We start from the raw sequence: 144,179 nt of genomic DNA on the forward strand, positions 1-144,179 counted from the left end.
GAACACTGGAGACGAGGAGGGAGGAGAACACTGGAGACGAGGAGGGAGGAGAACACTGGAGACTAGGAGGGAGGAGAACACTGGAGACTAGGAGGGAGGAGACTAGGAGGGAGGGGAACACTGGAGACTAGGAGGGAGGAGAACACTGGAGACTAGGAGGGAGGAGAACACTGGAGACTAGGAAGGAGGAGAATTCTGGAGACTAGGAGGGAGGAGGACACTGGAGACTAGGAGGGAGGAGAACACTGGAGACTAGGAGGGAGGAGAACACTGGAGACTAGGAGGGAGGAGAACAGTAGAGACTAGGAGGGAGGAGAACACTGGAGACTAGGAGGGAGGAGAACACTGGAGACTAGGAGGGAGGAGAACACTGGAGACTAGGAGGGAGGGAACACTGGAGACTAGACTGATTGCAGGGGATAATGACGTGCAGGTGTGTGTGATCAGTATTCCGGTGATGGAGTGCGCTGTGATCGGGAGAGGGTGGAGCCTGGCATACTTGTACCACTTCCAGGCAGATTTGTAACATCTTTAGTTGATTGGAACTTCTTAATGACAAGAATGACGACTAAAGTATATGGGAAATAACTAGAACCAGACGATGGCAGTAATGCAAGGTTAAGGATGCAAGCTGCCGTTAAAATCCAAAGAAGAAGAAGAAGAAGAAGAAGAAGGAACTTCTTAATTATTGCCCTGATGGTGGGGATTTTCAATGCTTTAGCTGTTTTCTTACAGCCACCTTCTTTTTTGTGAAGCTTAACAATCTTTTGCTGCACATCAGAACTATATTCTTAGGTTTTACTCATTGTGATGGATGATTAAGGGAATTTGGCCTTATGTGTTTCCTCGTATTTAACTCCTGTGGAGCAAGTAGTAGCTGGACAATTTCATGTTAGTAGTCACCCTGATGAGCTAAAAAAAATGCTAGTGGTGCCAATAATTGTGTCCAACTTGTTTTGGAGAAAAACATTTTCATAATGTGATTTCCCTCTACTTTCAATTCTTTTACTTTCATGAAAGGTTAGATTTTTTTGAATGAAAGATCAAAAGAATAAACAATTTAGATTTATTTTTACATTTAAAATAAAATAATAATAATTATGGGCTAATTATGGGCTAATAATTCTGACCTCAACTGTATATATGCTTCCGACAAGTCTTTCAGTCTTTGTTTAGAATTTTTTTTCCCTGGAAGTTTGAGTTAGAGTAGTTTGCAAGAGCACGATTATAAACGACGAGGCTTTGAAAGCGAATTAGCGAGTAGAAGAATTTACCTGTTTGGCTGATGATGTTTAATGTCCCCAACAACCTCTGTAATCCCATTTAGCCACTTGTTAGCTACCTCCATTTACAAGACAAGTAAAAGCTTGAAAAAAATCACAAGTGGGGTAATACTGTATTTTATATCGTCAAATAAAACATGAAAATATCTTGAGCTTGTGTTTACCACAGACCTTATTTCAAGCATTGACTTTAGGACAATGGAACCAGAAGTACTAAAATGCTAACTCCTTTACTGATTTTGGCTTACAAAAATATGTCATCATTGCAGCACTCAATGGCCTTGCAGCTCTTTTAATTTGACATTACGTCTCAACAACGCAGTCATACACGAGATGCAACATGCAGCAAGGTCAAATACGTCTGTTTAACCGTATATTTACATAGAAACGTTGTGAGGTAATAACCTTCTGTTTGAATGCTTTAGTCCAACAAAATGTCCTTCGGTATAAATGTTTTAGTCAAACCCATGTTCAACAACTAGTTTCAGGGAGTATTTTGCGGTCGAATGCTAGACGGTTCTTTGTGTCTTCATGGCAATATACTCACAGGAGAGTCTGCAGTATATGACATGTCCTGTAATCCAAGCTGTTTATGGCATGGCTTTAATGACATGTTCTGAAAGATCCACAAATCATTAAGGTCTGAGTATGGATGAATAATGACTAAATTCTTCCTCTTGTGTGGCAAGGTTTGTTACTGCCCCAGTTTTTTTGCAACTGTTATAGGCATGATTTAAAACCTCATTTTTGGCTTTTTAAAGAATTAATTATAAGGCCCCGGCTGCAAAAGATGCTGTATCTAGTGTGCTGTATATCATTGGTCTCTATCGAGACAGTTTGGAAGAGACAAATTATCTGGTACTTCCTCTCCGGGACAGGTGGGAAGGCTGCCCCCCCCCCCTCCCATCAGTCTGTACATGAGCTTTGAGACCTGATGGAAATACATAAACATTAGCTGGTCTTTGTATGCCTGCAGTTTCATTCATGAACCACATATTAACTATCCCATATGTAAAGTATTTGTTTTAGTCAAGGGGGAATCACACATATTTTTATTTGACGTACTAACAATAAATCTACATCAATATTTCTCCAATTTCTGGCTGAACATCTGGATTCTATTTGGAGTTCAGTTTGTCACTTGACTTTATATGTTGAAACTTCAGTAGATGGCCAGACTGCAGCTATATGCGTTATGAACATTCTTGAAGGTCAAAATATCCTCAGCATTTTTGCAACTGTATGTCATGTAAAAATCAGGGCTGTCAAGCGATTCATTTTTTAAAATCTAATTAATTACATGATGTGCTGATTAATTCATCTAATCACAAATTAATCACACATCAAATTTGTCTGAGAAATTACTCTCAAAAGATAATTTAAAGTCATTATTGTGTTACATGAGAAAAGGCATGAATATACATTAGAAAAAGTTTCTTTAGAAATCAATATTTTATTTGATTCAACATAGAATTTATAACATACACTTTTAAGCTTCAATGACCATTTTTTAACTGTTTCAAAAGCTGCATCTGAATTGGTATTAATTTACAAACTGTTTATTGCAGCTCAGAGGTGGCATGAATGCATTTACACTGCAATTACAATTGCATTAAATAATCCCAAGAGATGAATGGGTTTTAAATGGGTATTAAAAGGTTAGTTCACCCAAAAATCCTTTATGTAATTTCACACCAGAATGACTGACTTACTTCTGTGGAACATAAAAGAAGATACTTTTAGAAATGTCTCTGTATTTTAAGTAGTCAATGGTAACGAACAGTTTGTTTACCAACATTATCTACCAACAAAATATCTTTTTATGTTCCGCAAAAGAAAGAAAGCCATAGAGGATTGAAACAACATGAGGGTGAATCAATGATGACGTCTGTCCCTATAATGTTTTTTTTTCTATTAATATATAATTCTTTTTTTTTATGAGTAAGAAACTAACATCTGACAGTAGGTGGCGTAAATGTCTAAATGAGTAATCCATTGAGTCATTCATTCATTCCATACTTTCAAATGGCTGACTTATTCATGAATTAAGTAAATGGCTCTCTTTATGAATGGGCTACCCGATTAATTGAAAAATGTAACACTGTACAGTTTTGCTGTGGCTTTATGGTAATATTTTATTTGACAAAATTGAGCAGAAACCAACAATATTGTAATAACAAAATATATTAGAGGGTTTGTTCACCCAAAAATGAAAAAGTCATCGATTACTCACCCTCATATAATTTCAGCACTGCACTGTTTACACTAGTTTACAAAGTTTGACACGGACTAGAAGATATTTTTCATCGCTTCATAATATTAAGGTTGAACCACTGGAGTCACATGGACTATTTTAACAATGTCTTACCTTTCTGGGCCTTGAAAGTGGTAATTAAATAGCTGTCTATGGAGGGGTCAGAGAGCTCTCGGATTTCATCCAAAATATCTTCATTTGTGTTCTGAAGATGAACGAAGTTCTTACGGGCGTGGAAAGTCATGAAGGTGGGTAATTAATGAATTGATTAATGATTTTTGGGTGAACTAACCATTTAAGATTTAATGAAATCTGAGAGATTTCTGTCCCTCCATTGAAAGTCCAAAAGGTCATCAAGGGATCGTAAAACTAATCCATTTGATTAGAGCGGTTTATTTTCTAAAGAGGCAGGATCGCTTTATATGATGAACAGATTTAATTTAGGCTTTTATTCACATACAAACTAACAGCGAACACAAACAGAAGCTCAACCCTATTTGAGGAGTGAGAACAGGAGCGAGTTTCTTGTAGAAACTCAAACTGCGTAACTAGTCAATCAACTGTATGAGATGTAAGATGAAGTAGGTCCGGGGCTTGGCAGGTGCATTTTAGCCCATTCTTTTTTTAATAAATAATTATTGTAAATGAAGTCCTCAGTCCTAGTAAATGGAAACAGTCTTCCAATTTTACAAGGAAAACATTGAGACAAAGTAATATTTACCAACGGTATTAACTAACTGCCAGGTGAAAATGAACAGTATATTGTAACTTACAGATTTACAAATACAGTTAAAATTTCCAATGTAGTTCAAATAATGTCTCGTTTTTGATCTAAAAGAATATGTAAACTTCTATAATCAACACCGATGTATACATATAATTAAGAAATAGATGATGTTAAAGGCTCATTATTGGAAATACATTTTAATCAGGCACTTTGTAAATATACAACAACAAAAAAATCTTCAAAGGTTTAAGGTGGAAACTGAACAAAATTCAGTTTTCTGGTCATCCTTTACAATAAAAACACCACCACCTATCATCAATGCCCTTTGGATTATATAGGGTACAAAGGTAAGAAAAAAATGTCTGGCCATTTTTTGGACCACAGTGCTATTCAAAATTAATGTAAACAGATTTCATTCACCTATAACACTATGAACAGTGATTCGAACATTATGAGAAACTTTTTAAATGAACACAGAACAACTGAACATTATTTATTTTCCTTCAAGGCAGCATGAATATAACATGTTCACAGTTACGAGTGAGGAATTGTTTGTGTACAAAATTGAAGTATCTGCCATAAATATACGATTCTTAAACAAGTAGAGAGATATCCTGTTAAATCAGGCTAACCTCAAAAAAATGAATCTGAACATAATTTTAACAATCAGTCATAAACACGCTTTTCTTCAATAGGCACTGTCGATTTTCAGAATTACAAATTGAGTCTTTCGATGGGCATCGAAAATTTTCAGAAAAATCTGAAGAAAAAAAGTTTTTGCACAGAAATTAAGTATGGTCATATGGCAACATTTACAATCATCTTTTAAGTATTAGAAAATAATTTACAAAAATGTTTAACAACCACTTAAGCAAATTAAAAGGCTACAAATTAATTCTGCTAGGAGAATTACAATACTGCCATTATTTAGTCTGAAATATTTGTACTTTATCTCTTAACTTTAAAGCAATCTGTACATTGTAGAAACAAACATGTAACTGAAATCAAATCACCAGTGCTTTTTAACAAATATGGGTTTCATAACATTATTGAGCAATGTAATTTACATACATAAAAACAAAGTAATCCAGCATTTTGTGGTATAATACATTTCACCAATTGTTTACCCAAAGTAATGTTTGAAATTAGCTACAAAAAATGTACCTATACAGTACCTTGACTAGGGAGTAGTGGAGTTGTGAGAGAATATTTATTTTGTTCAAATGATGCGTTATTGGATAGCTTGATGTATTTATTAAAACATAAACATCCAGATAAAAATTACTTAGCATAAGCGAAGGAATTTGAACTTATCAAATTGCTATTTACAGCCTATTTTTTTGTAATTATGACATGATAACCTTTTCACTGGCCTTGAGAATATTTGTTAAGATCTGTTTTCAAAAAAGCACTTGAAAAAACATGAGAATAAAAAAAGGACAATACGTTATTTCCAGTTACGTTATGGTGTTTGTAAGTGTCAGCTCTTCAAAGGTGCTGATAAGAGCTGCCATAACAATTTTTAACAATTCTGTTATTGTTATTTCTTTGTAGTTTTGGAAATTCCTGGCACAGATAGCTTGTGTTCTTGCACTACAGCTGTTATGCTTCAACACTAAAAAAAGAAAAGAAAAAAACTTGTGCTAATTAAGTTTTTAGATTTCGAATCTCTTGTTTTAATATTTAGTTTCATAGCTACAATTGTGTTCCCATTAGTCAAGCTAAGGGAGGGGAAGCAGCATGTAGAAATCAATATGATCACTGTTGTCTGCAGCATAACCTTCAAAGACTGTACACTGGCATTTTGCAGATACTGTAACTTTTTTTTATATAAATACTGACAGCAAAACATGTTCCCCAAACATTTAAGAGCTTAATACTGAACATACTTAGAACACTTTAGAATCGCAACTGTTAATAAACCAGAACAAGCTCTGATAACAAACATATTGTTACGCCCACAAATATACAAATATAAATGTATGTCAATAAAATCACAGGTTATAGCAACCGTTTGACATATGTCATTCTTTTTAAACCAAAAAAACATCAGTACAAAAATATATAATACAAAAGTGTTTTCTCTTACAAAACATTGACATCAAACATAACTGTCCTTTAAAATGTGCAAATGCTGGGCTAATAAAAATGTCAGTTGATCTTCAGGATCATTAGAACAGCATTATAAAATAGTCATTTTTACAACTCAAGTCAGTAAGTCTAAAGAAGGGTGACAAATGCACCAAAACCTCTGGCCAGCCAGTGGGGCAACATTACATACAACATGATGTTGAGGACTATGCCAGAGGAGAGGCATTTTTAGAGAACCTGAGTCCTTTCGTGTGAGCTCTACTTGCATTAAATCCTCAGTTCTGTCTCCTCATGTTCCAAAGAGTGCTCAGTTGTATTGATAATGGAGGACGAGTGACCTCCAAAAGGAGCGATGGCTGGGGAATGGGCTGAAAGTGGTGAAAGCGATGGAGAAAAACTTGGAGACATGGCAATTGAGGAAACGGAGTCATCATGGTCAATAGGAGACCGCCGCAAAGAGGATAGGTGGGGAAATGTTCGGCCTACAGCAGGTTTTGGCAAAACAGTTTTGGCCCCTGGATGAGCTACAGAGGTAATTAGGGGAGGAGGGTCAATTCTGGGCTTGGGATCAGTCTTTGCTTTGGGATGAAATGGCCGCCGAGGGTTAGGTGGTGCATTCTCATCTTTTAATCTGGCAATTTCTGTAAAGACATTAGCCAGAGGCTGAAACTGAGGGCACCAGTCGAGGAGGTAGTCCCAGTTGTAGCTGCCTCTCAGTTCCTCATCACTAGCCACGATTGCTGTAAGAGAACCATCGACAGCAGGCTTACCATCCTCCGGGAAAGCATAATCTTTCGGATGCGAGATGTTAAGCCCTCTTCCAACCCCAAGATATCCACCACCTTCATCCCGATATGTTGGCAACTGGCTTGATAATATTGTTCCACTTAAACTTCCCAGTTTCTTCCCTTTAAACCATTGGTTTGCATCCATCCCCGGCTCACATGAAATGTCAGACAGCTGATCTGCATCTTGCTGGATTCCAGAGTCAGGCCCACGAGCTGCTATGTGCTCCTGCATAGAGGAGGAGATGCTAGAAACTCGTGGATACTCATTGATCATCCGAATCTCATCATCTTCTGCTGCTTCGGCTTCAGCGGAACCACGTCCACTAGAGTGGGATGGGTCAAGAGACCCACCTCGTGTGTATGTACCTCCTCCGTTCCCAGTCTGGTCTGTTGGATACCCAGGAAGGTTCTGATGATATAGCTTATCATCCCCAGGAACTTTCGAATTTTCAAGACTCTCCAGAACAGTACCGTTGGTGACTATTCTGGTGCAAGTCTCTTGTTCTTTGTACCTTTGGGATCTCAAGAGGTATATCACCACAACAACTATGATCAGGAACACAATGGCTGCCAAGGAAGCTGTTATAGCACTGGCAAGTACCACATTCATATCTGTGTTCAAGCCGAAGGATGTATGGGTGACATCAATAGTGATCTGGGCAGAAGATTTTCGGGAATTCTCCAAAGGACTGTGGGCAATAACATCCAACGTCATCTGACGTGTCTCTCTTTTAGACCGGCTTATATGACGATGATAGGCATCCATCTTGAGGGATATCACTCCAGTAGATGTGTTGACCTCAAAATAAGGTGAATTGTTTGCGAGTGAATAGAGGACGATGCCATCCACCCCTCCATCCTCATCATTAGCCTTTACTTGGCCGATGCTTTGCCCTTTCTTGGCACCCTCAGGTATACGGAAGGTGAAATCTGAGTTAGTGAAAACGGGGTCATACTCATCTTCACCAGTCACAAACACTTGCACTGTGACTGTAGCAGAGTAGTTGCCTGCATCCATTGCCATGGCAATAAAATTGAAAGTGTTTATCTTCTCAAAGTCAAATGTAAAGCGTGTTCGCAACTCACCGGAGGTTTGGTTCATTAGAAAGGAATCTTTACCATTGCCGGAATTGTACATCAGAAAATATCTCAGCTCTCCGTATGCTCCTTTGTCATGATCAATGGCATGTAATATGGTTACTAGAGCATTCTGGGGCTGGTTTTCACGAATGCTTGCTGTAAGTGTTTTAAGAGGAAAGTAAGGCCGGTTATTATTGATGTCCTTGACCTCGACAGTTACAGGAGCAAGAGCAAAGTGGCCCTGACCATCCGAGGCCTGAATAATGAACATGTAAGAGGACTGTTCCTCACTATCAAGAGACCTCCGCAGACGAAGGGACCCAGTCCACTGATCTACAGAAAAGAGCTCAGATTCATCTCCAGAACTGATTGAGTACTGAACTTCTCCATTAGGTGTCGAGTCAGGGTCCACAGCAAGAAGTTGAAGTATTTCTGTTCCTGTTTCTGCCCTTTCATTGACAACAACTTTGTATTCTGCCCTACTGAAGGATGGTGGGTTATCATTGGTGTCCATTACAGTGATTAAAACTGGTACACTTGAGCTTCGTTGTGGTATGCCACGATCTGAGACCACAATAGTAAGATTGTAGTCATTTGCGATCTCAAAGTCAAGCTTATCAACTAATATCAGCATTCCAACTGTCTGAAATCCATGGCCCTCAAGGAAGCGAACACTGCTCTCAATTTGGAAGGCATTGCCAATGTTCCCACTAGCGATGGCAAAATCAAAGCCACAGTTGTCCCTAGATAAGTCCCCATCCACTGCTTCAAGGGTTAGAATGGTCGAACCAGGAACTTCGTCTTCGGAAACAGAGGCTCTGTACTCAGTCTGGTGGAATACAGGGGCATTGTCATTGACATCAGACACATGCACCTGAACTGTGGTAAGGGCGGTCAACTGTGGTGTTCCACTATCACTGGCTTCAATCACCACCAAAATGGAAGGATGCTGCGAGTCAAACTCAACCTTCTGCTTGATGAACAGAGTACCTATGTATAGAAATTGCAGGATGAGATTCAAGGAAAGATCAGGGCTTTTATTATATGCCTTAAAACAGTGGTTCTTAACTGGTGGGTCACAAAGATTCAACACAGTGCGCACATCTAACGGGCAAAAAGCTCAATGAAGGTGCTCAACCACAAAAAACTACAAAAAGGAGGAGAAAGTTGGCACACCACAGCTCAAAAAAATATACAAATATTTATTTCATGTGCTCACCACAGGTGACATTTTGAGCCCAACGTCTCTTCATCTTAACTAGTGGGTGACAACCCAATAACAATAATAATATCCTGGACTGCCATGCATCGTACTCTAGAGTCTTTATGCAAAAATTTATCTGTCCTTGATATATAAGTAATAGCAACACAATATTTGGTGTTACACTACTTCTGTTGTTCATAATTTACTAAATTTAAAGTGATCTGTTCAGTCAATGTTATAATTTTTCATATTGATATGACAAAATTGATATGGTGTTGGATTGCCACTTGACGTCCTACAATGTGGGCCCTGACGAAAAAAAAAACAGCTGAGAACCACTGCATCAAATGTCTGGTTCCTTACAAATAAATTCTACAAGACATCTGACAATGATTTGGATGAAGAACAATAAACACAAAAGGATAACGGCAGGAACAAAAGGACAAATTACCATTGCTTGGGTCAACGTAGAACATGTCCTTTGTTGACACGACCCTGTATGTTATCCTTCCGTTCTCTCCAGAGTCCTTATCTGTAGCAGTTACTGTGATAACTGAGCTTCCTGCTGGCGAGTGTTCTGCTAGAGTCACCTGCCAAAGACATAAATCGGCCTTAACACTGACTGCTTTGAGCAGAACATCGCATCAATTTTTTTTAATTTTTTCTTAAAATAAATATTTTTCAAATGTGGTGCTCACAGGGAATATTTTCTGAATACAAATATGCGTCTCATTGACATTTAAATCAACTGCAAGTGCTTTTAAGGAGTGGAACTGATTTATTAAACAGAGTAGAGCATCAAAGCTTATGTAATCTGTTATTATTACAAAGCACTCTGGAGTACCTAATTCTGATTGGTCAAATGACTGTTTACTTTGTATTATTCAGTTATCTTATGTTGGGTTTAATTTCAGTGCTCACCCTAAACATGTGATCTCTTCTCACGTACCTCGTAAAGGTCCTGGGAGAAGACTGGAGCATTATCATTCACATCCTCCACAAGCACGGTCAGATTTGCGTAACTCTTTTGCTTGGTGTCTGAGGAGCTGACGGTCAGCATGTACCATGTTCTCTCTTCAAAGTCCAGAGAGGCGGTCAAGGACACCCCTCCTCCAAAGCGGTGTATTCCAAACTTCCCTTGAGTGTCTGAGTCCAGAAGAAGGGAATAGGAGAGAGCAGGCCCAGAGTCCACATCATTCCCTGTGACCTGAGTGATCACAGTTCCAATCAAAGTATCTAGAGAAAGAAAGAGACAATCTTGATAACCCTGTGTAAAATGTAATTAACTTGTTTCCATTTGTGGTTGCACCTTTCAAAAGTATTAAGTTTTGCTGGACAACGCCCATCATTACTGGACACATTTTACAACATCAGTGACAGGAAATAACCATTGAGGAGTTTGGCGAGAAAAACGCCTGGTAATTGAGTCAATCTTTCAGCACGGTGTGCCTCATTGTTTGTCTGCCAGAAAAAATAGGAAATTTCGTTCATTGATTACAGCAATGATATCGAGTTCAAACAGCAGTCAACTTACTCTCAGGGATCCGGACTTCATGTGGAACAGGGATGGTGGGACTGTTGTCATTCAAGTCTACAATGATCACCGTGAGAGTGGCAGAACCTGCTAACCGAGGACTGCCTCTGTCCGTTGCCATAATAACCAGGCTGGAGACAAAACAACAAAATTATAAGTCAAAGTCTGGATATTCTCAATTTTCATGTTGATCTGAAAAATGTAAGATGTTTTAAGATTTTTCAATGTAAATTCTAAAAATTATTACAATAAAGATAAAAAATATATTTATTATATGATTCAATTTGATGATTTTAACCAAATCAGTGCAACTGCCTCTACAGAAGTGTCTTCTGTAGTTCCGTCAACAAATACACAAGCATGGATTTTTTTAAATAGTACATTTAAGACATTATTTTTCAATCACTCATTTTTAAGGATCTACAGACCCCTTGTTCTCAGGTAAAAGGAAACAACATAAACATAATAGTGGAAGGAAGAACTTAGTACTTGGTCTGTGTCCAGATCTCTCTGTCCATGATGGCAGCGGTGGATATACTGCCAGTGATAGGGTCGATCTTGAAGAGGCCGCTCATGGATGATGACCTTATAGAGTAGGTCACCTGCCCATTCTGACCCTGGTCCAGGTCATTCGCCAACACCTGAGGAAATTACCGGTGAAATTGGCAATGAAAATACAGGCAGATTTGCTACAGCTGCTTGAGCGTAACATGAACCTCTAAGCAATGTTGGGTTTGGAACTCAAATTATAAAAAAAAGTTAAAAAGGGAATTGGTTGTGGCTATGTGGGACAGCTGAACCTATATTCTCACCATGGACAATGAAAACATTGTGGAAACGCAAAGGAAACTCTCCTAGCTTGCACTGAAAATATGCTGTATTTAAGCCAAGGGATGTTGTACTCCACAACTTTACACTTTTATGAACACTCAACCATTGAGAAAACATAAGGGAGATTACCGCACCTGAATGATAGGATGATCATAACCCTGGGCCTCACGAACATAAGCAACATAATTGTGAAGTTGAAAGCGTGGTAAGTTGTCATTGACATCCTGTAGGAGAAGGTTGACTGCCATGAAGGAGCTGGAGGATGCGGTTTCAGCCTTGACCACCAGGCGGAGTCGTGGGGTCTCCTCAAAGTCCAAACTTGTTGAACTTTCTACCCAAATCTCACCTAAAATAATGAATTTATTATGAACAATAGTGAAACATCTCACAATAAATTGATGCAAAGACTTAGATTTACTATCATACCTGTGTAGGAGCTGATGCTAAAAGACTGCTGCTTGTTGCCACTGAAAATGCTGTAGTTGATGCCACTGCTAGATCCATCTGGATAGTGAGCCTGTATCTGAACAACTGCTGTACCTATAAAAAGTCAAGACCTTTGAGGATTAAAATACATTTTCCATCAACTTGGCATGTATTAAAAGATTTTAGTGATGCACAGTATTTATCAATACCATAAAGGGTATCATCCAAATTAGCATTTTTTTATTTATCATATCAGACAACATTGGATATTTAGCCGTGCAACTCATTTCCCCAGCTTTTACATTACACTGGCATTACGACTTGCATGCAAGATGTACATTTTATCAGACCTTGGTGTTGCTAGCGTCATGCTATACTGTTCGAGCTACAATAATATCAGCTGGATATCAATGATGTACAGCAATTAGACCTTTCTGTAATGGATTCAGAGGCCATTATCGTACCTTTAGCGGCATTCTCCTGAAGACTCACATCCCTAGCGTTGCGCGAGAAACGGATGCCCTGGTAACTCTGCTCTCGGAAGTACACAACCACCACTCCTAGAGAGGACTGCGATGGGTTTCCCTGATCCATGGCCTCCACAATGAGGGTCCGCTGGCTCTGGGTCAGAGCATGGAGCTTCTCAGTGGCCTGGATGTCCCCCGTCAAGGAGTTTATGGTGAAGCCTTTGACAGGATTCGCAAACCGATAAAATACAGATCCATTTGCACCAAAGTCCTTATCTTCAGCTCTCATGGTGGCCAGCACTTTGCGGTTGGAGAGACTAGTGCTGGAGACATTGATGATGAGTGGGTCTGTGATGAAGAAGGGGGCATTGTCGTTTACATCTAAGATGTGGACGGTCACATCAGCGGAAGTGTTACGGGGATTGGCTGCTGAGGAGTCCATGGCGTAGACTTGGAAGCTGTAGGAAGCCACTTTTTCTCGGTCAAGAGCTGCCGCTGTAATAATGCGACCTGTGTGTTGGTCCACAATAAACATACCTCTGGATTCTCGACTCAGGAAGTAGACCAGCTGGCTGTTGGACCCTTCGTCTTTGTCAGAGGCTGAAACCTCAAGGACAAGAGACCCTTCTGAAGCATCCTCTGACACTTCCATAGAGTAGCTGCTGCTGGGAAACACTGGGCTGTTGTCATTCAGGTCCAGCACATTGATGTCCAAAGTGACAGTGCTGGTGAGGGGCGGTATACCCTGATCTTGTGCCTCCACGGTGAGGGTGTACTTTGCTTTGGACTCTCGATCCAAAGGCCTAGAGGTGGACAGCACACCTGATTTCCTGTCCAGGTGGAAATCGCCAAAATGGTCTCCCTCTGAGAAATGAAAATATAAAAATAATGTTGTCTTCTGGCCTGTTCAATTTCATCAACACTGACCTGCGAAGTGTTCAATGTAAATTGCATAATACCTTATTAAATGTCATAACTATATCCTGTAATGTAATACAGGAATGGATAAATAAATAAACAGGTTTACTTATATCCGCTACAACAGACAATTAATGATGCAAAAACCATAACTTTATTTTACAATGTTACTGTATCACATGAAAAAAGAGAAAAATAATAAATGGTTATCATTTAACCTTGTCCTCAAAGGACGCTTGGTAATTGAACAAATCAGTTTAGTTATTTTTATTAAACTTTTATTGAACTAATTGTTATTAATTATTTTTTACTCATGTGTGAACAATTTTGTAGCTGTTTGTATAAAATATATAATAATATTTAACATGTATCATACAACAACATTAATATTGCTCATGGCATTAATACCAGTGATTTTGTAGTGCACCACCCCACTGTCCCCGGAGTCTTGATCTGTAGCTCTAACTGTGAAGAGCGTCACAGGCTCCTGGTTCTCAGGCACCTCCAGACTGTAGTACACTCTCCCAAAAGCCGGCCTATTGTCATTCTCATCCAGCACTGTGACGCGCACTGTGGTCTTGGCGAAATTGGGAGGAGAACCACCATCTCTGGCATAAACTGTTTATGAGAAAGAGGTTATAAACTGGCTAAACAAACGCGTGGCCAACCGTGACATGACATTGGCAGAAACAAACAAAAAAATGCAATCTTTGCTATTTAAAGCATATCCGAGAATAAATTCTCTGTTGCAAGCAGTTGCGTTCTGTCTGAAGTACCTGTCACAGCATACACCCCTTGGGCTTCCCTGTCTAAAGCTTTGGAGGTGGTTATGACTCCTGTCACCGGATGAATACTGAAATCATCTCCTACAATGCTTCCGTACATCACAATTCCATTGGTCCCTATGGAAAAAGCATAAAGACATGACATGAGATGAATCGGAATGTTTCCCCGAATGCAAGTCCAAATGATCACATCTGAGGAAAAAAAGTAATCATTCTTAAGAGGCTGTGTTCACTTTGTACAATGGACTTTTCTCACGGAATAAGTAAACTCGGCAGCGCACCCTGTTTTTATTTGTTTGTAGTTAATACCGCTGTCTAAGCAGTTGGTCTCAATCGCCCTCCCCCTAGTCTTTGGATGGCAGATCGCGTGCAAAAGGCGAGCAATCTGGCAGAGTGTCACCTGTTTACCTCGCTAATTGTTCATGGAGAGAAAGTTTATGATCCTTCTGTTTTATTTGCCCCTGAGTAAGTCCAAGAGAATGCAGCACTCCCCTTCCACCACCCCCTGGGCTGGCACCAATTAAAACCACACACTTTTATTTGTGATGGGTTTGGCTGTGATATCTAGTGTTTTCAGGGGAATGCTAGCCGTAAACGAACATTCGTGTCACTTTTAAAGAGGATGGTGTGTAATCTCACAAGGTAAAAAAGAAATGAACTTTTCTCACTCAATGCGTGTTTACAGACTGTATCGTTTAATATCAGACTTGCATACTTACATCAGACAATGTAAGCAAGTATATCTGAGTTTTTAAAAATTATTATTCATTTAATATGTTCATTTAGTGTGATTAAATAAAGAACACGATGCAAAATTAACATAATTAATCATCCTCCTGAATCATATGTACATTTGGTAATAAGAGATTTTCCTACCATCTGACTAATTCAAGATTAAAAGTACCAACTTCATGTTTTTGCGAGTCTGCAGGCAATGTACCTTGCCAAACCACATTTACACAGAGCACATGGCGCAGAGTCTTATAAATGCGGCACTCATGGCGTGAGATGTGATATAATGGCCGAAGACATTAGTCTCTGTTTACACAGCAGTGTTGTTATTGTTAACTAAAACTATTAAAAATAACATTTGTGTTAATTAAAATATAGAAACAATAAAGATAAAATAAATATTATTATGGCTAACTGAAATAAAATAAGTTTAAGTTGAATTACTAAAAACTAAAACTGAAATAAAACTAAAGCTAAATAAAAAAATATATATAAAAAAACTAAAATGAAAAAAGTTAAACTAAAATGAAATATTAAATAAAAAAAATAAAAGCTAATTTAAAATATTAATAAATAATATAATTGCATATAAATACTAAAATGAAAATTAAAAAATATATATACTGTATGTGACCCTGGATCACAAAACCAGTCATAATGGTCATAATTATGACAGTTTTTTTCATTATAATAAATTATATTATAATACAGCAAAAACTGATAAGCGTATGATGTATGGTTTGTTAGGATAGGACAATATTTGATACAACTACTTGAAAATCTGGAATCTGAGGGTGCCAAAAAAATCTAAATATTGATTAAATCGCCTTTAAAGTTGTCCAAATTAAGTCCTGCATATTACTACTAATAATACACTTTTTATATATTTACGGTCGGAAATTTACAAAATATCTTTACTTAATACCCTAATGATTTTTGGCATAAAAGAAAAATAGATAATTTTGAGCCATACAATGTATTGTTGGCTATTGCCACAAATATACCCATGTGACTTATGACTGGTTTTGTTGTCCAGGGTCACATATTATTTTTAATTGTATATTAATATGAGTAATCAAATGTAATTGCATTTTTAAATTAATTAAAATATATATTTTTTTTAAATAAAATAATATCAATTAATTAATCATATTAATTTAAATAAATAACATTTAATGAAATATAAATGATAATATATAATGATAATATTATAAATACACCACCAGTGGACCGTGCCAAAACTTGCATGTTTATATAGGAGTATATTTTACCTTGATCCATATCAGAAGCTGAAACCACCAATACAGTGGTTCCTGCAGGCTGATTCTCTGCAATAAAAGCTTCATATTCGCTTTCCTCAAAGTACGGTGCCTCATCGTTTACGTCAATCACCTGGATTGACAGTAACTGGGAGCTGCTGTGCTGTTGTAAACCGTGGTCTTCTGCCACTACGGTCAAGTTGTAGAGGTCTTGCTCTTCACGGTCAATTGGTCTAAGAATAGACAAAGACCCTAAAGAGGAAATAAGCAAAAGTGTTAGGCTACCATATGATGAATGTAATAAGCTTTGTGTCTGGTATTTCTTGTGAGTGATCGCCTGCTGAACTGCATTCAAACAATTACACAGTAATGAAGCCATGATGTAAATTGTTTAAAACAAAACCACTCGCACTTAAGCAGAGCCTCATTCACACGCTCGCACGACGAATGATTTCCATCTTGTAGCACACTTTGATCTTGCATAAGCAACATCACAGCACGAAGAGTTGACGCCTTTCTGCTGTGTTAAAAATGAGTGAAAGTCATGCGACGGATTTAAATAATACGTTTTTTCCCATGCAGAGCCCTCCCTACCTGAACACTCGCTGAGCCACTGTAACAGCTCAACTATCTGGCCGCAGTTTATGAGTTTTTTCCACAGCAAACACAACGAGCGCACAAACAAGCACTCTAGACACGCAACGGCCCTGCCTGCCGTGCCCTGCTCAAATTTGGGGGTGCCAGCGCCCCTATCGTTAGCCTACCACAAGCGAGCGGTGCTCCTATTGATCCAATCTCAATTTCATGCTTTTAAAGAACCAGACGCAATGATTCAAAGCAGGCTGTAAAGGCATGATGGGAACTGGGACACTAGAGGGTGTTTTCGTTCTGTCTTGACTTATTTTTCCCTCTCTTCTATCTCCATAACGCTGAGCTAACATGCCTCTGAGGCTTTAATCTGGTTAGAATTACCAGCTCGAATATTTTCAGACAATTTGACTCCTCAACAGTTGTGCTCCGATAACGTAAGGAGAACCCAAGAGGAAGAATGAAGATGTTTTGCTTTTCTATTCTCATGTTAATAGCTGAGGGGATTAATAATGAGCTTCCAAAGTAAGTGAAAGAGTTTGCACAAGGGGGTTGTCATTTACAAAGCAGACAAATGTTATTTTAAAGAGACAGTTCTCCCAAAAATGAACATCCTATCATCATTTACTTAACCTTGCGTCATTCCGAACATGTATGCTTTTCTTGCTTTCATGGATTACAAAAGTTTGATGAAAAGCTGAGGCAGATCTTCGCTATACAATGAACGTGAATGCAGACAAACAGCTTTCAAAGCTACAAAAATGTCATAAAGAACCACACAAGTATCATAAAGTTAGTCTATGTGACTTTTGTGGTATAATCCAATAAGTCTTCTGAAGCCATATGATAGTTTTGAGGAAAAGAACAACCATTTTTTTCAGTTGTTATTCACAAAAAATATGTTCAGCTGCAGCTCTTAAATATCATTCACATGTCTTGACTTCATTTTTGACTTCAGTGATGCCTTTGTCATTGATTCTCATCTCCGATGATCTCAATACTCTCCAAATTTGACAATGCACAAATAAAAAAATAAAACATCTACAACAGAAAGGAACAATGACTTCAACATTTGACTCCAACATCTGACTTCAACATTTTCAAAATACAATGCACTAGTAGTATGGACACATTTTATGGTGACCATTTTATGGCTTTTTGTCGTTTCTGCAGCTTGACAGCCTCTGGTGACCATTTATCATACTTTCACTTCATGGAAAAGAGATGTTTAAACTCACTTTAAGCTTATTTTGACAGCTTAAAGGGATCGTTCACCTAAAAAAGAAAATTAGCCCATGATTTACTCACCCTCAACAAGCCCTCCTAGGTGTATGACATTCTTCTTTCAGGCGAATACAATCGGAGTTATATTAAAAAAGTCCTGGCTAATCCAAGATTTATAATGGCATTATAATGGTTTGAGATTTTGAAGCCCAAAAAAGTGAATCCATCCATCATAAAATAATCCATACAGCTCCAGGGGGTTAATAAAGGCCATTTGAAGACAAAGTGATGCGTTTGTGTAAGAAACATATACATATTTAAAACGTAAATAAACTAAAAATAACTAGCTTCCGACAGACGGACGTAATCATCGATTTATGGCGAAAGAGTAACCCCTGACCTGGCAAATGACGTATTGATGAACACGGAAGCGCAGAGAATAGAGCAAAACAAAACAACTGTCACAAATTAGAAGTCTAAAAAGAACATTTTTAAAGAGAAATGTCGGACGATTTTGATATAAGAGAAGCTTGAGTATGTTGCCCAGCCCTATTTGTACAAACCGCGAGGCGTCAAAGCTTACGTTACTCCCACATCGTGTCAGGGGTTCCTCTTTTGGCATAGGCCATCTGCTAGTTATTTTAGTTTGTAAAGTTTTAAATATGGATATTTAAATGGAAACCCATCATTTTGCTTCAGAAGGCCTTTATTACCCCCCTGGAGCCGTATGGATTACTTTTATGATGGATGGATGCACTTTTTTGGCCTTCAAATTCACCATTCACTGCCATTATAAAGCTTGGAAGATGATATTTTTTAATTAACTCTGTGTTCGTCTGAAAGAAGAATGTCATATACACCTAGGAGGGCTTGAGGGTGAGTAAATCGTGGGATCATTTTCATTTTTGGGTGAACTATCCCTTTAATATTTCCCAATATTTCCATTTCTCTAAATTGTTTTTTTTTTAAATATTTGATTGCACAATTATTTCTGTAGTATGTTATTGCAATGACCTGTACAACAGGCTCAATCACTGTGAGCACAAGCTAAAGTACAGGCTTGGTCTAGTTCCCTATTTTAATAAATCCAGGATCCTTAATATTGAGTGCGGGGTCCACAAGCAAAGAAAGGTCCACAACAAAGCATTAACATAGAAACACAATCTGAGCTATCTGTTAGTGGCAAAACATGCTGTAAATAGCTACCAGCTCAGTGGTGTGTACTGTCTTACACTCTTGCTTTACGTCATGATGCACTAATGCCCAAACACATAAACAGAGACGAGAGAAACTCACAGCACAGGGCAGCATTTCTCAGATGTTGAGCTGGCGGTTTTTAGGATTAAGAGAACTAAAGGGCATTTAGAAGATTCTGACTTGGGGGTCAAAAATGCGAGTCAAGCAGAAACGCAGAATCAACATGAAGGTGCATTTTGCATGCAATGCAATTTTGCAAAGAAAATCATATGGGTCTGGAACGATATGAGGGTGAGGAAATGATGACAGAAAACTAATCCCTCAATGTCCTGTTCACACACCAATTTAATCACTGCTGTGTGTCCTAATGTTACTGCTAGGTTGAGTAATTGGCCATAGCATTTGAAAATCACTCAAAATGCAAGACACATCAAATAACAAGGTTTCAACAGATAAACATAAACACTTTGCACAATTATGGTTGCATTACAGCTGTGCTAACCATTCTTATCATTTTCCATACACATCACAGAATCTTTATAGTGTTTAGTTTTGTTGTTTTATAAATAAGAATGAGTTAAAATGTGCTTAAAATCAGTTATTATTTTGTATTGTTCAATATATGTAAATATACTGTACACTATGTTCAAAATGTTGGGGTCTGTAAAAAATATTTATTTTGAAAACAAACAAAAAACTTTTATTCAGCAAGGACTCGTTAAATTGATCAAAAGTGACAGTAAAGACATTAATAATGATACAAAATATTTGTATTTCAAATAATAAATGCTGTTCTTTTGAACTTTCTATTCATCAAAGAGTTCTGAAAAAACTGAAATATTAAGCAGCACAACAATAAGAATACGATTCTTAAGCACCAAATAAGCATATTAGAATGATTGATCATGTGACACTGAAGACTGAAGTAATGATGCAGAAAATTAATCATAGGAATATATATAATTTGTATATATTTTAAAATAGAAAACAACGATTTAAAACTGTAATTTAATTTTTTGCGCAGCCTTGGTAAGCATAAGAATTTTTTTTTTCAATCTTAGCGACCCCAAACTTTGAACAGTAGTGTATATTTAGCAAAATAGAAAAGTAAAACAATGAAAAAATAAATAAATGCGATTGTTAATAATCTTTACATTTATGTAAAAGGTTTGAAAACAGAGCAATATATTGTGCACATCGCACATTTCATTCAGACTGAGTTGCTGATTGGTTTACCTGTATCTGGGTTAAGGCTGAACTTTCCTCCGTTGTTGCCGCTCTGGATACGGTATGTCACTCGTCCGTTCTCTCCCTGGTCTGCATCTACAGCCATGACATAGATCACGACAAAACCCACAGGCTGGTCCTCCATCACACTCACCACAGACGGTGAGATGAACACAGGGTCGTTATCATTCACATCAGTGACAAATATGCGGGCTGTGACTGTTCCACGGCGCCTCTGACTGACATCGGGGGCCGAATCAGTCGCCTGAACCACCAAGAGTAGCGAAGAGGTCCTCTCATGATCCAGCATCATTCCCAGAGAGAGAACTCCTGTAGTTGGATCCAGGAACAGGAGATCTGGGACGTTTGGCCACTGTTGAAGGATGGAATAGTGTACTTCACTGTTGGGTCCACTTCCGTCTTTATCAACGGCCTGGAATGTGTAGATAGACGACCCAGGATCTGTGCTCTCAGGGACGACTATGATGACGGGGTCTTCGGGAAACTCAGGTGCATGATCGTTGCTGTCCTGGACATCAATTACCAATGTTACAATGTGACTTTTAGGGAGGGGCATGGAGAAGTCATCCACCTCAACCTGAAGAGTGTATCGAGGAGCTTTTTCAAAGTCCAGCTCACGGGCCAGGTAGACGTCACCTGTCTGGCGGTCTACCACAAAGGTGCCGTCACAGTCTGTGCCTCCCACCACGGTATACGTGACCTGTCCTGCTTCAGGAAGGGTCTGAGAATCAGGTGAACGTACAGACCCCACGATAGAGCCGGGTTTAGCTCCCTCCACAGAATTCAACGTTAATGGTTGGGAGTTAGCGGTGGCCGATCCTTTACTTGAGCTCAGAACCTGTAAAAGAAAGACATTTATGTCTGTGATGAATGCAAAGCATTGCTAAATGTTCGACATGTTCATTTGACAACAGGAAAGGAGTTCATTTGATTAAACTAGATTCAACTCATGATATCCTATTTAGCTTATTTAGCTCAGTTTTTTAAAAATGGTGTAGATATTTAACTATACGTATATGTGTACTTAACGTTTTCTCTTCATTTACTAAAACAATAAAAAACATTATGTAAAATAAAAAATTAATTGAAATAAAATAACATTAAAATATATTTTATTTCAGCTAGTTTACAAGGCAACATTTGTCATTTTCTTTTAGTTTAACCCTCTGGGGTTCTTCAATTATGGGTCACACTCAGGACCTTCAGGTCAAAAATGACCCGGAGGGCGGGATTAAGATAAAAAAAGATTTGAGTAAAATCAATGAAATATATTTTTGTTCAATAATATTTTTGTTTTCTTTTTTGGTGTTTTGAGATAATTTTATAATTTATAATTAATATTTATGCAATAATTATGACTCATTTTTTCCCATTGAATATAATAAAAAATTATATATATATATATATATATATATATATATATATATATATATATATATATATATATATATATATATATATATATATATATATATATATATATATATATATATATATATATATATATATATATATATATATATATATATATATATATTATTATTTTATTTTTTTAATTAAAGCTGTATATAATTTTAGAGTCAAGCCTAGGCCTCATGAAAGCAATTTTTAAAATGAGATCGGTGCCATCCGGTGGACACATTGAGCATTTTTATCACGCAATAGCACATTTTTACCACTACAGTGGATCTTGCGTTTTATAAAAAAAAAAAAAAAAAACGTAGCTTCATCGGAATGGTCCGAACCTTGGTGACTTTATTGGTACTTGGTATATGAACACCCAAAAAAATTGGGGACATGACTTGAAAAGTCTAAGTGGTCGTAAAAAAAAGGCACACTCAGGACCTTCGGGTCAAAAATGACCCCCATAGGAAATGAATGGGAAATTAGTTTTTTTGTGCATACAATCTACAAATCAGCCAGGATGCAGAACAAAAGGATTCAACAGTGAAGGGGTGAATCTCTAAAACATCAAGAGTGCAAAACAGACAAAAAAACACACACACACACACACACACACACACATTGTGTTTTTGTGTGTGTGTGTGAGTTTTTTCTAATCCTTCTGCATCCTGGCTGATTTGTAGATTGTATGCACAAAAAAACTCTGTATTTTCATATTTTTGCCAATTTCCCATTCATTTCCTATGGGGGTCATTTTTGGGTCACCCCAATTTTTTTAGGTGTTCATTTACCAAGTACCAACAAAGTCACCAAGTTTCGGACCATTCCGATGAAGCTACGATTTTTTTAATTTGGGTCAGAAATGACAGAAGAGCCCCAGAGGGTTAAGTACTAAAATAACTAAAGCTATATATGCACATCTTAGCTAAATGACAAAAACACAACAAAATTACTAAATCTATAACTAAAGTTCAAAAACAGAAATTATGAAAATAAAATCTAATTTAAAATATTACTAACAGTACATCAGATACTAAAACAGCACTGGAACTAAAGTTACACAAAGCAAACACAGTACCAAATCCAACACTGTTTATAGTAAATATATATAGAAAAATATATATTTTATTAACTTGCCTAAACCACATAGGACTGATACTACGCAAAATTGAAAAATAAGCCAAATAGGAATGAAAGGAAACAAAAATGTCCTATATTATTTTTGATTACTATAAACCACAAAAGATCTAACATCAGGTCTTTTGGTTTTGGCTTTTGGTTGATTAATTGAACTACATCAGAACAGACCTACAACCTATGTGTCCAGCCAGTGGACTACAAATCCAACAAAACACTTTTGCAGCCCACATTTTCTTCTCTTTCTCCTCTTTTTTTTTGGGTGTTGGGGGGAGGGGTTAGAAGCTCAAACAACAAACCAGCTAGCATTAATCAGAGTTAATTTGATGGGTCTGTAACTGCCAGGAAAAATAATACTGGATTAAAGTAAACATAATCAGAATAGGAAACTGTTAGGACATCCAACATTTGCAAATATTCTTAATAAAAATACAGAATCCTCATAGATGACTCAGAAACACTTCAAAGCAAAAGAACCTCACTTCCTAATATGGAAGCCTGCACAGTTTCTTTTCACAGATGAGACATTGTTTTGATAGCTAGAGACTGTGTATGTGCACAGAAAGAAAGAAAAAGACAGATATAGAGAAATGGAAACAAACATTTAGATAAGGAAAAACACATAGAAACATAGAGTTACTAATCCTTAGAAGCTATGTGTTAGAACTCAAACAAGTTTGAGAATACAAGTATGCACAGCAATACAGGTGCTCATGAATACCTATTAATTTTTTTTTCTATGACTAAATCATCATTACGCAGCAGTGTGATTAGTATATTGGCAATAACGAGATTCTTGAGGCCAAGTCTTCTAATGAAACATAATAGGACAGAGGAGTAATTATTCCCACATTAAGCGGTAAATGACATGTCAAAGCACGTTCCAACAAAATATCTACTTTTTTCCCCCCGCACAGCTGCTTTTAAATCCAACTGTTGATTCCTAAAAGTATCAAAGCCTTGCCAGAGCTCTTTTTATTCTAATTAGATATCAATTATAAACTTCATTATTTGTTTTGGCACATACATAACAATATTAAATGATTACCCAGCATAAATGTGTTTTCCAGGCATTTGCATGTCGGAAATTACTACCGTGGCTGTCTGTTGTGTCTGTTTCCACTCTGTTGACTAGTTGGAGAAATATTAATTTGATCACTGGGGTATTTCACAAGGAGCTTTTCTATTCTTCAAAGGGCTACTGAACTGTATTACGAGACTTTGACACAGCATAGCAGAAAGCACAGCTGGCACTTGTATCGGTGCAGCTGGGAGACGGTCACTCCTACTTTGAATGTTTTACACCGTAATATCACGCTTAAAATGTTGCAGACAACAACGGCTAGAGGGGTGGGGAAAAAAAGTCAAGGCTAAGGCATTCATCTTTGAGCGCCTAAAATTAGCCAGCTGAGAGTATTTTTCCCGGCATTGCTCGGGGAAGGTTACAAGACTTGGACTAGGAGAGATGAGCTAGCTATGGAAATTTGCAATGCAAGAATGTAAGCCTTGATTAGGCCAACTAGATCACTCCATATTTCCTTCACATGCTGTTTAACCTGAGAGCGGATGTAAACGGATCCATTCCTGTAGAGAATCATTTGCAAGTTCATATTTTCATATAACAGTATCAAATAAATAATTTTGCATGTTATGGTGATGAGTAGATCCATGTGGCGGAAGGTGTTATTTTTAACAAGCCAATCTCTGATATGACCAAAGGCCCTTGTGTTAACTTCCATTTTTGAAGGTTTATAGCCATAACTAATCAAGGCACAATATACATTGTCAGGAAACCTGACAAAGAATGAGGGTCCAGAGGGGACGTTTAATCCATCTGTCATCCAGTGGATTCAATTTACATGATTTAGATTGGTTCACAGACTCTAGGTGCATCTTAACCTAGCCACCGTTTCATATGTCCCATCTGATTCCTAGAGGGAGACTGACCTGTATTTTCAATGTTATGGTGGAGCTCTGAGGGGGTGAACCTCGGTCCGAGGCCAGGATGACGAAACTGTACTCAGGCCGCTCAGAATGACTCAAAGGGGAAGACGACCGCAGCTCTCCGGTGTTTGGGTTCAGAGTGAAACGTTCAGCTCTGGGACCTACGGCAAAGACAGGATGGAACAAGTCAAGTTTGTGTGCATCACTGTATGTCCTAACCAGATAAAGGATGTTTGGATAGACCAGTTTTCTACTGTACAAAGGCTGCATATGACTTCTGTGTTGTTAGAGACCCCATCTGGATTTGATTAATACAGAATGAAATAGGTATGTGTCAAATTCAGTAAATGTGCTGCAAAACATATTTAATGATCTCACGCATCAACACATTACCTTCTACACTTCACGTCACGCTGCCTGAACTGTGATGAATAGCAGAATATTAGCACATGGGTGAGGTATGATGTATTTTTGGTATACGCATTCGTTTTTAGCATCAGTATACAGTGCAATCTTAACAAATAACTAAAACTTTAATTTTATTAAATCAGCAGTGCTTGTTTTCTATTTGAGCAGAGTCACAATGGGTAGTCCCGCCCACCGTGGAATCTCATTGGTCTGAAATGTTGCTCCACATCACATTGACCATTAAATATGCCTTGAATAGCTGGGACTGTGTCACATTGCAAAGCGGTTTCATGTTCAAAATGCTTATCGCTGTACACTCTAGTTACAAGATGGTTTTGATTAATCGATTCATTCACTTATGCATCGTTCTTACCAGACATAGAGTAGAAAATAGTTCCATTTTCTCCTTCATCAGGATCTTTTGCATGAATGGTTCCCAGTAGAAATCCAGATGGTTGACCTTCTAGCGTCTGTACAGAGATTTCAGTTAACATTTTAAATCAACACAGCTCACTATTATATATGAAATCTGTATCAATTTTTGTGTGTAGACGTCTGTGTAGAAATGCTAGAATATACAGTACACTACGATTCAAAACTTTGGGGACTGTAAGATTTTTTTTTTTCTTATATTCACCAAGGCTGCATTTAGTTGATTGAAAATACAGTAAAACAGTAAAGTTGTGAAATATTACTACAATTTAAAACAATCTCTTTCTATTTTAATGTATTTTAAAATGTAATTTATTCCTGTGATGAATTTTCAGCAGCCATTACTTATCATCTTAATATGCTGCTTTGGTGCTCAAGAAACATTTCTTATTATAATCAATGTTGAAAACAGAACCTGTAGAACATATGCTGTATACATTTGGTTTTTCTCTTCTAGAAGACGTAGCTTTGAGGATTATGAAGCTAATATTGGCTCTCATACCTGCAGCAAGAGCTCTCTTCCTGTCTGAGCATGGCTGAAGGAGGGTGCATTATCATTCTCATCCAGAACCGTGATGAAAGCAGTGCCTGTAGCGCTGCGTGCAGGGGTCCCACCATCCTGAGCCACCACAATGAGCTGGTAGCTGGACTGAAGTTCACGGTCCAGGGAAAGTTTTGTGCTTATCTCACCTTTAAAAGAGTAGGACAGATGGAAAAACGCAGAAAAAGGGTGAGAAACAGCAGAAGAACATGTCAGTGGCAGAAGGCACAGATGGCACATCCTGACATCACCAAGAGGAACCCCCACAGTTAACATGCTGCCAGAAGTCTGGAGCTGTGTGATGTCCAGTATGCTCAACAACTCCACATGAAAAATGGGTCAGAATAGTCAACTAGCCATTCAACAACTGACTACTGAATTAATGAGGTTGGCTAGTTTATATAGATTTTCTTGTTTAAGCTTTATTATTTTAGCGGTTGTAAAACTTCTAACACAGCATGCAAACAATCAGTTTTTGTGCAGACTGTGATAACTTTCTGAAATTTAAGGTTATAGTAATTATTTTACCTATTTATTGTTGAATATCTATGAATATTATTAGCCTGCTAAAAGTCCTTTTGGAAAGCTGTTACATAACTTTTAAGAAATCCTAAAGAACATGACTCTAAACCAGCCAAATTATACAATGCTCCCTCAGACCAACTAACTGACTAATTCATAAACAACTCACCAACTCATCAATTTTGAATATATGTTGTTTTGGACATCCTTACTCTATACAGACAAACATAATACCACAAACCACTAGAGAACATGTGCAGGTGTCAAGTTGACCTTGTCACTCAAAGTCGTTTTGGTCTGATGGACTGTCTGCCATATTTGATTCTCACCAGTGTGGGAGTTGATCTGGAAGTGGCGATCCAGATGGAGCAGGCGGTAGCTCAGCCGACCGTTGAGGCCAGCATCTCGATCGCTGGCAGACACCCGGCCGAAACCAGTGCCTGCTGGCAGGTTCTCGCGCACTGCCAGGAATGCTCTCTCTTGGGTAAATCGTGGGGTGTTGTCATTTTCATCCATCACTGACACACGCACTGTGGCACTACCCGTCTTCTTCAGCTGTCCATTGCCTGATGTGGCCAGTACGGTGAGCAGGTACATCTCCTTGGCTTCTCTGTCCAAGGCACTTTTCACAAACAGCCAGCCACTGTCGGACACAATGCCAAACCCTGCTGCATCACTGTCTGGGTGCAGGTGGTAGGCTAGTGGGGTGGAAGATTGTCCAGCGGTGATGCCGCCATCTCGGTTTATTGCTTGAACCTGCAGGAAGCGTGTGTTGAGAGGTGTGCTTTCCTTCAGCTCTACTCGGTACGTGAGGCTATCGAACATGGGACCTTGGCCATTCTCGGCTTGTACGTGGATGACCAGGGTGAAGGTAGAACTTAGCTGAGGTGCTCCGCTGTCTTTGGCAATCACCTGCAGGTCATAGCGGGGCACGCTCTCGTACGACAAACCGCCAATCAGGCGGATGTGCCCGCTGTTGCGATCAATGCTGAAGGTTCTCTGGGCACCACCGCTGAAAAGATCAAAACTCAGAAGGCCGTTGTGTCCAGAATCGCGGTCTTCTGCTTGGACCTTGTACACCACTGTACCCATCCGTGTGTCTTCAGGTAGAATCAATGACTCGGAGGATGAGGGCAAGAAGATGGGCGCATTGTCATTGACGTCGGACACTGTAATTCGTACCCTAGTCTGGCCAAAGGCAGGGGGGTTACCGCAGTGTGCCTGGATTTCCAGATTCAAGCTGGGTTGGGCCTCGTGATCCAGAGGCAAGCTTGTTCTCAAGGCCCCGGTCTCTGAATCCACAGTGAAGTAGCCCATTGGGTCACCAGAGCTAATAGTGTAGGAGATATCCTTCGAGACACCTGAGAACCAAGAGGCCAGAGATACATCAGTTCACAGTGTAGCAAGAAAACAAAGACGAAGAGTTATTTTTAAACACATGAGACCAGAATTTAGTGCCTCAAATATCCAAAGCAAATTGTTAAAAAACCAAGTGGTGAAACAGAATCAATGATTAATGTTGATTGTAAATGAGGTGTGTATAGTGGTTCCGTGCCTATTTGTCAAAAAGTGGTGCACCATGGAGAAAAATGCCAGTAGCCATCTGGTCAGGGAAATAGGGATATTTTTTTGTGACAAAAGGGGACTGAAAAACTTCTGAGATTAGCTCACCCACCGTTCTTAGTGCTGGCCCTCACAATGCCAACTTGTGTTCCACGCAGGGCATCCTCAGAGACCAAGAAAAAGTACTGAGCTTGTTCAAAAACAGGGGGTGCAACCAGTCCTGCCACTATGCTGATGTTGACCCTGGCATTGATTGGAGCGGTAAGGCCCCCACCATCTTGGGCTGAGACCACCATCGTAATGACTGAGTTTGCCTTTCCATGTAGAGCGCGTGACAGTGAAATCACTCCTGGGAAATGCAAATAAATAAAATAAATGGTTCTATTAAGTAGAAAGGTCTCTGAATACATCAAGCTATACTGAATACCCAGAAACCCATACTGTTCAAAAGAACACAAGTGGCACAATATTTCAAATAGATGCCGTTCTTTTCAACTTTTTAATAATCAAAGAATCATGAAAAAAGAATATAATAGTTTCCACAAAAATATTAAGCAGCACAACTGTTCAACATTGATAATAATAAGTTATTTTAGTACTGTTTTTACTTTATTATTGATCAAATAAATGCAGTCTGCAAGCATAAAATTGGTATATATATATATATATATATATATATATATATATATATATATATATATATATATATATATATATATATATATATATATATATATATATATATATATATATATATATATATATATATATATATGGCTTTAAAATCTTAATCCTTGAACTTGTATTGTGAACTTTAAATGAGGGTAGATCTAATCTTCTCACCAGTATCTTTGTTGAGAGTGAAGAAAGGTGAGCTCCCTCCAGGCACAGTACGGTACATCACTCTGCCGTTCTCTCCTGCATCTGGGTCATGAGCAGTCACCTTCAGGACGGAGGTCCCTGGGGTGCTTTGTGTACTCAGGCTTACTGCATAGCTCAGGGGGTAGAACGCTGGTTCATTGTCATTTATGTCTATCAGGTCCACCCGCACGTATGCCACTGAACTTAGTCCACCCTAGAATAACAAAGAATATACAATAAAATCTAACTAGATACTGCATAAGTACAACCAACTAATGAAGGCTGGCTACATATTAGGCTTAAAATCTTTAAAAAAACGAAAACATTCCTTAGAATATCTGTACTAGACAAAAAAAAAAATCACGTTTGCGGAAACCATTGAAACATTTCAAAGACTACTTCTGGGGAGGAAGAAGATTGATTATATTCCCTTTTGAGAACTGCAATCTGCTGAGGGGACAGTGTACACATGGGATACGGTTCTTGTCGCTAAACATCTTGCTCGCCTGGCATCCCATATGGAGCAAATGGCATGTCAGGAAAAAGGCCCAAATTATTAAATATTACAAGCTGGTGCTCTTTAGGGCCCAGCTGCCTCTGTGTGCTTTAATGTGTCTGCTGAAATTTCCTTTTAAGTATTAAAGTATGCTTTAAAGTATTATTTAGGCACAGGATCCTAAACCGCTACTGAAGATTTACTATACATGCAATTTTTTCCCCTTGATTCCAAAATGGACATAATTTGCAGCACCTCTAAAAACAACCCAGTCACAGTTGATGTCACAATTGTATTGTTGAGGGATGTGGTTGCTGAGACACTCACCCCATCCACAGCTGTAACGGTGAAGTCGTAGTTGGCTGGACCCTGGTCACGATCCAGGCTGGTGGTAGTACAGATCTGTCCATTGTGCTTGCCAACGATGAACTGAGACGGGGTCACAGAGCCTGGACCAGAGCCCAGAGAGTAGGAGATGGAGCCAAAAGACCCACCATCCGCATCAGTAGCTGTAACCTGGAAAAGGAGAGAACACATTAGATTAAAGTTCAGCCAAATGTAATAAAAAAAGCTTAAGCATAGAAGCCAGACACTTATAGTGTTTAGGACCATGGTTCAATTGGATTTAGTCACATGCCCTGATCTTTGTTTATGATAAACCAGTGATTGTTTCTATACTCAGTAGGAATAATTATATAAGGGTCGATATGAATATTTTTTGGGGGTACGTCAAAAATAAAATCTCAGTATTTTCAGCCTTTTGATGGTATCCAATATAAATATTTATGCATTTGCTCTGATTTCATTTAAAAGGGTGATACTTTTTATGATTTTTTTTAACAAAACTGTTCAATTTGTTCAATTGCCAATCAAATTAAAAATGTAAAAAGTGTAAAGCATAGTAAATTAAAAATCTACTTAAAAATAAAAATAACAAATAACAAAGGCTTCTTTACAATACTGTTTATCAAAAAAAAAAAAAACTCAAGGGTAATTATATCAAATCATTTTCATTTAAATATACCAATATGATTATAGTTTGAAAATAAACTTAAATATTTACCTACATATTTTTTAATTAAAACATTTTATGTACATAAAGTGTCTCATATAGACTTTGAGTACAAACGCAAAGAAATGTTTGAATCTGACTCATTTAAAACCAGTTCATTGAAACCACTTGAACTGATTAGCAGAAATTAAACTTTGCTACTGAATTTGAAATGAGACTTTATTAAATATATAAGTTGAGATATAAATAAGACTAGATATTAAAACATCAGTCTTAATGCTGTCATTTTCACAAATCGCAAACCAAATAATGATTGTGAAACATAAAATTATGCGACAAACAGGAAATATAATGAAATAAAAAGTGAAATAAAAGGTGCATTAAAATTTTTGCAATACTCAAATGTTGAATGAAGTAAAAAAATAAATAATAATAATAAACTATACAATTATTTTTAATTATTTATATATTTTAATATATTTGATTAATTATATTTTTTAATGATAAAATGCATATTAATTATAATATTGTGACTATTTATTATACCCCGAGCTATAGTTTTAATTTAAATGTACATATTCCAAGACCACTCAGCAGTTTCCTGTCACAAATAAACCTGGGACTCCACTGAGCAATACCACAACACATTTATCTGACTTGGTTCACAGCCCTTGGCATTCAAACACTGCACTGGTGCTCTGCAGCAGGTACATATACTGCGGTAAACTAAGAGAGCACATGGAGAGCTCTTCTGCTACAGTTGGGTTTGATCAACCAAGCCAAGAGGAGGGAAGCAGTTGGCAGCTAGCAGACATAAAGACTTTCACAGCCACAGCGAACAGCTCAGGAGAGAACTACAGACAGATAAACAAATGAAGAGAGAGACAGAGAGAAAGAGACTTGTATAGAGGTGATAACTATCTGGGAGAAAATTAATTGCCATTCCATGCAAATACGGAAAGCAAAATTACTTTCTATCCAGCTTCTTATTCATCAAATAAAAGGAAAAATAGTCCTTCAGCTCAGAAATTACTCTCAAACAACATTACACCTCGGCCATGTGCCGTCTTGAGTGGATGACGGCGGAAACTGTGCAAACTGATTCTAATGACATTGAGATGAGGGCATCAGAGTCTGAGGTCGGGTCCTGGCGGAGGCCATGGAGCAAGTGTAGGAAAAGTAATCATCATGAATACAAGAACTCCCAGCCCACAGCGGAGAGATGTTCCACCTTTTAACTATCCAAGGCCCTGAAGCAAACCCTGATATTTTACAACCGAGCAGGGGGGGCACGATATTCATAAACACCACACTACCTATCCTTATTCCCTTCACGATAGCTTGACAGAAGTTGGACGTCTGAGGCCTGAACAGCGAGAGTTTGAGGTAAAAAACAGTGGAAGGGCGGTTTGACCAAGGATCTGCTTCATGGACAAAGCCATTTTCCATGAAAGCCTGGCTTGAGCAAAGAAAGCAGGGAAATGTCTGGGGGACTTGTGGGTCTCAATATAGTCCAATTAAAGAGCTCCAAAGCAGCACTGTAAGATAAATATTTCCTCTCAGTCGTAGCGCTGTTCATAGCAGCTATATTGAATGGAAGATGTATGAGAAAAGGAAGCATGTTGGTCACAATAAGAAATCATGTATTTGTACTCAAGCCATCTTTAAAACATCTGTCAGTTTGACTATATGCATGGTACATGTAATAAGACGGCAGAAAACAATCGGTATTAAGCACGTAAACCCTTCAAAGGTGGAAGACTGAAACCAGAAGTGGTGTTGAGTTTCTTTTTCCATCTCTCCAACAAAAAGGGATTTAAATAAAGTGGCTTCTCAAAATGGGGAGAAACCCAAGCTCATAATTTCTAGAGTGTGTTTGAATATGTGGTGAGATGCCAGTAATCATGATGACTGATTGAATGATTGTCTTTTCGGGTCCTAAAGGGGGCACCTAAAGTGCATGCATACACAAAAACACGCATATACGAGTTCACAAACACACACAGGAGCCGTGGGATTTGGAGATGTACTGTTTAAGAAGCGAGTTGCCTTTGCCAGTACAATAACAGTTCATAAGAAGTTTAGTGGAATCTCAATCTTGACTGAATCATAAGTGGGTCAAAGTGTGCTCGAGCTGCTTTCTCGAAATCTCTGCTAAATCCTCTGTGCTTTTCCTCACCGTAACTCATGGAGACACACAGACTCAGACACGCCAACAGTGCACAATGCACGGGATGACCTCAAAAACTGAATTGCACCTAATAAATTTCTCAACTCATCTCACAAGCTACATATATTACATCACAGTTGTCTAAAAAAGTTCAAATGTGCACCACAAAAGTGAATTGCAAACATTCTAAAACATATTCTCCCCATCTGCCATTGGTTGGACAAAGAGACAGAGCCGCCCCCAAACTCACACTATTGGTTGAGCCAACATCAGGATGCTCAAACAAACAGAGGTTTGGTGTTTATGTTGAGTGTGGTTTAATCGTCATACATAATTTATTATCAGAGTGTGAAAGTGAGACAAGAGTGAGAATGTTGGACACGTTCTGCAGCTCTTAAGGTTCCCTCGTCTCTCTCTCTCCATGTGCGAGCAAAAGATGCGAGCCGCCCTGAACGAGCCAAGCGAGACTTTGGCTGGGCGAACTGTTACTGCAGAACAAGCCAAAGGAATCCAATGCTAACTTGTGGAGTTTTGTGGTTCACCCACCATTCCTCTTGACTCCTTTTTTAGCGGAGAAAAAGAAACATTCAAGTAAGCGAATACAAGATTAATAGGGAGAAAGAATAAGCTTGTCCAGTTCTCGTTAGTTTTTCCTAATGCAATGGATCTGGTTTCGCTGCATTGGGTTTTCTCAAGGCTACACAGCTCATTTAGTAGGTAAGCGACCTGGCCGATGCTTTCCCAAAAGGAAATGCTGTATATGACAATGAAGTTTTTGATTTGTTAATTGACCCCCTTGGAATGAACATGCAAAACTTTTACTTGGATGTCTGTAAAATGTCTGTCGACAAACCACTGACTCAAGGTTACCTGTAAGTTGGTCATAATGATAGAGGACTGTGAAACTGTTCCGTGGGACAATTTCCATGCAAATTATGTCTAAGATCTATGATCCAACAACAATGCAAGATACGTAGATTTGCTAAGTGTAGTTCATTTAGCATTCAGAACCGCTTCATTTAATTCTGTGGCACTGGGGTTCCTAGTCAAACAAACCATCTCAGAACATTCAAAACCAAACCATCTGATCAAGAAGCTTTCGTAGCCAAACTAAACATGGCAGCCGACAGAACAGTTTGGGAACTTGCTAACAAGCCAATCAGAGTCTGTTCGACAAACACTTCTGTAAGACCCGTTCTGTACTACTGATCTTCTCAGTGAAGACATCAATAAACAAAACCAAAGATATCACAAATTACATCACCCGAACACAGACAAAACCCCCAAATAACAGCAATACAAGGCAGCGAGTTGGTGTAACTTGGCACTAAGGTCATCTGGAGCGGCGTCTCTTACACAAACATGACATGTGGAGAGTACAGTGGTGACTTTGCTTAAATAACAAGAAACCTACAGAGTGATCCAACTGAAACAGCATGATCTCATGTAAAAGAGAGGCTCAGCTTCAAACATATTGCCTTCTTTGCAGCTAATGTTCAGAGTTTTGACCGAAAGCAATGGTTGTTTTTATTGAAATGTTGCACAAACTTGCAACAACTTCCACATATAAGAACAATGGTTTAGTTGGGAAACTATAAAAGGCTATACAACAAATAGTTACCTCAAAATAATAGTAAAATAAATAAATAAATAATAATAAATTAAAATTTGCTATTATTAATGAAACTGGAGAGGGCCTCAAGACTGTCAAACCAAAAAAAAAAAAAGACCAAAATCAGTTCAAACTACTATAATGTACGCAATTTAGAGTTTAATGATGAAAACATTTAATGATAAAAGTATAGCTTAGGGCTATAAACAAAGATCCTGACAGTATATATATATGAATAAACATGAAGTGATTTAAAAATAAATAAATACCAGCAACAGACTCATCTCTATGGAAATGAATTGACAAAAAAACACACACAAAAAAAAAAAATCCGTAGATCTTTTAAAATGTCCTCTCTCCGTTGGAATTGGGGATTCATTTTAGTGAATCAGATTGTTTGGATGATTCTTTCAATGAATAATTAAAGAAAATTATTCACTAATTAATTGGAGCCATTGGCTAATGTTCGTGTGCAGCATTTTACAATCTTTCTAGTAATGCAAATAAGTATTTAGTTAAATACTTTAATTAGATATATCACTCACAAATAGGAAACACGTGGAAGCAACCATGAAAAGGAAACAAGAGATGACTTTCAAAATAAAACACAAGCTTTTCAACTTCAAAATAAAAGAGCAAATGCTAAATATTTCCTATGCACCGAAATTTCGGCTAATATCATTAATTAAGAATTTTTTTTCCCAGCACATCCGCACACACAGAGAGGCGCGTTTCAGCATGCAAACAGCAGATTGATTCTTCTTTTGTATCTCTGTGTGCTTGAACGTACCCATACACACAAATGTATGTCAAAATACAAGTCTCTGCAAGTTTTCTCGTAAAACACAGTTGGTTATGTCTTAAGGGAACGTAAAGAGTTGAGAAAGAAATCGGATGTGCCTCATTGTATTGGATCCGTGCATTTGCTCTTAAAGTGACAGTAACCTATAAATACCTGCTGCAAAGTCATTAATATTATTCATTAATACAATTATACGAAAATAGGCTCATTTAAAATAATAAATAAATAATTTTTAAAAGAGTATTCAGAATTTTCAGTTTCCGTTTCGGACCAGAATTCTCATTTCAGTGCATCCCTACTTTTTTGTTTCATGGAAGAAAGAAAGGTATAGAAATTTCTAGACATAAGAGTGAAATGACAGGGTTTAAATTTGGGGGTAAACTAACCAACATCTCTAGGTATTTAAATACAAGATACAACTCCTGTCTGAAATCTAGAGTTTATATCAAAAGTCTCAGTATAAGCCACAATATGGCTTTCATATTTTCAATCTGGTGCTATATCTCATTTCTTTCCATAGCGGGGGAGATAAGAGATCAAACAGAAAACAGCACATTCTTTTCTCAGAAGGATACTTACAGACAAAGCCAAGCACACCATAAACATACTATGCTCCCAATAATTTCAATACAGCATTTTATTGAAGCTATCATTCACATCACATGACTTCAGAGAGACAAAAACAGCACACTGATGGATGATTCCCAAACCCATGGGAGGCCACGCACAAACACTGACTGATGGATAAATACAAATATGAAAGCGGTCATTGAGTGAAAATATAGATTGATGGAAGTGTAACGAGATGTGTGCGACTGACAGACAGCAGTGAAAGGTGACAGAAAGACATGGACTGAAATATGGAAGGATATGCTATGAGTTATTACAGCTGTTTATTGAGAGATCGCTCTCTTTCTTTTTCTTCTTGGCATCACTTCAGAGAGCTGAGGAAGAGTGGGAAACGGGATACCTCCTACTACTTTCTGGCCCTCTTGACCGGCGGCCGAGTGAAAGCCGCACATCCCTCCGGCTCATTACAGCCACAGAGCTGAAGCATTTGACGTGTGACATGTCTTGCCTGTTTAAGACCGAGACACAAATCTACTAGTGAGCATAAACAATAAATTTTTTTAATCCAAGTTGCATTTTTTAAAAATGTGAATAATCAAAATATTACAAAAAAAAATACTAATAATCCCAAAATTACAGATGGATGGATGGATATACAGTCGAATGGATGGATGGATGAACAGATAGATAGATTGGATGGATGGATGGATGGATAACAGATATATAATTCACTGCATTCACTTATTACTTTGCTTAAAAATCACCAATGAATGTCCATTTGGACGAAAACAGCTAATAACATAACACAGACACGTGTTAAGAAACAAACCAGATGCATTCTCTACATACTAAATTTTTTTTATGACGCCCTTTCAAGTGGTTGGCAGTAACCCCAAAGGTCGCAGTGACCTGCATCTACTGCAACTTTACACCACAGAACAAGCTGTCAATGGGCACAAAATGACATCATCGGAGCGCTCCTCCAGATCTGTGAAGTACGCGGCACTCTCCAGATGTCCATTAAAAGGGATCTGCAGTATAATGGGATGCCTGTAAAACATCATATACATGTCAAGATCACTGAGCACCCTAATTATTTCTTCATGCAAGGGAGCTTGGCTTCATCCTAGGAGCCGTGCCGGTATTAGCTGCCCGCCAGGACACTGTCATCAGGAAATGTCCAGAAAGAGTCAAAAAGTCTTGGAATCGAAAGAAGCAGCTGACACCGACCGGTCATGTTACGCGTTTTTATCAGACGCAGACTTGTATTCTGGTAGTCGACCACAATTTATGTCAGGTATGGTGTAAAGGCCTGAGTTTTGGATGTAAATATTGGGGTTGGAAGACTTCTGAAAGGTGTTAGTTTCTAAAACAACACAGCTTTGAGCTTTTCATCTCTGGCCTTGACGGTGACGGGGAGGGGTAGCAGCAGGTACTTTAGGCTGGGGTAAGGTGCAGATTTTTGGCAGGAGATCACAAGACGGCCAATTCAGCATAAAGAGGACTAATGACACCAGGAGGACCGGTGCAGAGGGACTATAGAGTATGGTTTCCCCTTTTTCTCTCATCCCTCCATAACTGTGAGTGTTTGTCTTTCATCTGGCCCTCGCAGCTGGAGGTGATTAAGGCATCAAAATATGTACAGAGAAAAGTGATAGATTGGGGATCTCAGAGAGGAGAAGCAGAGACAGAGGGGTTAATGGCTGCAAGAGGAGTTGTGGACTCAAAAGTGGACTCGGGGCAATAATAACTCGATATGCTTTCAGAGAACACGACAGTCAAATAAATGTTTGAAATGCATTTATATAAATAGAGATGTGTTTACAATGTCTGAGCAGTTTCGAAGACTCGAAGATGAAGATTCTGTCAATAATTGCTCTCCCTCATGATGTTCCAAACCCGGAGGTGGTTATTTTTTCAGTGGAACATAAAATCTTCTTTGAGCTTTTTCTATACAATGACAATCCATAATCAGCATGTCCATTAGGTTCATAAAAATACTCCATATGGGTGATGTGCTACATCCTAATTTAACATATACATATATTAAATATACACTGCCCGGTCAAAATAAAAGTCGCTGTTTGGATTGAAAATACAAATGCATAAGAGTCAATGATTGGATCATTATTGCAGTGATTATTATGTTTCTAGCATGTTATATGTTTGGCAACAGTTCTTCTAACCCTACTTGATGGAGTGCTTTTCATTTCTTAAACATCCACGTAGGAAGACACATTATGGCCAAATTCCAGGCTGACAATGTCTAGATTCATCAGCCTCAAATTGTGAAAGAATGATTCAGAGGGAGCATGAAGAATCATTTTCACATGACTTAAATTCATTGTCTTTGGGATGGAGGAGACTTTACAGAGTGCTTAAATTTTATATACACCAGTCAAAACACAAATATTAGATTAGATTAGATTCGATTCGATTCGATTCAACGTTATTGTCATTACACAAGTACAGGTACAAGGCACAATAATAGCACAAAGAACACAAACATTGCATCTCTCATCTTGGGCTCAATGTTTTAGTATGCATATATTATAGCAGACAGATCATTGCAGCTTTTGATTCATTTCTTTTTAAAAGCAGGTCATCCACTTGTGTGTTTTTAAGAGCTGACTTCAACCTCTGTAAGGTCTACTGAAGCTCAGAGTGAGCAGGAAGCCAACCTATCTAGACTCGTGCCACAGCTGACAAATTTTCCCCATGAGAGTGTAAAGCCCAAGCATTTCCAGTGGTCATTTTAACAGGAACAATAAACATGCCAAAAGCACCTCTGGAAATGTAAGCCGGGCGACCCTTTGCAATGACCCCATCACGCCTTTACGTCTTACAGAAGAAGCTCTATGCTGGAGTCCCAATCACTGACAATTCAATGGCCTCACTGGTTATTTTTGAAATGCCACATAAGAGACACGGCTCTTTTATGCTTTCACACAAAAAACCCCATGTTATTTTTCATACAGAAAAGGAAATGGCAAAATCATATGAGAATATTAGAAGGTGATTATTTTGAACAACTTGAAAGCAGATGTGGACATTGATATTATAATAATAGAGTAAAATGAATTTTTATATATATATATATATATATATATATATATATATATATATAGTTTTTAAAAAGTATGTATTAAAAAAGTGTGTTTTTCCCCACACTCATTTGGAAAAATGGGCCAAGTTTTGAAACAAATAGCTTATTTATTTACAGCATATTGGTGACCATTATTGCCTTTGAAGCTGTAAACCAGCGCGGCTTTTCAAAAACTTGAATGAACCCAGATGAACTGTATAGAGAGTTTAGTGGGATGCTGAAGAGATGGAATAATGCAAACCATGCTCGCTATGGGATCTAACGGTAGTGATGTGGCTTATGGCACCGCTCTGCTGGTCAATAACTCCCTCGCAGGACTGCGTGCACAAACACAACACGCACACGGTAGCAAATTCCACCCGCAACCCTGCCGCCTGGCACCAGTGTCGGATGGGTTGTTGAAAGGCCAGTTGCAGAGAACAGCAGGGTTTTTCCGATGCATTGTGGCCTTCGCATGGCCTCCTTGAAAAAGTCAGAGAGCACGGCTTTTATACGGGTTAAATGTAGTACGATCAATGCTTTAAAGTATGACTGTGGTAAAATTTTCTGTGGCCTACATCAAAATACATGGAATGTAAGTGGACTTGACATTACGTATACATCATTTGACTGCTAGATATATTGCTTTCAGTGAAATGTCATTTTAGACATGGTCAGTAGGAGTCAGTGGCCACATCACTCATAAATGTCCTCAAGGCAAAAGCTAATAGCCGTTCTCCTGCACTCAATCTTGCCTGGTATTAATGCTGCATAGCACAGCAGAGGAAGCCAGATCTGGTTGTCTACTTTCTACTGTGGTTCCAAAGTCATCTGTGAGTGGCTACCGACAGCCTAATAATTTGCATATTCCTAGCCCGGAGAAACTTGAATTGCATCTAATGGAAAGGAAGGTAGTTTTTCACAATTCCCTTTCCCCTCTTCTCCTTAAACGCTGAGCAATTTGAACAAATAATTTTTTTTTAATGACCAAACCCAATGGAAATTTCTTCTTGTAAATTTGTTTGGTGATGTAAGTTTTGACAAGATAATTCCAAAACAGCATATACAGTATAATGCAGTTTCCTACTTTAATGTATTTTAAAATGAAATGCATTCCTGTAATGCAAAGCTGAATTTTCAGCATCATTACTCCAGTCTTCAGTGTCACTGTCACGTTTGATCAATTTAACATGTCCTTGCTGAATAAAACCATGTGGTACAATCAAACAGATGAACTACTGTAGCTCAAATTGCTCTAGAAGTTAATGCTGGTTCTGATAGAAAGGTGCCAGAATACACAGTGCATCGCAGTTTGTTGCTTATGAGGCTGCATAGCTGCAGACCAGTCAGGGTGCCCATGCTGAAAAGGTGGCCTGGTCTGATAAATTACTTTTTCTTTTACATCACGTGGATGGCCGGGTGCGTTGCTTCCCTTAGGAACACATGGCACCAGGATGCACTATGGGAAGAAGGAAAGCTGGCGGAATCAGGGATGCTTTGGGCAATGTTCGGCTGGGAAACCTTTGGTCCTGCCATCCATGTGGATGTTACTTTGACATGTACCACCTACCCAAGCGTTGTTGCAGATCATGTACACCCTTTCATGGAAAAGGTATTCCCTGGAGGCTGTGGCCTCTTTCAGCATGATAATGCCCCCACCACAAAGCATTTTAGATGTGGTCCCTTGGCCTCCAAATTCCCCAGATATCAATCCAATTGTTACGGGTTGGTAGTGCAGCAGGGATGATAACAGACACGGAATTCAAAACAAAAGACGGGTTTAATAAATCAAGGAATCCAACAGGAACAAAACATACCAACATACATATAACATTAACATTAGAACCGACAAGGAGTGCTGGGAGTGAGTTCAATATAAAGGGAGTGCTAATGACAAGGACCAGGTGCAGGGAATCCGGGGAGAGCGGGAGAGATGATGAGGAAGTGAGTTCAGGTGTGAGACAGGGAGGATTCTGGGAAATGGGAGTCCGGTAAGTTGCACGTTACATAAACATTCTTACCTTTCACCTCAACGAGAGAAAAGTAGTGCTTATACTTCCAGTTTGCGAAAGCTATCTTTGAAGTCGTTGGACTTGCCATCGCTCTGACTCTGACTGTGCATATACACACACACACACACACACACACACACACACACACACACACACACACACACGCACACACACACACACACACACACACACACACACACACACACACACACACACACACACACACACACACACACCAAACAACCAACCAACCAACCAACCAACCAACCAACCAACCAGAGAAAGAAAAACGTTGCAGGTCCGACTGACAGAGAGCCTGTTTACATGAAAACCGCTTCAGTGAGCTCAATTATAGTAACGCTGCATTTTATTCTCACTAACGCTAACGGCGTTGTAACGGGAGAAGCAGTGATTCGTTTGATAACTCGTTACTGAAAAAAATGATTCCGTTAGTAACATCGTTTATCTATAACGCCGTTATTCCCATCACTGATAATGCATCTGTTTTTGATCATGTTTTTGAGTTATAGAAATCATGATTGTGTTCCCCTCTTAAAGAAGCATGAATGCTGTGATGTTTTCGTAGCCAGATGTCTTTGATTTGTTCATGGTTGTTTCCAATTTGTAAATCAACGTTCAAAGCATATATTTATGAGAAAACAAACAAAATCAACAATGCCCACAAAAACTAGGGCCATGCCTCTGTGGTATGGGTCTTATATTTATTGAAAAACTGCTATTATTTTGACCCATAAACATGCCAAGTAAGGTATGAATTTAAACATTTCAGTCAAAAAAGATCTTCTATAAAAGATTTTACAAAGATTTAGATTTAACAGCTGTCATCAAACACATAATACATGGCATCACTATGGGTGAGCATCACTATTGCTCTTTTTTGAACAAACCTACAACCATAAAACTATTTTAAATAGGCCTAATTCATCCCACATTGTGAGATGAAAGTTGGCACTGAGCTCCTAGATGTAGTACCTAGCAACCACCCAGAACAACCTAGAACAAGGGTATCCAAAGTCTGTCCTACAGAGTTTAGCTCCAACTTGCCTCAACACACCTGCCTGTAAGTTTCTAGTATCGCCCTGTCCAAATGGCACACTAAACCCTCACGGTCTTCTTCTGAGTCCGCACTTTCACGACATAATGTTGCTTTGACTGCCGGGAAGAAGTCCGCTGCGTAACCTGCACCAGTGCGGGCTCGGCAGAAGTGCGCATCGAAGGCGCATATCGACCTCAGCCTTCTGAGACCTAAAATGACAAATGGGACACCCTGCGGTCTCGACTTAACGGACATGCGCACGCAGCGGCTATTGTAAGTCCAAAATACCGAAAGTGCACATGAAGTGTGTCATTTGGGACAGGGCCTATGCCTAGTGAGACCTTGATTAGCTGGTTCAGGTGTGTTTAATTGGGTTTGGAGCTGAACTCGGTAGAACAGTGGCCCTCCATGAACAGGATTGGAGAAACTGCATTGCAACACAATGAAAACCTCACAGAAAGTCTTAAAATTGTGTTCAAAAGCCTTGCACAGGCAAGCAAAATCACGTTCTCCACAGACAATGTAAAAATTTAGTTTTGAATACATGTTGATTGACCTTTTTTGCCACTTTATTGCTAGAACTAGAGAACAAGGAGAACTAGATCAGGAAAGGTCAAGATGAACTCAAACTCGCATTGCTTACTCAAAATGGCTATGTTTACATGCACACCTTTTGTTTCAATCGGAAGGAATTAATTACACGTAGTGTAGCCTAGTGTTTACATGAACAATAAATAAAGTGATGGGTTGTTGTGCGTGTTTATATGTCACAAACTTCTAATCAGAATTGATTTTTTGACATGTGTACACTGCATGAATATACACAGTTTCCTGCTGTTTATGCATACTATTCTCCTACATTGCTTTTAAAAAATAGACTTAATATTTATCTATTTCGGGTCCTGATTAGGAGACGACAAGCGCATTAACCGTTGTGCTGTGCTGCTTATATTTATCAGACAGTAAAAACGGCCCTTCCCGTGCCCAAAATAAACTGTCTGTGGATAAGAGTATGAAGTAAGGACTGATGGGACATTGTTCTGTTCCACTCATAGACTGTAAAAAAAGATGGACGACGCGCCTTCACTTTCTTCCGTTAAGTGAAGCCGCCAGTGTTGAAAATGCGGCGCTGGCATCTCGAGTCTGCGCAGTAGTAACATGGAGCCAAGTTTGCGCAGTAGTGAGCACAAAGTTGAGGTCCCACCCATACTCACGCAACATAACCAACAACTTTTTGTGAAATAAACAGTTATGGGAATGTAGAGATTAAAGTTCAAGCTCCAATCTCCTCCCAAAGTTCCCAAAAATGTCCATTAGTGCCTCAGTGACTACTTTGCTCAGAGAAGCTGTCAATCTCAGCTGTCAATCATAATGTAACACCCCCCTTTTTATAGCATCAAATAACCAACTATTTTAAAGAACATACACTTGAACTAACATCAGTATGATAAAAATGACAGAAACCATCTTTGGAAAAAAAAAGTATTTGAAGTGTAATTTGATTGTTTAGTTTGTCTATATTCCATTCTATTTCATGGAGAGGGCGGGGTTTATGACCTATACTGCACCCAGCCACCTGGGGGCGATCGAGACGCTTTGGCTTCACTTTTCATGCCTCGTGTGGTACGCTTGGTTCCACTTCACAAACGAGGAGTAGCAGGAGAATTTTAGAATACATTTATGAAATTGTATAAAACAACTGCAGCTCTTTTAGTACGTCATTACACCATTTATACGTCATTGCATATGTGCAGTCCTTCCCAGTTTCGTGTTTACGTGTTCCCTAGATCGAATTAGAAAAAGAATAAACCACCCCTTCAATCTGATCAAAATTTCATTTGGATAAAGCCGATTAAGGTGTTTATATGAAGCCTTTTCAGTCAGTTTGAGCCGTCAATCTGATTACTAATGGATTATTTGGTGGCATGAAAACATAGCCAATGTATCATTCCACATGAACTAACCTCTAAGCACAAAATACTGCTTATTTCTTTTCTCTTCTGACATCATCAACCTCTTACAAACACCGTAGGAATGTTCCCTGATCAGAAAAATCCACAAGATCTCAGCAAAATGCCAGAATGATCTCAGGATAATTCCATTGTTTGTACATGACACTCTGAAACAGTGTCCAACAAGCTCCCAAAATGGAACACAGTAAACACTTTCTCTCTCTCTCTCTCTGTGGCTGCAGGCACTTCATGGTCCAGATACAGATGACAATGGAAAGGTGCTTTACTGTTGCGCAGGGACCTGGAGACACTTCACAAAAACACGCTCTTTAATTTCACCAGGCTTTAATCACAGTCTCTGCTGGAGAGCAAAGTACTTGCTTGCCTCAAGCTCATCACAAGCTGGCACACCGAGTTCATGTGCAGCATAGTATGGGAATGGAAACGTCTATTTACGCAGCATTTCTGTTTAAAAGCCCATTTGGTTTTGGTTTCTTTCTTCTGTGAAACCGAAAGTTTTTTTGTCCATAGAGTCCAGTGTTGTTTAAGACAAGTTGTTTAAGTTGTTTAATGACAACATGGACAAAAACAGTTGAAACATTCTTGTGGGTTTCACAGAATAAAAAAGTCATACACCTTTAACATGGCATGAGAAATCAATGTGTGCATATAAATTGAGCATGAAAGCTAAATAAAGTACCAACAGTTTTGTTTTTAATCCAAATGATAAAATATAATATATTCAATATAACAAACCAGCATTATTATTGGTAACAACAATTACAACTATTAAAGCATTATGCTTGATCTAAATAAAATATAAATATTATGTTAAAATTCTGATACTGAACATGTGAGAAAGTTGAAGCACTTAAAAATTACTAACTGGAAACAAATTAAAACAAAGTATAAATAAAAATAAATTCTAAATAAAAAAAACATACAATAGATATATAAAAAAGTAAATATAAAATACATTGAAATGACAAAAGCACATAAAATTATAAAAAATGAATAAAACAAATATAAACTGAAAATAAAACCCCTTTAGAACTTAAATTATATTAAAATAACATACTGTATATATACATATACACACGTGTGTATACTATATATCTCAAATAAATAAAGTACTATATTCTTTAAATAAGCTTTGAAGTCTCATATAATGTCTGGTATTTCTTGTCCTTCATTAAAAAAAGTTGTCATTACCCTTCCTACGTTTCTTTTATTCTGCCTGTCCATCATTTTTTCCCACATCTTTTTATCTCAAAACTAATAGATGTTGGATTATAGTGTAAGACGACCCCTAAACAGTTTAAGATTTGAACCAGCAACATTCAACATAGAGAGGCGTTATTGTGTGTGGCGTGGCTGGACGCTATCATTTAAAATAACTGTTTAGGTCACACAGTTAATATCAGCTCTCTGGAGCCGTCCCTATAAACACACATGGGCCCGTGCCACTGACCGATAAACACGGCTTTCTGTGAGGCCCGCTGGGGCTGGTTACTGGCGTGCGCCAAACCGTGCTACGACGCTCTGGGCCGCAGCCCTCAGACGTCTGTTTTTAGAGCAGTGGGACGGTCCCAGCGGAGGTCATTCCTCCTTCGGTTCAAGCCAGGGTCGAGTATAGAAAAACACACAGTTTGGTGAAGGAGACGGCACAGGCCAGAGAGTGTTTAGATCAATTTCTTCGGTTTCGCTGGCACTTTTTCGCGCAAGTAAACAGGCTATTCATTTAGCAGCCTACACACTGTCGCTAGAGGAATAATGACCTCTGTGAAAAATGACAGTGGACTTGCGTTTAAAAACGAAACAGAAAAACAGAATATGTTTGGAGCAAAAGGATTAAAGTCGGTAGACATCCTGTAATAAACAAAACATGCAACAGAAATTCCCAGTTTCTTAAAGCTTGCAAAGTATTAATGTTTGGCATATTATAAGGAGTGACACGAATGGGTGGTGTACGTTATGATAGATGAGGTGACTAATGCACATTTGTATGTACAAGGGGAGCGCAGCTGCAAATGCGTTTGAAAGCTTAACAAATGAAACCTCGCTTCTCAGATATAAAATAATTAGGCTGCCTTCATCAATGGACCCATTTATGAACTTTCGCATGTATGTTTGCATTGTGAAATATTTAACTTAAGCCTCATTTATTTTGATGTTTGATCAGAATGTAATTTATGAAACTGTCACTCTTAATACAGGCACACTTTCAGTATACTGTAGTCTTTTCCCAAAAAAATTGAGTTAACTGCATAATGATATTATTAAAATAAGCTATTCGTAATATATAGCATTGAGAGACAAATAAATCATTCTCCTGACAAATACACCCATAAAACAGGAGGCAGCCCATCAACAATTGTGCAGTTTGATGCATTCTCTGTTATTTAAGATCATGTTTTAGTCATTCGTGTTATTACGTCTCACTGTATTGACAGGTGGAAAGAGTTTACGGTCTCTGCTTCGTGTTAACTTCTGGTTTTGTTACCACAATGCTATTTTTAACACTCATGAAGAGCTACAAAAGCTCCAAAACTCAACTCCTACAGAGTTTTTGCTAATTTTTCCTTTAAAAAACAGTCTAAGCAGGTGTGGCGGTCTTAGATGGTCTCTCAGCCTGGTCTGACTCGTCTGGTTAACTGGATTTAGAGGAGTTCGGGAAATTTGCCAGCTGGTGGTCAGGCTGGGAGATGATCTGACCAACCAGCTAAAAAACCACCAAGACCAGCTTAAACCAGCTAAGAGCAACAAAGCCATCTTATGTTTGGTTAAGCATGTCATGTGATGTTGAGGTGCACTTGCTGGTTGGAGACGTCAACATTACATCACTGGTGAGAAACACGAATTGTTTAGTGCTGTGTTGAAATGAATACACCAAATAATCTGTGTTTCGTAGTACAGAACCAGCCTTCAAGCAGATCACAACTGCCTCCTCAGTGAGAAAACCAAAAAGAAATGTGGTGTGTTTTCTCACGAAACAACAGCTGGTTTCCAGATATAACTGTTATTTCCAGCCACTCCAGATATTAAATATTTAAACTTTTGCACAACCTTCGACTCTTCCTGCAAGCTTTACCCGTATGTTTATATTATATATACATATATATATATATATATATATATATATATATATATATATATATATATATATATATATATATATATATATATATATATATATATATATATATATATATAAAATACTCCAATATAAACATATTCATTCATACTAGTATGAAGACAGATCTTTCTTAATGCAAATTATTTTTAATTATACCATCTTTTACACACCCTGATATTGTTCTAAACCTGTCTTTCTTCTATGGAACAATAAAGAAGATATTTTCATTAATGTAGTAAGCCACTGGCTTTTACTGTGTGGACACATATCTAATTTTTTCCAAAATATTCCCTTTTGTGTATAATACAAAAACCCTACCAGATAATTCACTTTCAGTCATGTTCGTGCTGATCGGGGTTATTTTAGTTAGCTAAAACTACAAATAAAACTACAATGATACTAAAATAATACTGCTGATTTTGACCATTTGAACTCTTTCAGGACTGCTTTCACACATTTCATTCTGTGCACAGAGCAAACTGGTGGATAATGCTGTGAGCCTTTGCATGCACTTCAGCCTAAATCAACTAGACAAGCCTATCAAACTCTCTAAATCACTTCATTCGCCCCCTGTTCATTTACAGCACAGTTATAGTTGAGGCATCTCAAAAACAATCATCTCCTATCCATTCCTGTCCAGATCGACATAAAACATCCTTAAATATTCAGCATCCTCCCATTCCATCACGTTATCACTACAGGGGGATTGTCTAAATAAGAAAAAGTCTCACTAGTTTACTCTTAGATGGAAATATTTTTTTTTCTCTGTAGCACTGTCTTATGTTTTCTGTCTGTATATGGATGCCATACAGTAACATGCATGCTTTTCTTCCATTGAACTGATGAGCATCCTAAGCATTGACCCACATCTGATGTATAGGCCTACATATACTCAAATAAACAGATCTGATTTATGATTCTTGTGGATATGGAATTTGTACATACAAACCGTCTTTAAGTCTTTCAAAAACGAAGCCAAATGCACTTAACCTGAGGGTCAGCCATGTGTACACGATGGCAATAAATACTTTTGAGTTCAATAGTAAAAGGATATGGCCGTTATTATAGGTCTGTGTCTGCAATATCCAGGAGATGTCTTGAAGATTATTTATTTAGCTGCAAAAACTATTAAAAGAAAAAAAAAATGTTTCATTGTTATGTGAGTTTAGGTTCACAAATAAAATTAATGAATGAATATTCTATAATACTTTTGTCAGCTTTAATAAAAGTAGCTTGTTTCATTAACATAAAACTTATGATAACAATTTTGCCATTCCTTCAAAATTCTGTAAAAAATTTTCAAATTAAGCTTAAAAAACCCATTTCATAAGAAAAGTCTGAAAAGCAGATGATTACAGTATCCTTCTCAGAGGAAACTTTTGACACTTACAAGCTTTTGCCACATGTTACAAACAAAAGCTCATCTACAGCCTAATGTTTTCTGCTGTGTGTTTTCGAGGAACGTCACACACTGTAGGCTTTAACACTGCGTTCAGAGTTGCCCGCAGTGAGAGATGTAACAAACCTTCAGCACAAGTTTATTTAATAAGAAGTCTGTGCGCTCTGCATCATTTATTAGGTTGCTTAATGGTATATACAAGGGGCGATAACACATTCCCTATGATAAACAAACTGAGGCACACCAGGGCGTCCACACACTCAAACCTAATTTATCACAGATCGACTGATATAAAATTTTATCTGATGACACATGGCCAGAGAATGTGTCGGACACAAGTGGGGATTGTGATATCACACAATCTCTAGATAGAGAGATACGTCACTAAAATGTGTCAGGTTATACGTGCAGACAGAAGCGTGAGTTACAAATTCACACACACACACACACACACACACACACACACACACACACACACACACACACACACACACACACACACACACACACACACACACACACACACACACACACACACACACACACACACACACACACACACACACACACACACACACACACACACACACACACACACACACACACACACACACACACACACACACACACACACACACATATATTCAACATTTATTCGGCTTTAAAAGATAACTACTTTCAATTTAAGAAACTTAAAGCAATCCTCACATAAACCCATTTAAAAAAAATCGTATTTACCTGTATACAGAAATTGAATAAAGTTATCAAATAGTCTGCAATGGTTTTAAAACATTTGCATGAATAAGAGCGTGATCATAATGTAACACTAGCCAAAGGATGACAGAAAACGGATACTGCGTTTCGGATACATACAGATTTTAAGCGCGTTAAACTAAACAATTTAATCGAATGCGTTAATGCTAATTTTGACAGCACTAATATATATAAATATATATATCTGTGTGTTTGTGTGTGTGTATAACCCATATAACCCTAACCCACACAAACCACAATCTCTATACTATAATAATCTAATACTTTTAAAAAGACATAAATATAATGTGACTGTGGTTTTGACCATTTATTATTTTTGAACTGATAAGACATGTCAGGGAACTGAATAATGAACCCATTTAATGACATATAACTATTTAGCAACCACACCGCTAAGGCTAAGTGCTCACAGTTATGTTTTATATTCCCTCCTCATGACAGATTTTCAACACAGACGCATAAGCGGTGTAAATTAAGTCTAATCTGATCAGTCAGTGGGTGTGACTGCCATGTGAGGTCTGGGATCAAAGGTCACCTAAACGGCCACCTGCCCCCCTGTGACCTTTCACCCCAACACTATCCATTCTGTCTTTTATGTGTGACCCAAGCATGTACCACATGTGGGCGTCTGTATCTAAGTGACCCTATACCTAAAATTGAGATGGGATAGTTGAGATGTCAAGATCAGTTTATACAAGTGAAGGTAACACACAAAAAAGTAATATTGTGAAATATTGTAATTTAAAATGACTTTTTTTATTTATTTTTTTATATTCCTGTGATGCAAAGCATCATTAATCCAGACTTCAGTGTCACATGATGCTTCAGAAATCATTTTAATATGCTGATTTTGTGCTCAAGAAACATTTATTTATTTATTTATTATCATTGTGGGAACCATAGATTTTTTAAGGATTCTTTAATGAATAGAAAGTTCAAAATATTTTTTTTTTTAAATATATATAAATTTGTAACAATGTCTTTCAAATTCAAATGCTATTTTCACAACCTTGTTATTTCCATCTGTCTCTGTAATTAGGTGTATGTAATACCTCCTGCCTCTAAATAAAGCAAATGATCTTCATTATTAAAGGAGAGACCCGGCAATGGAAAGTTTTCAGCGAGCAAAAATATAATTTTTCAGCCTTAATATGAGACAGTGCTGTTTAAAGCCTAATCCTATGGTGAAACCTTCAGAATGAATTCCGAATCCTTGAGGATTGTCTGAACCACACAACCCCATTCCAGGCTGGGATGAGATTCAACTGTTGCTGTGCCATTTTTCTGAAGTGGCTTTTTCAGTCTAAAAGCATTTCTTTTTCATTGAGCTTTGTGCTTCTCATAAATTTGAAGTCTCTGTCACAGCCTGCTCTATTGTTTGTTATGAGTGATTTGTCACTCAAATGACTTTAGACAAGTCACAGTTTTGAGTTAAGACATCTGGGCCTTTTAATGTCAGGGCATATATTGTTATCTCCGGGAAAATATTACATGCAGCAGCTTAGGCATATGAAAGAGATGACCATAAAAATCAAGTCAGGACGCATGTGTTTGATTTTTAATGCTGACAGTGTGCATGCAGTGACCGATGGCATTTAAGAGGGGACGGCTGAGCAATTTCTCTTTATGATCATATCCATCACAAAACCCTCAAGCACTACATGTACAAGGAAAATAAACATGCACAACACACATCTGCATACACACAACCTCAATACACATTTGAATTGTCTCTTTCCCCGGCAGTGAGACAAGTTTTTTTTTTTTTAGCATTTTTTATCATTTTCACAAAACATTCATGACCCCCAGAATATTTTATTGTATGAATATTTATTCTAACTTCATGCATTCTGTTTTATCAACACATGAATGTGGGTACGTTTCATTAAAGCTACACTATGTAACTTTTCCATCCACTAGAGGTCGCCTGTTCAAAACAAAGGCGTAGTTTGATGACGGCACGTTTGAGTGCAGAATCTCGGGACATGTGGTCTTCACCTCACAGCCGGTGGAAAAGAGTCAGGATAGGACTCCGGCAGAAATCATGTTCATGGATGCGATTATTAACATTACTGTAGTGAAGCAGAGCAGGACCGAGTGTTGTGGAGCTGAGCAAGGCCGCAGGAGCGATTGAAGAGCGGGACTGTTATTATGGCATAGTCGCTGGCGGGACTTTTATTATGACACGGTTGCCGGCGCCACTTCCTCTTTTCCAGTCATAAGTTTGAGGTAACGCAGCTCTGTTTATCGTATTAGATATATCTGAGTGTGTTGAAAAGAAAGTTATGACGTTCGCTCGGCGGCTGCTATGACACTTGTTCACACTGCAGTGACAGTAAAGTGTTTCACTGAATAAAACCGGAGACCGAGGGTGACGCAGATATGACGCAATCAACAGGCGACTCCCTCACGCGCATAGCTCACACGTCCCGGTTCCTTGGTTAAAATAGCAATTTTCTCACGATTTACAAATAGTTTAAAACATTTGGGATATTCTAAGTACTCAACTGAACAAAATATATAACACTGGCCTAGTGGTTTCTGGATATTTTACTGCAAAAATCCTACATAGTTCACCTTTAAAAAAAGCTAAATGTTTAACAAAAAGCTGAGAATCGCATTTAAAGCCGCGCAAAAGCAATGCTTCTATCGCTTGTTTCTGCTTTTTTTCCTGTGTTTTGATCCTGAGATTCTGTACTCTTTCAGAAGATGTGTAACAGCACCCCCTACCATGTAACATGAATTGCCAGAAAATTCCATCAATGGTGAGGAAGTGTTGTGACATAAATTATGGAAAATTCTCTTGATACCGGTGAAATAGTTAATGTGTCAACCAAAAACAACTAAAACAATTCTTCCTCATCTTAACTCGGTTAGGATTCTACTCTACAGCCTTAAAAATAAAGGTTATTTATTGGCATTGCTGGTTACATGAAGAACCTTTAACATCCATGGAACTTTTCCAATGCACAAAAGGATCTTTATACTGGAAAAATAATCAAATTCTTTAGATTATTAAAATGTTCTTCACATTAAAGGGTCATGAAACCCTAAATTACTAAATTTCCTGAGACTTTAACACAGTTAAGTGTGTTGAACATCACAGAAGACAATGCTACCATTTATTAATTTTAATTGTAGGAGAAAACTAGTTAATTTTAAGCATTTTTGCACTATTTTCATCTTCCGGGTTTTAAATTTGTCTTTGTGCCAACGTCATAGGTAGTGATGTTTTCTTGTACCACAGTACATGATTCATCAATGTCTCATAATTATTAATGAGACTGCGTGTCCTTATCTTTTGAGAAGATGCCTCGTTTAATTATTCATGTCAACATTCATTAATTTCCTATGACAGGCGCTTCAAACTGTGAGATTACATACAGTAAGTGAGTGATGTATTTATGGTTCAAAAATGAGTGTTTGTTTTTGCTTTGTAATAGTTTCTGTGTCACATAAGTTCTCTTCACACTGTGAGTTACTGGTCTTTACTGCCCTATAACCAATCAAACGCCACAAAATAAGCCTCAACAGTTATTGAAGAGGAAAGTGCGTTCAGATGTATATTTTTGTTGCACCAATGTGAATGGCTGGGCGTTTATTTGTGCATTAAATTATAGCTATGTGTATGTATATGTATGTATATGTATTTGTGTAATTTATGGCGAGCTTACGAAACTGACTGTTGGTTTCAAATGGTTCTATTTTCGCTGAAAAGTTCTTTGGGATCAAAAATGGGTCTCCTATGACATTACTGACCCTTTGGAACCTTTATTTTTAAGAGTGTATGGAAATGCTATAGTAAAATCTCTACCAGTTGACACACACACATTTTCATACCACCAGCATACACACATGTTCAAAAGCTTGCTGACAGCCGGTTCGCAGCTCTCCAGGGACTTGACCTGTAACTTGACTCAGTGACCTCTTCCACTTCTGTTTAATTGAGTCGAGATGCAATAATGAGAACATGTCCATGAGGTTCATGCTGACTAACACCACAATAAACACCTTGTGTTTGCTTCAAAGAAACTTTATATGAAACTATAATGTTGAATCACAAGAAATCCCTTGTCTTACACCATAAAGCTTAAAGACAACAGGAAATGGGTAACATGCATAATGAAATGATTTCCAAATTAAACTAAATAATCAGTGAGAAGTGAAGTTATAAAGACTTATTCACTGGGATTTCCCTGGAATTGGATTTATAGGCTGAGATTGTTGGTTAAAAATGGTTATTGGTTAATATTATTTCTCCTCTCTTGATAATGTCCACAGAAAAAAGGTTTCAGAGAAAGTTACTATTACACTTTGAGTAAAGAAAATAAGCATTTATATTCTTTGCGTGGTTTTTACATTCAAAAACATCATAATAAGTAACAGGCTATTTTCTACCCTGGTTTTGAGACTAGCTCCTGGAATGCTTCGTTTTTATGGGCGTGCCGCATTGAAGACTTGGAAGTAAATACCCACTGCTATGATAGGATAACAGCTTTGATTATTATAATGAGCTCTGGCTCCCCCGTCAGTTCATGTGGGAATTGTTTTGAAAACGTGTGGAAAAAACGGCAACCAGAATGATTCGACCACAGAGCTCACAAAATGTCTTATTCAAACAAACATAAATATTTATCTCTCATCCACCCGCAATTAATTGGAATGTTTTTTTTTTTTTTTTTTACTTGGCCCGCCCGATCGGTAGATATAACCGCGAACCGCATCACTAACACACACAAAACGTAAGACAAATAAGACAAATCAGCATGTTCAAAACTTTCGCCATTGTATTTTTCCTTCAAATATCAAGTCAAGAGAGTGAACGACTTCAAGAAAGGAATGTTATTTCACTATTTAAGATAGCCCGTCGGGCAGGCCAGTGATACATTTTGGCAGCCCGACTGAAAAACACATTAGCCCCGGATGTTCAACACATAGTCGCAGGACAATGAACTAACAACACCTCAAATACAAAGGATACTCCAGCCTGTGACAGTGTGGTAAGTTATGTTTAGTTAGACACATACACATAATCAGTAGATATCAAAAGATCTCTAATGCAATACTATCACATATAAAAAAAAAACATTTACTCACATAAGTGTGTTGTCGGATCCGGAAGGCACAGCATATTTTGAAAATCCAGTCTCTTGTTTACAAACGAATCCACAGTAAAAATGAAGCGAACAAACGCACAATGTCTTACCCATGTGAGCTGGATCTGGATAAAGTTTAACCATGCATTCCTAATATTGGAATCCAAATGAAGTTTATGCGGCATGTTTATTGTTTGTAAGTTCGATCCGGTTTAGCTCCACGTAGGCCTATGTTATTTATCTATAACATATGCACAAGTCGGTGGGCGGGGCAACAGAATAAGGGGTTCGTCTTCGGTTAAGGTGGCGTCCCACTGCACTCTGACGTCACAGGGAAGCAAATTTGCAGATCCCTCGTTTGATAAGTCAGCAGTCAATAAAAGATTTTATTTGACTAACAAGGAGGTTTTCAGCTCTAAAACTTACAGGAAATTCTTATATTACCATGACCTTTTATATATCAAAAGGATGACCCCTTTAAATCATCTTGCTTCTAACCACATGAATATGTACAAATGTAAAAACAATTATTTTGCTAAAATAATCTATTACATTTTAATGGCATGAATGGTTTTTCATGGTATTAATTTTAATACCAATGGATTTCAGGGGAAAATCAATTTTATTTAAAAATAATATTTTTTTTTATAAAATACTTTTCATTAAAGGAACATGCCACTATTTTCACCACACTCATTTTCCAACTCGAGTTAAACAGTTGTAATTGCAACTTTTAATTTTCCATCGGTCTTAGTACACAATGTAACTACAGAAGAGTCAAGTTTTAAATAGGAAAAATATTGAAACTCTTTGGTAATTTCTGAGCGAGATGCTAATGGTCTAATCAGATTCAATGATGTATGCTAAGCTATGCTAAAAGTGCTACTGCCAGACCCGGAGATTGGCTGAATGGCATCGAAAACGGTGGAACTCAACTGTTTAACTCTAGGAGTTGGAACATGAGCCTATTTTCAAAAATAGTGGCGTGTTCCTTTAAATTAAAAAATCTTTTCCATTGAATTTACTTGCTTTATTTTTCCAACTTTGAGGGGTCAATTGGTTCAGCTAACATCACATTCCTACAAGATCATCCTTTTTGCTTCATCTTTCCCTTTCATGCTGATATCCATCCATCTGTTCTCAGGTTACGCAATACTGTGAATTGCATTTTAAGACTTCAAGCACAAGCATGAATGTGCATAACAGAGAACGTGGTCTCAAGGCAGGAAGATGTATGCCATCTGTAATACACCTCTATATGGACATCCACGTGAGGCCACATATGGTCTTCATATCAGTTGAGGTAAACAGGCTAGATTTCTAAAGCACCTGTAACATGAAAGGCGTCCGCATTTGCGTGTGTTTTGCTCTGGCTTTGTATAGGCAGCTTCTCAAGCGTCTTTCCAAAGCAGGCCTCTCAGTATAAAACTGTCAATATGCTTCCTTAGCCCGGATGCAACCTTGCTAGCGCAATATTCAAAGGTTTACTGACCTAAACCATCAACAAGCCGTGACAGATGAGAAATGGAGGAAGTGCAAACAAAAGATGGGGGTATTGTTTTTTAAATAAAAAATTATATATATAATTAATTAATTTACTATTTTTAACAATGTGCATATGTTTCTTTTTGGTAGATCAGTATCATTTCAACAAACAGTATGAAACAATAAAGGAATAAAGGTTCCAACTTCCACTTGGCATTGCAGACATTACAGGTCATATGGGAAGATTTGAGAGTGTTGGACTGAAATCTACAGAAGGTTAAGGTTTGCAACACTTTAGGGAAATTTTGTTTTTTTCTATTTTTCCGGCTTACAGGGAAAACTGCTGATGGGGCAGTGAAAAGCCACTAGTTACAGGCACTAAACCACATTAAAACGCAAGTATGTGACCCTAAATTACATGGAGCCAATATTAGGTTGAGGTTAACTTTAATAATTTAGCAGCAATTGCAAATCTACAGCATTACATTTTCCAAAAAAAGAGAGTAAGAACCATTTACGTAGACTACTGTACACATTATGCAGCATTTAATTGCAACTCTGGTAGTGATAATCATTATAGGTCACTAACCACCACCTATAAAAACATGGCAGATCAGTGAACCTGGGAGGTCCTGGTCTGTCTTTAATAAGACATGACGCATATTTTTCTTACTAAAATAACATGTTGCGAATAACAATTTTGGTTTAGTTTATTAAACCCAAAGCATCACCAAAAGCTAGTCGCTTCTTAAATTAATAGTATGGTCCGTGAGCCATGAATGTGCATAATAGAAAATAAACAGGTTTCTTAAGGAACAGTCTTCACCTCAGTTATGTCATGACAACTCTAGGAGAGATATGGCATGGTAATGGATATGGCAATGTTAATGTATTTGGTCTTGGAAAAATAGATCTACTACGCTGCTGCTGCAGAGCAAGTACTGAGACTTGCTACTGACAATACATTCACAGACATTGCTGTGAGCATGTAAGACATGCTGCTGCTGCTGCTGCTGCACATGTAACATACATGAAATAACCCCTGTAGCAGATCTATACAGGTGGAGCTGGGGAAGGTGGAGGGTTTCTGAAAGCACACTGCAGGCTGCTAACAGCAAACACAACAAGTATTTGAATGTTGAGCCATAGAATGCAACAGCAACTAAACAGCTGCTAGTCATGTAGATAACGATGTGATTGCTACCAAAGGAGTTAAGGACCTATCAGCCTGCGCCATCTAGAGTTTCATGCCAGAACTTGGTATGAGTGCTTCTGATGATGCCTTAAATGCTCTTCAAGTAGGTTCACTAAGGCTGAATTTGGAACAGCATACAAGCTTACTACTCTTACTACCACACTGCCATATAAAGATAAGGTAGAATAAAAGATATGACAGATTTAGTAAGAGAAGTATCAGTACATGCTATTCCAAATTCAGCATGCATGTTCCAAATTCAGATTATGGAACGATACTGGAAGGGGTCAAAGGTTATGAAGGTTATAAAAATCCTTCTATTAACAGCTCCAATTATAAATTATGTTGTTGCTATGATGTAAACAAAGGGCAAAGCTGTTTGGCTCAGCTTGCCTGCTAGCCAACTTTATTGTTGATATAGTGTTTGCTGTAGCTTTAGTAAGCTCTTGCTTTTGTAAGGCTGTTCAAGGTGCCACTTAGAAAAATTTAATATGTTTTTTTGAACGATTACTGTTTGAATTACAATATTTTTCATACAAGTTTCATGATTAAATGGGCTTCAGTCCCCCTAAAAAATATGTGATTAACTCCCCTTTAAAACAAATGAAACTGGCGGGAAGCTTCGGCTTCGTCCTGTCTTTTAGTCTGCGTAAATCAGCATGTTCTTCAATCCGCAGCGGCGCCAAGCAGAATGCACGTCAGAAGCAGAGGTGTGTGCGTTCATCTGAGCCTCATTGGTCTGTCACCGCTCGTCAATACCAAAATAATTGAGAAAACCAATTAAATCAGAGTAGGTGGGCTTTATGTTCACAAAGAAGCTGCTGAGGGTGAGTGCGAATTTTAGCAGTGTGACTCGACGTTAAGTGCGAGGTATGTAAGTAGCTAAACTAAACATTTCATATCAAAAATATTCAGGCAAATTAATAAACTTTTGTCTAATTTCGCCATTTTGAATTGAAAATAGGCCTATGTAATGTGGTTTATAATTAACGAACAAGAAATATTAACGAAGCCATTTTCATCAGATTAGGCATAAGATTAATAATGAATGTGTACATATTGTAAATTAATATAATTCCATTTGTAGCCTTCAGTAAATTAAAAAAAGCTCAGCTTTTTTCAGCCTGAATTGGGCAAACCTAAGTTACCAAGCTTTCCTGGTAGCCTTCAATAAATTAACGTGTCTCCGAAAATTATTCATAAAACATATGTTATCAGTTATCAGTTAACCATATGTTTAAAAACTATATCAGTCAAAGCTCAGTTTTAGGAGGGGAAGAGACAGGGCAAGATAAAAAAGAGATGTGGAGATAAGAAGAAAGACAAATAATCTACTGCCCACTGACATGGTTTTCGAGCTAACGTTATCAGATTTTTTGGCCTTCAGAACATCTTAAAATGCACATAATGGTAGATCATAGAAATCTAAATTTTCTCGGGGGGCCATGCCCCCGAACCCCCCTAACTACCTCACATTTGGGATCTCAGAGGTTATAAAACCCTGCCTACATTACTGGGTATGATTGAGGGATGTACACTATGGTCATGCAGAAAAAGGCATTAGTATTTGCTTTATGAGTAATAATATCCTAGTAATATGCATGCTAATAAGCAACTAGTTAATAGTGAGAATTGGACCCTAAACTAAAGTGTTACTATTTTTTTCATACCCTCACTGGGAGCTGAGCCCCCCTAAAATGAAAATCCTAGAATCACCTCTGATAGGACCCCTTTAAACTGCTCTCTGGAAGCATATAACACTGTCATTTCAATCGATTTGACTACTTTTTTAAGCTTTCTTTCAGCTAGTGTGTAAAAATGTTCAATTATTCTGTATCTATAAGAAAAAGTTCCTAAAACATAAACAAGTACAATTAAGGTCCTTATTCATACGACCAGCAGTATTGGGGCTAATGAGGGATTTGAACATGCATGCTGTAAGACAGAGGGAGCGCGCAGGACAGGGGAAGTGTTAAGTGGAAAAGCTGAACTTGCTCAAAAAGTGTATTGTACTTGTGAGCGACAGAAAGAGAGAGACAGGGGGGGGTGAAGAAAAGGAAAGGAAAGGCGGATTAATAATGAATCATGGGATCCAGCAGGCTTTGCCTCACCAGTAAAACCTAAGCTCATTTGATGGGTTAAAGATTCAGGTCTCACATGATAGTCAATGTTCTTTGGGTGGAAAAAAAACCCAGTAGAAAGTGTGTAAAAGGTATGGAGAGGGAAAGGGGTCCGATCAATGACTACCCAAGAGGATTACATCTTATTTCTAGTACATGGCGAAGGGCTAAAGGCAGCCCGACTCCACCAGATAAAAGCTACGAGTAGCTCAGAAGTTGAGGCTCGACTCTTATAATACACTAAGACAGAATGGGGGGGCCACAGCTGTCATCCCAGCCGTCTGGTTGCATTAAAGATGGTTGAGCTGACATAAGAAAAAACTTTTGAGCCTGAACTACTAATCTCAACTTCAAAACCGTACTATTTAAAATCCAACTGGGCCGTTTTATAAGCTTATTTTTCATAATGGCATATGAAGACATCAAGTTACATTTGAATTTGAAATAAATTAAGCTTTTTATGATCCATATGCCATATGCTTTGTATTCATGAATTATCTGTATCCCAAGAGCTAGATCTTTGTTTTTGAAGGCCTAATTAGAGCCAGTACAAGTGTGAAAGTACTGTTTGAAGGCATCTGCTGTACTTTTAACAGTGTGTATAACACATATTCAAACTGGAATAACAATATCAAGTCTTCTTACACCTCAAATACAAGTTTCCTTATTTTTAAACCGAAAACACATGCAACATGCGAACATGCAACATGCAAACAAGAAAAGATTTTGTGGGTGGTGGTGTGGATGGAATGTTTCCTACATTTTTTCTCCTCATCAATCATGAACTGACACTGCACTTTTGTCCATTCACAAATACATCCACAAAGAGGTCTATCCAAGGAACGCAACATAACGTGAATAGAAACCGCTATGGTAGGGAAATCACTTTAGTTGTGTTTCTTCGCCTTTTTCTTGACAAAGTCACGGAAAAAAGCCCTTGTCCTGATTTATTGCTGCTTACAGAGACTATTTTTGACAGCCTATATCTCACGTTTAACTACACATTTAAGGAGTCAAGACATATGCGACTGTGCTAGCGAGTCCTCAAACAAACCTTTTGTATGCAAAAAACGAAATTCCTTGGACAGCTCAATATCCACAAGTGCAGAGTTAACTGTGGTTTCCATAGAAAACAGAACAGTTTATCCACTCTTCTTGTTCCATGTTCAAAGTTCCCTGGTTTTACATGATATATCAACATTTTTTTAACACCATTTGACACATAATACTGTTTTCATGACATTTGAAACTGCCTGTACCCGACATTCAGAGAGAAACGTTGTTAAACTAGGCTACATAGTTGGCGGTAACACATTTATGTAAGACTAGACTCCATTTACACTAATACACTGTTTGAAAATATGTTGTGTAAATATTAAAGCTTACTTGTCCGTTTAACTGTAAAAAAAAAAAAACAAAAAAAACATGCATCCTAATGGGAAATTTTTCATATTTTCATAATTTCACACATCCTAAAATGATGCTGAATAAAAGTTCAAGTATGCCACAATATCTATGAATCATCTTCATTGGAGTATTGTCCCATCAACTATTGATATAGGCTATGAATTGTGATTATAAAAAATAAAAAAAGTAAATAATATAAGGTACTTCATAATTCGATTAAAATCGTTCAAATACACAGTTAATGAAAGCCCTAGAAAATATTTTAGATGTTTTCATTTATATTTGTGCTACATTCAAAAAGAAAATGTTAAATATATACAGCATTTTTCAGTTAAAACTAACCTTTGACAAAAACCTTCTCACCTGTAAACATTTACATAATCATCATTCCTCCATAGCTTTTGCAATCTGTCTTGTGCAATCTTCACGTGCTTTTTTCTTGTTTTCTAAAGCAACACGGTGTTGTTCAAGATCAAACTCCTTATTAAACGGGCTTTTGAGAAGCAGATGAAATCACGAATTGGCAGAGCGCTGGGTACAGCGGTCAGTGCAAACCAACAAGAGATTTTGGCAGGAGCGTACTGGTGACAAACGAAAAGAGTTGCAGCCAGGTACACTAATAAAAGCCTGTGTAGATATGTTATGACAGGCGAGACATATCTACTGGGAAACAAACGCAATACAAATGATGCAAAACATGTCATAACATCTCAGGAATATGAACTAACCACAATTTATTGAAACCCTTGAACCTGAATTATGAGCAACTATAACCTGAATGTGGTACAAATTACATATTAAATAGCCCATACAAATGATAAATGAGTATTTACATCAGCTCCTACACGTTTCTAAATCTGTATGGTATGTACTCAAGCTATTGAAAGTGCATGAGGTAATCTTTACAAACAAAACCACGGTAAACCCGGCGTAACCTTTCCTGAACTATCAAACCAAGTATATTCTCTAAACAACTTCCCCTCCGAAGACAACATGACCTCCCGCAACCTTTCTTACAGGAATGTGACTAATGTTCACTTAACTGTAATCAGTGACGTGCAGAATGAAGATGTATGCTACATTTTGTATTAAGGCCTATGCAAGCATATGCCTTTCATAAAGACTTGGGACAACTCCATGAACACGGTGATCCAAGAGTGGGTTCACTCTGGGTTCAGGGAGTCTTGCACTGTAAATAATTCACATGTAAAATAAGGTCAACGTGAATGGAAATGTGGTCCCAAGTGTACTTGAGACACTGTTTGTCTGTACTCCCAAAGATCCTGGAGGTGAAAAGGGAGGTAACTGAAGCTCGGTGCAGTTGAAGGGACAGTATCATGAAGATAAATTCAGCTTTTAAGTAACTAAATAGCGAAGTTTCATCTGCGGTGCACATGCATCCACGACAAGCAGAAACAAACTTGAATGTTCTTTTGACCTTTCTATACATTACATTAAAGAATTCTGAGAAAAAAAGCATCACAGTTTCCACAAAAATATTAAATAGCACAACTGTTTTCAAACTTGGTTGGCATTAAAGGGGTCATGAATTGAGAAATCAATTTTTCCTTGAGCTTTTGATATATAAAAGGTCATCGTAATATAGGAATCCTTTAAGTTTCAGAGCTGAAAACTTCCTTGTTAGTCAAATAAAAGCTTTTATTGACAGCTGGCTCATCAAACGGGGGATCTGCAAATTTGCCTCCATTTGACGTCAGAGAGCAGCGAAACACCGCCTCAACAGAAGAAGACCAATGCCTAATTCGGTCGCCCCACCCACTGATTCACACATGACATGCAATAGGTAAATAACACAGGCCTACGTGGTGCTAAACCGGATCTAGCTACCAAGCAATAAACCTGCCGTTGAAGATTACAAAATATTGGACATTGCCTGGTTGTGGAAGAGCACAATCGCTGCATAGGCTTCCTTCAGATTCCAATATAAGGAATGTGATTGAACTTTATTTTTTATGAAGTTCCAGCTCACATGGGTAAGACATTGTGTGTTTTGTTCACTTAATTTCACTGCAGATTCTTTTGTAAACAAGACACAGATCGAGACTGGATTTGTAGACAGAATGAGATTAAAAAACGATGCTGTGTCTTCTATATTGGATCTGACAGGAATGGTGCAACACACTTATGTGAGTAAAAAAATTTTTTTTAATATATATATGTGCTAGTATTGCATTGTTACAGATCGTTTGATATTTACTGATTATGTGTACGTGTCCAACTAAACATAATTCACGATAATTTACCACGCTGTCACAGGCTGGAGTATCCTTTGTATTTGAGGTGTTGTTGGTTCATTGTCCTGCGATTCGGGATCACACTTTGGGTCAAACATGTATGGGCGATTCATTCCGGTTTCCACATGGGAAGTTTTCAAAACAATTCCCCACATGTACTGACGGGGGAGTCAAAACACATTATAATATACAAAACTGTTATCCAATCATAGCAGTGGGCGTTTACTTCCAAGTCTTCAATGCGGCACACCCATAAAAATTGAGTGTTTCAGGAGCTAGGCTCAGGTTAGAAAATAGCCTGTTACTTATTCATTATGATGTTTTTGAATGTAAAAACCACGTAAATGTCATAAGTTAACCTATAAAAAAAAGGGGGGTTCATGACCCATTTAACAAGAAGTGTTTCTTATTTCTGTAGGATCATGTGACACTGAGGACTGGAGTAGGAATGCTGAACATTCAGCTTTGATATCACAGGTATACATTACTTTTAAAATATATTCACATATAAAACAATTATTTTAGGTTGGAATAATAATATTTCACAATATTACTGGTTTTACTGTATCATAGATCAAATAAATGCAACCTTGGTGATCATAATAATACTTAATAGAACATAAGAGATCTTACCAACCCCAAACCTTTGAACGATATTGTGTATATTCTTTTCAATATATAGTCAAACAGGTTTGGAATGACATGAGGCTTAGTAAAACAGTGTGAACAGTTTTAGGAAACATAATTTCAGAAGTTAAATTTAAGGAAGGTGAATCCAAAGTGTGATCATGCGTGAAACCACATAGTCATAAAACTTTGGTGGCAATGCCGAAAATTACACCACAGTTCTCCTATACCGTAAAGACAGAATTAGGTTATAATTACAGCTAACTGACCATTCTTTGAACTTCAGTATCCTTGATGGCCGTGTACAGGAAGAGGGGCTCCAGATGTCTTTGGCTTTATTGATTTTCCAGATGTTACATATAGAATGGATTCGCTGGCCCTGAACGAAAATCGTCAGTATTTAAAGTAAGAAGCAACTAAGGGCATAAAAATATTGACCTCATGCAACCTCTCCAAGTGATGGGTTTTAATTATTATTTCCAAGAAAACACTGGAGATTTGGTAACTTACACCACACTGGCGTGCATCAATTCATATGCATTTGCATATGAACTGAATGTTAAAGCAAGGCCCTTTGAAGCCAACTCTCATGCAAAAGTACACAAGGGACTGTTTAAGAGAACAGAAACTCCTCTGTCTTTCTCCAAAGCCTGGGAAAAGGCCTTCAGAAAAAGTTGATATCTACTGTAGCATTACACCAAATTATTTCGATGCACTCTACAATGTCTGTAATTTCCTTCATATCTCTGTCCTTCTCACACACGCACACACAAACAAGATCTACTCATCGGCTTATTGTTGACTCTCTTACCAGATTGCTGTGAAATCGTGGCAAACTGCCCGCCGTACTTGTAACACTAAGGTCCCTCACTTCGCTACACTGTAAAAAGCGAAAAAAGTGCAATTGTGACCTTGAAGGGGCCATTTTGAACTGACTTTTGTTAGTGTAATCTAATCAGATTGATTTTTTATGAATGCTCGCGATTAAATTTGAGTTTAGCTCTATCGACCATTGACAATCATTTCAAACTGTCTTTCAGTTTGCAAAAACAAACAAAATAATGTCTTGACAGTTACGTGGTCACAATGGAAGTCTATGGGGCAAATGTGCAATAGCCACAAAGACTTCCATTGTAAGTGGATTTCTGTCAACACGTTATTTTGTTTGTTTTTACAAACTGATGGATTATTTACTTTGCACTCGAAATGAATACATTACAATGTGCAACAACCATGTTTTTGATCCTCAAATCATTTATAAAAGGCCATAATAGCTCTCGTCAGAAGAAAAAGCTAACTTCAAAAAGCTTTCTTTTAATGGTTACATATGAGAGAGCACATTTGTCACTCTACTCTCTATTCTACCAAAGGTTAGATACTCATTTTACCTCCCAAATGTTCTTATATTTCATATTTTCAAACACTACATTAGCAGTGTAGGGCCTCTTTATAGCAGTCATTTTACACTATCAATGCCAAAGAGAAGCTTATCCCAAACAATACAATATTCATTCCTGAAATGTTTAGTAACCATTTTGAAATGTCATTAATCTGTGTTCTGAGAAACAGCAGTGAAACCCTATAACCGCAATACATTCTGGAAGCGTGAAAGCGCTTTATGCAATTATAATCTCAAATGGGAGGATTATCTAAGAAGAACTAATTAAAATGCCTGAGGAAAGACCTTGATTTGAAGTCATTTAGAAATGTAAAAAAAAAAACAAGGAAGATTAAGTCTGAGTATCAAACTACAGGAGAATGTTGAACAACTTCCCAAACAGAGACTTGCACTGAAAATGGGGTTGCACTTGCCGAAATAAATGCCAAATAAAGATTAACATCAGAATCTGACACTCAGAAGGTAAAACACTACAACATGTTTGTTTTTTGTTGTTGTTGTTGCATGTTTCTGTATGCCTGTATGTCTAAATATGAAGTTAGAAAAGTTAACTGGTGAAACAAGAGTCTGCTCAAATGTCTCCCATCTGTAGTATTTTCTTGTGTGTTTATGGGACTCATGGGAAATCTTTGGATGTAATGTAGCCTGGTGTTGGTTTGTGGCGACTCACAACTGTGTTACATCAAGCAGCAGGAGGAGGCAGGTGAAATTTAATCCAATCAGTCTGGTTTATTTTGTGTGTTTTGAGAACAAGAGTAAACTTAGAAATATTAAGAACAAAGAAAATACAAGGTAACAAAGTGTCCTTACCAGACCCAGCACGATAAAGTGATAAAAATGTTGTCTCAACCAGCTGTGACCAAAACAAGTGAAATGGACAATTGTAAGGGAGGGAGATAAACGGAAAAAGGTAAAAATGCGAATGCCTGCAGGTTTTGTGACACGAGCAGTGAGTTGCTGTGGTAATCTGTCAACAGTTACCAGGGTGATGGGTCGTCATGCAGAGGGAACAGGCAGGTCTGCCCAAACCAATGAACCATGATGATGAACACACACAAAAGCACCTTTTTTGCAATTACTTCAATGAACAACGCAGATTCCAAGAATTCCTCTTAGAGAATGTATATCATCTTGATGGACAAGTAAACGGAGTAATTTAACCCCATAAATCACCACAGAGATATCCATTTACATAATTAAGAGATTTCCAGAATAACAATAGCAAAAATCAAACCCATATTTGCACAGACCCTAAACGTCTATATAAATTTAGTCAATGAAAATAAAAAAATCAAATTAATTGCACCAGATTAAATCACAATAAAACAGTATACAGTATATCAATATAACCATTAAAAAAATAAAGCATTTAATATGCATTAAATCCATTATATTTAGTACAGGCATTACTTTATCACATCATTTTAATGATTTTAAATACAGTAAAAACAGCAGTATTTTTCCAATATGTTTTATATTTGAATATATTAAAAAATGTAAATTATTGTGATGCAAAGCTGAATTTTCAGCATCATTACTCCAGTCTTCAGAGTCACATGATCCTTCAGAAATATATTCCATGATCCTTCTTATTATTTTTAATGTTGAAAAGAGTTATATATTTTTTCTAAACTAGGATATTTTCTTTTAGGAATCTTTGATGGATTTATTTGAAATAAAAATCTTTTGTAAAATTATAAATGTCCTTACTGCCACTTTTGACCAATTTAATGCATCCTAGCTAAATAAATCTAATCATAAAAAAATATATACCTGACAGTAGTGTAGTCTATATACAGTTTGCTTGCCAAATGAAGCTTCATTTGAAGCACCTCTGAGCTGTTTTCATTATTAGTTGATCTACCCCTTTACATTTCCCTTCATTAGCTAATAGAAATGTATAGAAACTATGCTTGACAGTTTATGATGAGTTCAACCATTTTGCATTGACTTGTCTAAGGAAATAATGCCTAGATGTTTTGAGGGGTAAGGCTATTCAACAGGGAACCAGTATAATATATTTCGATCAACATGACATAACCAGTTTATAAACAGCACACAAAGCTAATCCAGCCAACATAAAAAACAAACAACTATCAAACAATCCCATATATGTGAACTGTTGTGTAATCTCTAACAAGCATGTGTTGGGTAACATTGTGAGCTATTTCTGTACTAATGTTGTTTAGCAACGCCTTACCTGACAGCCTTGCATATTTAGTTGGTCTTACTGCAGGGTTTGTGGTGAGATGAGTGGGCTTAATTGTCAGGTAATCTATGGTTACTGCATTCCACCGAGATGAATGCAACACTCTGGAAACCAAGCAAGCCATTATTCTCAGGTCAGAAGAACTCTTTAGGGCTCCATTCTCACACGTCGAGCACGAGAAAGTGTGTGTGGGGTTGTGTTGAGTGGGAGAGAGGGTATTTGAAAGAGCAAGAGAGATAATGAAAGAACAGAAAGAGAAAGATCTGAAAAACATCATCTATATTGCAAATACGTCAACATGTCTAGGAGGCAAATCAGTTCTTTTAATTAATAAAACAGCATCAGAGCCTCCATTGTGTGTGTGTGAATAATTGGTGTGATCAGAAACCTTGGGGGTTGTTAAATAATCATGACATTACTAAATCAAAGGCTCAAAGAGACCATATAGTAGGAACAGCACCAGTCCAAATCGCAAGTCCCATTTGTTTTCAATCACATAAGTCAACTTTCCTTTCATTAAATTTACACTTAGCATTTCGGGTTGGCAGCGGCTGATTAATCTACCACAGTAAAACCAGAACAAACACCCCGCTTCCGAGCTTGCTTCCAGCGGGCTTTGACAGTTTCCCGGGCCAACAAATTAGGGATGGATGGCGTGTGTGCAGAAATCCTGTTAGGCTCTCTGTTGATGGCTTGAGACTTTGTGACAGCGGAGACAATGGCTCTGCTCTCCGCACCGGGGTCATTTTCATCAATTAGCCCACGTAGTGCTCAAAGGCTAATCCAATAGCCCGCTGAAAGTGTTCTCACGGTTACAGGGGGCTGTCTGAATTAGCCCGGTGGGCCGGCGGCCCAGGACACGCAGACACACAACAATGCAGTTTTCAAAATGAAAGAAGAAATGAGATTTGGGCAGAAAGAGAGAGCACTGGAGAGGAAATATACAGTGGCCACAAAACGCATTTGGGCACTTAAGCCAAAATTAACAATAGGGATGCACGATACATTTTGAAATATCAATCAATGAAATAATAGTAATATTTATGATTTTCTTTAATAGTTTAGTAACAATAATAATAATTATTATTATACTATTTAATAAAAGTTTTTATTATTGCTGCTCATTTTTATTATTATTATTATTTTATTCTCATATTGATATGTAATCTCAAATTACAAAGCACAAATACGTACAGCACGTAGGGTTTACCAGGACACACACACACTTTAAATCACAATAACAAAAAAAAAAAAACATTATAATTCACAACTTGATTTTTATACTTCTTGTAATGCCAGTCTCCAAATACTTTTTGGGTTGTGAAATAAAAAGAGCTCCAGTATGAGTCACACAAACCACTCTTGGTTTCTTTATATGAGGATTATGCAGAGGTCAGCCAGGGTCAGGCTGACGTTTGCCACCAAGGCTATACCTCATCTGCACAATCAATATAATACATTGAATGAATTGATTGAAAATGATGGAAAACTGGAATCTGCCAATGAAAATGATGCTTCTATGTCTACTTCATTTGAAACAAGGAACCAGTCATCATGAATGTCCCAATTGTCCTTTTTTGGCTGTCTAACGAGACTCTATTTACAAAGGCTGTGGAAACAGAAGATAACTTTTGGAATAAAGCCCACTTTCTTGGAAAGACATGAGGTAAAACACAGAGTCACTATGTTGTATCACTCAGACTGGGCCAATACCGTACTACTACACTTTGCATGAGCAATAAATACATTTCCAATCAACACAATTACAGTACAAGAGATTCTAGATGTAAACCTTCTGTTAGCATTTGGCTAAATATCACAGACAACCTAACAGAACTAGAAACTTTCAATTATTTGATCGCTGATTCTGATAACAGCTCCAGATTAGAACAATGCTAGGCATTGATGGAAATCTTGCTAAAAACTAGCATCACCGCTAAAGATGGTATTAAGCTGTGATGCACTCCCAACTTCGTGCAAAGGGCTCAACGGATCCACCCATCTGGACCAGAATTTGGAGGCAGCTGGGTCTGATTGCGTGACTGCCAAGCTAACAACAATGCTAACTGGCAGGCAAAACCGCACACAATTCCTTCCAGGAACTAAATAATATGTGTTACTCAACAAGTGTCGTGGCATTCAGGCCAGGTGCTTCTTTCCAAAGGCCGCAAAATTAGGTTTGACTTGGGCAAGTAGCTGAATCAGATTCTGTGATTTATTAACAAAGCAAAAGAATACCAGGATTTGGCAGTCAACATGTGAAGCTCAAAAGACTTTGTCTGAGAGCAAGCAAGGCCAAATCAGTGAGCTGAGAAATTGCCTCAGTCTGTTATTTTAGAAATCGAATTCATTAGTTACTGGGAATATTGATGCCCTTATTTATTGCTCTGCAGACATCTACAGGAGATATTTCATTCAAAACTTTTATTTGAGTTCAAATAACAACCAGACTATTACAATTACTGAAGGACATGCAAGTAGTTAAGACCAGTGGTTGATAAAAACACCCAGAACAATTTAGTATGTTGCTATGTGGTTGCAAGAAGGTTCTGGATGGTTGGATGTTGCTACTATATATGCTCAGTAAGGTGCTCTGAATGTTTTCATCAAGTTGTTTTGTAAGAGTAGCCCAGGTGGTTGCTATGTGGGCGCAAAAGAGTTCTGTTTTTAGCAAGTTCCTGTGCGATCTGGTTGCTTACCGGACCTAAAACAGCATGATTTGAGGTATCATTGCACTGCATGTTGGGAGAGTAGCATGCTGAAATGTAATATTGAAATGTAATATTTAAATAATTGTATTTTTTTTAAACATTTCTTTTTTTAAACAAGCATAAGTAACAGTGATGCTTGCCATAGCAAACACCAACAAATAATGTTGCACTGGGCTAAAGGTGACGCCATGACAAAGTGAATGTAGATTTGTGAGGCCAACTACAATGTACTAGAACGAAAAAGCAGCAGAAGTCAAAGACTCCCAGATTAGGCTGAAGTTATTGCAGCGGCTGCCTTGAAAATCCTCCTACACACACACACATTTTATCAGACTGGTGTATCCTGAAGATACCAGTACAACTGAATAATTTGTAAACATGCTGAGAGAAAGCAGAAACAAGACATTTGCAAAAGTAGCTTGATAGCTTGAAAAGTAACTGTTTTTTTTTTTTTCTTCAGTTAAGTGCACATACAACAAACATTCAATTGTATTTTATTTTGTAATCCGAAGTTCAGTCTGGGTCATGGGAAGCCCTCTGTGTGGCTCTCAACCGAAGTGTTTGAGAAAGACGGACGCAACTGCCAAGCAGTGTGAGTGAAAAGATTAAAATCAGCAGAATCCAAGTCTTGCGGAGCGCCTCCAGCGTATCGCTGGATTTGGACACGATTTATAGGAATGTGAGGAAGCTAACAGAGCAACTGAACCTGTCGGACAATCTTAGAAAAATATTGTTCCCCGGTCTAGTCATACCACAACAGGCAACTGGACTAACTCACTCTGACATTCGCTGCTTGTATCCCCGTCCATCCGCTACCCCCGCCAGACCAGAATTTGAACCTGTGGGATGATGACTCGGGGGGGTGATAGTTGTGGGTCGCAGACATCCCTGCTCTCCATTTCAATCCTCTGGGAGTCGTGCTCTCCTAGCATTTCATAAACAAGCTCAAGAAGTGTGATTCAGGATGTGGGGGTTGGGAGGTGAATGACACCGTAGATGAATGAAAACCAAGAACGGGAGGGCGGTGCGGTTCTCAAGACCCAGCGACCCAAGAGTTTGAAACCGAACAACAATCTCTCTTTGTTAGGCATGAAATGCAAAGAAAATTCAAATCTATACACTCAAGCTGTCGACTGATATGTTAGCAGACTCGCTAACACACTAATTTGTAAGCGGATTAGCAAAGGTGTGGCTGAAGTGCGTGTGTATGTGTCTCGGGATGTGTGAAGCCGACCAAATGTGCCGCTGTGTGTGGTCATATCACACACACCCGGCTACGACATGTGTGTGCCTTTGTTTGGGTGTGGCAAATGATCTGAGCTGCATTATAGCACACACTTCCCACCAGGATGATCTCAGACGACCAGACACAACTGCATGAGCAGGCCAAGCACTGCGTAATGAGACGCATATTAAAAATCTGAGCTGAAGGGAAGACACATGCCTGCTGGGGGAGTAAGAGTGAGGACAGCTGGCCTCAAAAACACCCTTCGGACACTCAGACTGTGTTTCCGTGCAAACGTAGAGAGTTATGCTAACCTTTCCCCTGGACAAACAAAAAGAAAAAGAGGTCAACGCTCTTAAGGCTGACAAGTTAAGTTACTGAGGTGATATCTAACAGGATGGTGCATTCAAAAAATGAAAATACTGTCAACATTTAACGCACCCTCATGTTGATCCAAATCTATATGGCTTACTTTCTTCTGTGGAACACAATAGAAGATATTTTGAAGAATGTTCCAACTGTTTTTTCTCTATATAATGAACGTCAATGGGCTTCAAAACAACACCGGACCCCACTGACATTGTAGAGAATTTTTTGTTTTACAGAAGAAAGTAATCTCTTTAAGAATATTTCTTTAATGCATTTTTTTCTTACTTAATGGAGATGCTCTTTAATGCATTCTGACTTATTTATACTGTTAAAGAGTTGGATTCTAATGCTAAACATGGCCACAGTTTTAAAAACGAGTTGGACATATGACGGAGTACATCTGTGTCAAATACAGGGTTTGTGTACGTTTTGGGACGTTTTTATTTTCGAGCATTGCCCTGTATGACATCATAAAAGACGGAATTCCTTGTATGGGCACTTCTCCCGGAAGAGTGCATGCACACATCAACCAGAGCGAGAGCAAGAGCACGCCCATCAAGTGCTTTGTTCGGGTTACGGAAGCCATCGGCAGCGCTGCACAGGTCTTGCTAGAGAAGAATTTGTCATTTTGTTTTTAGACCACGAAATCAACAATGTTACCAAAGTGTGTTTTTGGTTGTAAGAGAAAGATAACCTTGTTCAGCTTCCCAAAGAACCCATCGTTAAGGGAACAGTATGCAATTTGTTTTTCCGGGGCAGCAACAGTGTTGTGCAAGTGTGCAAGTGTGCAAGTGAGAACGGCATTTTTCCATCTTAGAAACATTGCTAAGCTACGTAACATGCTATCTATTTCTGATGCAGAAAAGTTAGTTCATGCATTCATGACCACGAGACTAGATTACTGTAATGCTTTATTAGCTGGTTGTCCTGCATCATCAATAAACAAACTACAGTTAGTCCAAAACGCAGCTGCTAGAGTTCTTACTAGGTCAAGAAAATATGATCATATAACACCAATTTTATCATCTCTACACTGGTTACCTGTGAAGTTCCGTATCAATTACAAACTATTGCTACTAACCTATAAAGCCCTAAATGGTTTAGCTCCAGTGTATCTAACGGATCTTCTATCGCCCTACAATCCATCGCGCTCTTTAAGATCACTAAACTCTAGGCTTCTGGTCATTCCTAGGATATCTAAGTCCACTAAAGGAGGGAGGGCTTTTTCACATTTAGCTCCTAAACTCTGGAATAGTCTTATTGATATTGTTCGAGGTTCAGACTCGCTGTCCCAGTTTAAAACTAGATTAAAGACGCATCTCTTTAGCCAAGCATTCACATTATAATTATCTTTTTATACTACAGTTAAATCGGATCAAAAGCATTAATATAATATTCTGAACAGCAGCTACGCTAATCATTTCCCATCTGCTTTTCTGTTGTTATCTCGGGACACTAGTCCCGAGGTAAATAGTTCATCAGCTCCAGTTTGTATCCAGCCTCTCATGGAGACTTCGGATGCCCCGACACCTGTGATGAGACGACTCCACGCCTGTGAAGAGACGACTCAACGCCAGCGTTGTTATGGCCTAGATTAATACACGATTGATTAACTTTTTCGAACATTATTCTTTAACATTGTCTTTTTAACATTTTTACTGTACATCTATGAAATGCACTTTCTGTAAAGCTGCTTTGAAACAATGTGTATTGTGAAAAGCGCTATACAAATAAATTTGAATTGAATTGAATTGTGTTTGTTTATTCCCGGCATTTCGGTGACGAATATTTTATAAACTAGTCCCAGTTCGACGCTGGATTTGCTGGATTTTTTAAAACTGAAAGATGGAGCGGTCCCAGCAATAAAAGATCCTGGTCATGAGTCGGAACCGCAGAGGTTAAGTGCATATAAATGGTATGCAACACGAATGCATATAGTGAATCAAAAGTTATCAAGGGATAATGCCATGATATATTTATTGTGTGTGTGTGTGTGTGTGTGTGTGCTCGTGACTCTTTCGCTCCGCCCACGGCACGCCTCCAGGAGCTGTTTTTGGAAAGAAGCGGTACAGCGTATCTGTCTTTTATAAATCTGACAAAACTAAAGACTCTTCAGATATATGAAGGATGCTACTCAAGATTAACATGAGAATGGCAGAAACTGTGTGTGTTATGTACCCTTTAAGGGTCACAAAAAGCATACTATTAATAATGCCGTAGTAATAATACTCACAGAACACCCTAGAAAAGCACCTAGAAACTTCCTGGCAATCACCAGAACACACAGTCTACATGAAATAAAAATGTACACTATCTATTTTGTAAATGCATGTTATAGATCCTATTGTGAAAAATCCACCCATGTTTTCATATTTTAACATTTTCTTTGACCTCGTCATTTTTAATCAAAATGTCACAGCTCAATCTATGAAGATGACAGATCTCTCTGGTGACGTGCCGTACTTCTTTAATGATTTAGCTCACTTAACCCTATCCTTTCAAAATGAACAGCAAGCTCGTGTTTATTCTTGAGTGCAATGCCCATTTATCAAAATCCAATCTACAAATGATGGATAGAACCAAGTCCCCAGTTCCCCTCTTTTGGATAATCTATTTCACTTAGTTTTACGTCACAATATGTAAGAAAATATATGTCATTACTTATATATAAAGACATATAAGATTTGTCTTGATCAGACACACACACACACACACACACACACACACACACACACACACACACACACACACACACACACACACACACACACACACACACACACACACACACACACACACACACACAGTTAAATGAACTGCAATTCTGCATGCTGTTTGCTGCCTCAATTCAAATTCAGTTTGAATTCTCAATTATATTTTGAATGGCACATAACTCTGAACTGTCACATGAAACGTGTGATTGTTTGGCTTTAGAGAAAGGTAAAAACATTTGCGCTCACCACTGAAAAACCTGACCATTGTCTAAAGGAAGTTCACTGCTTCCATGGAAGAATTTTGCACCTCCTTCATCCATAATTACTCATGATTCTTGATGCTGTATGATCTGGAAAGTTCTCATCCTGGCCAGTATAAGAAACAGTATAAAGAAGAGTTTTACTCTGCAGAGGAGTGTGGGAAGACACAGATATAAAAACCAGAGGGAGATTTTTGTGGAACACATTGGTGCCATCTCACATGATGTCTGTCACTTCGAGGTCAAGGCCTTTAGCGAAGAATATAAACCTCGGGCACTGCCTGGCTTTTCCCAGGAGATATTTAATAAGGGAGGGGAAATCTGTGCACCATCTCCAGCTTCAGTGCCAGGCAGCTGGGTTTCTGACATGGCTCTATACTCTCTAACTAATCACAGAGGACAATCTCTGGCCTATTGACTCTCAGAGCTTTGGCGAGCAGAGCCCTTGCATGCTTGCTTTGCCCGACTCATTTTGGGCGGCTTTGAGAAGAGACTCTTAATTTCCTCCCAAGTGCACAACTAAGAGCAGACGTCCAGTATCCCACAAACCCTAGGGGCAGGACTGCACTAAACTTCCCCCATTCTCCTTGACGAGAAACTTTTGAATGGATGTATAACGGATGTATTTGTGAGCGTCTCAGACAGATATTAAGTTCAGAGATGGGCGTTTTATCTTCACACAAGACCTGTTAATATTACTTGAGATCCTGGTGCTTTAGGTCTTTCGGGCTAAGCGGATATGATTGGCTCACATCTTTTAGATAGCTACAGACCATCTTAAACTTCCACAATCCTTTGTGGCATTAGTTTTGTCCCAGATAAAATATAAGATATGGACCTTTCTTCCTTTCTTCATTGGAATTTCGATGCTAATGCGTCGCTTTGATGTCGGTTATTGTTTTTTATTTTAAAGCTACCGTACTAGTGTTTATACAGTATAAAACATTATCTTTGAAAACAAAGACATTCAGTTTCTATTTAAAAATTCTGGAAGCTAACAAAAGGCTGATAAAAGGCCAATATCCTATAAATGGATGATATTAAAGTTTCATATATTCATTTATCATTACTTAAATTATATTCATTTAAGATTTTTAAGTTTTTATTAAAATTAACTAATATTTTTAATAATCTTAATATATTTAAATAAATTGATTAAGTGAGCATTAGATGACCACAAAGGTAATTACAATATAAAGTATAAAGTATAATGCAATATATCACAGATGCATGATATATAGGTACCATAACAGTTACTGGTCAATATTAGAGATTTGTGCATCCTTTGCCAACATTTATATTACATTTGCCATAATCTTAAAAAGACTAATCATTAATTTTAATACAATCAAAATGCTATAACTGAGTATTAATTTTGTATTAATTCATATTAATATGCATTAAACAATATAAAAAATAATATAATTTAAACAATATTATCTGAATATATGATTTTATTATCGCCCATTTATTATCCAGAACATGAAAATAATAATTGACTTAGCAGACAAAATGATTATAACAGTCTTTCTATACATTATAAATAATATTAGTCTATATTTTAGTGATTACTGCTTAGAGACACTAGTAGGTCAATAGTAAGTAGTAAGCACTACTAAAGAGCAATAGTGAACAGGATCTCTAAATAAGGATCCCATCTTTGATCTTCTGTATGCCATTCATCACGACGTGCACCTATTCACACTGTTTTCTCAGGAGCCGCTGCAATCCGTGGGCAATTTAATTCTACTCTAACCAAACAGTGCATGGTGACAGCCTGTCCAACATGAAAAGGCCGACCCAATCAACTCCACACTCAGCGCGGGACTAAATTAGACTCATTACCCTTACAATCCATTGTTTTCTTAAGAATAATGAGCAGACAGTTACTGCCGACCAGAGGTTCCATGTCGCATTAAAGAGGTCGAGTTCGTCTTAAAATAAACACACTGCTTTTACAAATCCAGACCTGCATCTGCTTCATCCTAAAGCAATTACATGCAAATGGCAACGCTGAGTTGGTGTTTTTCCATTTTAAAAGATCATCTATTTCTCCCCACGTTTACACTCAACGTCCTGCCCCCATCCATTCACTTTTTTCACTATTCAACGGGCAGATGACAGTTTCTGATGAATTGGACTGTGGTTGGCTGAAGCGGGCTCACAGAAAGATTGCTACCAGATGAGAGGGTCTTAACTTCTGCCTGGAGATAAAGTCATCGTCCCCCTGCTTTCCTTCAAGAGATGGTACACTCAACTCTCAAATATCAAAACGAATGGTGTCCCGACTCAGAACTGAGGGCTCGCTTTAGTAATGAAATATTAAGGCAAACAAAACCTCTATTTTGGTGAAGCCATGTCTAGTCCACAAACTCAGCCAGGCTTCCAGGGAAATACATTATGTGGCAGCCTTTACAGCACATACTTGACAAGAATAGCATGCTAAATATTCATAAAGCTCATTCAAGAACTTGCAATAATGAAACAGATTACCAACCTGCGGCTTGAAAGAAGGTGTTAAGAAGAAAACAGAAAGACAGTGAAAACAGTTCGCTGTTTGAGTTGGAGAAGTCAATAAGAGAGGTGGCAGACGAATGAAGATGGTGACAGATATTCCAGAACAAGACCAACAGTGTAAGAGAGGATACCGGCCAGAGGTTATAAAGTATAATGAAGTAAGTGCTTTTTGGAGTGTCTGAAACAACCAAAACTATCCACATTAATCAAACGAGCCACAGAGGAAAAACACCACAGCAAATGAAACAAAGACACAGAAAGGCAGACACTCTAAACCATTATCTACAGTAATGAACTGTTCATAGGATTGCACAAAATGTGATTACCTGAAGAAGAAGAAATCCAGAAACTATCAGGTCACATCTGAAAGAATACATTTGCAAGTATAAAAAAAGTAAAAACGCCAACACAGAGCTATGATGTTGGGTTACTTTTTGATGTTTAGCTTATGAAACAAAGGGTAATAACAACCAGGTACGCAATACCAGGAACAAATTCCCATTGGCACACATTGGCAGGCTTACTATATATCAGTGGCGTGCGGTCCATATAAGCTGTGAATGCTCTGCATACCCAAGCCATTTGTGGACTCGCAATTCAATCGTAATTTATTAACACTATAAATTACTATAAATTCCCTTGTTTGAGGTGTACCATGAAGCTTACATGATATTATAATTTTAATAATAATAATTATAATAATTATAATTTTCTTCAAATCTGTAGTTCCGGGTATGCGGATCCACAGCAGCTTTGGCGCCTACGCTCTGTTGTTATGTATCGTCATCACTGTCCCACGTTCTCATTGGTTTGCTGGCATATGTGGGATTTAATGCGCTGGGTAAGCTGTGAGCGGATTGCTCGCCCAAGAGGAAAAATGTGCTGATACTGCCAGATCACCGAAAATCACATTAACTATTTTCATAGTATTTTATTTTCTCAATTTTTAAAGACAGACCTACTGTAAGCAGACCAGTAACTATCTGAGGCTCTTAATCATAATAGTCTATGTGTTTGTTTGTCTCTGATTTAGATGTGTGTTCCATAGGTCCCATAGACTGTAGGTTGTGTCCTCAGTCGATGCGCTGTTCCGTTTAAAGGTAAAGCATTTAGTTTACGCGACATAAGTGCCACCCAGCGGAATTACAAAAATACAGCATATTTTGCAAACGCACCTTCCACACGTCGTGCCTGACTCAACTCAAACACAACTCAACAGCTTTTACAGGTGCTTGTGAAGGCATCAACAGGTAATGTAGTAATAAATAAATGTTCAAATATATAAGGAAACTTTTAGCTGTGTTGCCATGAGTCATGAGAGTAGGCAACTGAGCAGCTAACACTGTCAAGAGCGAACAAGAACATGAACGTGCTTATTATAAACTCATCCAACGTGCAGCAATATTTGTTTTTGGACAGTGCATGTTTAAAATTGAATAAATAAATTACAAAAATAAAATAAAATAAAAAAATCTTTGTGTTTTACAAAAACATGTTGTCCTTTTACAAAAGCCCAGCAGTCCTTCTTTAGACACATACAGACAATCAAAAGAAGCAGTGTCAAGATGACATACGGAGAGAAATGAAATATTGTCCATAAAGAGCTAACGGGATCCAGATGTCCCTTGGAAAAGAGGAGAGAAAAACGGCATACAGCCTCCTTAATCCACTTAAAATCTAAAATTTCCAACTGTTATGAAAATATTTTTCCTTTAAATGCATTCCATATGAGGAAGCATATACAGTTCTGTTGCATGTCCCTGCTGCATTGAAGTTAATTGCAAATTCTCTAATGTTACCTGGCATGCCCTAATGGAGTAAACAAGTGACTCAAGCCACTCAAATCTAAGTGAAAGACTCTTTTACTACACATACACAAAAACCTTTCTTTTCTAATTGAAAGCTTATCTAATATGACGTTTTCCTTAATGCAAATCAAATGATGCTTTCCTTCAGCTGTTTCCTATGAGAAGAACCTAAAAAGCAATGTTGTAAGTGAAGTAAATGAAGTCATCAGCTAAAGGGTCACCGCATCCCCGCTGGGTTGTGTCAGGTGGAACAGGCCCATTGTACAGAAACCGATGCTATAAGGAGCTTTTTTGCCTGCTTAAAGAGTCATGAGTATCAGTCTGACTCATTTTATCCATTCGCAGGCTGCTGGGTCAGTGTCAAAAACCGTAGAGACTCTTTAATCAAATGTTGGACCGCTGACTCTGTGACGTCTCTCTGAAACTGGGTTAGGAAGACTTTCTGCTCTGCTGCAGAATCGTAGCCATTTACAGAAGTAGATATGACACTACACCCTTAAAATGAAAGTTTCTTTACGACTTATGGTTCCATGAAGATCCTTTTACGTCCATGGAACCTTTCCAGTGGACAAAAGATTAATTACTGTGGAAAAAGATTCTTCCAATTATTAAAATGTTCTTCACACTAAGAACAAATAAACTATTCACTCAAAAGTTATTTGGGGAACCCAAAATGGTTCTTCTATGCACCGTAAAATCAAATTAGTTAGCCTAGCTTAAAAAAAGCATGCAAACCAACTGCCTTAAAAAAACGTACACAAGTTCTAGCACAAGAGTGCAAGAAACTTAAAAAGAATTGTAGAGAGTACTTGATAATTTACTTGAGATTTACTCTCAACTAATGGTATAGCTAGGGTTGCCACCCGTCCCATGAATCGTCCCGTATTTTACATAGGTCCACACATAGTTCAATAAACACATAAGGATTTTGCAGTGTGGAGAATACTAATAGCAAATATAAAGAAATCAATTTCACAATAAGTAGTACAGAAGCTCATTTGCACGTGATTGCGTTTTAGCGGCTTTGTTGCCATAGCGACGGAGTCTCGAGAACATGCGCTGTAAACTTGCGTGGTTTTTAAAAAACATGTCGAGCTCGCGTCCACCATTTGAACGCAAAAGGTTCTCCAGATATAGGGCTGAATAGAAATGGGTCTGTCCAGTAACTCATGATGAACCTCAGGCACACTTTGCAGAGAAGCGTTTCAGTTGCTCAGACTGTCTGACTTAAAGACACATCCTTGCTTCTAAAGGTATTGTCCTATTGTTTTTTTTTTTGTTTTTTTATTGATAATATATTAATATAATTTTCCTTACATTATCAGAGCTTGGCATACTGAAATATTATATTTTTTAGACATTAGACAGGTTAATTAATAGATTATAGCCTAATTAATATTATTAATTTATAATTTAGCAAGGCTATATTAATCATAATAAATAATCCTGTCATATAAAGTTTATGACAGTAAAAATATATATTTAGATACAAATGGGACAAATAATTACATAATAATATTGTCATAATTTAAGTAAATTAATAAAAAAAAATACATTTTTGAATTTCAGAATTGTCAAAAAAAGGGATTACTGGTTCAGAATGACTGCTTAAAGGGATAGTTCACCCAAAAATGAAAATTCTATCATCATTTACTCACCCTCAAGTTGTTCCAAACCTGTATAAATGTCTTTGTTATGTTGAACACATATGAAGATTCATTCCTACTATGGAAGTCAATGGTGTCTCAAAGCAGCCTGGTTACAAACTTTCTTCCAAATCTTATTTTGTGTTCAGCAGAACAAAGAAACTCATACAGGTTTAGAACATCACGAGGGTGAGTAAATGATAACAGAATCTTTTGGTGAATTATCCCTTTAAAGTGCACCATAGGCAACTAAAGAGTTATCTAGGAATAAATAAAATAATCAAAGGTAAAATAGTATAAAATGTGTTCTGTTGCAATTTCACATACTTGAGCTCATGTTTTCTTATGGTTCATGGTCTTGGTGTCGTGAATGGGTGTCCCTTATTTTTCCACAATGAAGGTGGCAACCCTACGTATAGCTACCATTGTCTTTGTGCGATTAGATATTTTCACAAATATAGAGGGATTATATCAACCTAATTAAAAGTTTTGCACTGTTTATGATGTAAGTGTTATCAATAAAATTTTAAAAGATCATTATTCGACATGAAAAAGTGACTAGTCATAGACTAGTTAGACTTTTAGTTAGAAGTTAAGTCACTTTTTAAAAGCAACCTATTTATTTCTTCCCTTCCATTGAAACCAAATAACTGTGATATTTTGTTGCATCGCTGCATCAATAGGAAGAGAATTACAATAATATAAATGAAGTTCCAAGTGCCCAACTAAGGGGAAGAGTACAGATCACTAGATTTAAGTTAAGACATTAAGTAAAGTTAACTAAAAAAGTGTTTTTACAGCAAAAAACACAATTTTGGACTCCCCAAATAACTTTTCCATGAACAGTTTTTAAAATAACCACTTTTTTCGTATATGAAGAACATTTTAACAATCTGTAGAACCTTTTTTCACTATAAAGAATTTGGAAAGGTTCTATGGATATACACAAACCTTAAAGGTCCTGTTCTTCGTGATCCCATTTTTCAAACTTTAGTTAGTGTGCAATGTTGCTGTTAGAGCATAAATAATACCTGTAAAATTATAAAGCTCAAAGTTCAATGCCAAGCGAGATATTTTATTTAACAGAAGTTCCCTTTCAAAGCCTACAGCGAACGGCCGGTTTGGACTACATCCCTGTACTCCCTGCTTTAATGACGTCAGTAGAACAGTTTGTTGACTAACCTCCGCCCACAAGAGTACGCAAAAAAGGGGGTGTGGTCTTGTTGCTCTCCCACGTGGAGAAGAGGAAATGTTGCGTTTGGTTGCGTTTGTAGAGTGTGTTTGTCGCCATGTCGTCGAGACGCTGTTATTTTCATCCCGGAGTCAAATCACCTTTGTTTGGCCTTCAGGGACGCTGTACTTTGAGCACATGCATCTCCCCGTTATGGTAAGAGGCGTGACCTTTCCGGGCAACGTGCGCTAAGCTGCTGTCGAATCACAACACGGGAACCGTTGGCACAATCAGAACTCGTTACGTATTTCTGAAGGAGGGACTTCATAGAATAAGGAAATCATCAAGCCGTTTTTAGGACAGTGAAAACAGCGGTATACAGATCAGTACATTGTGTGAAAAATACTGTGTTTTTTTACACGCGAAACATGAACACATGTTATATTGCACACTGTAAACACAATCAAAGCTTCAAAAAAACAGGAAAAACAGGACCTTTAATGGAACCATAGATGCAAATAAAGAACCTTTATTTTTAGGAGTGTAAAGCTATCTTTTGGGTGTAACGCAAGCAAAATACCCCTTCAGAAGTTGTAGACCCCCAAGTGGAGAAGTACAACAGCCTCAGCAACCAGATGGTTTTGTGGTCTGGCCCCTCCTGCTCCTGGGGCCCGCCTGAGCCGGGGGAGTATGGCGCCTGAGAGGTTAGCGGGCGGCCCTCATCAAGACACCATCTCCATCCAGAGTCTATTTTTATTTCAGTCGCTATCAGACCCCATACCCCTCTATTTTCCACTTTTACACCCCATTCTGTAGTTCTCCGCAACTTTCTAGTTCTCTCACTCCTCTTTATCCTGATCTCGTGAGCTGGGATTCAGTCTCTGGAAAATGGGGGGGGGGGGGGGGGGGGTTCTGGATCCCAACACATTTTAGCAAGCATTTATTTTCCTTGCCAAACTTTCTCTCAAACTATCTTGGCAGCTGTAGCTGAGTAAATACATTACACCGAGTTCTGTCGCCCTGCATGCGCTGATGACTTTTCTATCGGTCTTTCTCTACGTCTATGCTACACAATGGTGAGCATTCACCAAACGAGGGATGTCTCGATACTTCCGCATGTGGCATTTTAAGAGTATGCTTTCAGGGTTGCCAAGCACGCCGTTGTGATCGTCGCAGTGAATGGTGCAGGGAAACTGAGCTGGCGGATGCTGAAAGGACCGTGGTGGCCTTTTCTGAGACCCGCATTCAAATGCGTTAAATGTCACGATTGTATGTCTGAGGGAAAGGATCACTGTATTTAACCAGCTAATCCAACATGAGGAGTCAATTCACGTACAATGTGGTTATGTGTATGACCCCAGCTGGGGGTCCCTCTGCTTTCAGATGGGATGTTTACCATCACAATATGGCTGTCCCGCATCCATTCGCCTGGGAGACAGAGACAACCTCGTGTTAGTGATTCAAATACAACGGTCTAAACAAGAGATTTACCTCACTTCAAATTATTTCAGAGTTGCTTATGCCATAGTTTATGTAATGATTCGTTTTGCCAACATTTGTTGAGGTAAATTTCTGGAATTTACAGGTCAAATCAACTTTTTGTATGAGAAGGGGATTTGTCACAGCACACTGTTTGTGCCAATGAAGTCTTAGAATTAGTATTGTGTGTTTAAAGGATCATGTACACATATAACATAAAGATCAGGATTTAAAGTTCTCATTGTTTGCAATAGGGTGACAGGTCATGCTTGTGAGGCGCAACAGAGAGCTTTAGAAGAAAAAAAAGCAGAATCAGCAGAATCAAAACTATCTTGAGAGTTTTATTCGAAATTATTTTTGAAATGGGTCTAATTATCAAAAGCAGCACTACTTCATAAGCTCAAATCAAAGAATGTAAGAACTTCAGATCTGCAAACTGTAGCTTGAGACATATTTCCGCCAATTAAAAAAAAAATCTGTTCAGCAAGCATTAAAAAAGACGGCAAATACTTTTTAGGAAAAAAAATCTATTTCAAATCAATTGTTATTTTTAACTTTCACCAAAGAATGCTGAAAAAAATACTACGAAATGTTTCTTGATCCACAAATAATAAAAAGAATGATTTCTGAAGGATCATGTGACACTGAAGACTGGAGTAATGATGTTGAAAATTCAGCTTTGCCATCACAGGAATAAATTACATTAAGTAGAAATAGAAAACAGTTATTTTAAATTGTAAAAGTATTTCATAATATCATTGTTTTTATTGTATTTTTGATCAAATAAATGCAGCCTTGGTGAGCATAAGAGATTTTCTTTTTTTCTTTTTTTTTTAAAGGTGGTGTACCTTAAACACACACATATATATTAACACATATACACACACTTGTTTATTCAACTAATACCACTAATGATTGTTTATATATATATAAACAATCAATAGTAGAATAAAACAATCAATATTAGTGAATAAGGGTTTTATCTGATTATATTGGTATCTGACAACCTCTAAATAAGCAATTACCACTAATTCTTCTACACAGCAATGGCAAATAAAGCAAGACCATTTCTCTCCAACACTCACTTGCATTAAACTAGCAGATTAACACTGAATTTATAGGAAAGACCAATACAAACAATTGAAATGTAGTCGTTTGCTCCTCATCAAAGTAGTCTCCATGGCAACCCTGCCCAAACAGACTCTCAACCTGTGAGAGATTTTAAAAGAGGAGCTAAAAAGTGAATTCATTTGAATTCATTAATTATGTTGTAAGAAAACACTTGCTGATTGTTCTAGCTTCATCACGAATAAAACAAGTGAAAAATATACTCTGTTAATAATGCTGTTATTTAGCATTCCCCATTACAAGTGCGAACACTTGCAATGCCTACCACTGAGATGCTTGTGCTTTGAAGATGAAGAGTGGTCACTAATAGTGTCATATTTACAACAGAGAGAACGCAATTCTTTCCATTAGTGATCCTCTTACGTAACTTCGCTAATACCGTCACCACACCACCCAGCTTTTCTCAAAGACCACACCAAACCCTGGTGTCTCCACCATAACAAAATCCAAGTTACCAGTTGACTTTAATGAGCTCTATTATTTGAGCCAGCGATGGACTGTGATATGGAAAAACGATAGGAGCTTAGCAGGAGAAAACGGCCGCTACCACCACCGCAAGTCAAATCAAAGCGCCGAAACCCAAAGCAGAGTATGAAGTGTTCATTAAAACTGTGCTAGTCTCACAACTAAAGCCTCTGAAACTAATGAACTCAACAGGGAGCGTATGCACATGCAGTGGAAAAAGAAAGTGACATTTTCTTAAAAGCTTTTAAAGCAGGACTGCTTTTCTTATTATATCTCAAATAACGTTGGTTCACCAATATTATGCATTTCAGCCCACCTGCCTGAAGGAAACAAAGAGGCAGCTTCTGTAAATGAAATAAATGAAGGCATCTTCAAGTAAGTAAGAATGAATTAGCAAATCTGTGGTCGTTAGAGGGAAAGTTTGGCTTTAACACTCCTCTAGTATGTACAAAAATTTGAATTCTTGGCCAAAACTAAAAAAATGTGGACACAGTAGGTCAAAAAACATAGCCTTTATGGGATAATGCTGAACTCGTCAACTCGTACAATGGGTATTAATCAACAGTCTGTATTTCACTTGCAGGCTATTCCAAGAAACAGAAGTACTAATCTTCTACAAAGCAACAATTTGCCTGTATCAAAGATAGTTTGTAATTTATTAGCCACGAAGTGCTTAAAATATTAATGAACATCTCGGATTACAATCATCAACACTTTCTCTGAACAAGTGAAAAACGACAGTCTGTCTGAGGATCTGTGCAAGTTTCTTTTCTACTTCTAAATGCCCAGTGCAAAAAGAAATGTCCATGAGATGCTGTCGGATAGATTGTTTTGGAGCAGAGAGCTCAACTTTACTATGGAATATCGTCAGGGTCTCAGGCCCGTATTCAAGTCCTTGAATAACAAAAGGTGACATATAATCAAATCACTTAAGCTTCACTGGTTTCTCTCCAGGGAGAAAATCTGAGTTAATTAAAGGATGGATTGTGAGGTGTTTTTTAATAGTCGCCAACTCTAGCCTCCTTGATTGACACTCTAGTCAAGTGTTTTTCATGCCAAAAGTCCTCACCGGTTGTGTGTTTTGGCCAATCTTTTGACAATGTTCACTTATGAACCCAAAGTAGGCCAAATCCTGCAAATTGTGCAGCAAGCTTCTTACAAGGAAAAGGCATAACTCAATACAAGCTATGGTGGAAAACAAAGTTCTCACTAATATTGAATTTGGTGTGTTATCAAGCCTGCCATCAAGAAGCATGAAATGTAACTGAAATTATTATCAAGGTCAATGACATGGGTCAACTAAAAATAAAAAATAAAAAAATGATAAAAAGTTTAATTTAATGACTCTAAAAATGCAATGTGGTGTAACCATCAAGTAAAAAGTATCAACATATTTCCCTTACATCTTGAGTACATGTGAGTGTCTTAATTATTAATGTAATTTAAATATACTTTATACAGTATTGAAATATATAATATATTTAAATATATTATATTTTAATATATAAATCATTTTTTTTAATATTTAACTAGATTTTATATAAAGGTAAAACATAAAAATATAATATAAATATATTGTTACAAATATACAAATCATTAATCACATGATATACATCGATCAGGCATAACATTACGACAGGTGAAGTGAATAACACTGATTATCTCTTCATCACGGTACCGTTAGTGGGTGGGATATATTAGGCAGCAAGCGAACATTTTGTCCTCAATGTTGATGTGTTAGAAGCAGGAAAAATGGGCAAGAGTAAGGATTTCAGCGAGTTTGACAAGGGCCAAATTGTGATGGCTAGAAAACTGGGTCAGAGCATCTCCAAAACTGCAGCTCTTGTGGGGTGTTCCTGGTCTGCAGTGGTCAGTATCTATCAAAAGAGGTCCAAGGAAGGAACAGTGGTGAACCGGCGACAGGGTCATGGCACATTGATGCACGAAGGCTGGCCCATGTGGTCCGAAAAAACAGACGAGCTACTGTAGCTCAAATTGCTCAAGAAGTTAATGCTGGTTCTGATAGAAAGGTGTCAGAATACATAGTGCATTGTGCAATAGTGCACAGTTTATTGCGTATGGGGCTGCATAGCCGCAGACCAGTGAGGGTGCCCATGCTGACCCCTGTCCACCGGCGATAGCACCAACAGTGGGCATGTGAGCATCAGCACTGGACCACGGAGCAATGGAAGAAGGTGGCATTGTTGCAGACCATGTACACCCTTTCATGGAAATGGTATTCCCTGGTGGCTGTGGCCTCTTTCAGCAGGATAATGCTGACACAAAGCAAAAATGGTTCAGGAATGGTTTGAGGAGCACAACAACGAGTTTGAGGTGTTGACTTGGCCTCCAAATTCTCCAGATCTCAATCCAATCGAGCATCTGTGGGATGTGCTGAACAAACAAAAAAAAGAGTCCATGCCTCGACGGGTCAGGGCTGTTTTGGCAGCAAAAGGGGGACCAACACAATATTAGGAATATCAGGTCATAATGTTATGCCTGATCGGTGTAGATAGCCTATGAGTTTTCTTAAAACATTTATAGATCTGGGCAAAAGAGTAAAATAAAAATCATGTCTTGATTTGACCCATCAACAACCCAGCAGCTGGTAGTGTCTTATCAGTGGACACGAATGAGAGAGGGACTACATTATTTAGGTGCGAGATTAGTTTCTTTCAAACGTACAAGTGTTGTCTGCTCCAACAGTGTGTCATTTCTTCCCTGTCTGACGGAAAACGGATAATAAATTTAATCTAATCACGCTGGCACCTCATCAGACCACCCAGATCCCTTATCAGGACCCCAGAGAGACAGATCCGCCGAGACAAGGAAGTCGCCTCATATGTACACAAACCAGAAACAAAGAGGAGAAAGAAGCGGAGGGAGGAAGAGAGGGGGAGGATGAGTCTGCCGGTGTGTCCTTTGAGTTTGGCTCTCAATGACCCGTGCCCTGGTGCTGCCACTGATGGCCAGGCATACATCACACATACTAGATAAACACACAGGGCTCTCTTCAGCTAAACCTTCAACTGACTCGACAAACGTATGTGCTCTTAAACAGCTCATCGATTTTCTGTAGAATAAACTCACTCGCTTAGAGACATAATCCACTATTAGCTAAGCAACCTTTGATGAGTGCACTGAATAAGACACAATGATAAACTCCACAGAGAGATGCTATATTTCTTAACTAAATCTAGACGTGATGGCGACAGTGAAGCATAAATAAGAAACAACATCACAAGAAATGTCTTCTCCCTACATTCACACTCAGTGGTTCTGCATCTGATCAAAAGTACTGTAATATTTATATGATATAAAAAAGAAAAGCTAAAAAAGAAAAACCTTCATAAGACCAAATTGGTTAGCAGTATGGAAGGAAGACACACATAAAAAGTCTGTTCTCATTGTCATGGCAACCAATATTGCAGCCCAATTCCTAGGATGGCTATCGCTCATCACAGTGAGAAGTACCTCCACCTTCATTTCTCTTCTATTCTCTATCTGTGCCTCCATCAATCAGTATTGATCTCGTCTTTTTGGAGTCTTCGCAACTGCGTGCCAATCACCCCTCTTCCTGCTCTTTGTTCTGTTCTCTCGTATTTTCCGGACTAGTCCCAATCCATTTTTCTCTTTGTTCTTTCTGCCTTCAGCGGCCACTCCATGAACTACCGGTGCCAAGGTACGGCATGTGCTCGTGTGCCTCTCCAAATGATGAATAGCTGTAAGTCATTTCATCAATGGAAAACACAGATTAATGGTGATATTTAAAGCCTTTTCTTGTGTTAAAATCCAATGCGAGACACCAGCAAAAACACTCATGAGCTTCTCTTTAAACCCACGTCATTAGGCCCAGATTCAAACAACCCACAGCAGCACCTCTCACTCAATCATAAACCTTTTCGGCAGCCGCCAATGGTCATTTTTTTCTCCAGGCGTGCTAAGTGAGGTTCTCTGAGAAGACGTGCTGACAGAGCTTCAATTAAGAATGGAATAAAGGCTAGAACGTCATTTTTTATCTGTATACTTGAATGTGCGTGCAAATCAGCACCTATAAAAAACCTTTTCTAATGTCGTTCAAATTATCTGGACATCTGAATTGCGTTCCAAGCTACATATTTTCCTTCTCAGCAATGAAAGGAAGCTTGCATGGAGTTTCTGGATGATACTTGGATAAAGAATAAATGAGAAATAAATGCCTCTGTAATGGATCCTCCAGGATACTGAACTCGGCAAGCTAGGAGAAAGAAAGCCAGAGAACGAGGTTATAAATAATCAAATTCGAGTATGGTGGTTAGCAGTACTAAAGTTGATAGACAGTGACACCAGTACAGATTTATGCCATACTGACTTATAGTAAAGAAAACCGGTCCCTCTACCGAAGCGTCCAAAGCTTTTGAGCTACACTGCCACTGGTGCGTTGACTGTAACACAGTTTTAAGCAGTGCATGTTACTGCACAGTCACAGCACTGAATGCATCTTAAATATTGGAAGTCAATATGAAACGCCATTCATGTGACATTTCAGAGCGAAGCAGGACATTAAAAAAAATTACTAGAGGTCTACCGATAGTGGATTTTACAGATAACCATAACTGGATCATGCTGGCCGATAACCAATTAATCAACCGAAAATATGAAACATGAAAAAAAAACTATAACACATAAAAAGAAAAACAGTACTGAACCATGAAGCCTGAAAATGTAACTGCACTATAGTAATATGTTAATTATACCTTGATCATTCATGTTAGTTCATATTGCATTGGCTAATGTTAAGAGATACAACTTAACTGTAATAATTTATTAGTAAATGCTAGTAAATAAAAATTCTGTAATCATTTACTCACCCTCAAGTTGTTTTAAACATTTATTTCTTCTGCTGAACACAAAAGAAGATAGAGTGAAGAATATGGGTAACCAAAGAGTTGATGAACCCCACTTGACTTCCATAGTATGGGGAAAAAAAAGGTCCATCAACTGTTTGGTTACCAACATTCTTAAAAAAATATCTTCTTTTGTTTTCAGCAGAAGAAAGAAATTCATACAGGTTTGGATCAACATGACGGTGAGTAAATGATAACAGAATTTTCATTTTTGGGTGAACTATCCCTTTAAAAAATGTCTAAATCTATTTGGCTTTGGGTTCACTTTAACCAAAGAGACCACGCTGGGCTTTTCATGTGATGTCACTGAAAAAAAGGCATTTGAAAGACACAGCAAGTTATTAAATTTTGATGAAAGCTTACAAAGACAAACATTTTTTTGTTGTTGTGAGCAAAAACAACAGAAACGTGTATAAACAGTTTTGATTTCATGTTGACTTTAAAGAAGAGGTTCTGAATGCCATCCAGGAGATGAGGTGATCAGGTTCGTGTCTTGACTTAAAAACATTGAGGATGCTGCTTAAAATGTCAGAAGCACTTCTCAAACAGAAAAGGAAGGCTTTGATTAAGCAGACAGGTTTACACTTGAACCCGACTTCAAACAGAAAGAAGAGTCGCTATTGCATCAGAACCCGGTAAGTCCACATTTCCGTCAAACAACAGTATTCTGACAGCATTAATGTTTTTGATTAGAGACATTGAATGATATAACGCGCTCTGAAATCTGTGCCATGTACAGAGTCCATTAGCTATACATAAACCATTTTGTGTGGGATACCTCCTGGCTGTCTGATGTGAGAAATACATTTGAATGAAAGAGTGAGGTTGTAGTTGAAACAGCACAGGGATGCTCAGAAGATCAAAGAAAAGGCTTCAGAAGATGACAGTGCACAGAAGATTTTAGTCTTTGGATTCCAGTGGGGCATCTGATGGAAATAAATAAGATCAGTGTTCTCAAACACATTTCTAATTTCAAAATCAGATGCAATTTTAAAGGGTTAGTTCACCCAAAGATGAAAAAGAATTGCCATACCTCATGTCATACCAAAGCCGTAAGACTTTCATTTATCTTCAGAACAAAAATAAATACATTTGAATGAAATCTGTGAGATTTCTGTCCCTCCATTGACAGTCCATGCAACTATCACTTTGTCACTTCAAAAAGAGATCGTAAATCTAATCCATGTGAATCAATCGGTTTAGTCAACAAAAAAAAATTGAAGAGAATTTAATATAAGTTTTATTCACATACAAAACATTGATGAGCAAACATAAACAGAGGCTCAACCGTACTTGCTTGACATGTGAGAACAAACCTCATTGGTTCTTGCTGAAGCTCAAACGTGCTGTGTAACACAAGAATGAACCTCATTGGTTCTTGTGGAAGCTCAAAGGTTCTGCATAACACATGAAAATGAACCTCATTGGTTCTCGCATATCAAGCAGGCATGCTTGAGCTTCTGTTAACCATTTGATGTGTGCATTGATGAATGTTTTTATGTGAATAAAAGCCTAAATTAAATTATATAATTCATTACATAAAGCGATCAAGTCTCTTCAGAAATGTTGTACTAAACCGCTCAATTCATATGGACTATGATCTCTTTATGAACTTTTTGAAACGTCAAAGTGGTAGTTGCATGGACTGTCAATGGAGAGATATAAATCTCTCAGATTTCATAAAAAATTCTGGGGTTGATGACAGAATTGTTTTGGGTGAACTCTCCCTTTAATATAGCCTTTGTGTGACTAAGACTTTAATGCATAGCCTAAATCCATACTTCTCTGCAGAAATAAACAGCTTACACCATCCCAAGCATGTTTGCTGATCTTAGCTAGTCTCCTGGTCAGGCAGGTCTAGTTTTAGAGAGGTTTTGGGGACTTTTTCACATGGAAGACAACTTTACCAGGTTGAAAGACCATAATAAGCTAGATAAGACCATGTTTTTCAATGCAGGAAGTGAACAGGCGAGGTACTGACTGCACGTTAATTAAAAACTGAGTTTAAATTTGCTTTTCTCAATGCAAAAGAAAATTGATGACAACATAGTGGTGACTAGTTGGTTCTTAAATGTTCTGATTAGTGGTTGAACGATATATTACCAAGACAATAATTTGGCTGCTCTTTAGTAGTGTTGTAAAAAGTACAGACCGCGATAGCAATTCGGTACTGAAATGTAAATAATGTGACGCTTTGAGCGCTGCTGAGCTGGATTCGTAAACACGCTCATCGGATGTGTCTGTGATTGGCTACCAGTGTTGGGGAAAGTTACTTTGAAAAGTAATGCATTACAATATTGCGTTACTCCCTTAAAAAGTAACTAATTGAGTTACTTAGTTACTTTTAAAGAAAAGTAATGCGTTACGTTACTTTTGCGTTACTTTTTCTCACCTGGGCTGGGCTTGTTTTTTTTGTGTGTTTTTTTATAATATAAAAAGTTATATTTTTGTGCAACGGTAAAGACCTCTTCATACCAAAATTGAAATGATAAGTAAAAATGCAAATTCCCGCATGAACAGTAGAGGGTGCAGCTCTGCTGCCATTCTGGATAATGGTAGAATAGGATGCAGGAGAAAAAAGTTTTACCAATAAAAACAAAATCTAGTAATTTTCATCATCAAAGGTCAGCAGCAAGACATTTAATTAAATATAAAGGTAGATTATGCATAAAAATAGCTGTTTTATTTAACATTTAATTATTGGAGGTTTGCATAGTACTCTGATTTTGCATTTGACTGTTTTTTTTTTCATTTTGAGGAGAACAGAATCTTTATTGTGCAAGTGAGATGAATAAATGCTCACATTTAGTCTAGACCTACAATAACCATCATGTTCACACACACACCTCTGCACTAACTCTCAACATGGGGGCAGGAGAGCTGTCAGTCAAATGAATGTGAAAAAGTAACTTGCATTACTTTTTTAAAAAAGTAACTCAGATATTTTGTTGTAAATTTGAACAGTAATGCGTTACTTTACTAGTTACTTGGAAAAAGTAATATTATTACGTAACTCAAGTTACTTGTAATGAGTTACCCCCAACACTGTTGGCTACAATGGTCAACGCACGGGAGTGTTTGAAAGCACACTGAAGTGTTTGAAAGTGTTTTTAAAGCGGAAGAGGGAGCGGCTGAATGTTATGTTTCTTTGTTTTGGAAGAAAAAGTACATACTTTTGAGTGTGTAAAAGAAGTTTAGGCAAGCTTTGGGAATAGGCAGGGTTTCTTTAACGGACAGCTCTGTTGCTTAGTTACGTGCATCCTGTCACCATTTAAACTGCCCTGTCAATCATCTTGTCACAGTTAAAATCCTCCACATTCAATTTAATTTAATTTAATTTCCTACCATATCAGAGAGAAGTAGTAGCACGTTGATCTGCCAGTCGTGGGTCTTTCATGCAGATAACTCTCCTCGTGTGTTTGCAATTTGCATAATGATGCATTTAAAAGTTAATGACCAAACGTATCTTTACAAAAGTTCACAATGCTGTAGCAGATGAAATATAATGTGGATAACATTGAATAATTATCTTTTTGTCAGGTTAGATACGGATTATTAATCACTCAAACCCCTTTATCTAAATATCTTAACTGTTGTTTATAGATTGTTGTTTGTAGTTCTAATCGAATTCTCGTCGGAATGTGCAATGATTTGTGGGAAATATTAGCCATTAGATTGTGCATAGATCTGCACTTCGGATCCTACTTCGGAAAAAGTAGACCATACGGGTATCTTTGGAATACTAATTTGGGACACACTAATTCCAATTTTGAATACTATTTAGAAAGGATAGTATATGAATTGGGATGCAGTGTTGGTTTTTAAAAAAAGCATATCGGTTGACCACTAGCTCTGATTTGATCACAGGTGGAAATGTTTGAAAATTAGACCGTTCATCTACTTTCCAGCACTCCATCATGAAGCCCCAACGGACTCTGACTTCAGGTGGAGCTGGAAACATACGTCCAACCCCTGCTACTCTCTCAGCAACACTGCGCCTGTTTCACAGAATCATTGACAAGCCCTCTGCGCTCTTGGCTACCGCCTCCAGCTTCCTTTAATGGAGCCGAGGAGGCTTTGAGGAAGATGAAGGTGCTGTCATTGAAGACCACGTTTCTGGGCAATGCACCATGAAGTCCTTCGAGGCTGACTGCACTGTCCTGCTCGAGAAAGGTAAGAGGGAAAACAGTTACTCAAACACCTAGTAAAAGCTCAGGAGCGGAAGGTCAATGGTTTTCCTTCAGATCGGTGAGAAGTCCTAAAGATCCTTCCTCCACAAGGGGGACGGTTTAATTCCCCTTGTATTTATGAGCTGTGAGGGAGGGCGGATGGATCATCGCTTTGGAGAGAGAAAAACCTGAGCAGCTAAGATCACTAAGCTCGACACTAGTTCATTCGCAAGCTTGTGGACTATCCGAGGAGGTTCCTGGTTTACATAAATCCAATTCTCTCCTGGATTCCTCCTGGCCCCACAGGTGCATTTGAGTCAATCTAGCGAGGAATCTAGGGCAGTGATTATGATACCTCTTCCCACTTAAACACCTTACGATTATACAAATCACTTACAAAGAGACCCTTAAGAGATTTACTAATGATGATTTATAATACAACTATGTGATTTTTTTATTTTTATGAAAGAGCATCTGATTTACTGTGAAACTATGTGCATTTGATTTACAGCACAATTATATGTGGTCTTCATGAATTTATTTGGTTTCTGGAGCAGCAGATAGACATTTTTATTAATATAATCAAAAAGCAATGCGAGCTGTGAGTGCACAACCTCTAAAATACATAAAGAAATCAACTGTAAAATACTGATATGTCAAATTTCCTGTCTCTTTCCTCCTGTTCTGATGCAGGACATCTTGAGTGTTCTGCTGTTTGTATATCTGCTCTTCTAAACCTCTTTCATTGCAGCTGAGATTTACAGATGTGCTTCGTCCAAGCAAGCAACATACTTTCAAACATCTTATTCTCAGCGTTATTCAACATCAACCTTAACTCATCAATGAAGCAAAGTCAAACAAAATTATGTTCTCTCACCTTTACACTAACAATTACTCATCTCACTGAACTCCAAGTAATCCTATTCAGAATGAGAAACAGGACAGTTTGACTTCGGTTCAGTTCCCAAGCGCCGCCTGCTTGGTCGCATTATTGCATTCTCGTTATTGCAACTGGCAGAGTTTAATCAGGGGCCTGAGGTTGCTGGCAGACATAAGGGATGCATTCTTTAAAGCAGCGACGCTCTGAATATGGAGACAATTTGCTCAGTGGTTATGATGTTTAGGCCGGAATATATATATAAAAAGACAAGATGAATTACGAGAGGGCACTTCCATGAAATTACAGTGCCTCTCGAAACAAGATGTGCCTAAAATGTAAGGAAGCCTATTTCCACCTCAGAATAAAAAATAAAACAGATAATTGTGAGAACTTTTTTGTATTTTTGGAGAGATAAAATAAGAAAAAAAAAAGTCCTAATAATGAGTAACAACTACCCATTTTTAATGTATTTATTTATTTTTATTCTGAGGTGGAAACATGCGTCCATAAAATGTGTTACATTCATCATTAATAATTCCTCCTTAAAGGGTTAGTTATGAAATATCTTCCATTAATGACTCACCCCAATGTTGTTCCAAACCCGTAAGACCTCCGTTGATCCTCGGAACACAGTTTAAGATATTTTAGATTTAGTCCGAGGGCTTTCAGTCCTTTGAATGTAAGTCTGTGCACACTTTGCTGTCCATGTCCAGAAAGGTAATGAAAACATCATCAAAGTAGTCAATATGTGACATCATTTGGTTAGTTAGACTCTTTTGAAGCGTCGACAATACATTTTGGTCCAAAAATAACAAAAACTAAGACTTTATGAAGCATTGTCTTCTCTTCCGGTTATGTTGGAATCCGCGTTCACGAGGCCACAGTGACGCTGCAGACGTAAGACGCTGCGACGCCTCTCCGAGGCTTGTGACAGCGGTTGATGCTGTGTAGGAGCTTCTTCCATCGCTCTGAGTTCTTCGTCCGTGTATTCGGGTTCAAATAAATATGGCTGAGCAAAAAAATGCATAGTCTTCCTCTGTGTCGAAATCCTCAGACATGTTTGCGATGGTTGTTTTGTTTACAGCGTGCGTCTCCCTCAGACTACAAACGAAGCTCTGTCGCACCAGATAACACGTCACAGCGTCTTACGTCTGCAGCGTCACTGTGGCCTCGTGAACGCGGATTCCAACATAACCGGAAGAGAAGACAATGCTTCATAAAGTCTTAGTTTTTGTTATTTTTGGACCAAAATGTATTGTCGACGCTTCAAAAGAGTCTAACTAACCAAATTATGTCACATATTGACTACTTTGATGATGTTTTCATTACCTTTCTGGACATGGACATCAAAGTGTGCACAGACTTACATTCAAAGGACTGAAAGCCCTCGGACTAAATCTAAAATATCTTAAACTGTGTTCCGAGGATCAACGGAGGTCTTACGGGTTTGGAACAACATTGGGGTGAGTCATTAATGGAAGAAATTTCATTTTTGGGTGAACTAACCCTTTAAATTGTTTGACCTTGTTTAATGCCGTTTGGATACAAAAATATGAGAGTATAAAATATGATTAAGAAAAAGATCTTTCCTGTGAGAAAGCAAAGTTAGAGCATAAATAGATGCCACACAGACATTTGACACAGGAAGAGACAACGGTGGAGAACTGTTTGCAGCCAACTCCAGCTGCTGATTTGAGGCTTCACTCCATCCGTCTCTCATCCATCACTATTTTCACAGAAACTTGACAGTGATCTTTAGAGGTCCTGATTTTCACCACCCAAACAGCACTATTCCAGATGTGAGCGTTGGACCCCCAAAACTCTAGTAAAGTCCTGTCCCTCAGCAGCCATTGGCTTCAAGAAAAATAATTTCAAAAAAGATATGAGTGGAAAAACAACCACAAATGCACACTGGCATCAGGTTTAGTGGTACTCGGTGGACAGCATATTAAACTTGATGCAAATGTCAACAAGGCTGTGAGGGAATTGCTGTCAAAAGTACCGACTTTGGTACCCATTTTAAAAATGTGACGATACCAGCACGGGAGCGTTTGAAAGCAGGTGTCTACCAGCGGATCTCTAATAGATCCGCTAATAGACATATTAGCTGATAGACACCTGCTTTCAAATGCTCCCGTGCGTATGCGCTAGGTGAAGAGCGTCAAAGATGTCTATTTACAACACGTTTTTGAAGCGTTGATCATTGTAGCCAATTGAAGCGCATGAACACAATGGCCAATTAGAGACGTTTAAGAAACCATTCAACAACGCTCAAAATGCTAGTGGGAAATACTGGTATCATCACATTTTTTAAATTTCAGTACCAAGTCGGTACTATTGACAAAACTATAGCCGCGTTTCCACCGCAGCAGGAACTTTCCCCAGGAACTAGAGACTTTGGGGTGGTGTTCCGACCACTGGGACCAGGGTCTAAATGAAGTTCCGGGTAAATATTTCCCCCTCAGAAAGTCCCTACTCACGAGAAAGTTCAGCAACTTTTGGGGGTGGGATTTGGGTGCTGAACATGTTGATTGTTTGAGTTCAGCAGCCTTGAGTTCAGCAGCCTGGGACAAATTGCTCCAGGTAATTTTGGTGTAAACGGGGCTTATGAGGGATAGAAATATAGTTCATTCAATTGGCTGTAAAAATTCTGCCCAATATGGACAGGACGATAATTATTTTCATGCTATGGCTGATAACCAATAAAAATAATGGTTTTAAATGGTACAAGTTTAGGGATCACAACATTATAATGTACAGTATAAAAATAGATATTAATTTAGAGATTTGCTAAATATTAAATTAAACTCTTATTAAATTATTCAAATTTTTAAAGATTAACTTTAAGTTTGAGATAATTGATGGCAAAGATAATTTAATTTAAAGATAATAGGAATGAGGAAATGAGGAAACGATATCAACTGATACTTGAAAATTCAAACGAAAAATCATTAATACTGTCTGCTAACCAATATGGTACCAATACATTCTGCATCCCTAACTGTAATATTGGGTACAATCCATTTTGAAAACATTGAAAATGTTCATCTTCATTAAATTTCTAGTGATTAAAAACATGGGTTGTAAAAACTAGACATTAAAAAGAACCATAAGACAGTATGATTTGAACGATACTCCTATCCCTCACAGCCTCATTTTCATTTGTGTCAAACTAAATATGGCATCTACCCTGACTAAGGCCCAAAGCCTGACTAGTGACTACCAAAAAGATAGAATGAAAACACAGAACAAACCACAAAACCATGAAAGACTTCATGGTTTTTCATCAACTCACCCCATGTTACTATTCAAAAGTCACTAATACCAAAACCACCACAAGTCTTTCTTCTCCCTCTTTCTTGCTGTTGTCTTACCACACACATATCCTAAATTTGTCACTGCTAAGCAATGCACTGTGAGCACTTTCCTTCACACCCTAGTAAGTCACACATTCCCCCCGCTACAGTTGGACAGATGCATTGGATTTAAATTGATGGGCTCTGCGTGCTATAAAAACATAGGCAGTTGCCTCAAGTGGAGCAACTCTGACCTGGACACCCACAAAATGTCCAGATGTGCGTCCATGTTTATATTCGCTTCAGTGCGCCCGCTTGGCCTCAAACGAAGTGCTCGAGGAAGTATTATATTTGCAAACACATTAAGTAGTACATCTCGTTTCCTGCAATTTGGCTGCTCTGTGTAAATACTGTGCTAAACCACAGAGCCGGGGTAGCAGGGGCACGGCAGTTAGCGGCAGGAAAGAGAAGCGTGGACGAGAACTAAAAACAGCGGAGGCTTGGCCCAGAGCAATAGAGCTCCTGCAGGGGAGAGGACAGAAGTATGCCACCGAGACTGTCTGACTGGCTTTCCCTCTTCTTGTATTTGCTTAGTTGGTTACACTGATTGCAAGGTTTGGCTATAAACAATTGCAAACAACTAAACAGAGAGCTCAAAAGTTAATATTAGCAAAGCAACATTCAACAACATGAAGAGTACTTGGAAATGTTCGATGGGCAATTTTTTTCTGTTTATGAAAAGCATCTACAAAACTTGCAAATATTTGTAGGCTACTTGTAACTGTTTAAAGTATACCTTGTTGTAAGCTATGTGCAAAATTGCACCATAATATATATATATATATATATATATATATATATATATATATATATATATATATATATATATATATATATATATATATATATATATATATATATATATATATATATATATATATATATATATATATATATATATATATATATATATATATATATATATATATATATATATATATACACTATCAAATAAAAGTTTGGAAACATAACTTTTTTCTATTTGAATATATTTTAAAATGCTATTTATTTCTGTGATTCAAAGCAGAATTTTCAGCATCATTTCTCCAGTCTTCAGTGTCACATGATCCTTCAGAAATCATTCGAATATGCCGATTTGCTGCTCACGAAACATGTATGATTATTATCAATGTTGAAAGCAGTTGTGTAAAACATTTTTAGGATTATTTGATGATTAGAAAGTTCAAAAGAACAGTATTTATCTGAATTAGAAAGCTTTTGTAACATTGTACTTTGTTATAATGTTGCAAAAGCTTTATATTATATATCAGATAAATGCTGTTCTTTTGAACTTTCTATTAATTAAATAATCCTGAAAAATATTGTACACAACTGTTTCAACATAATAATAATAAAGGTTTCTTGAGCAGTAAATTGGCATATTAGAATGATTTCTGAAGGATCATTTGACATAGAAGACTGGAGTTATGATGCTGAAAATTCAGCTTTGAATCACTGAAATAAATTGCATTTTAAAATATATTCAAATAGAAAAAAGTTATTTTAAATTGTAAAAATATTTCACAATAATACAGTTTTTGCTGTAATTTTGATCAAATAAATGCAGCCTTGGTGAGATTAAGAGACTACTTAATGTTTCCAAACTTTTGACTGGTAGTGTATCTGTATAAATATCAAAACAAAAAAAGCTTGAAATACAAAAGCAAAGCAAAACAAAACATAAAAAAATAAACAAAACAAATTTCCGAAAAAAATATATAAACTGGTCTTTGTCAACGAGTTGACTATTGTGATCCATCACTACAACATTTAAGCAAATAAATGGCATTCAAATGAGTCATTTCAATATGAATCTCTTTATTCTTAACAAAACGACTCTATAAATAGTCAACTTCCATATAACCAAAAGCAGTCTTGTTGAGATACCCAGGCATTTTCGACAGTTTCTGCTTCAGAATTCAAAGAAATTTTATCAACAAAAAAAAAAAAACGGTTGCTATGATTCTCTTATTAAAGGCCATTGTGAAAAAAAGCAAAAACTATGCAAAGTTGTCTGGCATCAAACCAGACTGGAGAAATGATCGCCTTTTGTGTGCGCTAAAGCAGTGTGACCAAGTCATTGGAAAAGTGGAGAATGGCTTTTAGACTAGAGGGGAAAAAGCAGCATCTGAGGCGTATTCTGAAACAAAAAAACTGGACATCTGATCAAGAGAAAAATGCCATATGGTAGTGTGTATGCAGCTTAATGAGGCATGCAGACATCCACTCCTCCTCAGACCAGGAACCAGGTCCATGCAAAGGCCTGCTGAGCTTCGCTTGTTGATGTTTTGAGTCTAGCATTCAAAGAAGAAAAACTGAGCCAGTGAGTAAAAGCTTAGCAGTAACATCCCTGTAAATTTGCTCTTCGCATAAATCTTGATGCAATACAACAAAACAGATTACATTTTTAAAAAATATTTTTAGCATTTAACAACTTTAGATCATATTTGCTCAAATGCATATATCGGACAAGAAATGGATGACTGATGGGCACAGCTGGAGTGCACTTGTCTGATGCTGTGAAATGAGTAATATGCCCCAAACTGTCCCGAACACGAATACACCTTTGAAAAACCTGGCAATGAAGCAGAGAAATGTAGTGCTGTCCTTGACTAAAGAAAGCCCTGCGAGTGTATTTTTTAAAGCATGGGGGCAATCAAAGACTGTGGAAGATAAATGGAACCATATCAGTGATGTCTTTTCAAGGACATTGCAGGACTTGGAGTTCACTTCCAGCAGAGAGTTGCCAAGACACGACTGAGACAGGAAACGTCTTTGAGGATGAAGGGAAAACTGATAGACGCACAAGTTGTACTCAGAGCTCTGAAACGGGCAAATGCCAAAATATTTTGGTTTGGCTCAAATATTCGGACTCCTCTCGAGTTCTTAAATAGCCTTCAGTGTTGACAGATCTCTCTAAGAAGTTTCGGGGTGGTGAGGTTGTACTGACACCCTCCTAATGAGCTGTGAAGTCAGATCAGATAAGGAGCTGTGGAGGCACATATCTCTCCATGAGGAAGGAAGAACATCCCTAAAAGTTAGCCAAGTTAAGATTTGCCATTAAAGAGAATTATTGGTGCTCTTTTCACCTGCTTAGAAGACTAGGACTGGGAGATCAAAAATCAAATCAATATTTTTTTTGCCTCTTTTAGACATATTTTTCAATCAGAGGAAAAATAATTTTGAATTTGAATTTCAACCAGACATCGTGGTCAAGCTCAAAACAGTAAAAATGTAGTTAAAAATAAAATGAAAGTGTTTTACACAAGAAGGAAAATTCAATAATTAGTTATTATTTATTATTTATTAGTTAATTAGTTATTATATATATATATATATATATATATATATATATATATATATATATATATATATATATATATATATATATATATATATATATATATATATACACATCGATCAGGCATAAAATTATGACCGGTGAAGTGAATAAAACTGATTATCTCTTTATCACGGCACCTGTTAGTGGGTGGGATATATTAGGCAGCAAGTGAACATTTTGTCCTCAAAGTTGATGTTAGAAGCAGGAAAAATGGGCAAGCGTAAGGATTTGAGTGAGTTTGACAAGGGCCAAATTGTGATGGCTAGACGACTGGGTCAGAGCATCGCCAAAACTGCAGCTCTTGTGGGGTGTTCCTGGTCTGCAGTGGTCAGAATCTATCAAAAGTGGTCCAAGGAAGGAACAGTGGTGTAACGGCAACAGGGTCATGGGCGGCGAAGGCACATTGATGCACAAAGGCTGGCCCATGTGGTCCGATCAAACAGACAAGCTACTGTAACTCAAATTGCTCAAGAAGTTAATGCTGGTTCTGATAGAAAGGTGTCAGAATTCACAGTGCATCGCAGTTTGTTGAGTAAGGGGCTGCATAGCCACAGATCAGTCAGGGTGCCCATGCTGACCCCTGTCCACCGCCAAAAGTGCCAACGTGAGCACCAGAACTGGAGCACGGAGCAATGGAAGAAGGTGGCCTAGTCTGATGAATAACACTTTCTTTTACATGACGTCTTACCTGAGGAACACATGGCACCAGGATGCACTATGGGAAGAAGGCAAGCCGGCGGAGGCAGTGTGATGCTTTGGGCAATGTTCGGCTGGAAACCTTGGGTCCTGCCATCCATGTGGATGTTGTTTTGACATGTACCACCTACCTAAGCGTTGTTGCAGACCATGTACACACTTTCGGTATTCCCTGGTGGCTGTGGCCTCTTTCAGCAGGATAATGCGTCCTGCCACAAAGAAAAAATGGTTCAAGAATGGTTTGAGGAGCACAACAACGAGTTTGAGGTGTTGACTTGGCCTCCAAATTCCCCAGATCTGAATCCAATCGAGCATCTGGGGGATCTGCTGAACAAACAAGTCTGATCCATGGAGACCCCACCTCGAAACGTACAGGACTTAAAGGATCTGCTGCTAACATCTTGGTGCCAGATACCACAGCACACCTTCAGGGGTCAAGAGGAGTCCATGCATCGAAGGGTCAGGACTGTTTTGGCAGCAAGAGGGGGACCAACACAATAGGCAGTAACTCAAACAAAAGTTTTTGGAATCAATTCACTAAAATTGATTAACAGCTTCTTTGATCAAATTCACAGAGTTGATTCACTGATTTGCTTAATCTATTCTCTGAAATATACCAACATTGTTTTTGCAGCTTAAGTTTAAATCTGAGACTTATTAAATATGCCTCTCATACTTTTCATGAGAAAAAGAATTGTGAAACTTATCCAAGTAGTCTTCAAGAAACGTAATGGCCAGCATATGCAATGTTTGCAAAATAACACCAGCAAAATCACTGATAATATATATTGTAAATATTCAATATATCTCAGCCCTGCAAGAGAACAGTACTGTTTGCTGGAGCCCTTTATAAATCACAGAAAAATAGAACAAACAAGCACAAAGATGAGTGTTTCAGTGAAAAAATAGAAAAAAAGGCTTTAGAAATAGAATGCAGCGCTAACAAGACTATGCTAACAGATGATTGTTCATGGCTCTCAGTGAATCTGAATGGGACAAAAGCCTTTCCTGCCTTATTGTGCTGTGGAGACCTGTGGAGCAACCACACTCCATCTTTTTCACAGCTCTCTCAATTCAAATCTCTAAGAAAAGGGAGACTCGACTAGATGTACCAATTATGCAGCTGCCTCACACAGTGAAAAACGCTCGTCATCCCGGTGGTGAACATGTCCAAGTCCGCTGTTGGAGTGTGTTGTGAATAGTAGCCTAAAAAAGTGAAGTGTCCTTGCAGAAGAGACAAAACAGCAGCTGAGTTCAAGCCATTCTTACGCATGTCCTAAAGAGAAGCCTTTCATCTGGGTCCTCCATAACAGCTCCAAACTTTCCAAACGGTTAGAGGGTTCACAATATCACACAATAGGGATGGATTGATACCAAGATTTTGGATTTGGAATGATCGATAGGTATTAAATAAATTACCTTGATAGATGAAATACAAAAGCTTGTCAACTTTGTAGTAATTATTACAGTACAAAAATTAAGACAATGTTCTACATGATATAGGCTAATAAATAAAAACAACTAGCATAATAACTAAAATGCAATTAAAAAATAGCAAAAAAATTATAATTTGAGTTTTGTATAAATATTTACAACTCGCCTCCATTAAACATGAAAATGCTACTATATCCAAAAAACACTAGAAAGTGCTGAGAAATGTAAACATTTTTGAATGCATTAACTTTGGCAGCCCTAAAATTCTGAAACTAAAATAAATACAAAACTTTAAAACTAAAAATGATATCATGAAAACTAATGAAATGTAATTTGAGAAGACAAATTAAAAACCAAACCCAACCCAACACTGATTATCAATTTAGTAGCATGTCTTATAATTTTAGACACCCTTGATTCCAATGCCACAAGTCTTTTGCATGTTATCCTTGAGGTAAAAACAAAACTGGAGAGAGTTGCTAGAGTTTTCACACTACAAAGAGTGGAAGTTCCACCAAAAGAGAGATAAAACCAATTAAATTTTTCCTCAGCCTAACGGCAGTGACGCACAGGCAGAGTGACAAAAACTTAAAATGCAGTAAACCGCCAGTGCCAGTACACATTAAAACTAATCATGCTCCGCTCAGGGATACACTGGAAAAAATGAAATCAAGCCCGGTTCAGATGTTAAATGAATGATCACAATAGACCCATTGTAATGGCATTTGGACAGAAGCTTTGATTCAGAAAAAGGGAGGGTGGGAACTCTGCGCACAGGGATCTCTGATGAAGGGAAAAAAGCAACTCATCAAGTGCCGTGCTGTGATACTTGGATGTGGATTTGGCAGTGATTTCTGCAGTCTGTGCATCATCAAACTCCCAACTGCTCTTGAGTGGCATGCCAGCTCCCATCTACAGCAGTCGTTTGTGCCACAGCCTGAGAGACAGTTGGTTTGGACCTCGTCCTTGGCAAGTTTGCTTTGATGGTTGTAAGGATAGACTTAGTAACTCCTTATATTGTTCTTATGTTGAAAACTCAAGTCTTTTGGCAACTGTCTGTGAAACATTAGCACTCAATGAATGAGGATGGAAACTGACAGCAAGACAGGAGCCGCAATCAGATTTGATTTGCACTTGATTTGTAGACCTGAGCGCGCTGCTGATCCGATTCCTAATTCCGAACTTAAGTAATACCACTATAAACTTCTAATTTTACTCCCAGACCTCCCACTTGACCCTATGCAGCTCCTATTCCCACTATGTAGAAGAAACCAGTCAGTCAGTCCCAAAATCTCTCCCAGGCACGATCCTCCCTCTCTCCGGAGAAACCCCAGGGCCAAGTTCCCGTCTGCTAGGCCCTCTGTCAGCTCGCTGGAGTGTGTCTCAACCCCCGCCAGCACAAATCCACCACAGAGAAAGCATTAATGTGCCTTCACTTGATATGTGACCATGTGAAATTACACATTTTGATTTACTAGGAAATGTATTGCGAGCTTTGAATTTGCCTGTGGAGAAACTTATTAGAAAAACACTTTGAAGTCCCTGTACAGACATTGATAAAACGCAGAATGTGGCTTTAATAGTCAGCAGACAACAGGGACTAAGAATCCTAGGCCAGGTGAGACCAAAGTCCAAACCTCAACTGACCCCTCACACTTTTTCTGAGGTTATTTTCTAACATGAAGAGCAAGGTTGTGAATCTAGAACCAGTACTTTGTTAATACCAGAACCACAAGTGCTTTGTCTTTAAATGTGAACTTATCTAACCCACCTTATGCACTACAGTGAAAACCATTGAGAAGTGTAAGTAAGAACAGCTAGTAAAAAACAATCCCCCACAGCCTGAGGAGAGTAACTCCCTACTGAAGTAGTCCAACCCAAACAAAGCTTACTTAAGCTCGCTCCTCAATATCTTACAATTCATCATGCTGGTTTCCAAGTCAATTTCCTAAAACGACTGTTTCCATTTCGTCAGTTTACACACTTTAAAAGCGCACTCTAGCAATACGTCTTAAATATATATAAATAGTCATTCCACATTGGGGTTTTCACACAGTTCACGCTTTAAAAAGCCCTAAAATTTTGCATATTTATCAGTATAATAGAAATTCCACATTTGAAGATAAAGAAATTATATTCCTACCTCCATGAAACAGGTCCCTGCTGCAGCGTTCTCCTTGATGGATGCATTGTAGAACTTGCTGCCAAACACAGGTTCGTTATCATTAATATCCTGTAGGATCACTTTGACCACAGCCGTAGTAGACAGTGGCGGTCGACCCCTGTCGGTGGCAACAACAGTTACACTCGGTATAGGGTCCGTTTCATAATCTAGCTGGGTCAGGGTGGTGACAATACCAGTAACTGTATCAACACTGAACCAATCTGAATGAGTTCCTTCAGTCAGTAGGATGCTGTACTGAACATCCCCATTGGGTCCCTGGTCTTTGTCCCGTGCTGTAACCTGTACAACAAAACTTCCCGGAAAGGCCACCTCTGGAATAACCTGGGTGTATTCCTGCTGGTCAAACAAAGGTGGGTTGTCATTAACATCTGTGACCTGAATGGTAAACGAAGACTCTGCCCGTAATGGAGGGGTGCCAGAGTCTGTGGCCATGACTCTGAGTTCATAGTGGTCTTGTTCCTCACGATCAAGTATCTGATCTACACACATGAGATAAATGATGCTGTCTTTGGTGGTCAAAGCAAACTTCCCATCGCCCCCCTCCAAAGATACATTCACATTGGCATATTCTCCATAATCAGGGTCTGTGACTGAAATCCTAGCCACATACTGGCCAGGTTGCGCTCCTTCAGAGATGTGTGGAGAACCATCCTCACTGAGGAAGATGATGGTCATGGTGGGCTGGTTGTCGTTGTAGTCTCGCACCTGGATTGTCACAAAGGCATTAGTGATCTCTGGTTGACTGGCATTGTCCCGAGCTTGTACCACAAGCTCATGGACTCTTCTCATCTCATAATCCAAAGGCTTGTTCAGAGTGATAACTCCAGTCCGAGAGTCAATGACAAAGTAGCGATCAGGATCACTCTGTCTTCTGTTGATGTCATAGAGCACCAACCCGTTGTCACCTTCATCGGCATCTGAAGCAAACACCTGCAGTATATTGTTCCCAGGTTGAAGGTTCTCAGAGATCATAGCATGGTAGCGACTCTGGTTGAAGACTGGGGCGTTGTCGTTGATGTCCTGCACAGTCACGTCCAGGATCATCTGTCCTGTCCTCTTAGGTGAACCACCATCAAATGCTTCCAAGAGGAGAATATATGAAGATCTTGTCTCTCTGTCTAAAACCGCATTGACCACCAAATCCAAGTAGAGGACTTTGTTGGATCCTCGTTTGGTTTCAAGAAGAAAAGCTTGTCCTACATTTCCATCCGTTATGATGTAACCTTGCGTAGTGAGCTGGTCCTCATCTGCATCCACAGCCGGCTCAAGAGGAAACTTTGTGCCTATGGTGGTCTGTTCTGGGATTTTAAATGTGGCTCTTTTTCTGGGGAACACTGGTGCGTGATCATTGATGTCATTGACTAAGATGGTGACTTGTACTGTTTGAGCCGTCAAGGTGACTGCTATAAAGCTGTAGCGATCCCGTACTTCTCGGTCCAAAACCTTTGCGGTTTTTATGATCCCTGTACTCTCGTCAATGTCCAGATCGGTGCCAACATCTGTACCCTGATGATCTGAGATGAAGTAGTGGGTTGCAGTCGTGTCAGGTGGGAGGCCAGCACTGATGTCCCCTACTACAGTTCCTGCCGGCTGTTCCTCGTCTAGTTGGAGCTGCAACTTTCCTGGCACCATGGATGAGTGGATGGTCATGAGGTGTAGTGCCACATAGAGGATCACCAATATCCACCACTTCAAAGTCCTGTTTTGATGCAATGGATCCATAATTGTCCTTCCTTCTCTCTTCATTGAAAATTCTTCTTACAAAACCTGACAGGACAAATGGAAAATAACTTTAGTTAGAGAAACAAGCATAAGTGAACTAAAAGAAAGCAGTCCAATACTATCCAAAAAAAAGAAGCATGCATTATAAAAAGATGGATTACACAAGCAGGTTCGGTTACAGTTATGACAGGAATGCTTAAGTGGCTTTCCACATGTTGTATGGGTTCTCTTTTAATAATGCAGCAGCACACCATGTGCACACATTGTTTCTGCATTTTACTGTCAGCTAATAAGTCAAGACGTTATTGCTACAGCCTATGCAAGAAGCTTCTCTAGTCTGTACTAAAATTAAAATAAATTCAAAGTCTTGTTTTAGTTATAGTTTGTGCCTCTTGATGAACATATCCTTTGAATTGAGTCAATATTTTCATCCTGTTATATTGTTTATTTTAGTCAATTTTGGCATATTTTTTGCATGTATGTTAGAGAGATCCAAGCCTGAAACCCTCGATTATTGAAACACTCAATACCGCAACTCTCATTTGTTTTGGGGTGTAAATTTAAGGAATGTCCTCCTACAGCAAAATATTGGTGCAGTAATGGACAGGAGCTTAAAATAGAGACTGTGGCTAACATGGACCCCTCTTTTTTTAGTAAAACTATACTTAATACTATAACTTCAACCCCCGTTGATGCAAAAGAGAGCCAAGAGGACTCTTTAAAGCCAACTCAGTTTTAACCCTGTTGCATATTAATGCCAACACTAATGCACAAAATGAAGCTAGAAAAACGCTGGTGGGCCAATTCTAATATATTAAAACCACAAAGGTCTCCTCTGAGTGTTCCTCCAGCTCCTTTTTAAATTAGCAATTCCTCATCCATAAAATTGTAGCTTGTGGACCTGTAAACTATGACGACCTTATTACTGAACTTATGAAACAAAATCTTTTATAGATGATTCCTGGATTAGGTTCTTTTTCTGGGTCCAAATGAATTGTAAACATTCTGTAAGACACAGCTTAAATATTTATGTATGCTTGTTAGAGGAACTTGACTCATCCAGCACAGCTATTCAAGTATTAAGGATCTGCAAAGCAGAAAGGAGATGAAAGATCGAAAGTTATGAGAGAGCTTATTATCCAAGGAATAATGAATTGAGTGGTTTGCTTGCCCCTTTTGTGGAATAAAGGTACTACAGGAAAATTCTATTCACATCCAAAGGTACAACTGAAGCCCATATTCGACTCTGCCTTTGACTAAATCTCTTGAAACAACACTGTAAATCACATTGACCCCCTTTAATTTCAAAAGCAAGCTAGACGGAGGTAACCAGTGCTTTTTAGATTTTTTTAGACTTTATGCACTCTCAATTTCAAAAGCTGCATCCTATCAAGCTACTATATATATATATATATATATATATATATTAGGCATTAGAACAAAATGAAAACATGAGCAGTTTTAAGATGAGCCTGTCACCATCTGCATTACTACAAAAAGCCACAAAATCAATTTCAGGCCAAGGGAAATAATCATGTCATTCTCAATCACTGCAACAAAAAAAAATGACTTCACAATAAAATTCTTTACTAGCAACCACAGCATTCCACATGTTTTCATAAAGTAAATAAAAACAGAATCACAGGAAACACTTTTGCTCTGTCATACTGTAGGAATCAGAGAGGCTCCCTCCGGTGGTGGACTCCAGCTATATATATTTTTCCCCTCTGCAAAATTCTAATGCTGATTCTTTTCACTTTCTACCCCACTGGGTATTTGTTTTAAGTCCATAAGTATGTCTCAATGTGAGTGTAGGTTTAACTCGATTAACTCCAGAATAACTGGTGGTGTTGAATCTTGCACACAGCTGCACATGTGGTTAATCTACAATGTGTGTGAATGAGTCTGATGATGCAGGTGTTCATATAAAAGTGTGCGTAAACGCCAGTGTGTGTGAGTCAGATCAGTGCGTGCTGTGCGCCTCATTGCGGTAGTCTGTCAAGTCTGTGGTAGTGATAGTGTGTGTGTGTGTGCCTGAGCGACGGAGCAGACCAGGAGGGCTCCACACAGTCTGCCCTGCACCCTCTCTGGCTTTGCTGCATTGTAATTGGGGTCTGCTGGAAGCCTGCCCTGTGCATATGGGAATCCAAAGCTAATTTCAGTCTGTCAGCATCACAGGGACTGAGAAAGACACACACACACAAGCAGGAACACTCTCATATGTTTAAGAAAGTACAGGCGCACACACACACACACACAATACCTCCAACGTGGATTATGTGCACTAAACACTTAGATTATGCGCAAACCTCTAAATACATAACGACCATAAGTCTGTGTGTGTGTGTGGTCCTGCGAAACCCTACGTTATGGGCACAAAATGTCCCCACAAAGATGGCAATATCTGAAATCCCTGTCCTTTTTTTGGTCCCCATGAGGAAAACGTCTTATAAATCATCAAGTGATGTATTTTGAAAATCTAAAAATGTAGAACGTTTTATGTGATGGGGTGACGGGGTTCAGGGTTAGGGGATAGAATATACCGTTTGTACAGTATAAAATCATCATGTCATGTCTATGGATGTCCCCATAAAACGAATGAAAACCCAACAGGTGTTTGTGTATATTTATATATATAAATATATAATATATATACATTTTAATTAGTAAATAACAGATTATATTTTAAACACACTGTAAGCTTTAACTGTAAGTATTCACTGAGGTTTTAAAATTAAAACAAAAATACTATGATTTGTTCTCCAGACATTGAGGCAATGTCCAAAACATTGTCAAAGGCTGAAAGAAAGTTACACAGATGTGTTCAATGAATGGGCACTGCCACTTTTACTAACGGCTGGAGCAGACCTCCAAAGGGCTGGACATTTACCACGGCAAACAAACCTAGACAACTGCTATTTTGTCCAAGATAAGTTTCTTATTCTTGCATTTAATGCCTTGTTAAACTACATGGCATGAAGAGAAATACTCTTGGATTAAATACAAAGGTTGGCTATAACTATTATTCATAAATTATATTTATATGGTAGGGTGCATATAGATCAAACCATTCAGGACGTATATTTAGCTAACTTTATAATAGCCTGTTAGAGGTGTTACATCACTGTTTCTGACTTTCCATCTTTGGGCATCTTTCCAGCGCTCTGGGTCATGTGTTTAACCCAGACCACTTAATATAAGAAAGGGCTTGTGGTTTAATTATAGAAAATGGTCCATTTGAAGAAAAAAGAAAACACTTTGTGTGCAAGGCACAGTCTATCCCTTGACAAAATCTGACACAGATGAAGTGAAAACAAGCCTGCCCAATTTAATTTAAATAATGGCATCAATAACACTTAATAATGGTCTCCAAGCTGTTCACACCTGTTGCTTTCAAGCATCTCAGGGCAGTTTTGTGCTTTTTTTATATAATCTTCCATTGCAAAGAAGAGAAGATAGCAGATTTGTGGGTATGTAGACCACTAATATTTCTGAGCAAGTGTTGCAGCCTTCCTCCATTAGCCAGAACTTTCATTCCACACAACGGTTCCAAAGATCTGACAGAGCAGAAAACTGGAGTTAAACAATCCCAAAGAAGCTGCTCTGTTAAACTCTGAAACCACTTTGGCCAAGACGCTGGGGATGAAAACAACCACAGCTGGCCAGACCAACGCTGATCATCTATCACTTGATGTCCAAAACGTTTTCCCAAACAGTGGAAGACGTCCACGTCGCTCACGACACCTCAAACAACACTCACACTGGAAGACTGTAATGACTGCAAACACGCCTTTAAAGAATTTTGTTTTTTCTACAGTTCATTTCGGTTAGATTGAGAGGGCGAATGAGGTAAAGACAATATATTGGCCCCTTCAGTGTAAATGATGAGTGAGAAAAGGCCCTGTAAGCCAAAAAGACCTTAAAAAAAGAAACCCTAAGCAGCCATAAAGTAACACCATCAATCTCAACATTGGGCAACTCAAATATTTCCATTTTAAAGGATGTTTAGTGCTGGGCCAAATTAACTTCACGTTGACTATCATTTGATCTCAAGCAAACATGCTGTCACACTGGGATTATTTTCCTAATATTTTATTGCTTTTACAAGATAACCAAAAGAAATCAAAGAAAACAACCAACCTGGCCAATCGTGATCAATTCCAGTACAACTTCTGGGTGTTTGAGCAAATCACTCAGATCCAGTGAGACTTGGCAAGAGAAGCCTCATGTTGAAGCACTTATCTACAATAATGGAGTATCTTAAAGATCTGCAAACACCACCCACGCACAAACTGTGCCTATAATAGGGTTAGGAACCAAGAACCATCTCTTTTTCAGAACCGGATCCTTATAAAATAATAATAATAATAATAATACAGGAACCGGCTCCCAAACGAATGACTCTTTTTAGTGAATCAAATACATATAGCTGGGTAGTCCGATTAAAAAATGAATGTCTAATGAGTTGAATCTTTGTTGAAGCCAAAAACATGTAGTCAAAAACAAATTCCTGAACAAATGAGTAAAGTCACTAAAACGTCTGTGTAAACAACTTTTATTCCTCACAAAAACTATAAAAAATTGCAAATAGAACCGCCAAGGAACCAGAATCATTAAGGCGAATCAAACAATCAAAATACTTCACAATTATCATCCATACTTATAACCTACGTTACATAACCATACTATTGAACTCAGTACAGTAGTCCAACATAAGCCATGGTAGATGTGCTCCACAGGAGCCGGTGGGAAAGAAGAAAACCACCTGCAGGCCTCAGATACGTGCACTCTTAATCAACATCAGATACTTTTGTGCCATGGGGGAAAAACAAGGCCCTATCAGCCGTGGTTTGGCCAGCATTTGGGATGTTCTGGCTTCAGGGGACCATCTTTTTCCCACACCCTCCAACCTGCTGAGTGTGTTTGTGGAAATGTTTGTGGAAGAGGTCTGCGCGTTGAAGAAAACAAAGAAACACACGTGCTGCTGGGTCCTTTGAACATGACACCAGCTGATACAGCTTCGGTTACGGTGCGAAATTGGAAACATCTGGCTGCAGCAAGCGGATGAGTTCAGTACAGAGTTTATGAAATTCACTGTGTGTAGTTTTAACTGAACACAGACTGTACCATCCCATTTGCGGATAATTTCAAAGAGAGGTATCGTGTCCGGTATGCCTGTTGCCATATGGAGAACCATATATATTTGAGTTGTTGAACCCACAGTCAAACAAATCCATATCAGGTTGAGGCGTACAAGCCATAGCCGCAATATTTTGTCTTCCTCTGTCCCTCAGGAGATTCAAGTTACGCTTATTACAAATGCTACTTTGACAGCTATCCATTTTATGTTTATGAACTATCTTATTTGTCTCTCGGAAAGGTCAGTTTAAATCTAGACTAAAAACACATATCTTTACTATGGCATACACATAGAACATTAAAAATGTATATTATTCAAATCAGTGAAATGATTGTTTTAGGCTGCATTAACTAAGTCAGCCGGAACTGGGCACACTTCCCATAACACCTGATGTACTCGTTACATCATTAAAAGAATGGCATCCACGCTAATGTTAGTCTATCTCTGTTTATCCCGAGGTTTAATGTAGTCAGCCGGATCTGGGCCGTATCCAGATCAGATGGTGGACATGCGCTAGACGTGACCAACGCAGCCCTGAAGGGTCTGCGGAGACTGTGACAACTAGACTCTGCCCTGTGAAGTCCTCATTGACACGATATCCAGTGGCACTGATTCTCAACAAACCCATCTCCTGCGTGATGACTCTGAACTTCAACCAGATAGAACTGGACAAATATTCTGAATACTATTATTCATACTATATGATAACTATATTCTGCACTGTTTGTTCGTTGGCCAGAGGAGAACTGGCACCCTGACTGAGCCTGGTTTCTCCCAAGGTTTTTTTTCTCCATTCTGCTATATAAATAAAAGTGACTTGACTTCACTGACTCGGAAAGGCAGCTACAAAATACATTGTCATTAGATTTTCTGCACTGATTTTGGGGGCAAATCTGCAGAATTCCACACAAGTCAACACGAAACAACATTCACAAACCATTTTAATTTTGAAACCTGATACAGCTTGCAGAATCTGTGAAAATGTAAATAATTTTAACAAAATAAAGATTATACAAAATGTGTTCATTTTGATTTAGTAGTGTCCTGAATAAGATGTTTTACATAAAAGATGTTTACATATAGTCTACAAGACAAAAAAATAGCTGAATTTATTCAAATGACGAGTTCAAAAGTTTTTTTTTTTTTTGTGATGGTTGTTCATGAGTCCCTTGTTTGTCCTTAGCAGTTAAACTGACCAACGATCTTCAGAAAAATCCTCCAGGTCCTGCAAATTCTTCAGTTTTCCAGCATCTTTAGCATATTTGAACCCTCTCCAGCGGTGACTGTATAATTTTGAGATTTACATTTTACATTTACATTTAGTCATTTAGCAGACGCTTTTATCCAAAGCGACTTACAAAAGAGGGCAATAGAAGCAGCTAGAGCAGTCGAAGGGCAACAATATGCAAGTGCTGTAACAAGTCTCAGTTAGTCTAGCACAGAACAGAATGTTTTTTTTTTTTTTAAATAAATTAGACAGACAGACAATGAATAGAATGATAAGTGTTATTCTCGATCGGTCAGGTGTTGCTGGAAAAGATGTGTCTTTAGACGTTTTTTGAAAATGGCTACAGACTCGGCTACAGATCCATTGTTTCACACTAAGGACAGTTGAGAGACTCAAACACAACTACTAAAAAAGGTTGAAACATTCACTGATGAATTAAGAGCCGGGGGGTGAAAACTTTTGAACTAAGAAATAAGAAATCCAAATTTTTCTTATTTTGTTTAAATATATATTTTCTTCATTCTGTACTGCCCTACGGAAGTAACAGGAGATACTTACATGTTTCCCGGAAGACAAATTAGGTACAATTTACCATGATCTTCAAATTCAATAAGTTTTCACCCCCCATCTCTTAATGCATCATGTTTCCTTCTGGAGCATCAGTGAATGTTTGAACCTTTTTTAATAGTAGTGTTTGAGTTCCTCAATTTTCCTCAGTGTGAAAAGATGGATCTCAAAATCATACAGTCACCGCTGGAGAGGGTTCAAATATGCAAGACATGCTGGAAAACTTAAGAATTTGCAGGACCTGGAGGATTTTCTGAAGAACATTGGTCAGTTTAACTGCTCAGGACAAACAAGGGACTCAAGAACAACCATCACAAAACAAAAAAACAGCTGTGGATCATCCAGGAAACCACACACACTATTGAGAATCAATGGTTCATAAACTTTTGAACGGGGTTATTTTAATAAATTGAGCTATTTTTTGTCTTGTGGACTATATGTAAACATATTTTATGTAAAATATCTTATTCAGGACAATACTAAATAAAAAATAACGTGCATTTTGTATGACCTCTCTTATTTAGTTAAAATTATTCAAATTTTCACAGATTCTGCAAGCGGTTCACATACTTTTTCTTGCAACTGTATATTTCAGTGTGAAGAGAATTTTCAACAAGAAAAAAAAGCCATTGACTACCATAGTATTTTTCCCCCACTTTGGTAGTCAATGGCTGTCAAGATCTGCTTGGTTATAAACATTCTTCCAAATATCTTCCTTTGTGTTCAGCGGAAGAAAGAAATTCATACAGGTTTGGAACAACTTGAGGGTGAGTAAATGATGACAGAATTTGTACTTTTGGGTGAACTATCCCTTTAAGTCTCTTTAAGACTCTTCAGTTTAAGTCATCATTTACTCACGTTGGTGTTGTTCTAATGTCTTTTTCGGACCACATTTTCATTTTTGGGTGAACTATCTCTTTAATTTACATTTTAGGGTGAACTATCCCTTTAATAAAAGTTGCAGGACAGCGTTGATAAGTTTCTGAATGTTTGTGTGTGCACAGCATGATCTCCCATCTCTGTGTGTGGCGTGTGTCTATGTTTCAATGAATGTAGCGCATTAATATGGTGATTAAACTGACTGAAGCTACCCATGTATTAAACCGTTTTAATGCACACCAATCAGTCAATCACTTCCAGCTAATCAGAATTGAGTATTTAGACAGATCATGGTATAAATTAAAAATAATAGAAATATTATTATTATTATTTAGTTGATTATAATGAAATATAAAAAAAACACAACCATAATTATTAGACTTTCTAAGGGCAACAAACATGTATAACAACTATGCAAAATCCCAGCTACAGGTGTTCACGATCATATTACAGTTGCCATAAACTGTACACTTATTACAGTGAGTCCCCTTAAAACAACCAGCAGCAGGGCACAAAGGCAATAGTTCATGTGGGTTACGAACCTACAATTTTTCAGTAAACACATGAAGGTCACACACTGACTTGATAAGACGTGTACAGACACACCTCCCTTCAGAACCTAATGAGAAATGCAGATGAGGGGCAAGAGCCCTCTGGCATGCAAGCTCTGCTGTCCGCTCAGTACACCACTCTGGAGACCAGATGCTGCAACTGCTTACGGTTTTAGTGCTCCACCAGAGACCTGTAAGGATGGGTTTAACAACACCACAGCAGAGGCACTGGAACTGTCTGATCATCAGAGAATCATTTCCTGAGCCAAAAGGATGAGATCAAGACTGATGTAAAGTAGTGAGTGTGTGACTGCGCAACGACCCCGTTTTTTTCCCCCCAACATCCGAATGGATCTCAGCTCACCCGAGACAGTCCGAGGTCAGGGACGGAGCTGAGAAATTAACCGATCGTCCATTGGGACGAGAGTCTGGTGACATAATCCCTGGAATGTCTTGAAAGCCCTTCAGCATTCGATCTGGTTCTGCTCTGTTTGAGGGTCCGACATCAATTCTGCGGATGTTTTCTTAGCAAACTTTATAAATTTCGCTTAGCCTAGAAACTAATAAAAAATGGTTCAAGCGCTAAACCTTTCCTCAGCTCGGCTTGCTCCAGAATCAACTACACTTCCTGTCTAGCACAGTCGCCTTCTAGTTTTATCTTTGATTTATTAGATTCTCAATGTTTCACTGTGGCTGTTGAATCGAACATGTTGTTCTTATTTAAACACCATTATAATATATACGACCTAATGGAGTCTGCTTATTTGCGTGAGGAACACGGTTCGTTTTCAAACTCATGACTTCACCTGAACAAACTGAAACATAAATTAACTTGAGATGTGACTCACTAATCTTATGGCTAGATCCCAAAACCAAGAGTGCGAACATGTGGTGTTTAACAAACGGATGGCGATGGGCGAGCGTTATAGTCTAATAGCCTCTAAAATCAAAGAGAGAGGTGAAAACAGTAGCTCAATATCTGCGTCATCGCACTATGGCAACCAACGAACCAAATAAATGGAAGTCAACCGAGCTAAATGAGCGAAAACAACCTTATTATCTTGATGAATATTAATTATTCTCATCCTCAGAGGGAGATTTGGAATGTGGTCTGGATGAACCCGGGCCAGTCACCAACACAAAAGCACAGCACTTCTCTATGGCAAACAAAAGAATTCCACTGATGAACCAATTTAAGAGGAATGTCTTGCAAGGAGAGAAAATCTATATGATCTGGCGTGTCAACCAAGTTAAATAAATGACCACTGGACATCTGCCCCTGTTATTCTGCAACTGATTTCCTCTGAGGTCCAACACATTGCCAAAACTATCATCTGAGATGCACTGGCCAAGAAAGGTCGGGCTGTGGGTGACATTAATAAACACATTAAAACTGTAATTTAATTGGAAACGTTGCATGTGATATAGTGAATGCAAAACTTGTTGAATTTGAAATCATTTTATCATCTTTAGTTTATTAAGTAACCTTCCGTTTCCTTTAGACTGGAGGCGAGATTTACAAAGCTCACCTCTCAAAGTTTTGAAAGCCACAGCTGCTCCTCTGACATTTTATGTATTCTCCAATTCATTCTCAAAAGCAAAGCACTAAAGTTATGCAATACAAATCACCCCCTCAACGAAAAGAAACGTTCTGGAGGCTTTTGTGGCTCGCACATGGGTTACACCAATACAAGGCTAGATTAAAACCAGCAGTGCAGAATATACAAATAACTGAAGCTCAGTGGCCGAACTGCAGTAGTTGCAAGTACGGTGAACCACAGAATATCTCTTAACCAACTGACTTGTACTTCATGGTTAAGAAATATAATAGCTCTTAACTTAGTATTGATAGCAATATCAGCTGCATTATTATGACCGATTGTCAGATTGATTGCATTGAATCATAACTAACAGAATGGTGTAGGTCTCGTTGCAATAAACAATTTTTTTGAGTTACCGAACCTCCACTCTACCACATCTACCAGAAACAAACGAAGAATGCATGCATTTCCACTTCAGAAAGTTTACAATAACCACCTTACATTTCCAATCACCATAACCATCATAAATCTAAACTATAGATGCAAACATCTGACCTGAAGATGTATTAAACCCAAAAATAAACAACAAAAAAACACAATGTACTAAAAAAGATGCTTTCAAGTCTGAATGCCTTCTCCCTTGACATCTCAATGGTCTCACCTAAGCTTTGGATTGCATATGAAACACTGCATGCTAAAACTATGGCATGGCCATGGACTTCAAAACTAGATAAGTCAGTGATGACACTGCTCAATAACCAGTGTTTTCAATGTCTACTGCAATGAGAAATTAAAAGATAGTTGTTATTACATGTATATCAGAGGTATCCAACATGCATAGTGACAAAATGTGACATTATACCATGCTAGTCCACAAAGTCTATATGTGACTATGGCAAGCTGTCTTAACATTTATTCATTAAAACTAACTAGTATATTTTTTTATTTAATAATAAATTAATAAATAGTAAGTAATGCAATTGCGGCAAATATCCTTTTATTGTACTAATAATGTAATGTTGACAGCTCCTATTTCCAGTAACTAACCATGAGGTCTTTAATATCTATTCTAGTTATCAATACTCTTCCACACTACTACCTTTTTATCAGACACTGGGGTTTTCCCAATTGTTACCAGTTTTATTTTATTTTTTATCAAGTTACAATTGCTTTATTTACTATTTGTAGCAGTAAAACTGGAATAGTTGTAAAACAGTCCTACTATCCTAGTTAATAAGTAGTAGTGGCTTATTAGATAGATAAAAGTCACTATTGGGTTATTTATTACAAGAAAAAACTATAAGTATTAGTAACATCAAGATAAATACTAGTCAGTTTTAAGGAATAAATGTTAAACCGGCTTGCCATAAGCGCGCGCGTTGACAATGATAAAGGCGTCGTAGTTTTGTCGCGTCGCTTCATTATGATACATAAAATCTCCACTGAGATCCATGAGTCCCTGAAACACTTACACTCATCTGTTCGTGCTTTTCAATGAGAGAGATCCAGCCTGTGCCAACGTAACTGCAGGAAAACCACCCAAAAATGAAATGTCGTTTCAAAAAATCCGTTTTAGATTATATCCATCTTCCCACAAGTTCACTTTCGCTTGCCACAATAACTTCCACTAGTATATTTCCAGTTTTTTTTTCCTGTTGTTGTCAAGCTCAGAATACGCTGCACCAATTCAAAAGGGCTCTGTCCTCCAAACTGAGCGCAGCAGACAGGATGAAATCAGTCCGTCAGCATCGACAACAGCATCCAACTCTAGAACCCACACTTCCAACACACGCTCTCAACCTCCTGGAGTGAAACTCTACACCAGCCGGCCCGTCCCACTCCCGCGTGAATATTCATGAAGCACGTGTAAGAGCGTGGTAATAGCGGGACCTCGCCGAACGGGGGCGACAGCGGGGCAAAACATTGTGACGTGATTTGCGCAGACTTTGGTGCCACCAGTCTTCTTCAGAGGGAACTGAATTTATGTCTCACATTTAATATAAATTTAATTTAAAATGTGTGTGTATCTATCTATCTATCTATCTATCTATCTATCTATCTATCTATCTATCTATCTATCTATCTATCTATCTATCTATCTATAAAAATAATAAAAAATAACCCAAGTTGGGTTGAAAATGGACTAACCCAGCAATTGGGTTGTTTTAACCCAGCATTTGAGTTGTTTTAACCCAGAGGTTGGGTTAAATGTTTGCTTAAAACAACCCAATTGCTGGGTTAAAACAACCCTAATGCTGGGTTAGTCCATTTTCAACCCAACTTGGGTTATTTTTAACCCAGCCATTTTTAGAGTCTATCTATCTATCTATCTATCTATCTATCTATCTATCTATCTATCTATCTATCTATCTATCTATCTATCTATCTATCTATCTATCTATCTATCTATCTATCTATCTATCTATCTATCTATCTATCTATCTATCTATCTATCTATCTATCTATCTATCTATCTATCTATCTATCTATCTATCTATCTATCTATCTATCTATCTATCTATCTATCTATCTATCTATCTATCTATCTCTGTCTGTCTGTCTGTCTGTCTGTCTGTCTGTCTGTCTGTCTGTCTGTCTGTCTGTCTGTCTGTCTGTCTGTCTGTCTGTCTATCTGTCTATCTATCTATCTATCTCTCTGTCTACTGTCTGTCTGTCTGTCTGTCTACACTCTAAAAAATGCTGTGTTAAAAATAACCCAAGTTGGGTTGAAAATGGACTAACCCAGCAATTGGGTTGTTTTAACCCAGCATTTGAGTTGTTTTAACCCAGAGGTTGGGTTAAATGTTTGCTTAAAACAACCCAATTGCTGGGTTAAAACAACCCTAATGCTGGGTTAGTCCATTTTCAACCCAACTTGGGTTATTTTTAACCCAGCCATTTTTAGAGTCTATCTATCTATCTATCTATCTATCTATCTATCTATCTATCTATCTATCTATCTATCTATCTATCTATCTATCTATCTATCTATCTATCTATCTATCTATCTATCTATCTATCTATCTATCTATCTATCTATCTATCTATCTATCTATCTATCTATCTATCTATCTATCTATCTATCTATCTCTGTCTGTCTGTCTGTCTGTCTGTCTGTCTGTCTGTCTGTCTGTCTGTCTATCTATCTATCTATCTATCTATCTATCTATCTATCTATCTATCTCTGTCTGTCTGTCTGTCTGTCTGTCTGTCTGTCTGTCTGTCTGTCTGTCTGTCTGTCTGTCTGTCTATCTATCTATCTATCTATGTCTGTCTGTCTGTCTGTCTGTCTGTCTGTCTGTCTGTCTGTCTGTCTGTCTGTCTATCTATCTATCTATCTGCCTGTCTGTCTGTCTATCTATCTGTGTATATTCTGTACATCCATCCTATCTGATCTTTTAATTTCTCATGTGGAGTATTGTTCATGTTATATCTGATTTATAACAAATTCAAACCATGCAATCCATATTATATAATATACAGTCATGACAAGAGAAAAATAAACACACACACACATCCAAAATATCTAAGGAGGAAAAAAAGGTGTCGAAAAAAAAAGTAATCTTGAGAAGTCCGTCATTCTTACAGGTTTGCGAATTGCGATGCGGTCTGGGTGAGAGTGAGCAAGCGAAGGCCAAGAAGACAACAGACTTAACGTCAGGTCATTTAACTTCCTCCCATCTGGTGGGTGTCTAAGAGAAGCATGTTGAACGCCCTGGAGGACGTTTACTTTCATCTGCTGCAGAGCTGGAGCCATGACCTTGGATCACTTTCTGGCCCCATCAATCCTAAGAGACAACAAAAGAACAAATCACTGTCTGTTTGCATATAAATCCCATTTGACACAGATCCTAATGACCTCGGACAGTGCAGAACCTACTCAACAGTTTCAATATGGTGCCAAACACCTTTCCAAATATTTTTATCAATACATCCATCAGAAATGTATTTTAGCCTCCTAGGAAACCTCAGTGCAGTCTGAGTGCTAAAAATAAATAATGGAAAGTTCAATTTGTCTTATTTAAACGTATAAATTGACAGATATTTTGCTCCACATAAGTATATTACAGTTATACATTCTATATTCTGAGTCAAGAATAAAACGAAAGCACATGTAACAGACATTGGTTGTGTATTTGTGTAAAGCCTCTCAAAGCAACAACAGTGCAGTATGTTATGATTTATTTAAAGCATAAATGTATACAGTTTGGAATTAATGAAAATTTAATATTATATATACAAATATACAAATAAACCTTGACAATGACCTGAACGTTCAGCCGTCGAGCAGAAGCAATGTGTACTGCACTCTACGTGGTATCAAGTGATAGCGTTTAAGAGCCCATGGGATTGCAAGGATATGCCAAAATCTAGATACAAAAATACATTAGACAGGAGATGAAGTTTTCCTGAAAAAATATACTATATAGTTTATTTATATGAAAGGAGTTTAGGGAGAAGACAGGCTTGGCAGCAAGTTAGGCTGAAAAATGAAGAAAAATCTGTCTCGTACACCCTCGAGTCCAAAGAACCTGCAAATTTTCATGTGTGCTGGATGGGAAAGAAAATAAAGATATACTACAGATCCTCTTCCTCCGGTAGCACATGGCTGAGAGACATCTGACTATTATGGAGACGGGAAACAAGGTCATATACTTTTGTGCGTTTCAATCAGTTTTACAGTACACCTTTATAACATGTTTACTTAGTGGTGATATGTAACTATTACTGATACAAGGCAATATAGCTGTTCAGTTTGTAGTCGTATAAGTCTAGGATAAGAAAAGTCTGTGGTTAACATTATTTGAAGAAACTTTCCTACTTCCTGTTTTACAACTTACATAATAATTCAAAATTTTGGGCTCAGTCTCTTACTTTCTTTCAAAGTCAAGTATGTAAACGCATCCTTGTGGTAGCTATAGTCCTTATGTAGCAAATTGTTAGTATTTACATTTTTTTAAAACTCACATTTGCTGTACGAATAGGTGTAATTGATTACAATCTATTTAAGTAATGTTAAAGCTACACTATGTAACTTTTCCGTCCACTAGAGGTCGACTGTTCAAAACAAAGGCGTAGTTTGATGACGCCACGTTTGAGCGCAGAATCTTGGGACGTTGTTTTCACATCACAGCCGGTGGGAAACAGTCAGGATAGGACTTGGGCGGAAATCATGTTCATGGATGCGATTATTAACATTACTGTAGTCTGAAGCAGAGCAGGACCCAGTGTTGAGGAGCTGAGCAAGGCCGCAGGAGCGATTGAAGAGCGGGACTGTTATTATGGCATAGTCGCCGGCGGGACTTTTATCATGACACGGTCGCCGGCACCACTTCCTCTTTTCCAGTCATGAGTTTGAGGTAACGCAACTCTGTTTATCGTATTAGATATATCTGAGTGTGTTGAAAAGGAAGTTATGATGTTCGCTCGGCGGTCGCTATGACACTTGTTCACACTGCAGTGAGAGTACAGCGTTTCTGCTAAATAAAACCGGAAACCGAGGGTAACGCAGATATGACGCAATCGACAGGCGACTCCTTCAAACGCATAGCTCACACGTCCCGGTTCCATGGTTAAAATAGTAATTTCTCACGATTTACAAATAGTTGGAAACATTTGGGATATTCTAAGTACTCAACTGAACAAAAAATATAACACTGGCCTAGTGGTTTTTGGATATTTTACTGCAAAAATCTTATGTAGTTCACCTCTAACAACAGACCTTATTTTACTCGTAAATTGAAAACTGATATGCTTAAAACCCATTAGAAACTCCCAAAAGAACAAACTAGCTTTCCAAATTAGCCTACAAACTGACATTAGCACTGAAAAGCTCGCTCTAGATATATACATCTAAACAGGCTAAAAATGGCCTTCAAAACAGCCATGGATGTATCTAAGCTAATAAACGTATGTCCACAATTTAGTAAACACCTAATTAAATGTTTACAACCAGGATGACTAAATGTTATTGGGATCTCCAGAGAAACCAGAACATTGTATCTGGGTGGAGCGGAACCCATCAGGCAAACAAGACCAAGCAAACCCGTAAGCTCATTTTCAGCATGTAGTTGATTCATGATGTCTGAGCGACCACAGTTATTTCCTGTCGAATTCAAAACTGTCATTCTGTTGTATTTATTTGTTTGTGGGCGAATATGTTAAAACGACATAAAATGATGCGGGGCGGGGTCATTCCTTTACTACTCGGTATCTGATTCGGATTAGGACTTTAATGGCAGCTCGCACACTACACTTCGCACAATGAGGTCATGTTTACAATGTTTATTTCATGTCAGCTTGATGAAGAGAGGGCAATGGGTGCAGAGAAATGTACTTTCAGTACAGCATCTTTGACTTGGCCGAATAAAATGAAGCGGAAATTAAAATGTATAATTTAGCAGACATTTATCCTAAGCAATTTACTGTAAGTCAATTGCAAACACAGTCCCTCTGAAGCAATTTGGGATAATAAAAGTCTTCGTTGTTGGACTAATATCACAAAAATCCCCACCAGCACTGCGCAAACAGCTTTAATCAGAGGAATTCAATCCAGGCCCTCTGCTGACAGGAGAAATAAATAAATAATAGACTTAATATAGATTTTTAGATAGATTGTCACACCAATTTTAATTTCAAAGCAGAACCATCATAAACAGGATACTATGAAAAACCGAAAAGATTCGTCAGTCTAACGTTGCCGCCAGCAAACTACAGCGAGATACAAAACACACTGAAAGATTAATCTTACGTTGGAAATGTTTACGGTCTGCACAATGCTAACACTGATTAGGATGATCTATCAGGGGAGCATATGTAGCCAACATGTCAGAGACGTAATGGAGACATGGGCCGAGCTCTCGTGAATCTGCACAACTGTCTCGAAGCTTGTGTGTAAACCACAGGAAATCAGAGTTAAGATGCTTTGAACACATTGCAATGTCACTGTCATTCCTGGAAAAACATTCAAATGACTTTCCACACAAAAGGTCAAACACACAGATAGAAGCAAATTCCTTATCAAAGGTATTAAACCAACTCACATTCAGTAAGAATTCTTTGCTATCTGTTTAAATGTGTTTATTTTGGCTGATTTACATCTCTTACCGGTTGTCAACAACATTTTTCCATTGCCATCTTGGGTTTTTTACTGCAAGGAATCCAAACAAACTCTGTTGCTTATTTCGAATGTTCACATCTCATGTATTTATCACCCAAACATCAAGACGTGCACAACACAATTGTTTGTTAACTGAGGGATATTGCCCGTTTTAGCTTATAAACCACTCGAGTGGAAAAGCCAGGTAATGTTTTGAAGGATCTGCTGCAGTACTTTGTGGTCAGTTCTTTGGCCACATCACAGAGTTTGAAATTGCTCCACCATGGCTATTTCGGTGACAGCGGTCTGAATTACGCTGGTGCGCTTATGCAAGGGTCAGTTGTGATTGGTGATCTGGCCTATTGATTTGTGATGATATGTTGAGAGATTTATTGCAAGGCAACATGAAAAGTCATTTCGCTAATTCATTTGGTCAATTATTTGACTCTTGTTACCCCGCTGTTCTTGGCTTGGGGAACAAAATGTACAAATCACAAAAGTTCAAATGTCTGTTTAAAAAAGCCTCCAAAGCACCTGTTAGTCGAGTCTCTTCACATAACATCAAACTGTCACTTACCTCATTCAAATTGGCTCCCTTTACCGACTGTTTTTCTCTTCTCTTGGCCAGTTTCCCTGCAGTCCACAGCACCGCCGGGTGTATTTGAGACAACTTTTCATGAGAGAGTGCCTGAAACCTTCCCATCTTGCTGTGAAATCACACAAGGTAGATTTAGATGTTACTTGTGAACATTTACAGGAAAGGTAATGAGTTAATGTTTTAACATATCAGACTTTTTAACAAGCAGTTAAGTTTCATTCTTTTTAAAAAATTACCTTAGAGAAAATGGTCCTTACATGCTGCTTGGGGCCCTTGTTTGACGGCTCTTCTGTCTGTTTACACAATCCCTGTCATATCAGAGAGACACATCCCTGGCAATCTCAACGGGTCTGTCCACAGTGATTTACAACCCTGTCAAAATACTCCAGCTTAATTGATTTAATGGATACAGTTTGATCCAGACAGGCTTGATCTCGGTTTATATTTCATTCTTTTCAAATTATACATTAATGGAATGCACCAAAGGCTTGCCAAGCACCAATCTAGTAGTATTGCTTTCACCCACAAATAGATGTAGACCTATACCTTAAATAGTGTCACAATGTCATCATAGGCTTTTCAGCAAAATATAAATATTATGAAACAGATTTTTTTTTTATGAAAGCACACATAATAAAATCATCAAATTGTATAAATCATAGAAGTGACCATTTTATTATTATTATTATTATTATTATTATTATTATTATTATTATTATTATTATTATTATATAAAATGTGTTAATATTGAAGTTTGATTTTGGAGAGAACAAATATTTAACAAAATAGCTACAACAGTTTTAACAGTTTTAAATTGAAACCAACATACAAAATCACTGCTAGCGGAACAAAATAAAGTAAAACAAAACAAAACCAAAGCAAAGCAAAGCAAAGTGAAACAAAACAAAGCAAGGTGAGGCAAAATGAAACAAAACTAAACTAAACTAAACTAAACTAAACTAAAAAGCAAAACAAAGCATTGAAAGCAAAGCAAAACAAAAAAGCAAAGCAAAACAAAGCAAAGCAAAATTAAATTAAACAACAAAGCAAAACAAAACAAACAAACAAGCAAATCAAAGCAAAGCATAAAAAAGCAGAACAAAGCAAAGCAAAACAAAAATGCTAAACAAAGCAAAACAAAACAAAAAGCAAAAAATCGAAACAAAGAAAAACAAAGCAAAGCAAAGAAAAGCAAATGAAACAAAAGAGCAAAGCAAAACAAAAAAGCAAAGCAATGCAAAACAAAAAAGCAAAGCAAAACAAAACAAAAAAACAAAGCGAAACAAAACAAAGCATAGCATAGCAAAGCCAAGCCAAGCAAAGCAAAGCAAAGCAAGGCAAGGCAAGGCAAGGCAAGGCAAGGCAAAACAAAAAAGCTAAACAAATCAAAACAAAAAAGCAAAACTAAGCAAAACAAAACTAAACTAAAAAGCAAAGGGAAACGAAACAAAAGAGCAAAACAAAACAAAGCAAAGCAATGCAAAACAAAAAAGCAAAACAGAGCAAAGCAAAAAAAGCAAAGCGAAACAAAACAAAGCATAGCAAAACAAAACAAAGCAAAGCCCTTAAGGCAAAGCAAAGCAAAACTAAACAAAAAAGGTAAACAAAGCAAAGCAAAACAAAACAAAAATGCTAAACAAAGCAAAACAAAACAAAAAGCAAAAAATCGAAACAAAGAAAAACAAAGCAAAGCAAAGAAAAGCAAATGAAACAAAAGAGCAAAGCAAAACAAAAAAGCAAAGCAATGCAAAACAAAAAAGCAAAACAAAACAAAACAAAACAAAACACAAAACAAAACAAAACAAAACAAAACAAAACAAAACAAAACAAAACAAAACAAAACAAAACAAAACAAAACAAAACAAAACAAAACAGCAAAGTAAAGCAAACAAAATCAAATAAAAACAAAAAAGTAAAACAAAGCAAAGCAAAAAAGACAAACAAAGCAAAACAAAGCAAAGCAAAGAAAATCAAATAAAAACAAAAAAGTAAAACAAAGCAAAGCAAAAAAGATAAACAAAGCAAAGCAAAACAAAGCAAGAAATAAAAGCTAAATGAAACAAAAAAGCTAAACAAAGCTAAACAAAACAAAACAAAGCAAAGCAAAGCAAAAAAGCTAAACAAAACCTAAACAAAACAAAAAAGCAATACAAAGCAAAACAAAATTAAACAAAAAGCAAAACAAAGCAAAGCATTTAGATTTAATTTAAAAATTTTTGATATTTATACTTGAAATAAGACAAAAATACTCAGTAAGAAAAGCATTTGTGCAGCGTGAATGAACGAATTAAGTATTTAAACAAAGCTGGTGCTTTAAAATGTGAAGGAGACCGAAATAAACTCTGGGTTTACCAAAGAAAACCTGCTCCAGACCAGGTTAGGTTCACAGAGTAAGTTACCATGGTAACTGACTCTGAGTATAAGTTACCTCTATTTCACAAACAGGCCTGACTTACCCTGCTTTCTCGGGTCTAACAGACCTTCTATTCTGAAACAGAAAACCCAGAGTTTCCATCATTTCAGGGTTAACATACTCAGAGTTTTCACTTAACCTCCTTTCGGAAACGGGCCCCAGAACAAAACAAAAAAGAAAAACAAATCCAAGCAAAGCAAAACAAAAAGCAGAAAAAAAGCAAAGCAAAACAAAGCAAAAAAGCAAAGCAAAGTAAAGCAAAGCAAAACAAAACAAAGCAAAAAAACTAAAAAATCAAACCAAAACAAAGCAAAGCAAAGCAAAACAAAAAGCAAAGCAAAGCAAAGCAAAGCAAAGCAAAGCAAATAAAGCAAAACAAAACAAAATGAAACAAAAAGGAAAACAAATCAAAGTGAAGAAAATCAAAGCAAAAAAGCAAATCAAAGCAAAAAATCAAAGCAAAAAAAGGAAAAAAACAAAGCAAAGCAAAGCAAACAAAACAAAACAAAAAGCAAAAAAGCAAAGCAAAACAAAGCAAAGCAAAGCAAAGCAAAGCAAAGCAAAGCAAACCAAAGCAAATAAAGCAAAGCAAAGCAAAGCAAAACAAAACGAAACAAAAAGGAAAACAAATCAAAGTAAAGAAAATCAAAGCAAAAAAGCAAATCAAAGCAAAAAGCAAAGCAAAGCAAAAAAACAAAGCAAAGCAAAGCAAAAAAACAAAGCAAGAAACAAAGCAAAGCAAAAAACAAAGCAAAACTAAGTAAAGCAAAGCAAAGCAAAGAAAAACAAAACAAAGCAAAGCAAAGCAAAGCAAAACAAAACAAAAAGGAAAACAAAGCAGAGTGAAGAAAATCAAAGCAAAACAAAAAAGCAAAGCAGAACAAGACAAAAAATCTAATCAAAAAGCAAAACAAAAAAGCAAAACAAAAGAGCAAATTGAAACAAAACAAAACACAAAACATAAAAACACAACACAACAAAATGCAAAGCAAAACATAAAAACCAAATTATATATATATATTTTTTATTTTTTATGTTTTTAAGCACGTGTATTTGGACTCTTGTCATTACTGAAATATAGCCAACTGTGACAAATAGCCTCTGTGCTACTGTAGAAACAGGCAACCAAAATATAGTGCATGGTCAAGCATATAGTTATAGTAACAAAGAAAAAACACTAGCCTGCTGCAGTTTGGAAATCTGAGCTTGGGTCCATTATTTCTACACATTGAAACCAAGAAGCACATAGGCCTATTTAAACATCAGTACGGTGGTCTGGGTGGATAAAAACAAGGCAACACCTGGCCTTTTATCTTTACATTAAAAGGGGTCTAAACAGCGTACTGCATTCATCCACTGATTGAACACAAATGGTGTATTCCATTTTTAAATGTAAACAAAGGCATTTAAATGTATATTTACTGCCAAATTACCAAGTAATGGTGTGTGTGCATGTCTGCATCTGTATGTGATGACAAAGTACATTTAAGCAGGGGACAAAACCTTAGCCAGAGCCCAAACGGCACATGGGTTCACAGCTGGCTCAAATCAAGGGGAACCATATACCAGCCCTCGTGTCATCTTTTTGTTCTCCGTCTTTTAGAGCACTTTTACAGACTCCCTGTTTAGTGTTGCTTTACTTTGGCTCTAGAAATTGAGGCACTAAAATTGAGCCGCTGTATTTTCTAAAAGCTATTACCGGGGTAAATACATATAATGAATGACAAATGACAAGTAATCATGAATAGACAAAGACTGCCTAGGATGAAAAAGGGTGGGGTGGCTTAAAAGCCTGAATATTGCACTAATACCGTTATTTCCAGATGCAGTTCATGATTAAAGCAAATCCTCCATTCTGACTCGAAGGCCTGATAATTTGCCATCAGTTTGCAAGTGCTGCATGGAAAATTTTGGTATGGATTTGATTTGTAGCTGGATTAAAGTAAGCAAAGAACAGGGTATACAATTAACACTGCTTGTTTCAAACGCACACAGTGCTTAAAATGTCCTGGCCTAAAGTGAGATTAGTTTGTCCACTTTAATCAAGGGCTAAATGTTTTGCTAACCCCATGAGAAGGGTGAACCAAAAGCGCTTTTACATTTTGCCTGCCAAACCAAAAAAGTTCCAGCGAACATGAAGGATAATCAAAATCATGTAAGGCTTGTCTTCACTGGTTTCACAGACCTGAAGAAAATATTCCTACTGTCCTAAGGCCTGATCTCGGCCCCTTCTAGTTATTCCAGAAAAACAACTAACTTCATTATTTTATTCTCAGTTATCTTGGGCTGTTGAAACAGGAGAGAATTATTGTTTCCTCAGCGAGGGCCAGGCTAGGGTTCAGTTACGTTTGGATGGAGATGGAGAGATCGCCGTTTCACAAACCCACGAGGGCTTTGCATCACTTCAAAGGGCAAGGCTTATCAAGTGTATGAATCGAATGGCCCTTCCTTATTTTGTTAAGATATACAGTAGGTTAATACAGAACATATAAACAAACACTGTAGCCTGCTGTTATCGATGTATTACCAACATTTTCCCTGTATGTTTTCCTTTCCACAAAAAAGTCCAGTTTTTCAATACGACAGCACTTCATGATTCCACATTCATTCATTTGTAACACTTTACAATAAGGCTTTTGCTGTAGTTTATTAATGCATTAGGTATAGCTAACAAAGAAAAATACATTTTCAACATTTATAGGTTTATGTTAATTTCTACATTCTCTGTACTAATACATTTTTCAAGTTGTATGACTTCATTAAAGTCACCATGAAATCAAAATTTACCATTGTTTTTTGTTTTATGAAATATTGCATGATATATTATCAAAATAACTTCCACTCCCTCTTGCGGCAACTTCTCTTCTCTGATGACGTGTTTACTGGCATGAGGGCGGGACAACCTGTCACTCATATGAGATCGACCAATAGAGTGCAACAGTGCCCATCCACTTTTCAGCTGCATCGGTTCTGGAAGTATTTTTTTCCCATTCATTCCTCCCTAAGAGATTTGAAAAAACTCTTCCTTAGGGCGTTATAAGCCATGAGACAAGTCAACCAGCTACGAGGTGAATTACAATACTACAAACTTTTGATTTGAAGCAAAAAAAGTATTTGACAATTGGACAAAAATACAAGACTGTGTACTTTACTTTAGTGGACTTTAGTGATAGAAAGAGCTACATTTCTACCATTTCTGACTACAGTCAAGAAAAGGCTGTTTTGATGCTTGTGCCCCCTCTCAACACAGTTCCTGCCTCAATCGGATTCACGGAAGGCTGTATCCGAAAACCTAGGCAGCTGACTCGTTGCAAAAGATGGCGTCTGAAAGTTTGCTGGTCAGTTTGTGTGAAAATGTACGTTTTTTTAACAACATTTTCCACTTCTGATGTCATTTCTAGCGAAATATTACTAATGTAGTAATTCAATATGTGTTTAGTTCTCACCAAAGCTCTCTCTATTTTGCTGTAGGTCATTAAACAGTTACACCTAAAAAGTCTGTCCGAAATTAGTTTCGTGAGGTGCCTTCATGCACAAACGCTGCCTTACAAGCCATTGTCTGATACGGCAGCGAGGCAACGAGACAGCTTTTCGGACGCAGGCAATAAGGCAGCGTTTGTGCATGAAGAAAGCTCACCAAACTGATCTCGGACAGACTTCTAAGGCAATGTAACTGTTTAATTATCTACAGCAAAATAGAGAGAGCTTTATTGAGAACTAAAAATATTGAATTACTACATTAGTAATTTCTCGCTAGAAATAACATCAGACGTGGAAAATGTTGGTCAAAAATGTACATTTACACACAAACTGACCAGCAAACGCAACTTCCGGAAGCCATCTTTTTTATCCAGCTCAACTGTCAAAGAATGGAAAGCATAGGATTGTGGGATATCAAAGGCAGCGAAGGATACATGTATGCTACCTTCAATAATTGATCAGATGAAGTGAAGCTAACATTAGGTTTCGGACGTGCCTTGGACTCAATTCCCGCCTTACATGTTTTTCTTGTTCGAGAAGAGGTTTCTCTTGGAATAAATAGGGAAGAAATCATACCAACTTTAATATTTCTAAAAGTGTCTTATGCTCACCAAGGCTGCATTTATTTGATTAACAATACAATAAAAACAGTAATATGGTGAATATATACATATATATACACACACACACACACACACACACACAACTAAATGGGAACACGATCCTCAAGTACATGTTGATTAAAGTGCATTTGCTCCTATTTTGTGCCTTTTCACTTAATTTGTATTCTAAACAGACATGTTTCTCACTGGGTTAGGATTCCTATGCAGGACTCCCATCTGTTTGTGACTAAATGGATTGCAGAATTGGCATTACAAATGGATGCCTATTATCCATGTTGGATGATCATGGAAGGACTTCGACTGATCTTTCCCGCTGTTGGCTCATATAATTCCCTGTCATTTCAGTCATTGTCTTCTCAAGTGTTCCGTTGGCTGGACAAACAGACCTCACAATATCTGACAAGACAAAAGGAGTGTTTCAGAATCAGCAAGATACATCATCCAGATGGCCGGGTTGATTCGGTGCAACTATATGCTCTTGATTAGCACATGAACAATGCCATCATTAAGATGAACTAACTTGGCCAAGTTATTAGCCAACCACAAAGAGTTCTGAGTTTTATTTTACTCCTGAAATGTAAACAACGACCCTGCGAATGCTGTGAAAATATTGTCCATATGGCTTTGCTTTGTATTGAGGATCTAGGAGTCCTTACACAGGCTGATATCACTGATCTGATCATGAGCCCCTTTCTTTTACAGGATTCCACAAACTAAACACTAGCGTAAAAAACTGGTTCCTGACCCCTCCATCTGAAGATTGTACATCCGAAGGGAGTTACGCCACTCTTTCGTGTTTCTTATTCATTAACCACCCGCAGTCTCATTTAACCAGGTGTGTTAGTGCGTGCTAAATCAACGCACAGAAAGGATAAGAAATATTTCTTTATTTATTACAAAAAACTATGTCAGTTTATCTTTAACAATATGTTCAACAAACATTCTGTAGACTGACGTTAAACTTGCTTCATTTCAATACGGACTTCACTGAAAAGAAATGTACAACTGCAGCTCAATTAAAAGGATTTGAATTAAACTTTTGACTTGTCTTTTTGAAATATTCATTTAAAGGTCCTGTTCTTCGTGATCCCATTTTTCAAACTTTAGTTAGTGTGCAATGTTGCTGTTAGAGCATAAATAATACCTGTAAAGTTATAAAGCTCAAAGTTCAATGCCAAGCGAGATATTTTATTTAACAGAAGTTCCCTTTCAAAGCCTACAGCGAACGGCCGGTTTGGACTACATCCCTGTACTTCCTGCTTTAATGACGTCAGTAGAACAGTTTGTCGACTAACCTCCGCCCACAAGAATATGCAAAAAAGGGGACGTGGTCTTGTTGCTCTCCCACGTGGAGAAGAGGAAGTGTTGCGTTCGGTTGCGTTCGTAGAGTGTGTTTGTCGCCATGTCGTACAGATGCTGTTATTTTCATCCCGGAGTCAAATCACCTTTGTTTGGCCTTCAGGGACGCTGTACTTTGAGCGCATGCATCTCCCCGTTATGGTAAGAGGCGTGACCTTTCCGGGCAACGTGCGCTAAGCTGCTGTCGAATCACAACACGGGAACCGCTGGCACAATCAGAACTCGTTATGTATTTCTGAAGGAGGGACTTTATAGAATAAGGAAATCATCGAGGCGTTTTTAGGACAGTGAAAACATAAGTAAATTGTGTGAAAAATACTGTGTTTTTTACACACGAAACATGAACACATGTTATATTGCACACTGTAAACACAATCAAAGCTTCAAAAACGGGACCTTTAAAAAAAACGTCTCAGAGTTGAATTCATTAAAAAGAATTCGGCTCTTAAAGTGCCCCTATTATGCTATTTTAAAGTTTCCTAATTTAGTTTTGGAGCTCTCCAACAAAAGGTTTACATGTATCAAAGGTCAAAAACGCTTTCATTTTCTCTTAAAATACATTGCACAACACCACAATGTTCAATGATTCTCAAACGACTCGATGAATGAATCAGTCTCTCTAAATCCCTCCTTTTCACAAGCTTACTCTGCTCTGATTGGTCAGATGGCCCAGTCTGTTGTGATTGGTCTACCGCGTACAGCACGTATTTTCTGAAGCTAATACAACCATTACCATAACTGAACTCCGTCTCAACCCAAATCTTCAGCAGGATGTTTCTCAGTGATGCTGCTCAGTTTGAGGTACATTATGAGATGTTTCAACTGTAATTCCTCATCATCAGCATTAACAAGTGTGCGTCCATCAACAAACCCGTGTGTGTGCGCGTGTGTGTGTGTTTCTAATTTATTGCGGTGCACATGCGGGAACTGTATCAATAAAAGCTCATACGTTAAAGCCCAGCACTAACGAGAATGACTGATGTAACATTAAAGTTTGCAAAACAAATCTTGCTCTATCCTTATCTTTACTCAAAGTAGTAAGAATAACAGACAATCTGCATTAATAGACAGAGTTTTAGATAATACTGCTGCCCACAGCTTATTTGCAGTATTTCAGTAAGACAGTAATAACGTGAGTTAGCCAGTTAGCCAGAGACCTACACAATATGAAACACAATGCATGCACAATAAGTGGACGGGCAATATGCTAATGTTTCGTCTTGACGTCACAACGAAACCTCTTGTGATTCGCTTAAAAAATGTATCGTTTAATTGACTCAGAGTTGACTCTTACTTTTGAGAGACATTAACTTTATAAACGGTGCTCTTTCAGATTTAAAACTTTGCAGGATGTTTTCATTTACTAAGAACTATGTTACACACTACATGAGAGGTAATTTTCAAAAATCCATAATTGGGGCACTTTAAGAGAAATTTGGTTGGGAATCAGACTACACTGGCCGCTCTACAGGTTTCTGATTCGCTGATTCTTTTTTTTTTACATTCTATGGAATATACTAGTATTGCTGCAGTTTATGATTCGCTAAAAAGAACTGGTCCACAAGAGTCATTTTGTTCAGGAATCGAACTACACTGGCAGGAGTTACAATGGTCCGTGGCTCTACCATTGGAAAAAGCATAACGGCTAACTTGGATCATGTGTGCCTTGATAACCAATCTTATTACAGTATTGATGTCATTGAATTTTGTTTTTCTGACAGACTTCTGAGGCAGCGTAACAGTTTAATGATCTACAGCAGAATAGAGAGAGCTTTGGTGAAAACTAAGCAAATATTTAACTACTACAATAGTAATTTCTCACAAGAAATGACATCAAAAGTGGAAAACATTGGTCAAAAACATAACGTACATTCACACACACTGACCACCAACCATCTTTATTTTTTAGCTAAACTGTCACAGAATGGAGAGCACGATTGTGGGATATCAAAGGTAGCAAAGGATACATATGTTGCCTTCAAAAATCTGTTTAAAGTATTTTAGGAGACAGGAAGTGAAGCTTACTTTGGATTCGGATGTACCTTGATGCCTTCCTACCTTGGAATGTGTCCTCCGAAGGCAGCATTTATCAGTTTTTGGACGCAGCCTCAGTTTTTGATTCACTATAAAGAACCAAACTACACTCATCACAATGCGTTTATGAATTAAATATAATAAAAAAGAGAGCATTACTGTTGATATACAGCAGGACTATAATATTAATGTGGACAAAGAACTAAGACTGATAATGGAACAATTATATGAAAAAAGGTACAACTCAAAATCTAAGGAAAGACTCTCCATTTAATCTCACCAGAAACAGTTTCAGATGTGGTTCATTTGTGGTTTTTGAGGTTTGTGTTTTTTTCTTTGCTATGGACACTTGGACAAACATACCTAACCAAATATCACAGCATTTCCAAAGATTTACTGACAGTAAACGGTCATGTTGCTAATAGCTTACTTTAGAGATCACGTCCTGCTTTGATGTTCATTACAACAAAAGTACAAGCATTTCCAACCAACCGCAGATGCCCCCTGTCCTCCTCCACAACATCCTGACAGCCAACATAATCCCACTCAAGACATAAATCATCACCAACCCCCACAATGAGAATCATCACCGGATTCATAAAGCATAAACAGAGGGACAGAAACACTTCAATCGTGCGAGGGGGAGGCTATTAAATGCAGGAAAGTTTATTCTGCCACTTTGTAGTACTTCATACGGGCTACAGATGCCAGCACTCCTTAGGGTGGGATTTACGGTAGAGGAATTGTGGGACGGAAGGGAACGATTAACAAGCTCATGCCCTGCTCAGCATCTGTTGATTGATTCTGACTAACTGCCACTGCTCTCCACATGGGGCCGAGCCGTTTGGTTGTGAAACTTACAAAGGTGTTGCATAAAATGCATGTGAGAACATAAACAAGGATAAGAGGTAAAACTTGAATGTTTGGAGGACATGCTTTTATGTGATGTTAATAAAACTCTGGAAGCTCACAGAGCACTTCTTTGAATTTAGGGAACAAGACTAAAAACATTCCCCTTGATGCCTACATAAATCTTAGTTTAGTATACTTTAGTATAATGCACATATTTGGTGCCTGTTGCTTTTCATTGTTTTAGTAGAAAATAAAATAACATTGATAATATTTCATTTAAATACAATATTTTATTATAATAAATAATAATACACAAACAAACAAATTAATAATTTTTTTCATCACAGTTTTGATATTGGTGTCCATTTCATTTTAGATTTTTAAGAGAAAATAAAATTAATATTTATAATACTTACATTTGATAATTTATTATAAATAAACAACCAACCAAATAAAATGATAAATAATATTTTTTTAATTTATTTATTTAAATTTTGTATTTTATTTTGTTTGTTTATTTTGGTATAAACAAACAAATACACAACCAACTAAACAAACAAACAAACATATAAATAAATAAAAATGAACTACAATTTTGATAATGCTGTATGTTTCTTTTTAGAGTTTTAAGAGAAAATAATAAATAATATATATAATACTTCATTTAAATTTGATAATTTATTATGAACAAACAAATAAATACAGAACCAAACAAATAAATCAATAAAAAAAATGCTGCAACAATTTTTTTGATTTTAAAGAGAAAATTGAAAATTGTAATACTTTATTAACATATGATATTTCATTAATAAATAAACAAAAACTAAATACTTTTGATGTTGGTTATGCTTTTGTGTTTTGGGAGAAAAAACACTTTTACCCTGTTGAACCCTACTTCATTTAGAAAAGCTTTTTTCCACTAGAGACCAACAGAGAATTACAGATGTGGACTTCCGTCTTGTTTTGAGACTTTAAAGGTGTGATTATTCTTCCGAACGAAAGATTCATGAATGAAAAGGGAATTCAGTGTTAAATAAACAGGACGGTGGAGAGGAAAAAAGAAAACGTTCAAAACTTCTCAAAACACAGCATCACGCTCAGAGCAAGCAGGAAGAGACAAAGTAAATACAATTTAAGTACTATTGCATGAGTGCTGTAATATACACTGACTGGCATGTGAATTGAACCTTTTCAGAGAACGCATGGAAAGTCTCGCAGGAAACGTATATCAGCTCTCAAAGGTAAGAATTCATGAGCAACGATGCCTCTTCGAAATATTCGGACTGGTTAAAAAACATAGAGCTGGCAAAAAGAAGAACAATCAACTTCCAATCTCCATTAAGCCGAAATGTATTTTTCCATCACGACTGCCAACAGTCCTCTGATTGACAAAGCAAACTGGAACCTAAAACTGGAACAAAACCTGCTTCCACCAATGCAACACACCACAATGTGGCATTAAACATGTTCCACAACAACTTCTGCGCGCCCAGTGCTTTCGCAATTTATTTTAATATGACATATTTGCTCTTGTTGAAATGGATAATTCGAATTTCCTGAGCAAACGTCACAGGACATTAACATACTCAACAACATCGTTTTCCACTCGAGTTATAGGGCTTTAGGCTATGACGGAAAATTGATTTTAAAATTGGTCCAAAATTCAGGGTAGGGGATAGATATTTGAGATAATTAAATCTACTACTTGGGATGATCTTTAATGAAATAAAAAGACCCCTAAGAGAAATACAATTTAAGTGTCTGCAAGTTTAGCACAAATCATTCAATCAAAACTGTATGATTCTGTGGTCGGTCCATCCTGTCTCCTGCATCCAGGCATTAAAACATACAAGGACTGTGTTGTTGTTTTTGATGGGCATCCCGACATAAATTAACCGAAAGAAAAACAAGCAGCAGCATGGTATGACTAACATCCTCATTTTGCTACTTACAAGAAATATTTGAATATACAAAATGAGACAACGACCTCTGTGTAGCTGTATCCCAGACGGATGCTCCAGCACTCATGGCTGTCTTGGGTCACTTGCACGTGTTGGTAGGTCTGCGGGGATCCGACTGAGTGATGTGTTTTTGGCTGACTCCATGAGAGGAAGGTGAAGAGACAGATGTGAGTGGGGTGCTGAGAGTGGCTGGAGGCTTTCCTGAAATTAAACCAAATCTATTCCTTAATCCAAATGTGCCGTTCTTATCTGGAATGATAAACTGTTTGGTATCCATGTGTACAACTCCATATTTTTTTTGTATAAATGCATTTGTTTAGATGCCGGAAGACACCACAGGTTTGTAAACATGCACTTTGTGCACTAGAAAAGTGGCGTGACATGCTGCATGTTTTTGTGTACAGAAGTACCATTTGAATTTTGTGTACAGCATGTTGCATTTGAAGCAGGCAAATAAAAAAAGCAGCACAAAAAGGCCTAATATAATATTAACAAATAATCAAAATAAAGGCAATTAGATTGAATAGGTTTGCCTATGTAATATACAAATCCAAGGAATTCCTTACTCGATGAATGGAATGGGGATGGAATGGAGATGGAATGGGGATGGATGGATGGAATGGGGATGGATGGATGGAATGGGGATGGATGGATGGATGGATGGATGGATGGATGGATGGATGGATGGATGGATGGAATGGGGATGGATGGATGGAATGGGGATGGATGGTCGGGAATGGAATGGGGATGGATGGATGGATGGAATGGGGATGGATGGATGGATGGGAATGCATGGATGGATGGAATGGGGATGGATGGATGGGAATGGAATGGGGATGGATGGATGGATGGATGGATGGATGGATGGATGGATGGATGGATGGATGGATGGATGGATGGATGGATGGATGGATGGATGGATGGATGGATGGATGGATGGATGGATGGATGGATGGATGGATGGATGGATGGATGGATGGATGGATGGATGGATGGATGGATGGATGGATGGATGGATGGAATGGGGATGGATGGATGGGAATGGATGGATGAATGGATGGAATGGGGATGATGGATGGATGGATGGATGGATGGATGGATGGATGGATGGATGGATGGATGGATGGATGGATGGATGGATGAATGGATGGATGGATAGATGAATGGCTATGAAAGATGGATGGATGGTTATGAAAGATGGATGATGGATGGATGGAGAGTTATGAAAGATGGATGGATGGTTATGAAAGATGGATGATGGATGGGTGGATAGTTATGAAAGATGGACAGATGGATGGATAGTTATGAAAGATGGATGGATGGATAGTTATAAAAGATGGATGGATGGATGGATGGATGGATAGTTATGAAAGATGGATGGATGGATAGTTATGAAAGATGGATGGATAGTTATGAAAGATGGATGGATGAATGGAAGGGGGATGGATGGATGGAATGGGGATGGATGGACGGGAATGGAATGGGGATGGATGGATGGATGGAATGGGGATGGATGGATGGAATGGGGATGGATGGATGGATGGATGGGAATGGGGATGCATGGATGGGATGGGATGGGATGGGAATGGAATGGGGATGGATGGATGGATGGATGGATGGAATGGGGATGGATGGAATGGGGATGGATGGATGGGAATGGATGGATGGATGGATGGAATGAGGATGATGGATGGATGGATGGATGGCTATGAAAGATGGATGGATGGTTATGAAAGATGGATGATAACACGTGTTGGATGGATGATGGATGATGGATAACTAGGATTGAGAATGAGTAGAGACTATTGTTCAGTAAATTCACTATTAGCCACTTCATGTCAAGTTAGCCTGTTCGCTGTTAGCCACTTCCTGCCTTTACCATTACCTCAGCGATGAGCAGCAGTAATGTCACCCCTGGAGGAGAGCAGAGGAAATCACTCCTGTAACAGTCCATGGATCATATATTTGTTATTGTGTTCCAACCCCATGTAGAGTCAGAGCCACATATCCCAATAAATCACAGTGAAAGCTTTTATGTCTTTACTTAAATCCAATTTTGGATTTAATATCCAGCCAAACATTGTAAGCAATGGGAAATACTTGCACAATAGCATTAGCAAGTACATGTAATCTTTATCCCTGGTATTCAAATAGTGGACATTCAGTTCCATAAAGTCTAGGAAAATGAATGGGATTTTTTTGGATGACCCAAACCTTCTTGTTCAAAGATGGTTTAATGGATTTAAGACTGCTGGTAGCTGGTTTGTTGTTTAAACTAGTTTATTTCAGGTTTAAATGGTTTGCTAACCTAAAACAAAATGTATGACACCATCACAACTTGTTTTAGGTGATACACATATACCTGGGCGAAAAAAAGGGCAATGCCAAAAATGGCAAAATATTTAGTGGTATTTTAATAGTCTTAACCATTTTAATCACAAATCACTGGTCAGGAAATTAACAAGAATTGCACAAATACTGTAGACAAAGTACCTTAGCACAGAAATATCCTTCCCCAACTTGCAGACAGCTTTTTACAGGTAGAAGTTGTTCTCTTCAATGTTAACGGTTTCAGACTGTTCATGCGTAGTTGCAAAATGTTTGTTTGAGTTTAATGTGAGACCAAATATTCCCAACATTCACTCAAATCTGGACTCTGTCCAGACCAAAACATGAGCCTGATGGACCTGGTGGGCCACTTCTTGCTTGTTTTTCCAATTCGGCCAGAAGAATTGTCTTGTTGAAAAAATAACATCTGATCATTCCTCTTTAAATAACAACTTTTCCGTTTTGGGAAGCAAGCCATTTTTGCAATATTCGCATCTAATTACATGACTTTTCAGTGAAGTAGCTCACCAATACCAGCAGCTAAAAAGTCTCCCCACAATGATTCCTCTTCCTCCATGCTTCACTCACTCCTGTTTTTCACCATATTTGCAAAGGCAAAGCTTACAAAAATGTTGCCGTTATTTTGTCACTTATTGAGCTGGAGACGTTTACCTCCAGTCTTTGTGCTAAGCTAGTCTAGCGGTGGGTGCATCAGACAGAGTTATGGCACGCACGGAGATGAGAATGGTATTTATGGACTTATCTAACTCTGGGGGCAGGGGTGTAGCACAAAATCCTGGGCCCTATGCATAGGCAGTCCTGATGGGTCCCCATGTTCCATGTTAAAATATATTCCAGACTTTTCAAAGGGCCTTCTCCCTAGACGGGGCCCTGGGTAGTCAGGTCCACTTTTCCCCCCACTACCACGCCCATGTCTGGGGGATACGGTGAATAAGCTAAAGTCCCAAAAAGTCGGCGTGTTCCTTTAAAATCTAAATAAATGAATCAGAATGATACAAGATCATGTAATCAAAGAGCCAAAGGATCATGCCAAAACATATTTGCTCGCCATCATGTAATTCCAGATCTACATTCTTCTGTGAAAAAAAATTGAAGAATGACACTGGTCTCTCTTTTCAATGCTTTCAACATTTAAAAATGACCATAAATCATAAAAGTGGTCAGTGGGCATACATTTTAATTGATATATATTATGATTTTGTGAAGGAAAAGCACTATGCTGCACCGTCAGAACCAGACAACCCTGTTAGCTGTGCATGTTGGACCTGAATCCAGGGTGGGGTTGAAGTAAATCTAATAGATAGACAGCCCATGGGAAGTCCACTCAGTCACGTCACGTAACAACATTAGTCATGCACAGATGTTTTTATGAGCAGCGCACTTAGACTGCATTTCGGCTGAGGGCGAGTTGGTTTACATAAATACTATAATCAGTAGCAGTCAATTAGGTCTGCTGACCAGGCCGAGCCTAAAAATACATATCCCGTGTCATCCGTCAGAGGTTTACCTTACGGTCCTGTAAACATAGGACGATTTGAAAGGAGATGCCGAAGTAGACGTGGACACAAATCAGAGAATCTTTGGACCATTGATGTCGGGATGTCTATTTTCTGTCTTTCAGGGTTTTGGACAGCACTGCAAAATATGAGGAGACGGGAGCCATGACTCACTGCTTTGGAAAAGCATCATATCTGGCGAGCCAAGCCGTAAACAAATGAAAGGTTTCAGTCATGAAGGAGATCAAATGGGCCAAAGATCACAGACGTGTATCGGGGTCGGCGAGGGACGTTTGGTTATCTGCCACATTAAGAGATTATCCACGCACCGTTTGGTTACTTTTAATAAGAAGGATACATCAAGCGAAAGCCACTTGAAAGAAAGAGTTGGATGTTGCTTAAGCTTAAAATTTGAACTTCATCCATTTTGAAATGATTAGATGGGTTTTTTGTGGGATTGTAATCTACGGTCAAATGCAAATGTTCCACTTTGTGTTGAACTTTTTGCATGCAAGACATCTTCCCTGATAGTGTGGGGTTCAGTTTAATGATAAAATCAAATGGGTTGGGATGAATTACACATATCCTCAATGGCTTAAATCCTGTTGACACTAATCGATACAACATGCGCAGGATAATTCTGCAATCTAACGAGCAAAATTTCAAAATACCCCTTATGAATTAAAAGATAATGTAATGGCATTACAATCGAGATCTTTGGCGACATCTCCTCTAAAAGTTATTCATCCATGTCAGCACAACAACATCAATCAACACAGCTGAGAAAGGCATCGTTTACAAGTTAACTTCCTCTTCTACTCGTCGTAGCCTTGCAATCTGTCATGCGTAGGCTCTGTGGACCCAGACCTATCAAGACAATGAATCCCAGACTGGAGCTCAGCCATACCTGAAGCTTAAATGTGGAGCAATCACCACATGAACCTTGTTCGTAATGATTACTTACAGAAGGGGAACATGGAAGGAGGGAATATAGGCGCATGTGATGACCATTGATGATGATGATGATGATGATGATGATGAGAACTGAGAGAATGACTGCCTTTCTCCAAACAATGTACATTTCAGAAAGGAATTCTAAAGTAAGAGAAAAATCTTTAGGGGAGACTGGGGTATGCAGTGCTATTTTTTAAGTTGCCCTAAAATGAATAAGCTTAATATTTCAGCATCAACAAAACAGGGACATACAAATATAACTTCTAAAAAAATGGCATGCTTATCTAAGCTGTGTAAGTGAAATCAATGGGTAGCATTTGAGTAATTTTCATTAATAATACAAATATTCATAATATGTATTAATGCACAGTCCATTAAAGTCATATTTTGATGCACATTATTCACATTGCCATTTTGTAAAAAAGAAATTGGAGTGAAAGTTCACAAATATTGATCAACTAACAACAGGGTTGCCAACTTTTAAGTTCAGGTTGGAGATTTTTTGGGGGGTTGGGTTGTGGAGTGGGGGCAATGGCGATTGATTAGCCTTGAACATATAAGGAAACATAAGTTTGCCTTTTTAGCACCATTTTAAACTTTTCTTGGGTTACATTATATGTGCTCGCATTAATTAATATTCACTTGTGTGTGCTTATATAAGTATCATTTAAAATATTAGGATGAAAGTTATTAAAGTTTTAAAATTTCACAATTAAAGAAATCTAGTGTTTGATCTTGTCTAAATATTTATTCAAATGCAAAACCTAAAAATAAGTAAGCTGTTGTGATCTGCAATAGTTTTTTGAGCAACTAGACTAGATACATGTATATTTATTAAAGAGCCATTCAGGTACCTAGTGGGTAATGGCACTACAAATTAAGATTATTATTTTTCCAGCAACAAAATTACTCTAATTTGCCTCTTTGCATTGGAATTCTCTATTTTAACCTTAATTGCTACACTAACTGTAATATAAATAATAAAATATTAGAAGAAAAATATTTTAAGTGGTTATTAATGGACCATAATTATTGCACAAATAGTATTTAGAACCAAAAAATCTATTGGTTCAAAATATTAATTAAATATCATTGAGCTAAAATAGGCTATAGAACATTTATTTAATTGAAAAATAGTTAAGGTGTATGGTCACATTTGACCACTAATCAGTATTAATGCTACCAATTAGTAAGGAATACCCGAGGGCTAAATACAAGAAAAACATTAACATTAATGTTAACAATGTTACATCTATCATCACTCTCCATAATAAAATTATACTGTAAATGTGGTTGACGTAATAATCAATGCACACTATGCTGTACTGTTTACCAAAAATTGCTGCAAATACTTTTACAGTGAAGCTGTTGTCTATCCGCTTAAGCCATTTTGACAGCGCTGGTTATTGAGAGCTCATGAACCATGTGACCGTGCGTGCCGCCGGGAGATGAAAGCATGTCGCAACTCAGTTTTTCAGCGGCTCTGGCTTTAACTGATGATCAAATGCGTGAGAGTTGGCAACCCTGTAACAGCATATCCATGGCTAGCTTTGCTGTGCATTAAATGTTTTTA

General features: G+C 37.9%; 1 protein-coding gene across 1 annotated transcript; it reads right to left on the bottom strand.

Annotated features, from left to right (window-relative positions):
* Nucleotides 1-4,456: 4,456 nt before the first annotated feature.
* Nucleotides 4,457-119,157, bottom strand: dchs1a (dachsous cadherin-related 1a). The gene is made up of 21 exons (XM_079822930.1): nucleotides 118,861-119,157; nucleotides 105,719-107,527; nucleotides 30,272-30,460; nucleotides 29,431-29,662; nucleotides 28,700-28,936; nucleotides 27,354-28,385; nucleotides 26,464-26,651; nucleotides 25,903-25,999; nucleotides 25,125-25,282; nucleotides 20,625-21,474; nucleotides 16,392-16,631; nucleotides 14,380-14,505; nucleotides 14,012-14,221; nucleotides 12,683-13,549; nucleotides 12,219-12,332; nucleotides 11,927-12,138; nucleotides 11,451-11,602; nucleotides 10,962-11,092; nucleotides 10,377-10,663; nucleotides 9,879-10,017; nucleotides 4,457-9,213 (listed from the first exon to the last, which is right to left on the bottom strand). Exons 2-21 carry the CDS (start codon nucleotides 107,504-107,506, stop codon nucleotides 6,623-6,625), a joined length of 9,840 nt encoding a protein of 3,279 aa, XP_079679056.1. The 5' UTR covers nucleotides 107,507-107,527; nucleotides 118,861-119,157; the 3' UTR covers nucleotides 4,457-6,622.
* Between the last annotated feature and the right edge of the window lie 25,022 nt (nucleotides 119,158-144,179).

Source organism: Gobio gobio (genome assembly GCF_949357685.1).
Source record: "Gobio gobio genome assembly, chromosome: 8".
In the NCBI taxonomy this organism is placed as follows: domain Eukaryota; kingdom Metazoa; phylum Chordata; class Actinopteri; order Cypriniformes; family Gobionidae; genus Gobio; species Gobio gobio.

What these genes read in the sequence shown, in the direction of transcription:
- dchs1a (XM_079822930.1), bottom strand. Translation starts at nt 107,506, where the DNA reads ATGAAGAGAGAAGGAAGGACAATTATGGATCCATTGCATCAAAACAGG. An exon ending in AGGGGTGTATGCTGTGACAG is followed by an intron (nt 14,222 to 14,379) that starts GTACTTCAGACA and finishes TCTCATAAACAG; the next exon opens with TTTATGCCAGAGATGGTGGT. An exon ending in TGAAGTCCGGATCCCTGAGA is followed by an intron (nt 10,664 to 10,961) that starts GTAAGTTGACTG and finishes TTCTTTCTCTAG; the next exon opens with ATACTTTGATTGGAACTGTG.